Source organism: Botrytis sinoallii (assembly GCF_014898435.1).
Source record: "Botrytis sinoallii strain Bc 23 chromosome Unknown BSIN_009, whole genome shotgun sequence".
In the NCBI taxonomy this organism is placed as follows: Eukaryota; Fungi; Ascomycota; class Leotiomycetes; order Helotiales; family Sclerotiniaceae; genus Botrytis; species Botrytis sinoallii.
Window position 1 is genome coordinate 1,824,943 of NW_024066036.1, and position 127,767 is coordinate 1,952,709.

The window sequence follows — 127,767 nt, forward strand, 5'->3', positions numbered from 1 at the left end:
ATCATGAAAGACAAAGGCCACAACAGCATGGGCACTAGAAGGTGTAGGCATATCTAACAAATCTCAATAAAATACATTGTAACTGCCCCTTGAGCTTAATGAAGGGAGAAAGAATTGAGGATTTGTAAACCTAATTTCTGTGAACACGGGATGAATGGAATTATTGTATGTGTAATTATAAGACTCACTTGAGCATCTGAGTTAAGAAGGGAAGGCAGGAAGATGAAGGGGGAATTTCTTCAAGGTGGATCAGGGATTGCAAGTTGGGAGGTTGGCTCGAAGACAGGTAGTTTTGCAGCGATGAGAGATCGTGCTTGAGCTGGAAAACTGCATGGGGTGTAGCAGTGGCAATTGAGGGAAATGAAGGAGTTCCAGGACTATCGACGTGGAGAGGAGAACGGAGGCAAATTGACCTCGGAGGAAATGATTGGAGGGCCTTCGAGACCTGAAAGTTTGATTGAACACCTAGACTGTGGTAATGAGAGGAGCTTAGTAGCTATTGTAATTTGCAAGACAATTTATTTGCCTTTGTGAAGTAGGACTACGTAAACGAGGTTTACAGATCCAAAGATTCAAGGGTATCAGGTCTCGACCCTGCGTTCCAAAATTCTGATAACTTCGTCTACAAAACTCAACGATGTTTGGTGGAATCTGATGAACAGCTGGCACATGCTGATGTGTATGTGTGACAGTGACGAGATACTTTTCAGTACATGCATCTGAGTATCCAGTTCATTCACTTCAACCAACTCATTTGTACCACCGGGTATCCTTCAATGTACTCCGTAACTTGTCAATTTTGTATCCTAGAATTTAACTTTTGTGCTTCCAAAACCTCTACCTATGATTTCTCTTGAGCTCATACCAGTACGTGGCTTACTGAATACTCCGTAAAAATGTATAGTCTGGTATGGTCGTTGTATTGGACAAGTACCTAGGTGTTTCCCTCGACAAATTCACCCACGGACTTACCCTCAACCCGCAAGAAATCTCCGAGCGAGACAATGGTGGTGAATGTGACGTTGAATCCTCGAATTGAGGCTCGAAGAACTAGGGTACTTTAATCTAAATACTAATAGTCTTTCGGAGGCGGTTGGTCGGAAAGTGCTATATTGAGGGTAAAAAAAGTAATTCATTCTCGTTCGGAGGAACTTCCCTCTTAATATCTTTCAACTGTAGATACTACCACAGAATTCTTCAGGACAAAAACATACAGATACAGTACAATGCAGCAGGTACAAAATAATAGTGTGGATGCCAAAAAAGGTATTGGTGGATGTATTGCATGGCAACCGCTTTCCCCTAATGCCGAGGTGGAGAAATATGCATTTGCATGGGGCGAACGAACGGGAGTTGGGAGTTATCGTGCTGCACGGACACGGTTACTCAAACGGTTATCCTCAATTTCGGAGGACCCGCTGGTTGGTGTACACATATAACGAAGGCAAGGGAGGAAGAAATGGTTCCCTGCTATGGTAAGTCGCTTTTGATGAGAGAAGGCAAGAGATTCCGAGGTTGTATTATATGGTCTGTCTTGTTTCTGATAATTTGAACGATTTATTGAAGAAAGTCCTTGAAGATCTATCCATGGAGGTAATGGACATTGAGGAAAGTGATACAAGATGAAGACATGTACCAATATATGAATGCGTGTCCTTGTAACGCTATTCAAATCACCCGGCAGTTTTGGCGATATTCAAATGGACGAAGTCTGGATGCAGAGGCCAGGAGAATGGAACGAGGTGATTTGGTGGATGAAAGACATTCTTCCTGATGTTTCATCCATTCTTTCATGCTCGGGAATTTTCTCCCGAGGCCAGGAAACTCAAGAAAGAAGAAAAGGGATCCTTAACCAACCACTCAGTAATCCCTTCTCGGATCCTTCCCTCGTGTCGATCGATTATTGGGGCAAGAAGACAAAAATCAAGATCTCTGTACCTCAAGCCAAGGACCAATTCGAATTCGTGAAGCTAGGAGGCTAGATGAAAAGAAAGCGCGACAGAAGCAATTGAGATCCATCATCCGTGTTGTATGTCCATTGGTTCGTACGGGTAGCGAATGAAAGGAGGATAAGTTTCAAGCATAAGATTGCATTGTCGGTGCACAGTAATGCATGTGGAAAATCTGGTATGTGTGATATACATCTTGAGAAGTTTTGATAACGATCATTGATAGCAAGTAAGCAAGAACCTTGCACGTGCCTTGGCAGTTGTCACATGGATGGATCATGGATGGTATTGTTAGAAATTATAGAGTTCATCATGTCAATCTACATCGTAGGGATTTCATGAAACCTTGTCCTAGACTTTAGTGCTAAATGTTAGTTATAAAAGAGATGAACAAAGTTCCAAATTGTTGGTGCTTAAACCATCCAAGAGCTATTCAAGAACACCAAGGTGTGTTTCATGTTTATGTTTTCCTAATCTCAAGCTTCTTATTTGTCCAGATACCATACAAACCATGGCTGCAATGCCCACCTCGAGATTGCCATCAATCGATATACCAACACTCTGCACTCCACTCTTAATGCACCCCGGGGAATCGCATGTTTTAAGCATACCTACAGGATGTGATGCCCAACATATCACACCATCACTATGCAGTACCTAAAGTTGCACGGCCGGGGAAAAAGATTTTCTTGTGCCTGTCGTGCTCTGTGCTGCATGCAGTGATGGAAGTGTGACGTGGAATACGTAGGTACTTCCAAGATGCATATCCCGAGCCTGTGCCTAGGGCTCAGTAAATTATTTCCTTAAATTATCTCCTAAGGGTATAATCAAATCTAATTTTGTTTACTCCGTAGATGGAACAATTCAACCTCACTTGGAAAAGTTTGGTAACACCGTTACTAGGTGGATGTTAGAAGGAAAGACATGTACGGAGTATTATTAACCTAGGGGACTAAGAGAGATGTAGACAAGTCTCGAGCTCTTCAGGCTTCTCGAATCGAAATTATTGAGGTTGGCGGTCATCTATCGAGATTCATGACTCCACCTATTGTCTTTGTCTTCGAAATATACGGAGTAGCTTGCGAAAAACTTGGTTAGATATATTGATGCGATCCAACTGCCCGGGTCTGATGAAATGACGATAGGGGATTGAAAGGGAGATAGCCGGTCACCCTCGGGAATCCCGATGCCCCACGAGTTTGTTATTTGAACCGAGTAATTATTACCCTGGAGCTTGTATGTATGTATGTAGTCGTAAAGTTCATTGTCAAGAAAGACAGGAGAGCTAGAATTTCGAATTCTCAAGTCTCGGGCCCGTCATGGTTCATTATATCATACCTGTGTCGCCAAAAAGTACACAACTCCGAAGCTAAATGCACATACCACAAGATGATAAACTACATGAGGACTAAGCTGGTTTTCTTAGCAGCGGAGTTGCATACGTTCTGGCAAGCACGGGTCCATGGAGAGTGGAAGTCTCCGAGTCTTATCCGTTAGATGCGAAACTTTTGATGCTTTGGTAGCGAATAAACTACCTTTAGAGCAATTCTAAACTATCCGGGACGGGCCACTAGAGATGAAAGGTATAACTCCGTACTAAACCAAGACCTATTCGTATTAGACTGGAGAGACAATTTTATGTGAAGACCATTTGCTTTTATGATGCTGGGCTTGGTAAGTTATAATTGTGATCAGCATATTAACCGGGTTTTCACTCCCAACATGTCTTTGGTATGTGATATTGGGTTGAAGAACTTTTGATGTACTGGTAAGGTTAGGTTATTTTTTTAGCTTGTAAATGTTGATGCTACACTTACACTGTACATATGAGATACATTAAATGTATTCGATGGACGAGTTAAAGGGAGAGACAATGTATGAGTACCGGCATGGACAGAGTGGCAGAGTGGTAAAGAGACGATTGACTGGTAGATTTACAGAATCCTGGCTGGAAGTCCAACGGTTGGAAATTGCCAACTCAACCAATGGGATGGATATTGAGCTTACGATGAGATTTGTACTCGAACAATACTCTCAGTGAACCTTGTCGACGGATGGTCTCCGAAAGCCTGTAAAGGTTGTGACTCTGAGGGTTGTATACATGATAATTGGCTTGCGTTGGTGAGACGGTAGATATGAATTTGCCAGGTATGGGATTATTCTTATTGATCATCAACCAATGGATGAAGTATTGAAAGATTTGCAGCTTGATGAGTTTGGTACCCTCATCAATTGACTTCCAGTTCGTATTGTTCTTGAATTGTGAAGCCGAGTATCTTCCAAGATTCTTCCCTTTGTATTCGAGATGGTGTGAATTTCACTTTGGAGTACTCGGTAGAAATGTCATGAACTCCTAGGTGATGTGTATCGTAACTACCACCAATTCGTATCGCAATTTCCTTAGAGTTTTTGCCCATCTCTTTTCGTGATATGACATACCCAGTGACAGATCCCCGATGCTCACCAAGCTTGAAATAAAAATAAATAATACAACTTTTAAGTGGAAATCAGAATGGAGTCGTTAATTACCTACCTCTGGACAGACGAGATGGTGATCAAAGCATCAAAGCGACGCAGCGAGTACTCAGTCTCCGTACCGGTATATCGATTACTGTCTGTACCCAACACCCAGTGGCAAATCATAGCCAGATAAATATGAGATGCCTTTAAATAGGTAATAACATGGGAATCTTATACTCGTTCAAGCCAACCGTCTAGCTAGTACTGGGTTCTAGATGCTCTTGACATTATGGAAACGTGAACGGAAGACGGGAGACTAGACGTAGTCGCAAGATATGCTCCGTATTCTCTCCCACCACACAGACAGATCTTGCATTTTCTCAGGGCAAGGGCAAGTTCACACTCGAGAAGGCGTATCATTTGAACCCGGGTTCTATTACACCTCCGTTTAAATAATCTTTTCTGCAGTTCTGCCCGGAAAAAGAAAAGAAAAGAGAAAGGAAATGCAGCAAAAGAAAGAGACCAAGAACATGGCATCTATAATTTCCAATTGGTTGTAACGATTAAAATTCCGTGCAAATGATGTTCAAGCCCCTGACTGGACGCCTCACCAAAGTATCCACTTCAATTTCCTCAATATGAAATCCCCGCCACTATCCCATGCATATTCTACTAAACCATATCAATCCATAGTCTGATCCAGCTTCTCATCTTGACTTGCAGTTTTATATCGAAATCCTTGCATGATACTTTGATCCCATCAAACCTTTCAAGAACCAATCCTAGCTAGTCAGTCAATCAGGGGACGCAAGAGTCAAGACCATTAACCTCAGTCGAGTTGAAGGGTCCCTTCAGATTGGCCCTGGGTTAACTTTCTTGCCTATGGAGCTCCGAAACTTCCACGAAAGTATGTGCCTTGACGACTGCTGCTACCCATGGAATGAATATCCACATGGCATGTCCATATCCATATCCATATCCATAACTGAAGCGTAGGGTATAGTCCGTGTGTTCTTGAATCTCGTGGATCTTCACTTCCTTTACTTTCCTTCTTGCTTGTATATACAATATTTGAGATTCGATTCAAACCGATGCGGCAGTATCGTTAGGTTTCTATTGCTCCGACTCTCGTGTATTTGCCTGGTTTCAGAGTGGGACAACTCCAATTGGACTGGAGGAAAAGAACACAACCTGAAAGGTAGAAGCAGAAGATTTTCCATCATCGTTACATATTTCCTTTTGACGTCGCGCAACCAGATATACGGTGAGTACTTCTCGTACCTTTGTACCATCCCGCAGCCATACTACCAATCCGAGCTCTCGAAACAAGATGTCTGAGAAGATGCAGTGGTAGTTTGGAAAACATGCGATTGCCATGAAGCAATGCTAATTGATGTCTTTCTCCAGCAACGGAACTCCAGAGTCACCCAGAAATTCAACGTCGCCCCTCATTACTCTCACCTTTTTTTGTCTCAAGCCCAAAAACCTGGCGTACCTCAAACATTTGAGGCTGAAGTATATTCGACATGAACTACTAGTCATAAAAATTCTGTCATAAGCAGTGAAGCAAGGAAACTACGGGACGGAACCAACTGTTATGGAATGACTGCCTGATCAACATATTGCAACAGATATATACACGCATGTTGATCGATGTCTTAAAAAGGTATGCGCCGAGGATTTGTCCATTTGGTATATGGGAGTTAGAAGATTTATTCGTTGGGTCAACTTTATCTTCCAATCCATACTAATGGGTCGTTTTCAATTTAGTATCATTATTTGGAAACAATTACACTTTTCTTTGCTTTTTTTCCATTTCATAAGGGTATTCACTTAAGCAAGCTGAGTTCGGGCACATTTAGAGCAGTTCTCAAGAATCGTCCCATTTAAAGCTTCATATAGCCTCGAAACAAGGTATCCTGGACCTGGTCAAACTTCACGTCTAATTGATTATATTTTATCAAAGCGACCCCCTTACAATTTGAAAACTACGCGTCTCGAAACTATCTCAATTATCCCCACAAGGATCTCAAGTTTCCCCATACTCCATACAAAGCTTATAGCATCTTGTGAATATACCCAAGGATTACCCGAGCTTTGATTAAGTCAAGTGAATATTGGAAAACACGCCATTGAAAAAGAATCAGTTTTCTTAATGCAGTAATTCACTAGATTCAAAGGTGGTTCATGGATGTCCAAGTTTGATCGAAATCTTGTTCTTTTCTCCTTCCCAAGAATAGACAAACGCATCGTCAATCATGATGAGGGACAATGGATGGGAAACTGAGGATGAGTTTGCGGTATCAGCTCAATATCACCTCCCTCCTCCAACAGATACACCTTACAGGACACCAGCGCCATCCATTCGCTCAAATCGATCAAACCGCTCAAGACGTTCTTCGAGACAAAAATCGGTATCTCCAGGACCATCATCCTCGCCACCACCGCTACCTCAAGGAGAGAAGCGTATGAGTTGTTCTCTTGACGTAACCAATGATGAAACGTAAGAAGCAAAATGATCTTCCGTGCTAAGTTGAATACTGATAGGATAAACAGGATTTCTATTCTCGACCCAAGACGATTTACACCAACTTTACACGCTAATTTGGTTGCTGAAATTTTAACCTTACGTAGGGACCAGGAAGAGAAAATCAGAACGATTGAGAGCTTGGAAGAAGCACTTCATGATACTCGAGGAGAACATGAATCTTTACAAGATCGTCTTGCAGACACGTCAAAGGAAAGCCATTCTTTGAAGCGTCAACTGGCTTTATTAGAAGGTGGAACCTCATCGGCTTTATCTGAATTAGCAAAGGAGCGAGATGAAGCAGTCGAAACTACTTCAGAGATGCGCCGTCGATTGGAGACCGTTCAGAAGAAACTCAAAAGCCGAGATGAAGAAGTGGATCGCGTACAAAATCTTTGGGCAAACGACAAGGACAATTGGGATGAAGAGAGGAGAAAGCTGGAAGTAAAGATTCATGTTTCTGAAAACAGACTCAAGACAGTCTTGGAAGAGGTCGCCGCCTATGAAGCCAGTCGTTCAAAGAACCAACCACAAGGAACCAACTCAGAAGATAAAGATACTGGAAACGAGAGTGATGGTGGTAGTGTTCGAACAATGAGTTTAACCAACAGTTTGCGATTCTCGATGCTCAATGGACCGAATGGATATGGGGTCACTAAAGGGAATGGTCTGAGCCTTGCCGATGAATTGGATCTTGACGAAAGCGAGACTGATTATGACGGTGGACGTGACAGTCTCATGTCATCTCCAGAAAAGCATCACCGAACTCAAAGTCGTGAAAGTATCTTATTCCGCACTCACCGTAGGAACCAAAGCGGCGACAGTATGAAACGACCTGGAAGCATTACCAGAGGTAAATCATTACTCAACCAAACCGTTCTCGAGAGGTTAGAAGGAGGTATCTCAGAGGATGATGAGGCTGCACCTAAACCAACATTTCAATACGTCGACACTGGCATCCAGTACTCTCCTCCACCATCCCCAAAACTTTCGCCAGTAATTGAGATAGTTTCTGTTATTGAGCCAACAGCGCTACCTGAGCTAGAAATTTCTCACAAATTTGAGGAACAGCCTTCAACTGAGGTATCGAGTAAAGACTGGGAGGTTGGAGCGAATCAGCGAAGAAAGCGTGTGTATACAAATCCTCCTTTGGTTATTGAGCCTCCTAAGAGTTCTCCTATGATATCTGCGGCATCACAGACTGTGGACGAACCACCCAGCCCCCCACGAACACCAGTTTCTCCAACACGAGCACCACCACCACCTTCCCAATTCATGCCTGTTAAAGAGGAGAATAAGATGACATCTACGTCCACACAAACAGAAGCTGAAACCGAAACCCGCGACACATCACCAACTTCCCCAAAACGTATCCCACCACAGATACCCATTCCATTAATTCAATTACACCCGCCTTCCTCAGCTCCAGCGACACCTCGTGAGTCTTTGTTGCCGCAATTCTCGAAAGATGTAGGCTGTCAAGTTTCAATTTCAGCACCCATTTCAACAAGATCGATGGCTGTACAAACGGAAGAGATCAGGGTCGCTCAACGCTTGAATAATCTTCCAGCTCATCTTCACCCATCTATCATATCGTCTGGCCCTCCATCACCCGATTTGAAACCCGATGGTCTTCAGTACTCGCCAATTCCAGATACACTCCCTCCCAAGAATCCCCGTCGCCAAAGCAGTCAACGCAGTATAACAACGCTCCCATCATCGCCACCTGTAATGGAGACACGAGATGCTTATCCAGGCAATAATGACGATGGGCCTCTGGCAAAGGACAGAGGACAGATTAGAAGACCTCATCGCATCAGCAGTCTCTTCGCAGGCTTTGATGGTGCAAGTTCTGATGAGGTTGATGAGTTTGATGATGGTGATGTTAGCGATAATGACTTCAGAACCGCACTTTCCGCTCCAAGCGCAACAAAGAAGGAAGTCGAGAAAATGTCACAAGTTCCAAGATCATTTCCACAAAAGACGGCAATTCGTAATATTTTATCTATCAAGGTTCCTTCCAATTTAGACAATGAAGCAGATGATCAATTCGATGAAGAAATATTGGAACTGCCGCCTAGGACGTCCGCCAAAGCCGCTCGGACTCTTGGTCATCCTTTACCGATCACTTCAATGGCTAAGTCAGCTCAATTGCATCGTTCAGCTCTTATTCAAAGTGGTGTGAATGCTCACCGTCCCCGACCCGGTAGCTCTGGAGCGTCCGAAGAGGTTGCACCCCCATTTCCGATACCTACTAGAGCGAGCTCTCGCAGACCTGGAAATGCTGCTAGCGCACCCAGCGATGGCAATAGAAATAGAAGTCCTAGCCACGGCCGAGGATCAAAGCCTATAAGAGCCGGTAGTATTAATAGAGCTGGTAGTCTTAGGAAAGTTCGATCCGCTGCTGCTATCACAAGGGGTAGGCGTGCTCCACGACGTTCTGAAAGCAGATCACCGCCCATGTCACCAACTCTAGATCCTGAGAGTCCTGGCTTGCCACCACTCCCCAATAACGATATCACCACGCCGCGGTTTTCCAGGGATAATGGCAGCGGTCGTTATAGAATGCATAGACAGCAATTATCGACCACAAACACCGCGTTCACTACGAACACTGCTGGATCATCGGTTATTACTGATACCCAAAGTGCCAATCAAGCTACGTCTGTAGTAGATGCTATTGCCCAAACAATGGTTGGAGAGTGGATGTTCAAATACGTTAGAAGACGCAAGTCCTTCGGAATGTCTGATCAAGATGGGGACAATGCTACTAACGGCGCTCGTCACAAACGATGGGTTTGGCTCGCGCCTTACGAGCGTGCTGTCATGTGGAGCAGTAAACAGCCCACGTCTGGACCTGCACTGTTGGGTAAAACTGGAAGGAAATGTAAGTTTAAAAATATTCAGTTCTCTAATCATACTAACTTTCATAGTAACAATTCAATCCGTGTTGGATGTCAAAGATGACAATGCACCACCAAAGGGATCCGGAGGAGTCTTTGATCGTTCAATACTAATCCTTACACCAGCACGTGCCCTCAAGTTCACTGCTATTTCACGAGAACGACACTATGTCTGGCTTACCGCTCTATCATTCCTCGCACATTCGTCACAGGCTGTACCCGATGTTATCACACCCCATCCTGCCCAAACCTTGTCTGCAAAAGCTTCCCCATTACCCGACTACCAGAAGCCCGGTCGTATGCAGAAAACTCACAAGATTCGAGACTCGATCAAGGTTGCCAAGGGGAAAAATGCTTTCAATCGTACTGGCCCCGCATCAAATTATTCATCTTCTCAACAAACCGACACAAACACGAGCGTTCGTGACAATGAATCATTTCATACGAATTCACACTCGGTACTCTCTGATCCTGCAGAGGCACCCTTCGTACCCCGTTTTTCCGAAAGAGGAATGGGTGGTCATGGCAGGAAGCGTAGTAATACTGGCTCACATATACCACCTCCTCTTTCTTTCAGAGGTTTCAGTGCTGGTCATGTACCTACCAATAGCACTGCGGGTATGAGTGATAGAACAACAGGCTCCTCCGAGAACCAAAGTTCTTATTCTCAGCCTTCTTCGGTGACAGGATACAATGGACCTAGTAGCCGCTCATCTGTTCGCACTTCTGATGCCAGTGCACGCCCAGGAGCTGTTGTAAATAACTTCTTCGATGCAGTAGGAACGATGCGGATGGAAGCTTTTATTTCTCCACTGGGTGTTACGAGATTTGATGATTTTCCCGACGAACAAGACGAAATGGATATGATCAGTTTGCAGCGTCGACGCAGCAGAGATGGAAGCAGAAGAAATAGAAACAAAGAATCTTTTGGTGTTAGTCGAGGTGGTTTTGGTGGGAGAGCAATTGAAGATTGGTACAGCGGAAGTAGAACTGCTGGAGAAGAAGAATATGGCCATCATGAGTTGGAAGAAAGATCGGAAAGACATGGAAGAAACTCTAGAGAGGATCCTTTCAGCAATTTTTAATCTTGTCACTCACACGGGCAAATCACACTATCGGGTTGTATTTTTTTAAAACGATGCTACCTATACATTCATTACATTTTCTTGAGTTTGGGATGGGATGGGGTAGGAACGGCTTGGTCTGGTGGGTTGGATGGGTGGTGGAAAGGGATGAACTTCACAAGGCTTGGCATGGGGAAACCAGTTGGAACCTTGAGGAGCATCAGGAGATTATGGCAGGAAGGAAATGGCCATTTCTGGAGCCGGGGAATTTCTTTGTCCAAGAAGTGGGAACATCAGGCTCGCGCCAACACAACAGACATCGCCTCGATTGATATCGATGGGATACATTTACCAGTAATGTTTTTGTATATTCTACAATATTCTGCTAGCCAGCAGGCTTTTTTCCTTTTTCTCTTTTTTACTTTCTCGTACTTAGCTACTTTTGTCTTTTCTGTTTTTGATAGGCACTACAATTTTTGTTGGATATCCTCTGCGCTTTGTATTGAAGTGGGAGGATAGTCGGATACCCCTTTCTTGACTTTCGTTTTTTTTTTAGCTACGGCTTTGCATGGGATGCTTACAGTACTCCCTGTTCTATGCTAAAAGTTGGGGGTCGGAGAATGTGTTTTCGTGGGATATGGAGGGAGGTGTGGAGAGCAGTGGAGAGGGTTGAAGTGGAATATTACGAGAGAGGATAAGATATGGTGCTGGGGAAGGTGGGAAGAAGGTGGGAGAGAAGGTAGATAGATCAATACACGTGAGATGGTATTGTGAGAGTCTCGATAGAGAAAAGTATTATACAATCTCTACATAAAATAAATGTACATTAATCTTATTCTCCTATAAGTAATACAATGCATAGATCAACTTTGTGATTTCTCTATTCGCTTCCATTAGAAGTAGTTTTGTCTTAAGCCAGTTTTTGTTGAATGGGCGCCAAGCTAGATACCAGCTGAAATATTGGTTATCATTCCGTTTACCAATAAGAGACGCAGCCTAAATACATATATATGTATGTGTATTTACCTAATTAACTACTTTATTTTCACTTGCGAGAGATGAAAAGAGAGCTTTGCTCTGAATCCTTACCAAAATACCTAATAAACTCGAGCTAGATCCCTTTTTGAAAAATAAAATAAATCATTGCTGACTCATCCAGAATTAAGCCTTGGACCGAGCTTAGAAGTTAATGGGGAAAGCTAATTCGGCTATTAGAGTTCAGAGCTTAGATGCGGGGATCTACGAAATCTCACTCGGCCGGGGAGCAATGATCATTGATTTACTATTCTCCCCTATAAGCAGCATATCAACTAAGCTTCTTGCAGGTATAGCCATCAGTCCGATGTTATCCGTTGCGAGACCGAGATGAGAAGGTAAGTGGTAGGTAGGTAGGATGTGAGATTTACGTGTGCATGTAAGAATGAGTGAGATAAGTATGTTTTGTTTTGTTTTATTTCTGATGTCACTTTATATTTTCTTTTTCTTTCAGCTCGCAGTTTGAATCTCGATACTCGACTTGTTGATTTACTGGAGACTTTTGTTCGATACTGCAACTGTTGACTTCGAATTGCTCAAAGTAATTTAGTTATTTGAGATAAATTCGTACAATATTTGAGAGTGTATCAGACGATACCTAGGCACATGGGATACAGTTCGTGTAGCTTGAGATCAGAAATACGACAACCTCACATTCGATCGTCAGTACATCTCCATTAATTCTCAGTTCCCTATACCATCAAATTACTATCTAATCAATCAATCCGCAGTCAAAAATGCCCCTCCATCCCCAAGACGAAGTGCAATCTCAATCTCTCTCTGATCCCCAATCCTTCTGGGCGAAACAAGCTTCCCATTTGCACTGGCATAAGCCACCAACCCAAATCCTAACTGTGAAAACAAAGACGTTGAAATCAGGTACTTCGCATAAACATTGGGAATGGTTTGGGGATGGAGAAATAAATACTTGTTACAATTGTGTGGATAGACATGTTTTGGCAGGAAATGGGGAAGAAACGGCGATTATATGGGATAGTCCTGTTACAGGATGTAAGGAGAAGATTAGCTATAAAAATTTGTTGAAGGAGGTGGAAGTTTTCGCGGGGGTTTTGAGAGAGGAGGGGGTAGGGAAGGGGAATATAGTTTTGGTTTACAGTGAGTTTCAAGGACATACGTATGAAATTGACTTATTCGAAGAAACCATAGCTAATCAATTACAGTGCCCATGATTCCCGCAGCTCTCATAGGTACCCTCGCAATATCTCGTCTCGGTGCTATTCATGCCGTCGTATTTGGAGGATTTGCTCCAGCAAGCTTGGCGCAACGAATTGAAGCCTCTAAGCCAGTAGCTATTCTCACAGCCTCTTGTGGAATCGATGGAACAAAACCTCCTCTATCATATCAACCGTTCATCCGAGAAGCCATTGCCCTCTCATCTCATAAACCCAGTAAAACTATTATATGGCAACGCGAACAACTACGATGGGAGAATCCCAATAAGGAAAACGGCGAGAGGAATTGGCAAAGATTAGTCAAAAGTGCTGGTTCCAGAGGAGTCAAAGCAGATTGCGTACCTATAAAGAGTACAGATGGTCTCTATATCATCTATACATCTGGAACAACCGGTTTACCTAAAGGTGTATTACGAGAAGCGGGTGGTCACGCGGTCGGCTTAAATCTATCTATTCGTTATATATTTGGTATTCATGGACCTGGAGATGTAATATTTTGCGCATCCGATATTGGGTGGGTAGTTGGTCACTCATATATTTTATACGCACCACTCTTAGCTGGTGCCACGACTGTCCTCTTTGAGGGAAAACCAGTAGGAACACCGAATGCGGGAACATTTTGGAGGATCATCGATGAATATAAAGTCAATACCCTTTTTACAGCACCAACAGCTCTTCGAGCTATCCGTCGCGACGATCCGGAAAATAAATTATTCAGGGAAATTGGAGAAAAGGGTGGACTTCAGAATTTCCGCGCGTTATTCCTTGCTGGCGAAAGAAGTGAACCGAGTATCGTCAACATGTATCAAGAGCTTCTCACAAAATATGCGGCAAAGGGTGCTAATGTAATTGATAATTGGTGGTCATCGGAATCAGGAAGTCCTATGACCGGAATTGCACTCTCGCCTCAAAGCGCATTATCCCGTACTTATACCCATGGTACCACACCAGTCCTTCCCATCAAGCCTGGGAGTGCTGGTAAACCTCTCCCGGGATTCGATGTCCGCATCGTAGATGATAACGGCAAGGAAGTTCCACGTGGGACAATGGGTAATATCGTTCTTGGGATCCCTTTAGCACCAACAGGATTTAGAACGTTATGGAATGATGAAGAAAGATTCTATAAGGGATATATGAAGCGGTTTGATGGGAAATGGATTGATACGGGAGATGCGGGTGTTATAGATGAAGGAGGTTGGGTTAGTGTAATGAGTCGAAGTGATGATATTATCAATGTGGCAGCTCATCGTTTTAGCACTGGTTTGTCTCTTATTTCTTTCGATCGCCCATCTTGCCTCTTTCAATTGTTTTCTTTTCGCTTCCACAAATATTCGACTTACCTACCATCAACAAATTCATATCAACAAAGCTAATACCACAAAGGTGCAATCGAACAAGCAATCTCAACACATCCCCTCATAACTGAATGCTGCGTAGTCGGTATCCCTGATCCTCTCAAAGGACATATGCCATTTGCATTCATAACACTTTCCACGCCTACTCATCCCGTATCCGCAATTCCACATGCAGACTTGGAGAAAGAAATCCAGGGGCTGGTGAGGAAACAAATCGGGGCGATTGCTAGTCTAGGAGGAATTATTCAGGGGAGAAATATGATTCCTAAAACACGAAGTGGTGAGTTTTTCTCGTCTTAGAGTTGGAAAGGGGATGGGTTGTGAAGTTTGAATGTGACTGACGAGATGGTTTTCTAGGCAAAACTTTAAGGAGGGTTTTGAGGGAATTGTTGGAAAATGAATATCATGGTGAGGGGGGGGAAAGTGTTAATGTTCCGGCGACGATTGAAGATGAGAGTGTAATTGAGGTTGCGAGAGAGAAAGTTAGAGAGTACTTTGAGATTAAGGGGAGAGTAAATGGAAGGGCTAGGAAGGAGATTGAGAGGGCGAAGTTATAGGTTTGTGGTTGGTTATTATATTTTTGTATTTATTGATTTGATGAGATGCGAGTAGTTTTTAATAAATGTATTTATTTGGGATACAAGACGGATGTAATTTACGAACTTACTTTTACAATCACTAAAGTTTAGAGAATAAATTGTCCATGATGAGCTATGATTACCAAATCTCTGGTGACTTTCTAATATTTTAGTCTAGAAAGAAATAAGTTTCACACAGTACCTAGTGAATAGGAGAGACTCTAAAACTAACTACTAGGCGAATCTTCGGCTTTTTGCATATTGATCTAAAGGGAGGGGATGAGATGGGAATATGTATCTCTAACTTTCTTGGAATTTACATAATTGGAAGTGAAAAATTGGGAGAAGATGTTGTTTGGATGTGATATGTGCTGGTGGGATGAAGTTCGATGCTCGATGTTGAGTTGTAGAAAGCGCGCTGAGAGCATTAGGCGTATTAGGTAATCAAACGATTAATACGAGGGCCTGTTTCTAAAGAATACCGACTTTCTGTAAGCGAAAATATCAATCTTGAATAAATTATTGTCTCATATACAAATTAATATAATAATACAACGTTCATTAAAAAACTCCCTATTTTATCGATTTTATAATACTTTATTATCTTCTTAATCTATTAAAAGTATTTCTAATAATTTACATTGAATATTTGATTTATTATTTAATTATTAAAAACTAGAGAATCTTATTATCGATATTTTCTTACTGGTGCACGGACCCGGCATTCAATAAAAACAGGCCCTCGTATAGTCAACTCTATTGTACATAGCTTTTGATAGAATACGCACTACACAGTTGACAGTGCTAATTCTTATTAGGTTGAGCTCCCCTACCTATAAACCATTAAGTTCAATATAAATGCTATTTAGGGCATCATACGGTATTGTTCCGGTCTCGCTTTATTATTTTTTATGTTATCCGGGTCTCAAGTATATACTGTGTTACTATCACAGTTTTTGAATGACAGGATATACTATTCTGACCTCAAAATTATAATCTGCTAAGTAGGTCTTGGAGGAAAGTGTAAATCCAGTCTCAAAAATAATATGTTTAAATTGGTTTCAATCCAAGAAATATGACATTCTGGTCCTAAAATTAATATTTCAAATTAGCGGCAGACAACAAAGAGGTGAATACCTTGAGCATGTCCAAATCCTCATCGTTAGCTGAACTAGACGAAGAGCTCGAGGTTGAGTCTGTATCAGAGCTAGAAGCCTAGAAATCTCTTCGGCTTCGTCGTGCTGTGGCTGGAAGATGGCTTGAAGTTGATGATTCTGATTATGTTGTTCAGCAAGAAGCACCAAATGCCATTGAACGGAATGAAACCATATCTGTACCCACGGAGTATTTTCATGAAGTCTTGTTTCATCTGGATATTGAAACAACTGCGGCAAACCGACGTAGAACATTGTTCGAGCAGGCTTTTCGACGATAAAGAACTCCTGAATCTGAGTAGCTTTTCAGGAGCGTGATCGATTCATAATCAGTAATATCTCGCTTGCAGGGTGAAGGACTTATGCTGTAGGAGCACCTTTTTCACAAATGACCATACTACTTACTTCCAAATGCGTCGATGACTAGCTGTGCTAACAATCCTATTGAAATCCCGTTGAGTTGATTATATTGCAAGCACCATACCATGATCTTCCCTCTAGGCTTTCATGCGTACATGATACTTCGAATCAGCAGGATCATGGGGGAGATATTATTTACTTCTGGGTGAAAGAGCCATAGAGAGGCTTTTCTTGCATTATTTTGAAGTGCCATGATTGGTTCACAGTTTCGTGGTTTACTGAAATTGTCCAGAGCTGTGGCTGGCTCTCGAACGGTCAAATTTGCATCATTATACGAACAGGAATCTCTGGGATGGAAAAGCGGCTCTGAAGTTTCTGTTTTAATCAGATTAAATGGATGGAGGTAATACCAATCTCAAAAATATGTGTATTGACGCCTAACTATTGTGGGTGGAGATCTAGATCCTCGCAAAATACTTCATGAATAATGCATTCGCTCTCAGTACAAGGTTGTTGCGTACGAGATGAGTTACATATTTCGATCTGCATCTTATCAAAGTCCAGGCATTGCTTATAGTCACCACATTCAAACGCAATTCTGGTTTTGGCGCGAGAGAGTTTTCCAAGTGTCGTTTTCTGCAGCAAATTATCGTTCAATGGCAGAACTGAAGGTCGAGAGCCAGTTTGTAACATTGTGACTTGAATTATGGCGTCTCGAGCTGCAATTCGAGGATCGACATCTTGAGGTCCAAAGAAGGGCAAGTACACAACTTCGACTTTCTCTGATTCCGCACCAAGTGGACGGAAGGAAAAGCATATCGCGTAACTCGGTGTCACACCCTCAATTTCAAACCTTTATTTTCGCAAAGTCAGCTTCAATCTTTATCTAGATTAATGAGAGCTGAACAGAGCATGATTGGCAGATGTGATATGAAACCGTACTTACTCTTCGATGGCAGCCTCTAGCTCGTTCGGGAGATGGTTAACACCATTGATGTTCATGGTATCGTTTATTCTCCCTACCAGATGGAGCATTCCAGCTCGATCAATCCTGGCGTGGTCTCCCGTCCTAAACTAGCCATCTGGAGTGAAGGAAGCTGTTGTAGCGGACTTATTGTTGAAATAGCACTTTAATACGTTAGGTCCACGAACTTCAAGAAGGCCAAGTTCGTTTGCTGAGGCCTCGACACTTTCATCGCCAGCCTGAGTGACTGTAACTCGCATCTCTATTCCTGAGATGCAGCGGCTAAGAGAACAGAAATGCTGCGTATTCTGAACATCGTATCTCGGGCAATCGAGATTATAGATAGATCCAACACAGGTTTCTGTCATACCACTATGGCATTGTTAGCTTAGTGGTGTTCTTCCAGTGGTATTTGAGCCCAGAACAAGTTGAAATCCAACTTACAAGGCTGCAGATATCACATTTGGTGGTGCTCCGTATTTTCCTAGATAACGGGCAAGAACGTCACGTGTCTCTATGACATTTAAATCGCCACTGGAGACCAAAAAGCGGAAACGGATTAGGTCTAGGTTGAGATTCGTGTCCAAAATACCTGTGTTCAGCTGTTTCCTCAATTTTCGTAAGAAGAAATACGGTGCAAATGTCCATCCCACACTGCCGATGTGACATGAGATATTCACGCATTTCTCAATGTTGTAGTGAATGAACATTCACCTAAAGAGGTCGAAGACACTAGAGTCGTTAGAACTTTCTGATGGGCAAAACTTCCTACTCCATTTCTTCACTGCATACCCAGATTCAATCTACAGTATAACCTAGAAGATTAAGCTTTCTGCTCACAAGACCTTGATTGTCACGCGTCACTTGAGCGAATAGTCATCAACTTGTGGGCTATCAAGACAGCACGTAGCCACCTAGCTTTCCTGTATCGAACGCTTCATAGTATCGGATTAGGTATATATAATCCTACAAAGTCAAGTTATGCACACCAAAGCAGCCACAGGTGATTTATAGGATGTCTTAAAGTGCTCATCTCCACGTTCGCAAGCCTGTGCCTCAGACTCCCTCGCAAGATCGTGCAAAATTGGAGAAATTCGGAAAAGCGAAGTGTTAACATTTGTTACAGAACTTCATTGGTATTGGTTTCTCTCGGTGACTCGAAGTGATTACTGTTGTCATTTTTAGTAACTTCTTTCTGGAACGACGATCTAATTAGATCTAACTATGTGGGAGCAGCGTGATATAGAGATCACTTTTGAGTCGCTATAAACTGGTTTGAAGGAATTATTTCTGCTAATACTTCGAATGTCAACCAATTGGCTATTTTCACTGATGTGAGTTTCTAGATGACATTTTACTGACTACCACCAAGTATTTTAGGCCTTTAAATTACAGCAAATTTACTGGCAGTGCAATTCAAATACAATGCCATTTTCGCCGAAACGGTTATTATGAAGCCTAATCGAATTGAAACATTATTAAAAATGATCATGTCGACAAAAATGGCATTGCAGTCTTAGCGTATGGAAAGTTGAAAATACCAATAGAGACGGTATTATTCGAGGAGGATATCTCTGTAATATCTATGCGCTTGCATCATGGACTTAGAATCACTAGTATTCATATACGTTCGAAGGCGAGGATATAATCTATTGGGGAATTCCACGATACTTCCGAAATAGATTTCCCGATTCAAGAAAGAAAAGAGAGAATCAGTCGAATTGATGCATAGGGTTCTGGTAGATATCTCAAGGTCATCTTTACTTTTTCACTTCTTCATATCTCTTCGAGGAACATTTATTCTGATACCCTCTTAGATCCACACTACATTAGGTCGATGTCAGTACTTTAGGTTGAAAGGGCAGGATGTATCAACTCATAAAACCTTCCAGCCACCACCTGATCAGTCAGTACGTGGCTACTACTCTCGGTTTTACCCTGTCATTGAAACTTTTGGTATTTTATGGTAAATAAGATGTTGCAAAGACTAATTTTGCAACAAGAAAATATAACATGAAATATTCAACCGCAGGTGTATTAGATGAAGCATTTTGTCCTCTACGCGAACGATAATATTGCTTCCCTCATCAGGCGTAGTGATATGAATGCGCGTCGAGCATTATCTGATTTCTCTCGCCCACGTCTTCGGAGATCATCTGTGCAAGAGTCATTGTTCCTCGATCTTGATATTTACAGTCTTGTGAAAGAAGGGCATGACTTGCAATCTCTCGCTTCGTCCTAAAGTAAACGAGAACATGATTCGTACTGGATGTTCGTGGTTCTTGTGCTCCTCAAGGCAACCTGCGCCGAAAACGTCGATTTACCAGCGTGGTTGAATGGTGCTAGCAGAGAACCTGGACCCTCACTTCTTCAGATGTTTGGTCGAAGTATTGTCACTATTCTTCGTAACAAGAATCTCAAACTCTCCATTATCTCCCATCACCAAGCTTTCCATCGGGTGGGATTGGCATGGTAATACACTCCTTAGAACTTCATCAGAGCGTGCCTCACAGCACACATGATTAGATGCCTTTTTCACGTCCGATGATATCCTCGCATTCCTCGCATTACCATCTTTGAAAGAATTTAAATGCACTTCCAGTCCATTATTTCACGACCGAAATTTGATCACGTACCCATCTCGACCTATCGTACGGTCGCAAATCACAACCCTGTTTCTTGATGGCAGTGTCACCAATGTCACTCTCATGTACACCATCTTGAAGCAATTCATCTGTCTTGAGAGTTTTACCTACAGACAGTCCTTCGATGATAAACCCCCTGTAGCATTGGAGAAGGTTGTCGAAGCTTTGCCTGGGTCGAAATCTTGTATGAGATTTTTTGAGATTTTGAGCCTCTATCATCCATTGCTCGTGTAATCACAGGGCATGCTTCAACGATTGAGATGCCCTAAGTCCTCTGACACGGACTCTTGTTTTTTCGCGCCTGCGCTTGATCTCTCGTCTCAAGAAGCTTCCCTTCGCAATTTGTTTCGTTAAACGAAATATCGAATCTAAAATTGGTCAAACATATAGTTACCAACGATCTTTGTCATTACTAACTACGCATAGAGTTATATTACTACATACAGTGATCTTGACGCTCGTCTCCGAACCCTGGTTCAAAGGGGGCAGTCTGAAATCAATACAGCCCGCGTGAGGGGCCCCGCGCCGCGACCTGCCACGCTGTTCAGACTCCTCGAGTCTGCGAAGTCAAGGAAAGGGCGGATTACGTATTATTTGAAGTTTTATAGGTGGATTTGTAGGTGGTGAGCAATGATGTGGGGGTAGGCCTAAACCTAAACGCTGTCCCAGATCCACAATCGCAAGATTGAAGACTAAGAATCGCCAACATAGGTAACACCCAACCTCCCATCTTGGTACTGCATCAGATGGTAAGCGTCGTCTTGCAATTCAACATTTTGGTTCCGGGAAGTATTGAGGTCTGTGGTTTCTGTGGAGTATAGCGTGGAAGATGCCATGGCAGAGATACATTTGTTTTCGGTCCATTTATCGATATTTATATGTCAAATGAATAATGTGGAGACCATGCTTAGCGATTATTAGGGGTACTGTCTTTTGTTTGGACGGGGAATCATCGACAATGATCGGGGAACACAAAAACAAATCGTTGCCGATAAGGAGGGTTTGAGTATGGGCTAGGTCAATCCTCACCCAGCCGTGTTCTGGGTGATAAGCCTTAAGAAATGAGAGCCACTACATCACAGGCTTCTTGACGGACTCGAGAATCCAAGCGGAGCTGGTTGAGGTATCTCTCGTCGAATCATAGAACAGTTGCCGCGGATCGTAGCAATAGGATACCGAGTTCTGCAGGAAATGTAGGTAATATATGAAAAGTGTCCTGTATGAAACTTACTAGATATCTCAGATAGTGGTACCGGTAACAGCGATACCGATGCATCAACCTCTGCATGTGAGATTGAGCAATATTCATCTCTTTAACTTGTGGGGGAGAAGGTAAATTAATGAAAAAGTTTCTTGGATTCATGTTATCTTACACCGATATTAAATAGGGGATCGATTTTCTGTTATCTTTCAGGAAGTAGTTGTGGCACACGCTCTGCTTTGGCATCCATTAAAACTACCCCTTGTGACATCGGCTATTTGTCTCAATGTGTATCGTGCCCATTTGAGTATTAGAACTTTGGATCAGTTACCATTTCTAGAGCGTAAAGAAAGTCTAGAGGTGGGGGGGGTAGATTATGGAACAAACAGGGGAGGGGAAGGGTAGGCGTATCTTTCTCGGATAGCAAGGCCTATTTTTGGCACTTTGACGCAGGATCGCTATTGTACGGGCGTGGATATAGAACAACGTTCAAGCCAACCCCTATTTTGGATCAGGAAACAAAGGCGGCTCGCCTTACATTTCCTTGATACTTGGGTGTCCAGCTAATTCTTTCCATATCGCTTATCGTTCATGTCACAAATACCCTCGTCCATTCAAAGTATGTTTTCTGCTGTGAATATTGGGGAAGATGGACCAGAGGAAGGACCTAATGGCTGTTGTGATTCTTTCTATCGAGCATAAAGGTTCTCTATTAAAGACAATTCTAACACGTTGACAATTAAATTTCATAATATTCTAGGCGTAGTTTCTCTATGGCAAAGTAGTAAAGTCTCCTTACCCATCGCTAGAAGAGCTTGATGTACATTTTCCCTACCTAGGTGTACTGTCTCAGGCCTTGCGATTAGATCAACTCGAAAAACAAAGGCGTTTTAAAGAAGCACAAGATGTTTTCGAGCTTCTTATGCTTGTTTCCGGTCATCTATATCCCTCGACGTAATTGCTATACTTCGCATGTTGCAGAGAAGTGAACTATCTTCTTCATTCTATCTATCTATTCCTTTTAAGCGATTGCACAGTCCTGCGAGATAATCAAAATCTAAACCACCATGAAGACATCCCTAATCTAGCGTACCGACTACAGCACAAATACAATATGCTAGATCTGCTCTCTCAGCATTCGAGGGAGGGTTGCTATTTTGAAACCTACTCATTTTGATAGATTTTTCAACGAGATTGTTGCGAAAGTATTCGTATATGGATATATCGCTGCAGGGTTATGATCGTGAAAGTAAGATTGTAAAAGAAGGGTCCTAAGTAAGATATCATATGCAAGTGTTTTATATTCCTGTACGTCGGGCATTCAATAGATCCAATAGAATAGCTGGACCCAACTTGATAGATTTTAGATGTTACTCTGCCTCTGATTATCTGATTTGGGGGCGGGAAGAGGTGCGGCTGGATATTTGTGGTCAGTATTTGTGTTTGTATGGTTTATATATAATTATAGATTTAAATCCTCTATAATCCACAATTCACCATCTACAATCCATTTCACACTTTTCAATTTCTCACACACACACCCATATCTCTATAAAAACAACCACAATAACAATAACTATACCTCATACACATCTCTATTAGCCCATCTACTACGTAATACATTACAATATAACATCTCTCTTCAGCATCCATAAACCCATCCCCTCCTTTTTTCTTTTCTTTTCTTTTCGCTTCCCTTCCCTCCCCCTTTCTATAATGTACATCTACTCCACTCCTCTTCCCTTTTACCACTGTACTTAATTTCCCAAGAGGGTAATATCACATAATATAACCATTATTTCATATATATCATATCCCGCATCCTCATTCTGACCCCTACCCCCTATCCCCTACCCTCAAACTTCAAATTTCAACGCTACAACATTCCCAACTTCCACACATCATCATCATAAATATCCTCACCTTCTTCATCTCTTCATCTCTCCATCTTCTTGTCAAGAATACTATACAACTATCCCAGCAATATAATCCAATTCTTTTTGTCTGACTCGTTTTTGATTAAATCGATCTTGGATTATTCGGTTTTGTGTTTTTTCTGTTGAGTTTGGTCTATCTTATGGAGTGTCAGATTAAATATCAGTTCAGATTAAATCAGATCGAGTTTATCAATCCAATCCAAATCCAACTCACCTCACACTCAAAACCCTCAAACACCTCAACAGCTAAACAAATCTCCATACAATAGTAGTACAATACCTCTCCTTTCTCTCCTCTCCTCTCATCTTTCCCTTCTTTCCTTCTTCTCATCTCCCTCCTCATCTTCCCCTTCTCCTTCTCTCTCCTTCATTTCCACACATATTAATCTAACCCATAAAAGTATATAAATATATAACTCCTATTTTTACCCTTTATATTATACTATATTCTACTTTTTTTATTCTATTTTATTTTATTTTATTTTATTTTATTTTATTTTATTTTATTTATTTATTTTATTTTATTTTATTTTATTTTATTTTATTTTATTTTATTTTATTTTATTTTATTTTATTTTATTTTATTTTATTTTATTTTATTTTATTTTATTTTATTTTATTTTATTTTATTTTATTTTATTTTATTTTATTTATTTTATTCTACTTTATTCTATTTCCTTTCCTTCACTCCTTAAATTCTCCTCTCCTCTATAATACACACATACACATACACACATATATCTCTTCCCTCTTCTCAATATTTCAACTTTTCTATACCATTCCATCCACATCACCCTCCCCTTTCATCTATTTTTTCATTTTCTTATTATATCCCCTTCCCACTCTCTTTCCTTTCAGGAAATACTATTCATAACTATCTATATCAACCTCATTAAAATATTACATATATCTGAGTATAGATATTCCTCCTTCCTCTTCCTCTTTCTATCCTCAATTTCTCAATTTCCCAATTTCCCAATACCACCCACATCCCTCTCCCTCACCTTTCCCCTTCTCCCCTTCTCCCCACCCCTTTCCTCTTCTCACAGCCAGACATCCCCTCGATCACCATCACTACCTCATTATCCGCATTCACATCCTCTCCCTTCCCCTCTTTATACCCCCTTCCACCCAACCTTTGTTTTTTCCCAAAATCCACTCCCAAGAAATCCCATAACCACTTCATTCTCACTCTATTTCCTTGATTCTCTAATCGCTACTGTTCCTTTTGCTAAATCTCCCTCTCTATAATCTTTTCACTCCTATCTTCCATCTTCCCATATGCCCTATATTTTCCCTACTATTCTCATTCCCTAATCCTATAATCTTATCTTCCTATCTTCCTCTCCCTATACCACTCCATTCATATTTATATGCCTCTCCCCTTCTACACCTTCTCCCTCCTCTCCCTCTTCCCCCCTTCCCCCCTTCTCCCCTTCTCCCCTTCTCCTCATCCCCAATCCCACACCACACCACACCACCCCACCACCACATCCCACTAAACCCCTAACCCCCATCCTCTCCCCCTCCCCCCCCCCCCCCAAAAAAGAAGAAAACAGATTAAAATACCCTACTTCCCACCACACTACTTCCCTTCCCTTCCCTTCCCTTAGTATCCCCTCCCACACCACACCACACTTTGCCATATTCGACTGAACTTAAACTCAACTTAATTCAACTCCCTAATACAGAACCAATCTAGATGAGATTCCAGAAATGCATAGATATATATATCTATACCAACTACCATATATCCTCCATTTAATACCAGGACCTTGCCAAGGACAGAGTCATTATCTAAATGAAGGAAGAGAGAAGGCTCACTCACCCACCCACTCACTCACAACCACACACAATCACTCACAAAATCATCAAAAAATCATAAACTAGTCTTATTAATTTTTTTCAATATTTCAATTCCATTGATTCTCAATCCTATCCCATCTGCCCATTCCATTATTCCCAACTACACAATTCGCATTGTACGTAGTCAAGTAACTAATTAGTGAATTCCACTTTCCAGTCCATCCTACGTATAGTATAGACAGTACACTCCCACCACCCAACCTTATCCTACTCAAGAATTTTCCCATGCATCCAGTACGGTATAGATGTCATCTCCAATCCTCCACCCTCCATCCATTCTCAACCAATCTACCACGTTCATTTCCTCCCCATCTCATTCCCTCTTCCTTTCAACGTCCCTCTCATCTCCCAGGATTGCGTGAAGCATGACAAATAGATTAGGTAAAGGACTCAAGTAATACCCCAATCCCTTTGAAAAGACAAAGAACCAACCACCCAGCTCCCTAACAGTGAAATCAAGGCAACCAAAGTTTTAGTTAACAAGCATGATTTTCATAAACATATCAATATCAATGCTTACTCCCATCACAACCAAAACGACCAAAATATCAAGTATAACATGAACGTCATGAAAGCCCAGCCTTTGAAATATGAACAGATGACAATTCCATGTTACGTGACTGAAATCGGAAAAGGGGAACATTTTCGTCATAAATGATGAGAGCGAAAAAGCAGAAAGAAGAAGAGTAAGAAGAGTAAAGAAGGGTCATATCAAGATCAAAATCCAAAAGAAGCACATCGCATTTAGGAGAAAAGATGATCATCTCATTTGGAAATAAATCGCCATCTCGATTTCGTTGCGCCATAGACACCAAAAAGTAAAGTTATCGTTTTAAAGCGTATTTAACAAATTCGAGAGGAAATTCTTTCCTAATATAATATGTAGTGACGTATGTGACAAGGTGTCGATATTGAGATCGAATGGGGTTATTTTCCAAGAAAAAAATATTCATGAAAACGCCGTATGCCACTCTTTTTGGTACTCCATTCGCCGACCCAGCTAGGAATTTGATTGAGCAAACGCTGTCGAGGGAAGATGGTAGAGAGGTCTTGCTGAAAACGTAAAGGGGGAAGAGTGAGGTTCATAAATTGCGGGTGTTAAAAAAAGAGGCATTGAGCCAAAGGAATGTCGTAAACGTCGTTGATAATCCATGCGAAAATAAAAAAAGCTTTGAGCTCAAAATATATCTTGAAGTGTGAGGAGATGGAATTTCTCATAGAATAACACAAGGTCCCTTCTTCTTGGGGCGATATTTTCTGGATTCATCTCGAACCATTCCATTGTCCATGGTGTTAGCACGGGGACTCTTTCCAGTACCCGAAGCTGAAGATCTCTGCTGACGCTGTCTGCGAAGTTGTCGTACTACATCATAGAATGCCTTTTCGACATTAACACAATTCTTCGCTGATGCTTCAACAAATTCGCAGCCCAACTCTCGCGCCAATGCATGACCTTCCTGTGTGGATACCTCACGTTCCGTAACTCTGTCGCATTTGTTTCCCACAAGCATAATCGGTACGGGTTCCGAAGGCGAGATGGGTGATATGGGAGAACCGGGATATATGGGAGAGGAGGAAGATGATTCCTTTACTCGTTGAATTTGATTGTGAAATCTTTGAATGCGCGTAAAGGATGATCTCGATGATATACTGTAAACCAAAACGAAACCTTCACCATCACGAATCCATTGATCTCTTAACGCAGTATATTCTTCTTGACCGGCAGTATCGAGGACTTCCAACATGCATGATTGACCGTCTATGGCGACTTGTTTTCGATATGAATCTTCGATTGTAGGATCGTACTATGGCAAAGTAAGCATGTGATAATAATCAATCGAAAGGGCAGGTGGGATAACTTACGGTCTCGACGAAATGCTGTAATGTTAATTGAATTGTCAAAGCAGTTTTACCCACACCTCCATCACCAAGTACCACCAATTTGTACAAGACCATTTGTTTGGAAGACATCTTTGAAGACGGAGCTTTGGCTTCTTTGTGACCTTCGTTTGTGACGTATCGTATTGAAGTTATATCGAGAACGAAGGATGAATTGGGAAGGAGATAAGACTATGGACTATGGACTATTGAGTGGTATGGAGTGAAAGACAATAGGATGTAGACGGGAGGGTACGGTAGGATGTAGAATTGAGATTTTGGACGTTAGACTGGAGACTGTAGAGCATAGACTAGATCTGTTGAAGTAATAAATGAGGGAGGCAAGGTAAGTGGGTTGTTGGTATGTTGGGTGTGGTTTGGAAGAAAACAATTCGTCAAAAGATGCAAGATCCTTTAATTCTTTTTGCTGTGCTGTGCTGTGCTGTCTGACTGTCGGTGGGAAAGATAGATTTGGGTAGGTATGGGTTTTACTTTGGTCCTGGGCTGCAAGTGGAGATTCCTTTCTGGTCTGGTCTGGGAGGTACTGGAGTGGAAGTGGGTATGAAAAGAGAAGCTCGGACTTCTTTCCGCGTTATTAGTATGTGATGGATTATGTGGGAATATATGTTGTGTTTATATATGGACGTTTATATTCAATATATATACCTAGATAGGTATATATCTAGGTATATATATGCCAATCTGAAGAGTTGATGGGATTTATACGTTGGAGGATTTTGATAGGGTTGAAAACTAGCTCCCTCAGTACCTAGGTAGATGGAGAGAAGTAGGTAGGTAGTAGGTACCTAGGTAGGTAAGATCTTATTATCATCTCCCGTCTAGTGGGTAAGAAATAGTAATCATAAGCTGCCAAGATAGAGAAGAGGTAACAATCAATCCCATTACACTTTTTACTCTCCTACCCTTCACTCCAGTACATACTCAATCATTCAATGCAATAGGTTCATCAACTGACGACGACGACGATGATATAAGAGAAGTTGACCTACCTTAGGCCTTAGTTGACCTCTTTTGCCGCTACCCGTTATTTTTCTCACGAATTGCTTTTGCTTTCCCTTGTGGGATGTGAAGCTACCGGCCGTATCAAGGGAATACGAGTAGGGTATGTTTTGCTTTTCTTTGGATGAATAATAATGAAAGGAAATCCATCCAGCCAGTGCTTTTGTTCTCAATCCCAATGGGTGTTTTCCCCATTTAAGATTTTTCTTCTTGTTGGTTTTTTTTGTTTGTTTGGGTGTTGATCAAGGGTTCTATTCCGCTTTGGATGAAGTGGAGTGATCACAGCAAGAGTAGGGTATGCAGATATGTATGTAGGTGCTCTGGAGTCTGTAGATGTACGATACCCAGGTAGGTAGCTGGAGACACTTAATGGCCGAGACTGCGAGACTGCGAGATTGATGGATTGATGGATTGGGATGGTAGATTGGTAGATTGGTAGATTGGGATGATATCAAAAATTGGATTTCATTTTATTCTACTACCAAGGTCCTCTTCTTACTACCTAGTACTTACTACTTACTACGTCCCTTACTCCTCTTAGATAGCTAGGTAGGTATAGATATAACTTACTAAAGAATTCTTCTTCTTCTTCTTTCCCCTAGAACCACAATCACCTTCTTTTGACTTTCACCACACATTGAAAGGATCCATATATATACAGGTGCTCACGTCCTCACACACTCACTTCGCCATCCTCACCATAAACCCTTTCCCCTTCCACAACTTCCACTCACCCCCACTATTACCGACAAGAAATGCACCATGAAGCTAGGTACCCAGGTCATCAAGAAACAAATCAAACTGCGTAAACACCATACTGAGCCACACTCTAGAAAGCCCTGGAGATTCTCTGTAGAAGAAACATGGTATCAATTTGTACGTTTCGATTGATTTGCCGACGAATCGTCTTCAACTTCGCTTCGGATCTGCAGATGTAGGTATGTGGGAAAAGCCGATGTGATTTGATTTGATATGATATGATGAGGCAATCTTGTTGTTTGCCGGTACCAGAGAATCATTTGATGGATGGGATGGGATAGTATTGACTTCTCAGCATAAAATATCAGCTATATATATCCCAACCCCAACCCCAACAACTGAATGAAGCCGGATGTGGAATTGCAGGTGTAGATGGGATAGGATGGATGGAGAAAATAGAAACCTAATAGGCACCTAGCCGATGTATCTGGGTAGATGTGTTTTTGATTACCGATACTTTATATATTATTATTGGAGAATACAAGTATCGGGCAGAGAAGAGATTCAACACTATATATTACCTACTTAGTAGTAATCGAGTAGGAACTTTCAGATTCCCATTGCACCCCCTCCTATATCCTCCACACCTGGGCATGCAGAGAAAGGATATGTAGATCAAGGCAGCGATCATCTAGAGCTCATTTCCTCTTCTGTTCGTTGAGATGTTGATTGATTGATTGATTGTGGGTTTGATCATGTTGATAGATGTTGATGTTAATTCAAATCCTCCATTGATTAATCAATTCATTCCATCATTCCATCACTTATTACTTGGGTATAATTGTAAGTCTTACATCGCACTGATCAATATCTACAATATCCACCTACCTAGACAATACCATACTAACCCATTCATCCATCCATCCACCTCCTCCTCCATTTTCTACCTACTAGGTGCCTACTATCTACATACCTACCTAGTATTTATTAAATCTCTCTCTTTCTCTCTCTCTCTCCCAAAAAATCCGGTAGCGAGAACCCCAATTTCCAATTCCCAATTTCCCAAGTTCCAAAGAACCCCCCAAGAACCACCAACCACTCCCGTCCTGCAAATTGCGAATTGCGAATTGCAAACCACTAATAAACTCCCTCCCTCCCTACCTACCTAGTACCTACCTATTACCTATGACCCTCTACGAGTATTTCCAAAACGAATGCATAAAACACATGAATAACATTTCCCAAGCCTTCCTTGGATTACCTACATATCTACGATACATATCTACATATCTATATTACAATTAACAAGGTAGACCTCGGTAGATCTAGACCTAGGTAGGTATCTACCTAGATACCTAGGTCCCAAGACCAGACAAGATATTATGCTATATTATGCTATATACACCAACTATACCACGCTATACCACACCACGCTATACCACACCACGCTATACCACACCACGCTATACCATACCATCCCATCCCATCCCATCCTATGCACCGCCATACCTACCTAGTAGATACCTACCTACAATACTCCTCCTATCCTCTAGAGCACACACAGTACGGACAAACGGCGTTCATTCAATATAATCATCAAACATTCGCACTCTAGGGGATACCATGCTATACCTACCTAGTATACATACATAGTACTCTCAACTCAAATAATTCGATACTCCTACCAACCAACCTACCATCCTACCTACATAAAAGTATCACACCCCTCAAATTACCTACGAATCCATAACAGATAACAGATAACAAATACCAAATCATCAATTCAAGTATGTATCTACCGCTTGAACATTTCAAGACGGATTTCCGTGAGGAATTACCATTTCACTTTCTTCCCATCCCATTCCCTCCCTTTGCCTCCCGCAGTATCACATATATCATTCTCAACATACATTATACAATATACAATATACAATATACAATATACAATATACAATATACAATATACAATATACAATATACAATACATATACAATATACAATATACATATACAATATACAATATACAATATACAATATACAATATACAATATACAATATACAATATACAATATACAATATACAATATCAATATACAACATACAATATACAACCCACCTCTTCCTACTCTGAAAAATAAACTAGGTACTCGCACATCCTATAATAAAACATCACATACACAATTCTATCATCCCACTCCATTTTCACATCTCCTAAAATGGTTGAATAGATTCATTGGTATTGACCATCATCTATGAAATCTTTAGAAATAGGTAGGTAGTTAAGCAAGTACCAAGATAGGATGATCTAAAAAACATATCCCTAGAAAAATAGAAAAAATAAAAAAAGATCATTGCCAATCATAAAATACCCCCCTTGAACACCCTACCACACCAGTTGTGAACCATCAAAATGGGGATCCGCCCCCTCCAAGTGTATAGAGGGTTGAAAGAAACAAGTAAACCAAATCGTAACCAGAAGGGTGACCTCCTATATCAAAATGCCTTCCCAAAAGAAATGTTTCCTGTCAAAAGATGACCCTCTATTCCTTTACTTCATGTTGGTCTGAGAATACATCTCCGTGCGACTTTTTCGTTGCATCTTGTGTCATGGCTGATAAACTAGCATCCGATTTTCGACCTGTGTTGGGAGGATCACTAAAAGGTCCTTGAGGTGTGATTGGCGTGCCATCTTCGATTAAAGTGATAGCATTAGAGTCTCGGGGAAATAATGATGATGGGACTCCTGTCGCTTTTGTAGGCTCAGGTGAAGTTGCTTTTGATAAGGTAGAGTTCACTCGAATGACTTGTGGTTTGGTCATTGTCGCAGCACTAGCAGCATTCAAGAATGTACTGCCTACAGAGAATGCTGGGCTAGGGGGGTTTTCAGAGTATTTTTTGAAATCAACGCTTGGAACTGGAGGGGTGATGGTGCCACCAGATGAACTTCCTCCCGCTTTGTTGACACTGACAACAGCTGCTTTTCCTCGAATGACTGTCTGAGCTGGAACTGGTGACACAATAGCTTGTTTTCCGTATATAGTAGATGCCACACTATTTCGTGCGTACGAGTTCCGTTCACCAATTCCACTAATTCCACTGTATGTTGAGTCACGTAGATCTCCTGGCATGAAGAAATGTTCTTGCTCATATCTTGGCGATCCAGATGAGTTTGATAAAGCAATTGGGATCGGAGGAACTGGAGGAACAAGAAGACCTGGAGTGGATGGAGTGGATCTGTTGGTAACACCTGGGATGTATGCGATTTGAATGATGTTCGATGCTCGTGTAAGCACTGTAGATGCAATTGATCCAACGGTATGTGTAGAAGCTCTTGCGTCCCTTCGCATTGCAAAATCTTTCTCTCCATTGGCTTGCTCTTGGTTCTCTATCCAGTCATCTTGCTCGAATTGTTGTCGCTTCGTCTTGATGCAGAACCTCCATACGAGATAAGTAACGGCTGCGACCGCTAGGACTCCTCCGATGACTCCTCCCGCAATAGCGCCTGCATTTGGACCGGATTTCGTTGATGAAGATGAACTAACAGTCGTCGAAGGTGCAGCAGAAGAAGCCACACACACTGTCTGTTGACATGCTGTACAAGTGGGTGGGACGAGGGAACAAATCTCATCATCGGCACAACTCGGACATGCCGGACTGGCTCCATCGCATTCAACACATCTTCGAAAAAGAGTAGGGAAGGATGCTGCAATTGATTAGCAACAAATTGTTACCTTTCGAGGAGTATCACCTACATTCGTAATACGCCATCTTTCCCAACACTAACTGCGATAAATTGTCGTGCCGTATGGAATAAATTGAGAGTGAAACAGTCAAGGTTGGTTTGGGATAGATCGAGGAGATCGAAAGGTGTTGGTAATTGAAGGCTTGGCCTGTATATAGTTGTTGGTGAAAGGCAACAGAAGAGAGCCGGCTCGAGAAAGGTGAGTGGTGGGAAAATAAAATAAAATATCGAATTGGGTATAAGCTATGAGAGCAGTGAAATGAAAAATCGTAAAAGTAAAGATGAATTGATCGAAACTCAAATGGTTAATGCCGGCGCTGAAAGAACGAGGTGATACAGTGACGATACGATACGGTCGCGAGATCAAGTTGGAAAGTAAAGTAGGCAAGATTTAAAACGAATGTTGGTTTGAGCGAACTCTTATTATTGCGGTCGTAAACAAGGTCGATTACGACTCCATCTACATTGACGACTGAAATCTAGACCGACGATGAGGGGAATTAAACGGTCGTACTGGTAGTCGTGATGATCATTTGCGATGAAAAGTGATGGTGTAGATGAGATTGGGTTGAATTGATGGAGATCAATCTATCATTAGTAAGTAGCACATTGTGTGTTCGACGAGTAGTTGGTTAGGAATTAAAGAAGCAAACTCAGGCAGATTTTCTTTGCATTTGGCGGTTGAGGGCGAGAATAGCGAGGAAAAATGGATCTAATTTACTTTTGGCTTAGAGTGCTGGGGGAGGTAGGGGGGCTAGGCTTGATGGTTTGATAGGCTTGTCAAGTGTATGGGAATGGGAAGGGGAATGAATGGGTTCTCCTTCATAAGAGGGATGGAATATATGGGATATATGGGACGCCCTGTGTCATTACGCTTGGTGCCAGGGGAAGAGGGAGAGTTATTACAAAATGTGAAGGAAAAACCTAATCTCCAAATGTTTTATGCAAAACTCTTCAGTTAGGATTGGCAAATCATATATCAGATGAAACGGAAAAACGTTAGTGAATGTTGTCTAGGTAACATATGATTGTATTGTTGTATATATACCTAGGTATATGAACGAGCCATAGATTTTGAAGGAAGTTCAAGAACCCTTCTTGCATGGTCGAAATTTGAGCAATGGTATGTATCATGGTGTAGTTTCCATTGAGGTCAATAGAGGTATCACCGTCTCTGTTGCTATGCCATTTAATATCTATTCACACCATGCCATGTCTAGAGCTAGCTACTCAGGTACATACCTAGATATCACTTGCTCTCTTGCTTCAATCAGCATCAATGTCAACCTCATAATAATAGGTAGAGAGAGATCTTTGATTGCTCTGGTCTGATACAGTGAGAGTAAATTATATTGAGGAAGCATACGCAGTCTGTGTTCAAAGAAATCTATAACCGTTGGCAAATTATACGGATAATTTTAATCATATCCCTTGCGGCCCGCGTCTTGGTATTGTAGATCAATAGTTCTGGAATTTCAGATCTTAATATCTACAATTAGCAAACAACAAGTCGGTTGGAAAGGTCTGCGGTTCTATCGTACTACCTAGAACCTAGAGTATCGATGTTTGTAAGATTCGTGTGAATTTTGGAAGAATGAAACATCACAGACGTACAAGAGGTACCTGAACTTCTCGAACAAGAGATCAGACGTTTTCAGGAGTCATTGACGTATTAATGCTTCGGCATTGCTATTGATAATGTATGGATTTGTCAAGTGGAAATTGAATGAAGGTTGTTTTCTCCCAAACTCTGAAGCAGCTAATGAATGCTTAAAGGGTGCTTCGGTAAAATTTACCATTAGACAACAGTAACCCGTGCGGGTTGACGAGAAATTGCAAAACACTGGATTTTCAATAATTTAGTAAGGATGTCCGCTCATATTGGATGCCCAGCACTCCATAGGCATTCTCAAGGCATTCTCGTAATCTTCTTCATTTTTGGTCATCACGTAAAGCAGAATTTTCATTCTACCGAGTTGCGTGGATGAGCAGTGGCACCTTAAAACCCAGGCCACATTTTCCCCTGAATTTTAGTTGCCGTTGAATTGGCTTTTGAGTTCTCCTTCCTTACCCGCTGTTAGGATGTTTCCACTTTATACCTGTAGATGAAGCATCATTCATCATGAATGAGATATAAGCAGTCAGTGAACAAACATGGAATGAAGCTGTTGTCAACATCCACAACACTACGTACTGACAGTCTGCAGCTAAATACCCTACTGTGTCCACCATTTTGGTTGTATCCATATCCATATCCTTATCCTTATCCTTATTAGACTTTCATTCCCACGGTCCACAAATTCAGGAACTTTCCTTGGTCCGTCTAGTATTTTACCCCATTTAATTAGCTTCTTCTAGAATAGTACAGAGTCTATTAATAGACAGAGTAATACCTGACATTCGGAAACTAGCCGCGGCGGTGGCGCTGAATAATGTACGAATTAACTTTGTCAGACGCTGCCAACGACTTGTTTGTTTGGATGCTAGAGAGCAATGATGACTTCTTTGAACTTATAGTGAAGTTTAAGAACAAGACCTTGTGTATGATTGATGACCACTCCTCCCCAATGAGAAAAGCCCTTTATATTATACGATGATGTACAAGACTTGTGATGTGGTTGATCCAACATTTCATAGGCAGGTGAGCTATAACAGCTGAAACCGAAGCGCAAAAACAGCCAATGATCTCAAATGATTATCAGACCAAAACGCTGGTTAAAGGGGTTAAGCCTGTACTCCATAACATTGCACTCTGTAGACGCGACTTTTCCAAGGAGGTAGTTAATATTACACGACATGCCATATGCCATATGCCATGAATTCGTTGTGAAGCACGAATTAGTGAAGCGGCAAAGAGAAGATCTTCGGGGAGAAGCTTCGAAAAAGCTCCAAGCCTTCCTCGTCCCTTCACATGTTTACAGGAATACGAGATAGTTGTAGATATGTACACGCCAATGCTGAACTTCGAGAATGAGGATTGGATAATTCAAAACGAGCCGCAGCATAGGGATGGGTAATGACGATGCATAGATTTACAATTGGAATCGATAAACTTTTGAGATGAGGCGCAGTCGACATGCATAATTAATATTATACCCGAACGAGCTTTTTCTCGGTTCTCTATAAATAAAAATTTATAATTGAAAATAATAACGGGCTTACTAATATTCTTATAATTATTTTTTAATATTTTTGAGGATCTATATCTACGTTTATAGTATATAGCTTCTAGAACTCTGAAACTTTTTAAATTTTTTAAGTCTTTAAATTCTTAAATTTACTTTAATCTTAGTAGACAATTGAAGCTTTTGAGTTATTCTAATTATTTAAATCATCTAAATCATTTAAATATTTAAAAGTGTTTAAATATCTAAAAGTATTTGAATATTTAAATCATTTTTGATATCTAAATTTATTTGAATATCTGAAATCATTTAAAATTTAAAGTTAGTTGAGTATTTGAAATCATTTAAATATCTAAGATCGTTTGAGTATCAAAATTCGTTTGAATATCTAAAATTATTTAAATATTTAAAATTACTTAAGTATTCGAAAGTAGTTGAATATCTGAAAACATTTGAATATTTAAAATCGTTTATTATCTGAAATTATTTTAAATATTAGAATTATTTTGATACTTTAATTTTAAAATTAATCATGTAAAATTATCAAATTATTTAAAATTATCAAAATCCAATCATTAACTCAAATTATCTAGTTATGAACAATGTCTTAAAATTTATATATTATCTATCTAAGTATATCATTTGTATCATTCACCGATTCAGTATGATTTCATTGGTTCAAATGTCTTTTATTCATTTTACATCGTCTTACTTATACTCAAAAATCGGTAGAGAATGCTTTCAAGGTTCTGAACAATCCAAAAATTATTAAAGGGATCTGAAAATAGCGGGGACCAAGACAAACAAACGAAATCATAAGGAATCCATTCCATCCCTCCTATTTTTTATTGACTTCAAGAATCTGGAAACAGGGTTGCTTTTTTATTACCCTTTCTGAGCCTTTCTTCATATCTTCACCACTTCATATTCTGAGAGGAGAAGATTCATCCATCATTCTTTTCTTCTTTGACTTCTTCTTCTTATCCTCTCTTCAATACTTGGGTACCATCACTGGTATCTTATATTTTTGACTGATTGTTTGTTTCTGAATCAAAATAAAGAATTCTGAGTTGAACTACATTCACTCTTTTACTTAGGTTGCCAAGGAGAGGGCCGATTCGATCTATCTGACCGTCCGTTCCTGAAGCCCACGGATTGACACCGCCATACGAGAATATACCTCTGAATCTTGGACACAACCAACATTCCTCTTTAGATCTATTTCTCATTCATCAAGTATTGATCAAATCTCAAAGATTTTGTCAGTATTAATATTACACTTACCATTTGTATAATCTCGATCACTTTATAAAGGGTTCTTGATTATTTTCCACAACCATGGCATACTCTGGAAACGGAGGCTTATGATGAAGCATAAGCTCCAAGACCTTCCACCTGGAGGGGGTAACGTAAGTTTTGAGACTTCTTTCATCTCTCAGATTGTGGGAAAGCTTTCTCTAACCATAGTTCTTGCAGTACCATCATCCTCAAGATGAAGAGGAAGGTGCTTTACCTTTACTCGATTCTGGAGGACATGGCGGCCCATTCAACAGCCCTTACGACTCTCACTCTCAAGGAGGTCTTCGAGCGAATACTCCTCCCGTTAGACCTGTTTCTGCCTACAGTCTTACAGAAACGTATGCGAACGATCACAACCATTACAGCAGCGATTACAATTCATCCCACACATACAATGAGCAGTTGGAAGATAACCCATACCCACGAACCGAAACTCCTTTGTCACGAGCTGAGACTACCTCCACAGAGGCATGGAGGCAACGACAAGCCCCTCAGCTGGATGGTCCTCAAACGTTATGCTACCAGAAAGGTGAAGCTTGTACAGGGAAGCGTATTGAGTGTTGATCATCCAGTACCCAGTGCTATCAAGAATGCCATTCAACAAAAATACAGGAATGATTTGGAAGGGTGCAGCGAGGAATTCACACATATGCGTTACACCGCTGCAACTTGCGATCCCGATGAGTTTACTTTGAAAAATGGTTACAATCTACGACCCTGCCATGTACAATCGTCAATACTGAGTTTGCTCATCGCTGTTACCTATTACAACGAAGACAAGCAGTTGACTGCACGTACTCTTCACGGTGTCATGCAAAATATCCGCGATATTGTCAACCTCAAAAAATCTGATTTTCTGAATGTCGGTGGACCAGCATGGCAAAAGATTGGTTTGTCTGCCTTGTTTGCGATGGTATCGACCCTTGCGACAAAGATACACTTGGACGTCTAGCTACTATTGGTATCTACCAAGATGGTGTCATGAAGAAAGATGTCGATGGAAAGGAGACCGTTGCCCATGTTTTCGAATATACAACACAACTTTCGGTCACTGCCAGTCAACAACTTATCCGCCCAACTGAGGGCGACGCCACTGACTTACTCCGGTAAAAATGATGTTTTGCTTGAAAGCAAAGAACACAAAGAAGATTAACTCCCATAGATGGCTGTTTAATGCGTTTGGTCGTCTCCTCAACCCGGAAGTCTGCATCCTTTTGGATGCCGGTACCAAGCCCGGTCCTAAATCACTTTTGTCTTTATGGGAGGGCTTCTACAACGACAAAGATCTTGGAGGTGCTTGCGGAGAGATTCATGCTATGCTTGGGAAGGTTAAAATGTCTAATTGAAATTTGATGCTGCCAGATGTGCTAACGCAAATACAGGGTGGCAAAAAACTTCTCAACCCGCTTGTTGCAGGTCAAAACTTCGAGTATAAGATTAGTAATATTCTCGACAAGCCTCTAGAGAGTTCTTTCGGATACGTTAGTGTGTTGCCGGGAGCTTTCTCTGCATATCGATTCCGAGCTATCATGGGACGTACCCTCTTGAACAATACTTCCACGGAGATCACACTTTGTCCAAGATTCTTGGAAAAAAGGGTATGAGGGATATGAACATTTTCAAGAAGAACATGTTCTTGGCTGAGGACAGAATTCTCTGTTTCGAGCTTGTAGCCAAGGCTGGTAGCAAGTGGCATTTGACTTATATCAAGGCAGCTAAAGGAGAAACTGATGTACCTGAAGGAGCTGCTGAATTCATTGGTCAGCGTAGAAGATGGCTTAACGGTTCCTTTGCAGCAGGAATGTATTCCATCATGCATTTCGGCAGAATGTAAGTTTTATACGTGACGGCCCGTACTCTGAGCGTCAGAAACTAACCGTCTTCATAGGTACAAGAGTGGTCATAATATTGTCCGCATGTTCTTCTTGCATATCCAATTCTTATACAACGTCTTCTCCAACGTTCTCAGTTGGTTCATGTTATCTTCTTTCTGGCTCACAACTACTGTTATTATGGATCTTGTCGGTACCCCTACCCCCGCTTCGGACACTACTGCCCTTCACCATGGCTGGCCTTTCGGTGATACTGCTACCCCCATCATCAACACGATTCTCAAATATCTCTACCTGGGATTCCTACTCGTTCAATTCATTCTGGCTCTTGGTAATCGACCTAAAGGATCTAAGGTTACTTATATCGTATCCTTTATCGTCTTTGGTGTTATCAATCATCTTATGTCCTTGTCCTATCCATGTAATCTGTTGTCGTGCTTTCGCATCAGGAGGAGTCCTCGATACTAGTAACGCCGAAAGATTATTCTTTGAGAAGTTTCTTCGGAAGTAGTTCGAGTTCCGGAGCTGGTATCATTATTCTGGCTTCTAGCTGCTACATTCGGATTGTACTTGTTGCATCCTCTGTAACATGGATATTGGCAAATGTTTCATTCCTTTGGGCCATACTTGTTGCTCATGTCATCTTACATCAACATTCCTCATGCGTATACGCTTTCATTATAATTGGCATGATGTTTCCTGTGGGTACCAAGGGATCTGATAAGGCAGAAGCTCTTCCATCAGCTAAAACTACGAAGGTTTGATGGTAAAGCAGCAGTTTATTGAAGAAATTTGACAGACCGCAAGAGGATATTGACAGTCAGTTTGAGGCAACTGTTAAGCGTGCTCTTAAGCCATTCGTTCCTGAAGTTGAAGATGAGAGCAAGACCTTGGAGGATTCTTACAAATCTTTCAGAACCAAGCTTTTGATCTCTGGGTATATCAAACGCTTTGTTGGCTGTTTGCTATCACGAGTGACAGTGTTGATAGATTTGGTTTCGGAGGTGAGTTATTCTATTGCCGACAATAGTTGGAATTTCCCAGCTAATATTATGTTCAGAATACTGCATCAATTAGAACTGCCAAGTTCTTCGAAGTTCTGCTTTACTCAACGGCTTTCTTGGCGCTTATTCGTTTCCTCGGATGTTCTTACTTCTTGTTCAAGTCTGGTATCATGTGCGGCTTCATGAGACGTTAGACAAGACTTACACCATACATACTTTAGAAACAAATATCGGTCCTCGCACCACTAAAAGGTTACGAGTAATAAATGTTTCTTTTTCCAAAAAATTGGAGGGCGGAGAGGAGGATCGACCCTTTATACGGAGTGTGAGCACCTATCATTGGAAAGGAATCAGCGCTTGAATCTACAGCAGGCAACCATTTTTTGCATTTTTGCTTGCACATATGGGAGCTTTGAGATTTTTTCTCTTCCTAGGCGGTCTCTCTATATTGCATGTTTGAGTAGGCGTTTCCGTTTAATACTATTGAATACCCTTATGAATGAATAACCATTCGTATCTATTGAGTTAGATGTTATCTCATCAAAAATCCAATGTGCACCGTAGCAAACTATATGAGAAACTTGATTTAGGACTTACATGTGACACAAAACGGGTTGGCCACTCGCGTGACGCTTTTGATAAGAAATCGAACCCCGCCAGCCCGCCAGTCCGCCAGCCCGCCTCATAACTTTCGGCAAGGCGTCAGCAACCAAAAATTCCTACTGTAGCAGCCGTATTATTGTATATTTGACAAGGCACAATATTCTATAACATCATTTTGATACAACAGACTGGAGCTATTCACTTATTCCGAGTTCCTATACTTTTATAACTGGGTACAAAACGACTCTCTCGCTTACTCTTCTCTCATTGTAAAAGGTCATTTCTCAAACATTATTTCAATACCTACAATATAATTCTCAACTTCCCAACTCCAGAATTGCACTCTCAATACTCCAGTTGAAGAGTCATCAATAGTCAAGATGTTGAAGATATGGTCCATGGTATGTGCGCATCAGAACTGGGATTCCAGCAACGATGTGTAACGCGTTCGGAATACTGACATTGTACGCAGAAACAAAAACAGCAGCAAGAGGCAAATGCCGATGCTGCTGCAGGTATCAAGAAGAAGAAGGTTACGGCCGCACAACTTAGATTGCAGAAAGGTAAGAGGAACAGATTCCAGGCTTTTGAGCGTATACGGAAGGCACAGAATGAGATTGTACTGGGCATGCATGTATGAGGACTAACATCGTGCGCTGTCAGATATTGCTGAAATGTCGCTGCCCTCTACTATGCGCACCGATTTTCCCGACGAAGACGACATTCTCAACTTCTTTCTCTATATCGAACCAGACGAAGGCATGTACAAGGGTGGAATTTTCAAATTCAAATTCGCTGTTCCGGAAACGTTCCCACACGAACCGCCCAAGGTCAACTGTGAACAGAAGATCTATCACCCAAATATCGATGTTGAGGGAAAGATTTGTTTGAATATTCTGAGGGAGGACTGGAAACCAGTGTTGAACTTACAAGCGATTGTTATAGGATTGCAGGTATGATTTGGCAAGCGGTTTTCATGGATACATATGATGTCTCTGGTCTGCAAATTTACTTAATACTGACGACTGGATGAACAGTTCCTTTTCCTCGAACCAAACGCCTCGGATCCACTTAATAAGGAAGCTGCAGAGGATTTGAGATCAAACCGAGAGGGATTCAAGCGGAACGTGAGATCTGCTATGGGAGGTGGATCTGTAAAGAATGATTCATTCGATAGGGTATTGAAGGTTTGAAGGGAGAAGGCATATGGATTAAACAATTACTATGCTTTCAATATGCATTATGCATCAATACAAACGATGTCAAGATAGGGTTATACGATCCGGACCAGTACTACAATTCCAGCACCACGCACCAATGTGTGAGGTCACAACATGAGGACGGGGGCATAATGGGCGTTTTTTTCTTTCTATTTGGAGATCGAGGACCTTTCATGTAGCCCTTTTGGCTGCTGATCTTATATCAGGCTTTGTGTTGTAGCTGTAGAAAGAATACATTGTGTTTGAGCCAGAGAGGAAGGGGGAAGTAGTCAATAGGGTTAATACAATGAATGAATACATATAAACAGATATCTTTCTGAATTCAAGTAAAGGGGAGTGAAACCGCCAAAGCAATGACTACCGGAGGACTACCGGAGCGTCATTTCATGAGTACATCTGATTCTGATGCCAACCCCTAGAGTATAGGAGTGAGTATTACGATTTCTCCGATATATGGAGGCATAGCGAAAGAGTCATATCTGTAAATGGAAACATTCTGCTTGGTAACTTCATCTATCTATCTCCACTACTGTTGTCAATTCATATATCGGGGTATACTAGGCAAGTCGGAGCGCGCGAGGCCAGTTTCTCGTAGTCAATCAATTGTAAACTAACACAAGCTATTTCACGGCTTGGACCGTGGCCGGAACAATACCGGAGGGATGGGTGAGGCTGTGATGTGGCCGAATTTCCACTATAGCCTTCCTTTCCTTTCGGATAGATAGATGATCTAGATTGTCGGATTTTGTATATTTAATTGCGAAACGTAACTACCTATCTAGGTACGATTGAGGATGAGATTGGCTACATATGTATATAGGTAGGCATAGGTAGCTATTGAGGTAAAAAGAAATATAACAATATAATCAGATTTGCATTTACAGATATTTAAAGTTTTTGTAAAGTTTAATAATTTGCCAAATTGAGTTCAGTTTTAAGACGCATGTACACATAGATTATTTTCACTTTCTGCAAGCCAAAATCAACCATTTTATTGGATGATATACACATTGAAATACAACCCGCACTGTTGGCTTGCCAAGACTTTCCCACCCACAGAAAGTGCGATACTGGAGAATACCCCTGTCAAAGGTACCTCCGGAACCGGGCAGGAAAATTTCCTAGCTACTGTTGCCCACAACAAAAAGACGAAGAGTCACATCTACAACTTTTGATTTAAACCTCAAAATACCCTTTTGCTACACTTCCTTTTTTTCGAACTCCACTCACTTCTTCCTTCAAAATGGCTGTCCGTACATTTTCCAGAGTCGCTAGACCAGTTGCACGTCAATTGACTGCACCAGCACGCAGAACTTTTGTCTCTGCTATCAATGCCTCAGCCAGACCTTCTGCTGCCCGTGCTGTTGTTGGAGCTTCCCAACAAGTCAGAGGTGTAAAGACCATCGACTTTGCTGGCACAAAGGAGAAGGTTTACGGTATGAATTCAGATCTCAATTTGCATATTACTGGAAACTGACAACTTTAACAGAGAGAGCCGACTGGCCAGTTGAGAGACTCCAGGTATGATTAACAACTCACAACCTTTGACATTGACTTTTGCTAATATCTATCTTCCAGGAATACTTCAAGAATGACACAATGGCCATTATTGGTTACGGTTCCCAAGGACATGCTCAATCTTTGAACATGCGTGATAACGGTCTTAACGTCGTAGTCGGTGTACGAAAGAACGGTCAATCATGGAAGGATGCTCAACAAGATGGTTGGGTTCCAGGAAAGAACCTCTTCGAGGTTGATGAGGCTATCTCCAAGGGTACCATCATCATGAACTTGCTTTCCGATGCTGCTCAAAGTGAAACTTGGCCAGCACTTAAGCCCCAGATCACCAAGGGAAAGGTATGGACATATGTTCAAGTTCCAATGATCAAAACTGACTTCTGCAGACTCTCTACTTCTCCCACGGTTTCTCCCCAGTCTTCAAGGACCAAACCAAGGTCGATGTCCCAACTGACGTTGACGTCATCCTCGTTGCACCAAAGGGATCTGGACGTACCGTCCGAACTCTCTTCCGTGAGGGTCGTGGTATCAACTCTTCCATCGCCGTTTTCCAAGATGTTACCGGTAAGGCACAAGAGAAGGCTATCGCTCTCGGTGTCGGTGTTGGATCCGGATACCTTTACGAGACCACCTTCGAGAAGGAGGTTTACTCCGACTTGTACGGTGAGCGTGGTTGCTTGATGGGTGGTATCCACGGTATGTTCCTCGCACAATACGAGGTTCTCCGTGAGCAAGGTCACAGCCCAAGTGAGGCTTTCAACGAGACTGTTGAGGAGGCTACTCAATCTTTGTACCCATTGATTGGTGCCAACGGTATGGACTGGATGTACGAGGCTTGCTCTACCACTGCTCGTCGTGGTGCTATCGATTGGTCCGGAAAGTTCAAGGATGCTTTGAAGCCAGTCTTCAACGACTTGTATGACTCCGTCAAGACCGGAAAGGAGACTCAAAGATCCCTTGAGTTTAACTCCCAAAAGGATTACCGTGAGAAGTATGAGGCTGAGATGAAGGAGATCCGTGATTTGGAGATCTGGAGAGCAGGAAAGGCTGTTCGGTAAGTTACAATCATTCATCACTACGTGTTGTATAATCACTAACATTTTTATTAGTTCCCTACGTCCTGAAAACAACTAAATGGATAGTTAATGGGGCAGTGGGGCTGGAGTTGCATATTTGAAATTGGGCCAATTGTATCATACTCTCATGACTTTCCGTTTTTTTATCAACGGTATCTGGAATTAAAAGTTTAAGCCATTGAATTCAAAAATTATATTTCCAATTGTTCTTTTGATTGACTATACTTGTGCACTTGTTCATGCTTCCCTGTTCGGCCGAGATCGGCATGATTTTCACCAAACCAGGGTCTCATTTATATGAATCATCCGGGCAATGCCCCGCCCCCACCATATCAATTATGCTATATGGTTAGCAGCTGCACCCTTCCTTAACATTGCAATTTATTTCCAATTCATGTTAACACATTTACAAGTGTCTTCAATTTAGATCAATACTCACAATGGCAGATCCCAACACTCGTCTCCCTCTTAATCGCCAATCAGTTCTGGATGCTCACGAGCTGATTAAATCGCATATTCATCATACCCCAGTTCTGACAAATAGGACAATTGACGAAATAGCGAGTACACCACAGACTGCGGAGGCATTGAAAGGGACAGAATGGGAAGGAAAAGAACCTGCGAGACCGAAAATTAGACTATGGTTTAAATGTGAGAATCTACAGAGGGTGGGCGCATTCAAAGTTAGAGGGGCTTTTCATGCGCTGAAGAGGTTAGAGGAGGCAGAAGGAGGGGTCGAAGCTGGACATGGAGAAGGAGGTTGGAGACAGATGGGTGTGGTAACACATAGTAGTGGTTTGTTCACTATTTTTTTGACTTTTTCTTGGCTTGCAAATTGTTCTTTGGCATTATCATCATCTCTGGCTTTCTTCCAATCTGCCAACAATCTCTGGAGGCTAAAGATACTAATATAACTCTGATGATAGGAAACCACGCACAAGCCCTCGCACTCGCAGCTCGTGAGCTCGGAATCCCAGCCCATATCGTCATGCCCACTATCTCGACACCATCGAAAATAGCAGCGACAAAAGGTTACGGCGCAAATGTTAGATTCAGCGGGTCAACGTCAGTAGAGCGAGAAGCGATGGTTGAAGAAGTTATGAAGGAAACAGGCGCAAAACTTGTGCCGCCATACGATCATCCGGATATTATTGCTGGGCAAGGAACCATGGGTTTGGAATTGGCAGAACAGGTCAAACAATCACAAAGTGAGAGACGCATAGGCAACCAAGATGGTCAGGAGGCAAAAGGGTTAGATGCGATTATTACTCCTTGTGGAGGCGGGGGTATGTTATCGGGTGTTGCGCTTTCGTGCGAAGGAAGAGGAATCCGAGTTTTTGGCGCGGAACCCGAGTTTCAGGGGGCGGATGATGGACGGCGCGGATTCGAACAGGGGAAGAGAATTGAGAGTGTCAAGAGTCTCACGATTGCGGATGGATTGCGCACGCCGGTGGGAAAGATTCCGTGGAGTGTTATTTTTGAGAGGCGGTTGGTGGAGAGTATGTACAGTGTGACGGAGGAGCAGATTAAGAAGGCGATGCGGTTGGTGGTTGAGAGGATGAAGGTTGTCGTGGAACCGAGTGCGTGTGTGGGGCTTGCGACGGTGTTGTTTCATGAGGGGTTTAGGGGGATGGTGGAGAGGGAGGCGGGGGAGAGGGGGTGGGATGTTGGTGTGGTTTTTAGTGGGGGGAATGTGGGGGTTGAGGCGTTGGGAGTGTTGTTTGGGGAGGGGGGTAATGGGAAGGAAGGGGAGAGGGCGCAGGGGAAGGTGGGGAGCGATGGGGTGAGGGTTGCGGAGAATGTGGCGGGTTAGATGGGAGTGGGGAGTGGTATCATGTGAGATGGATGTGAATCAACATAATAAGGTTATGAAATATACGCGAAGAAATTTCCTGGGAATGAAACCTATTATTTTGGAACTCCCATACTAGTATAATCTCTTGTATATATAGCGTGATGTCTAGTTGGGACTTGAGGAGATAGTGTAGACAGTATGAATAGTCAATATGGATATATTATTATTATTATTATTATTATTATTAGTAATTTTCAACCGGGCCGTATAGGCGAGCCTCCCGGGGGGCATTACGGTTGGGCTAACTGTGGGGTGATCTTCTAATTTACATGATCCTCTTTTCCTAGGGATAGGGTCTTAATACCCTCAGTAGCCTTTCAAGCAATGGCTAGTGTATTTGTATCTTTGTTTTCGATTTTCTGAATATCTTTGTGCGTGCTTTCCGATCTCTTATATAATATTTATTTGAAAGCTGCTTTATTCTATAAGGGTAGCTTTTGTATATATTCTTTTATAATATAATATGCTGTATATTTCAATTTTCTTCTATATAGCTTTTCTAGATCTATCTCTTTCTACTCTTTGCTTATATTCGCCTGAATCGATCGATCCCTTTCCTTCTTCCCTTTTATTCTTTTGGTAGTGTTTTAGGGTATATATTTCTATAGAAGTCTGTTATAATAATAAATTTAGTGAATTTGATTAATGTATATATTAATTGTTTTAATAATCGTTTTTGAGCTGCTTGATTGCAGGGTGGGTATTTAGGCTTGATATCTAGAGATTAGGTTTCATAGATTGCAAGGATTTTGTGATAATATATAATATGCTCAGGGGATTTGAATATACTGTATAAGTAATGAATCGTTGCTTTTTTATATTTAAATTATTAATGATAGTTTTCGAAATCGCTATATACTAAATGGATTGCTAATATGCAATAGAGAGTCGCTTATGAGAGTTTTAATTCCTTAAAGTATTTGTTTATGCTTTTCAGATCTCATTTCTAGTATTGTTTGGAAAATATTGGTATCTATTTGATCAATTATATTTATACTATTGATCCATAGCGATTTTTTGCTATAAAATAAATATTGCTTGTTATAGATCGGTTTGTATATCCTGAGGCTGATCTTCTTGGTATTTTTATTAGCAAGTATATCTACTCGCTCATTCTCTTCGATCCCTATATGGCCTAGCAATCATTTGATCTGGATTCGGTGTGTTTGTATTAGTTTATGGCATTTAAGAAAAGCCCATTGCAATGTAATAAAGATTATGCCTCTTATTCCCTATATCATTAATGTACTATCGATATATATACAGATTTCCATCCGTTTTATGCTGATAATATTGTTGATCACTGCTTGAAGACCTCAGTATAACCCCAATCGCTTTTGTATCGAATATATAAAAATTATAATACAATTTATGTTTTCTTTGTATACTATTGTTTGTTCTTTATATACAATATATTCATATCCTATTCGCTTATCATTCTTATTGGTTTGTTCCGATTCATCAGAGAATATAATGATCTGATTGTATATACACTTGTTTTACTATTCCTGAAACTATTTTACTACTACCTTTTTTGTAAGATCTCTAATGGAATCCATTCGATACCTTGATATATAGTGAAGTTCTGCTAAAATCGTCTCCTTGATTCGGGGAAGGCACTGGCTGATTACCTAGACCTTTATTCTGGCTAGCTGCAATTGGTCTTCTCTATTGTTAGAGAAATAAATAGCTCTTATCCCTCAGTAATAAAGAGAATATTTTGAATCAATAATTTGAACATAAAAGGCTACTCTCCATTTTATTTGTTTAATACTACTTCTGCTAATAAGAGAACGCTATCCCTCATTATTATTATATTTGGGATTGTTCGCTAAAACTAAAAGAACTTTTTTGATTATTATTCATAGAATCTTATTGATAATTAAAATTGTTCCTTTTAATCAGACGCTTATTGTTACGTAAGCGGACACAATAGGAGTTGTAAGCTTTACCACTACGCCACACACGCAATCTGTCCAAAAGGCACAGTATCAGGATTGTTTCCTGATAGCTTACTACTATATATATATCCATATAACACTTATTACTATTAATATTTCGTCTTGATGCTATCTAGTGGTTTTTGTTTGTTCTGTGTATTATACCTTTGCTCTATAGAATAGAGCTAGATATAAATAAGTGATTATTGCTTTTTATAAGAATACTATTGAGGATCCGTTTGTGATTCGGGCTAGTTCTTGAATATAATAAGCCAATTTCCAGCCTTTGACTGTTTGTATTTCGATATACTGTTTGAATATAAGCTTGCAATCAAATTATACGCCTAGCTATTATAAAGCCAATCCTGATATAATTAAAGAAATAAATGTAATCGCGGTTTATTTCGTATACTAGATTGATAAAATACTTATACTATATTATATGGATTATCTCCATCTTTTCGGATACAAAGATTATTTTGTTCCTAGCTCCCCAACAGAATATGCTTTTCATATCTCTTGCTAACATTATAACGTTTTGTTAAATGCTTACCGATAATCAGTATAAGCAGATGTCGTTTGTATACTCGAATCGGAATTTAAAGTCTTACTGGAATAGCTTTACAAGATAAAGCATATACAGAACTAGCAAAAAGAATAAGCTTTATGGAATACTACATTCTACTATACTGTAATTAGTTATTACTTTATTAAATCTAACCCTAAATTGCCTTTAGATTAAGAAAAAGTCAATCAAAGCAATTAGATTCTATAGAAACCTTTATCCCCTCATTCATTTCAAGAATCTGTTTTTAAATAGAACATCAAACACTCCTTATATATCCAGTATAACTCTTATAATCTTATAACCTTTATTGAGCACTACTTTTACATTGTAAACGAACAACATTATTAAATCCATAGCCAATTATTTCGGAAAAGTATTACAATATTGTGAGCTGAGTATTTCTTGTATTAGGGACTATTTATACTAGATGTCTTGCTATAATCCTTTTAAGGCCTTTCCCAATATAGAAAAGGAAAGCGATAGGCTGCTATGATTATAGAAACATTCAGTCTATCTTCTCTATTTTTAATAATATAACTATCTCTGTTTGTTTTTATATTGTAGGGAAATGATTAAGCTATAGATATTTATTGAAAATGGTATATAGAACTGAGCCTATTTCCATTTAGATAGCTTTCAGTAGTCTTATTGTAATTCGGTTTGTCCTCGGGGATATACTCGAAACTCCTATAATATTATGTTCTATTTCCTTTATAAAGATAGGCTCCCCTTAGGATAGTTTTTCTTTATTTTGATTGTATCCGGAGTCCAAGAGATTGTTGATAGCTTTGAAGTGTTATAAAATCTCCGAATGTAATAGCTTGGTCTTTTCTTTATTTAACATAATAATGTATTGTTTATTATAATCGATGGAAAGCGATATATGGGGCTCAGGTTATACTATCCGATTATTCTATACAGGTTTCGATCTGATTTCATCTTATTAAGGAATTTTCTCTAGTACTCTCTTTTGACTTATCGTATATACAATAAGAATATTCTGTATTCTGTAGAGTAATCGCTATTAATTGTATAGCTCCGGAGGTATATATTTTGAGCGATTGTATAGTCGGGTATTTATTAGGAGGCCGATTTTCCTATTTTCCGATCTAATCTTCTTATTGTTTTGATTATCTGTTGTAATACCTTCTGTATGTTTTTGACGGCTCGATTTAGGGCTATACTTGTGACTACTGTCTGTGTCTCCCGTTTGATTCCCATTATGTTAGCTGATACCATTCTTTGAAACAGAGGTAGGTCTTCCTCCCTGATGCGATACGCGTATTGAGATCTCGGTGCTGAAATATGGATATATGGATTAAAGATAATCAATAAGAACAAAAGATACTTGAAAAGAATACATGGAAGAATAGAATTAGAAACCGATACTAGATACAAACCCCCCTCCCCTTTCTTCTCATTAAGCGTTACGCTTATGACAACTCTGGATGATTGAATTTAGGGGTTAGGAGTTGGTATTTCGGAAGTTTGTTGTTGGTTTTCTGGTTTTCTGGTTTTCTGATTCGCTTGTTTTTTCATGATGTTTTTATATGGTGGAGAGTGGAGAGGGATATGGAGAGAGAGGATATAGATGATCAGTAATAGTGAGTGGCGATAGTTTACTGGAGTATCTAGCAAGTCTCTCATGCTTTACTTGAACATTGGTGAAGACTTAGAGTGTGTGATGAGCATCGAGGGATTTCCGCTTGATATTTAGGAGGGAGGGGGGTCTTAGATTAGTATTGGTTACCTATATAGTAAAATTTACCACTTTCACGCGTGTTAGATTCTATACTAGCTACCTACCTATCTTCCTAGTAAAATCTATAATTGGAGACTAGCATTTATGAAGGAAACTGAAATCTTATGCTAGAGGGAAGGACGAGGGGCGGGGGGAGCAAAAAAAAAAGACAATTGGAAGCTAGAAAGTATCTCGAAAGAGTAGAATCGATGAATGAATTTAAGAGAAATTGTATATCTAAATACCTGGGTAGATATAAGTCATTACGAGAGGAAAAAGTTGAATATTGTAGTAATATAAGAGTGATACTCTGGACTTTTAGTGGTATAGAAGCAATTTATCATCTGTTGTTCGATGATTAAGTATCCAGATTTAAGAGATTGAGATAAAAAATATCAGATCAGCCACTACATATTATAAATCCCGATAAACTCAATACTAAAGCGATTATCTAGGGACATGGAAGTATATATCAAGCGGAATATATCCAGATCAGTACTACAGACCACTACTCCAAGCCCAATATTAAGGTTGATAGATGAATTCCTCTTTTCAAGTGTCCCAAACACCAACAAACCAACAATACACCCCGATAGAAATCTACAACAACATTAACCCTTCTAGAAACTTCAACCTCCCATACTTCAATCAGAAGCCATCATGAAAAGTTTATCGTGCCGTCATCGCGATATGCCCGCAGCTTTCTTATTCGTGTCAGTCGTCTTTTGTTACAGCGATAGCTATCACGATAGAGAGGGGACCTGGGAGTTATTTTTGTAGATGGTAATGGTTTATCGGGTTGTGGTTCTGGTTCTGGCTCTGGCTCTGGCTCTGGCTCATCTTCTTTCCCCTCATATTCCCACTCAGATCCACTAGGTATTTCTTCTAACGGGTCTTCCTTGCGACGCTTATTCTGCATTTCTACCATCATCTCCACATACGCCATTCCTCCTCCCAGGGAATCGACTACACCATAGATTCCGGGCAAGAAACGCCACACTTCTTGATCTATCGGGTCGCCTATATCTCCTATTACACTCAAATCATCCGGCGTCCAATACATCTCCACGTCTTGGAGACAGCTATGCATCAGTCTGTCTATACTCAAATCCCTGAGGTCTGCGTCGCGAGTGCGTTCAAAGATTGGACCTTGCTTCTGGCTAAGGTGTGTCCTGGCGTACCGACGGATAGTTCGCCTCATTCTATATTGTTCAATTAACCCGATCACATGCGTGATTCATGGAAACACTAACCTATTAAAATATGGTCCTCCGGCCAGGAAGGATGTTACCCAGCCTACGAATCGTCAATTAGTTTATGGAGTTTCTCAAACGATGGTAATGGGTGGTGAAAATTTGATCCCTTCGAACTATAATGCTGCGTAGAGGACTCAATCACTACGGAATACATTTCGGGGTTGAAAGCTTTCAGTGTTGTGTTGTACTTTGGGTCATTGATGATAAACTCAAACCCCCCAATAAATTTATTGTTCTAAGCATATTCAATGTGAAGGGTTCAGAAATGAAAATCCAGCCTTGCGGGACTGCATCATGAACAATCCATTACGCGGTTTCGAGTGTAGAATAATGTAAAGGCTCTTGACTTACTATCCATCCAAAGTGGTGACATAACAGCAAGTCCGGCATGGCAGCGGCAAAGCAAGCTGCCACAACATCTTTATATAAGCGACAAGAACAGAGAAATGTTCGCCGTGTGAGTATCTTGTATGCTTGGGGATGCTCTAATACTGTATGGCCGAGTGAAGTGATGAACGATTTTTCGAGATCGGTGAAACCCGGATCCTGAAAGTACACTTTACTTGGTGGAATATCAAATTTTTGCCCTGTAAGACGTTATTTATGTGTGTAAAAAGAGGGATTAAGAGGGGTGGATAAATTGGAAATTCGAAAATATAAAACTTGCTCAAAATATCAATCCAACATTCAAAGCCAACCACTTGGGAAAGATTATACAAACCTTCGCCGCGTTCCTCATTCTGCGCAACGTAACTTTCATCATACTTGTAAGAACTATTTGTGCCACCCTGTATCGATCCAACACCCATGGATAACGCGGAATCCACTACTAGCTTCAAAGGAAATATCGTTTTTTCCACCCATTCTTTTTGAACGGCGTGAAATTTTGATGCTTTCCACCCGCGAGTCATTTCCGCATGTATAGCTAACATGCCTGCAAGCTTTTCAGCTTCAGTCTTTTCACTAGGATGGGACATCTCGGACACTAATTGGAAAGATTAAAAATTTGAATGGTTTTTCAATGCCGAATTATGTTTTCTGTGTGGTCTGGAATATATGTAAGGAGATAGCACGAAAGGAAACGAGCATATACTAAATTCAAGGATCGGATAGAACAGCCAAGATACACATCAACAAAAGAAACACATGAAGTGGAAACATGAAAGGAGTTGACAACAAGTCCCAAATCCGGCCATTATTCATGACAAAGGCACTTTGACCTTTGCACTCCAGCATAGAACGTTTAGACAAAGTATAAGAATGAACAATAGAGCATCAGCCAATTGACTTCCATTATTTGTTAGGAAGAGAAGCGAGCCTCCCGTTCTCTCACCAGAAGGGTAATGCATTTATCAAATTCACACAAATATTCAAACCATTCACAGTTTTAAGGCCTTGTATCAATCAGATATAGAAGACAAAAGGTCACAAGCAAGAAGCATGTTACCTGCAGGTTCAATTATAAGACCACGTCATTGATTCGAGAAACAATACACCTTGCTAGGATGGAAGCTATCGTTGCACACAAAGATACTTCCTGTGTATGTTAACTATGCACAAACAGATGTATTGTTTGTTTCCTGTACATAGCAATAACAATAAGGAAGAATGTAATCATGAGAAAGAATAGGAAATAGAGTAGTACGGAGACTTGCCAATTTGAAGATAGTGAGGAGATGATTGTTTGAGAGGGGAAACATCCACTAAGACGGGTTTTTATGATTGCTTGCAAAAGCCAAACTCCACAGCAAGTTTTATTTTGAAGTAGAAGTTGAATAGCAGCTCTTAAACTGCATCATGCTATCATGCCATTCAAGCTTCTTTGTACATCCTTCTCAAATCTGCAGCCCATTTTGGCAGAATTCAAAAGTCCGTAACCCTACCATTATAACTCCAATCGCCCCTCTCACCTGAACTTCCCCACCTCAAAGGTTCATTCTTTGGACCACCAACCTCTCCAGTCTTCGGATTGATATCCCCTTCAAATTCTGGCCTCGCACCTCTGCGAATATCCGGGTGCAATTCCTCTCCTTTTCCTGTAGCAGATACCCTAGCGTTCACAGCAGCCAATTCTATATCCTCCTTCTCGGCAGCAGTGGTTGCAGGTGATTGATTTATTTGTGGTCTTTTTCGCGTCGATGACTTCAATGTATTGGTAACGACTTCAGTTTTCGGGGTACTAAATGCACCAGTAGAGGAGCGCTGCAGACGTTCAAATTCTTCTTGTTCCTTTGGTGGCAAGCGTGGCGGGGCTGGACCCGTTGCGAATGCTGTTCGAGAAGTAGTTTGTGAGAAGAGGCGACGGGAAGGAAGGAGAAATCTTGATGGTAAAAGTCGAGACATTTTCGATTGATGTTCAATTAGGAAGTTCGAACTGAATGACAAGAGGAATTAAATATCGATTCCAGTGTAACGTATTTGAATCGGCTGTCCACGGACAATTGATTTCTATATCGGCCGGATTATGTTGTGGCAAGGAGAAGGAGATTAATATTGATTGATACCCGAGGAGGTCATGACGAAATTAATTGTTCAACTGGCAAGAGAATGCGAGATTTTGCCAAGGCGGTGACTTAATTGAGCGATAACTAGTGAGGGGCGACGGTTTTGACTCACTTTTTTGGGTGATCAATAAGAATTATATATACAAGAAAGGAATCCTACTTGGAGACTATTTAAAAAATTCATTCATATATCAATCATCATCTACCCCTCCTGCTGTTATACTCTCTTCGTCCCATAACACTTCTTTACAAAACTATAATTCAAAATGGACCATCTAAAGAGGACATTTGCACAATGCAAGAAAGAAGGAAGATCCGCATTGGTAACATACATCACTGCTGGCTTTCCTCAAGCACATGATACTGTTGATATCCTCTTGGGGATGGAGGCTGGTGGTGCCGGTAAGTGATACCTCACTTCCAATTGACTGTGTGGAAGTTGACAATTGTTCGCAGATGTTATCGAATTAGGTATCCCGTTCACAGATCCTACTGCGGATGGACCCACGATTCAAAGAGCAAATACTCAAGCTTTGAAGAATGGTATAACAGTTACTTCGGTCTTACAAATGGTACGGGATGCAAGAAAGAAGGGATTAAGAGCTCCGGTTCTTTTCATGGGTTATTACAACCCTTTTCTGAGTTACGGAGAGGAAAGATTATTAAAGGACTGCCGAGAAGCTGGTGTCAATGGATTCATCGTTTGTGATCTTCCACCAGAAGAAGCTGTGAGCTTCAGAAAGTTTTGCACAAGCGGAGGGTGAGTTTTTGGGAGAGCATTCATACGTCGCATTTGAATTTATGGCTTACAATTTTTGTTCAACAGATTATCCTACGTTCCTCTTATCGCTCCTTCGACGTCCGAATCCCGAATGAAGCTTCTTTGCAAGCTCGCAGACTCTTTCATATATGTTGTTTCAAGAATGGGTGTTACTGGAGCCACAGGAGGTTCAATGGATGCTGGTTTGGAAGGTTTATTAAAAAGAGTCAAAGAATACTCAGGAAACGTTCCAGCTGCTGTAGGATTCGGTGTTAGCACAAGAGAACATTTCTTACAGGTCGCCAAAATTGCCGATGGAGTCGTTATCGGAAGTCAAATTATCAACACCGTCAATCAAGCACCTGCCGGAAATATCGCAAAAAGTGTCGAAGAATACTGTGCGGAAGTTTGCGGGAGAAGGGGCACTCCAAGCGAGGGTGAGGGTCTGACTAGAGAGGTTGGAATGGCCGAGACAATGGGTGTTGCCCAAGAGCCCAGCGGAGAAAATGTTACTGTCGATGCCGTCGTTAGGGATGAGGACAGATCAGGACCCGGTTTAGCTGATCAGATCGAGGCCTTAAATACCAATGGCCCCATAGATCCAAAAATTGCATCTCAAAAGTTCGGAGAATTTGGTGGACAATACGTACCAGAGGCGCTCATGGATTGTTTATCGGAGCTTGAAGCAGGATTCAATGCAATCAAGGACGATCCAGCATTCTGGGAAGAATACCGAACGTATTATCCATGGATGGGACGACCAGGTCAATTACATGAGGCCGAAAGACTTACTGAACACGCTGGTGGAGCAAAGATCTGGTTGAAGAGAGAAGATCTAAACCATACCGGAAGTCACAAGATCAACAATGCTTTGGGACAAATCCTTCTTGCTCGACGATTAGGAAAGACCGAGATTATTGCAGAGACTGGTGCAGGACAACACGGTGTGGCCACAGCGACTGTGTGTGCAAAGTTTGGTATGAAATGTACCATTTACATGGGAGCTGTAAGTTTGAACAGTCTTTTTTTCGCTTCTATTGGGTCTTCTCTTGGCGTCTTCGTTACGGCACTAATAAAATCTACAGGAAGACGTAAGAAGACAAGCTCTCAATGTTTTTCGAATTAAGCTTCTTGGTGCATCTGTTGTCGCCGTCGAAGCTGGTTCGCGTACACTTCGAGATGCTGTCAATGAAGCTATGCGCTCTTGGGTTGTCAAGCTTGACACTACTCATTACATCATTGGCTCAGCAATTGGTCCTCACCCGTTCCCTACTATCGTCAGAACATTTCAATCCGTCATCGGCAACGAAACTCGAGCTCAAATGCTAGAGAAGCGCGGTAAACTCCCTGATGCTGTCGTTGCATGCGTTGGAGGTGGTAGTAATGCGGTTGGCATGTTCTACCCGTTCTCAAAAGACCCAAGTGTTAAACTAGTTGGTGTTGAGGCCGGTGGTGATGGTCTAGATACAGATCGCCACTCCGCTACTCTGACTGGTGGTACAAAGGGTGTTCTACATGGTGTCCGTACATATGTCCTCCAGGACAAACATGGACAAATTTCAGAGACTCATTCCGTATCTGCTGGTTTAGATTATCCTGGTGTTGGACCAGAATTAAGTAATTGGAAAGATACTGAGCGTGCGAGGTTTATCGCGGCCACTGATGCCGAGGCATTCAAAGGATTCAGACTGATCAGTGAGAAAGAGGGTATCATCCCTGCTTTGGAAACTGCGCATGCAGTATGGGGAGGAGTAGAATTGGCAAAAACCATGAGCAAAGATCAAGATATCGTTATTTGCTTAAGTGGTAGGGGTGATAAGGATGTACAGAGTGTTGCAGAGGAATTACCCAAGTTGGGCCCAACAATTGGATGGGATTTGAGATTTTAGATATGAATTATGAGGGACGAGTGGCCGAGTTAAGGTTAATGGGCGTTGCAGGGTCTTGTAAATATTTCGAAAATTATGAGTATGAATAGATCGTTAGAATGAAAAGTTCCTTATTTACAATGAATATATACAGTTAATAAGCGAAGCTGCATAGCACCCAATTTCCAATCATTTACTAGCAACGCTCTCAAGCCTTTGCTTTCCACCTGATGGATACCTCTCGGGACTCCCGCTGGGCAACCTCGTCTTAGTCCTCGAACTTCTTGAAAACAGTCGATATGCCAACCTTCGACAAGCCGTCTGGGATGTTATGATATACACAATCACATTCCAAACACCCTGTAGCGACAACATTAATGATTCAATGTAGTTCAACGGGAAATTAACTGTCGATGGATCCGCCATTTGCCAAATTCTATTGACGCTCGCGGGAACCCAAGTAATAATCATAGCAAGAAAGAAAAGGATGGCCACTCGTGCATACAGCCAAGCCTCGGGATTGGTTCCAGCTTCTGCAACCTCTCTGGTCAAACTTCTCATTCTTCGCATCTGATACGCCTGAGATTCTTGTTGTTTTTGTTGAGGTGTCGCTTGGATTTCTACTTCATATTGATCCGAGTGCAGTACGCTTTCAGAAATGCCTTGATCACCGGCATCTTTGACGATGGATCGTTCTTCGTAGGTTATTTCGATTTCAGTCGTGACAGTATTTGCGAATGGGTTCTCGTTCATGGGGTTGAGGAAGCCGCTTAGATGTTCACGTTTGGACCAGATTACTTTGGCGGCCATAACGTATACGATGAAAGCGAAGAGGATAGTAATCCTACGGTCATCGGATCAGTAAACGTGATCAAATTTGAGAAGAAAGTTTGAAGCTCGGATCGCACTACTCACCAGACAATAACATATAAGAAAACCAACCGTACCCAATCCCAATCTTCGCTAATCCAGCACCAAACAACAGCTGATCCGTAAATACGACCTCGCGATTCTGTCGATACAAATAAGAATACAAAAGCGGGTATGAAAGAAAGCCCATAACATGCAACCAGGTACCAAATATCCAACTTTCTTAATTGATGTGTGGTATATCCTTTGAAGAAAATGAGGTATACGTTGATGGCCATGAAGAATGCCCAGTAACAATCAACTCCACGGAACATCTGCACCAAGAAACCTTGGACCTGACATATTCCGGAGGCATCGAATTTTTCTTTTTCCATCAACGATGCCGGACCAAGCTCAGATATCAGGCACGAGATACTCGAACCAATGTTTCCCCATGATGCGAAAAAAATGAGTCGATTGATTGGTTTGTCGAAGGATGAACAATAAAAGTATGTGATAACTATGAATAGATTACCAAGGATAGAAACGGCTGACGTAACTCTCTCTGTGATATCAAGTGCATTGAATTGCTCGTATGTTAGAGACATGGCGGACTCCTTAGGCAAATGGATATGTCGAAAGGAGAGAAGACTCAGGAGACTACCAGATCTTCTATAACGTGGTTCAACGACGATCTTCAGGAGTCAATTTGAAGGATTCAAAGCAGAAACAACTAAGGAAAGACATAATTGAAGTAAACTTTTATGTTGTGGAGATTATGTAAATAACATATATCCCAAAGTGATTCCTTTTGAAGGAATAAGAGGATCCCTATTTGACCATCCCATCTTGAAGAGTTCGTTAGACAAGGGGATGCATTTCATTTGAACGTTTAGAGTTTCTAAAAAAACTCTAAATCATAACATGCCGGTAAGATCCCGATAAGCACCCGGTACAAATCCCCAATGACAGGCTTTTGAGGCACTGTAAATCTTCGGTACAGTGCCGGCGACATGTTTCACTTCCCCGGACAGAAAAGCAACCACACGCGTCGACAAGGTTGGAATCGATATTTTTCAAGCGATCTTTCATCTTATAGGAAGGTGCCCCGGATTCCTCCCCCCAAAACGACTACGTTTGGAATGAAACTTTTGGGCTTGGTGGGCTGAACAAATGAAGAAGGTTACATAGTTCAATATAATTAGGTATATATGCATGATTATAAGGACTGAAGCATCAAATGATATCATTCTGCTATTGAGAATTGGCAAACATTGCTAAACGGACGAACCGTGTGGATGGTGTAAAGGTGTCGAATATATGGGTCCGTATATGTATGCCCTGTACGTCCAACCTTAAGCGAGAATGCGAACTGGGTAAGCCCTGGCCCTGTAGACGGATTACTCCGTGTCTAGTTGCACCAAAATGCCCCCAGCGACGCAGCGTCTGTTTGTACTTTTCTTTATCCCATGTGGCAGGCTGGCCGCTAATCTATATTAATGTTTCCCGCTTTATATACTTCTAGATTTCATATCACACTCAATCTTTTATACAAGCCTTTTGACATGCGATGTACTCGTGCCGCTAGGAAATATATATGCGACACTTCGCATAGATGCACATACCACAAGATGGTAGAAGGGGACTAACCTGATTTTCGAAGGTGGAGTGTTGCATGATTTCTGCCCGCACGAGCACTATAATAACTCCGACATCTTCTCACTTGAATATTAAAAAGGGATGATCCCGTAATTTTTGGTCATCATAGCTTTCTCGAAGACGTCGTGAATACCTATGCTCAAAAAATTTGAAAGGTTTGTACAGCAAAACCTCTCCATAAGGATCCCCTCTATAAGGATAACCTCTCTATAAGAATATATTTTTCAATCCCAAAAATTTTTAGGTCTAAAAAAGATCTATATCCTTAAAACCCTTCCATTAGAATATCCTTATATTTTTCGATTCCAAAATCATGTGTATATTCTTATTAAATCAATAAAATTATTAGGATTAGTGTTCACAATAAAGGAGCAGGCCAGTGGAATGCATGTAATATTGACTATGTAGATTAATCGTGTTACGGTAAAATCTAACTACGAAGTGGAAGTGATATATGCACAGTAGCTTAGAGCACGTGCCACAACTTCCAACAATTAGTATAAATATATTAGGATTTTAAAAAGATTTAATTGAAACTCAAAAATATCACAGTATTAGCCCGATCGGGATTAATCGGAAGAAAATTACTATTATATCGGGATTAAGCGGAACCTCTGTACAAGAATACCTCTATATATCCTTAAAAAAGACTACAAAAACCGGTATTCTTATGGAGAGGTTTTGCTGTAGCTGCATTAAAGGCTGGAAATGGATCATTTTTCATCAATCAGATTTACGGAATCCACAGAATCGTGATGAGCTTACGCTCTCAAGTATTACTAAAGTGAGAGTAGAATAAACTCTGATATATACATGACGCGCTTATCAATTTATCAAAAAAGTTAATTCCTATTTACAGTTCAATCGCAGCATTTCCAATCACCATAGACTACTATACGGTGACTATACGGTGAAAGAACGACCATTGCGTCGGGTGAATTTGGATGAACTGAGTCAGACTTCAATTCATAGGATAGATTGACTATGGATTCCTAGACCTTGTGGAGATTGCTGCTTATCCCCCCCTTTCTGAATTCCCTGGATCATATCTGCATAGCAGTTGCTCCTGCTAATTTACCCGACCCAGTGGCCATCGCAAGTCATCCGAAATTGAACCCATTTCGAGACTCAGCAAGGATTCTGTGATAACGGCCCAGCAGTTTTTTTTTTTTCAAGTCAAGGCACCATGTATTTCGTGCTCCGTTGCGGTGGTCTACTCAAGTTTCCCCTGATAATCGTTCCCGATAATCGTTGTTCGACGGGTTCTTTGGCAGGAGCATGTTGCACCCGAAACGTTTTCAAGGCGGGAACGAATTACAGCTCTTTATTTGTCTTAGAAGAGATTCATGGTGTTCCAGTAATCTATCACCCCCTCCCTTCCCCATCCCTCCCGGGAAGATATGTTGTGATTCTAATTCAGAAGATCCCAGTACTTGCTCTTGAGAAGCATTTCTCTGGGAAACGCTTTGAAATCTAAAGCCGCCGCTGACGACCACTCAATTTTCAAGTACAGAGACGGAATAATTCTAGTTTAGTACAAGTTTATTTGAATGTTGAAAGATAACCATCGCCTCAAACATATACGATTCCAGGAAGCCCCCGTTCATCATGCAGACAATGATAGCAACATTGTCTTCAGGGTCATTCGATGTATCTCTATCTTGATCAGCAATCTGAATTCCAGTTGCACTTTTCTGTGAGCTGTCGACAGACTTCTCGATGAAGTTCATACAATTGGTTTTCCCCATACACTTCTAATACTTTGGATGTCTTTGATATTGTCTATAATTGAACATCTAGCGTCGAAATGTGAAAGAAGAGAGAAGTTGACCCATCAGGCAAGCAGTAAAAACTTCTATTGGCTAACACATTGTAGTCGCTGCGTTATCGGATAATATGTAAGGCTTCCTAAATTGTAAAACATATCTTTCGTCATTCTCATACACTTAACAGGGTAAAGCATGGTACAAACTTCTTCAGAAGGTTCATTCTACGTACAGACCAGGAATGGGCACCGTCTCTGTAATTACTTTACCACATCTTAGCAACGTCTAATCACCAAAAGAGCAGAGACGTCGCTAATTTTTATCAAAAACACGCCAAGTCCTATGTGTTCCCCTAAACTAAACTAAACGAAGCTCTAAATCAGTTAGACGAATTCGGACGAAGTCGGACGAAGACGCTCCATTGGCTGCCCTATTTATCATCATTGTTCAAGTTGGAGTCTCTGGAAGAATTTCGCTTTGGTCGATCAGTTCTGAAGAGATAGCCACTGAGATTCTATCTTTAGATGCGACTGCTTTGTGATGATTGCCGGTATGATCTCAATCTTGAGAAGCTTGGTAGTCGGAGTGACATTCTTCACAGACTTGTAATCACATAACTTGATAGTCGCCATGGATGGTCTAGGTGACGAGCATATTTCAAGTTTGATTGTCATTTGGGTGCTCTGATTGCACGCAACTAATTGTGATAACATAGCGAACTCGGGCCTCGACACCCCAAGCGCTTCCCCTGGAACTGTTCACAACCGACGAAGTTATCGATCGTTCTCCTGAAGAGATATTCGGGGACTCTGACAAAATAGATAGAAAAGTTCGCGAAGTGTGAAAGTTGTGCCGGGAAGTTTGCCATTGGAATGTTCAAGAAAAAAAGCGAAGAAGATACCCCATTGTGAGTATGAACAATGCTCCTTCTACGTCGAGATACTAATACCTCCTATTATCCTCAGATAATCTAATCATCCACGATCATGACTACTGGGTACTGTATCATAGTGATGTATATGAGCCGTTCGAACTCAATCAGCTAAGATTTGACAGCGCATCTGCAAAAGGAATGAATTAGATTGGTTGTGACTGCAAACATTATGATTTGGGATCCGTCACTAGATACAAGTCGGAAGAGACCCGGACTGAGGCATGTGGTTGAGGTGACATGGTAGATTTTGAACAAAAGGTTTGAACTGTTATTACGATCTCGCGTGAAGGAATCGGTCCATTCGCGTATGACAGAAGCGAGAACTTCTGTAGTAAAGAGTGGTCTTCTTTGCCTTTAGATATGTATTATTTCACATTCCAAATTCGAACAAAGAGTCGTCAAGTTTCTACTTCGATAGAAAATTACGACCTCGTTATCAAACTTTGAGTCAGAAGATGAGGAATCATTGTCACAAACTGTAGCAGAATCGGAGTCAACACATGGAGTCAAACGGGTTTGCGATATGACAGACAGCTAATATGATTCTACTCTTTCCTTCTTTTCTTCCTTTTATTCCTTGATTTCCTTTTCTCAAAAAAAGACTTCGCAAATGAATAGTAACAGGACACATAAGGATAACCTAGAATCATTCAGTGATGTTTTGAATACCTGCCATCATCGACCAGCCTACTTTAACGCATCCAACTTACTCTAAACAAGCAACGGCCTTTCAAATATCGAATCTCCATTCTGCAAGTCTCATTCGATAGTCCACGTCCATAAACTTCTCATCATCAGCATCAAAGAAGTCCGTCCAGATGTCCAATGCCATCAGCCAGTCACTCAATCAGCAGCGACAGATATGGATTAACTCTATCAGAACTGTTTCATTCAGCAAAGAAGATGAAGCCTTATGCCATACAACGGAAGAAAAGACCCATCACAACCTTCTTGACTATTTCCGCTCATGGTTTTGTCACGCCATGCACACAATAAAGGTTCCAGACTACCAGCAGCTTATCGGCCTCGAGTTTCAAACCGGTAGGTATTCACGCAAGGAGCATTCCCCAGGCGAACCACTCCCAAAATATGTCATTCAGCTCCAAGAGACTCTTGATGGTAACAGCCGTGGGAAGTCAATTTTCTTTTCCTTCGAGGGAGTTAGAGAACATAACGATCGAGGTGTATTTATGAATCATCTCAAGAGCCTGAAACACAAAAGTGGGCGCATGGATAAAGGGTTTATGATTCTGGGCGAAAATTTAGAGCGTGAAGCTGTGTATCGCACATACACACCCGGTGGACAGAACTTTCCAGAATCGAGTGGGCAATATAGACGCAGTGAGGTGGGTAGGAAGATTATGGGCGGATTGGATTTCGGTCCTGAGATTCCATATTACGTCGTCGTGTTGGAGATGGTCGATGTAAATGGTGGTAATGAGAGGAATTTGGCCGATTTAGTCTTTATGAGGATGGATAGGGGTGATGGCACGAGAGAGGTGTCGGAAATGATGAAGTCAATGGAGCCACGGCAAAAATGGTAGCGTTTCATTGATTACGGGAAGTCATTGAATAATCTTGTACCGACCTGGAACAGCCAGATAATACATAATACAGCATGAATTTATACTTTCTTGGAGTAGAGAATTTTTGTGAAGGGAAATCTTCTGGCCTTCTATCATTTGATGATCTTTGGTCTTTCAACAGAGCCAAGAAACGTAACCTATCTAGCTCCTACTTCTTGCCTAATGATCTGAACGAGCGGAGACTGGCTTGATATTTGAAACGATCAATGCGGCTTCGTGCTAGAGGATATAGAATGAGTTATTTATGCATTAACTACTGCCACCACAAGCAAGCAAGCAAACAAACAAACAAACAAACCAAGTTTGTCAAATGTATCCCTAACATGTGATTCCACGAAATCAAACGCGTTCACACCGCCCGGCAATACATTCTACCTACTCCTCTATTATGAACAAACAGTATTCTTCCCCTCTTCTTCCCAAGAGACCAAGCTGTCTCAACATTTCACAGCAACCCATAACACTAACCATGGCACCCGAAGCTATTCCCCTCCGAACTTTGACCACCCTCCTCAACTACGAACGTCTAGTCAGCGATCCCCGCTACAAACGCACCAGTCTCCACAGCAGCACCATCTCAGACCAAACCATACTTCCTCATCTGGAAGGAAACGCGCTTATCAAAAAGCGTCCCGCAAGCATTCAAAAAATCAACGTTCACACTTTCCATCACGATGCTTCTACTCCTGATTCTACTCAAGATCTAGCTCTAGAAACTTCCACCACTCAAGCGACATGCACCATCCACCCTTCATGCGATGTAGCAACCCGCTCCCTTTCCTCCACTCAACTCGAAAACATCTTCTACGAATCTCGAAGCCATGACGGCTGCTACAAAGCGCTAATCCTCTTTCAAGAATTTTTCGCCTTCTGTGCCTCAGATCAACGACTATCCATCTAGATCAAAAACGAAGAAGCAGTTCTCGTCAACCCTTTTCCACGCTCCATCATAGAATTCAAAGTGACCGGTCCCAAACTCATGAGTGTCCAATCTTTAAAGTTGAGAAATGGGGGTGCGACATATATCACCGGAGGAGAAAACGAGGGATTTCATTCTATCCTTGGATTTCCTAAACCGGGAACGAGTGTAGGTCAGATAGTAAACTTCGATGAGTTTTTCGTGGTAGATATGACGCGTATGCAATGGGGCAAGCTAGGTATATTCGGCGAACCTTACTTTCTCGGCAAGGGAGGAGATTGGCAGGATGCTATGGATACCATCTGTGATGATATGAAGGAATTGGGAATCGGAGCATCATGGATCGCGGAGAATCAGCATACAGAATTGATGAGAAAATGCGCAAAGAAGGCGTGGGATCGCTGGAACGATCGAGAAAACGCAGGCTGGTGTGATTACTGTGGCGTGGGAGGAAAGTTGAGTGCATGTGCTGAGTGTAAGAAAGGAGACAAGATGATTTGGTATTGTGGGGCTGAACATCAGAGGAAAGGGTGGAAGCTACATAAGTATACTTGTGAGAAGAAGACTATTGCGAATGCGGGGAAGAAGTGAAAAAATATCTTTCAAGGAAAACTATTCCTCTGCTCATACTTTCTGATTGAGATATGATACCGTATAGGAAATAGGGGGTTTTCAGGACCGATATACAACTACTTGAATTTAATGTATCTATTATATAATCATTTAAATTTTTAAATCCGTTTTTAATCAGATTTAAATTAAAACTATAGTTTTCAATATTCTGAAGTGAATTAGTATGGTTAAAGCTAATAAATGATTGAAAATAAGAAGTAGTTGAATAAATTGAAGCTAATATAGGGATTATCCGATATACTTTAGATTTAAGGCTTAAATCTAGATATATTTTTATATAATCCTCTTTGCTTTTATCAATCTAATTGATATTAATAAATACGTTAGCAAATACCCCGGTAAATGTATAAAATTTATATACAAAGAACTTGCTATTATTGTAGAACTTCAAATTCTATCACGATTACATACTAGAGCATATCATAGAGATTAAATAACTAGAATAAGAAAACTAAAGAGAAAAGAGATTCTTGAGGGATCTCTTTATCTCTTATATAATAACAGTCAGAATTCAACATTCAAAACACATACAACAAATTTCGAAGGAAACTTTTTCTTCGAAATACGACCCGTTCGCAATCGATTTAGATCATAGTTATTAAACCAAATTGATTACAATTGCCCCTTAGTAATTCTAATTAATAGTTATTATGCTACTATCATCAGCACTTCGAATACAAAACATATACAAAATTCACATAAAATTTTCTCACTCCAAATTATCAGAATAAGAATAAGATCCTCAATATAAGCTCTCTTAATAATCCATCAATACTTAGGGATATAATTATAATAAAAACTCCTTCTAAAGCCTTTATTATACCAAATACTTATTCTATTATTATCCTAGATATCCCAATACCTTTAAACCCTCCTCCGCCTTCTGAAAATTCTCAATTCGAAATCTCTAGCTCTATTCTATCAACCAACTAGCCAGCCAATTCTAGAAAAAGATTTAAAGAGTTCAATCTACTTAGTAATTCCTTTATTACTCAAGATATAATTAATACTACCTATATATTTAATCAGAATAAGAAACGGAACCTTATAATACCCCTTAGTAATCAGAACAAACAATCTAGAATCCAAAATAATTCAAATACACTCAAGAAAGCTATTTTAAAAGCTAGAGACCTTATAATACTAGCTTCCTTTCTTTTCCAATTATACAAAGAATAATCCAAGCTTTTAGATCTCCTAGAGATCTTTAGAGAATATACTGAAAAGGGAAAGCTTACTGTGTGAACAAGGGAATTCACTTCAAAAGAATGACTTCAATACAATGGCTACTATATCAAAGGTATTTAGGCGAATGCGAAGGAGACTAGCTCTTTCAATAATGTCTATATAAGACCTACTACTTCCCCTCATTAGCTAGCTCTTTAAATAGAATACAATATAGACATTTAGGGGCCTATTAATGATAATGGGAACCATATCTCCTGTATTCCTAATCTCATTATTGAATCAATACTAATTAATGATATCACAAATTACTTAACTTACTTATTCGAAATACCTTCTCACTTTTATTTCTTTTATTTCCTGTTGTCAATACTATAACATCCCAAACAAGTATTAGTATTAGCTTTAAGCAAGCTGACAAGAAACCCGATATTAACAAGAAACCTGTTCTATCTGATTAATTCACCAATATAGGAGAATTTATCGATACAACAACTGACAACACTGATCCTTTACAATAGAAATTCAAGACTTTTTTCTACAAAGATATAACTAATGTTTCTCCTTATCCTCCTGCTTTTTTTAATCCCTATATTCCTAATAAAATAGTAACTAAAGAAAGAAAAACTCAGAAAACTATTAAGGATTTAAAATTCAAAGGAGAATCTCAGAACTATTCCTTTCTAAAAGATCTCAATAAAGCTAGATAGTTCTATAAAGAATATACATTCAGAATAAGAACAAAGTACCAGATCAACAAATACTTTCTTTTTCGAATAACTGCATACTCGAATACAAGGATCACCAATATATTTCTTCAGAATACAGTCATATTCAATTTCGAACTTATTCGATAAGTCCTATTCAGAAGTATTGATAAGTTGATATTATATGATTTTTATAAGGTCTTGCGACATTATAGAGTTTATATCAATATAAATATAAATCTCAATAATACTTTAATAGAAGTATTTCTCCACAAAGAATATTACAATTAAACTACAAATCAGCTTTTGGAATACTAAATTAATAAAATATAATTATTCGTATCTACAAAATAAGCCTACCTTCCTATCGAACTTAATTCGAGATCACAAGCCGAACCTTTTGTCGAACCTCAGAATAGTGCTTCAGCTGGTCACCTAACTTTACCAAAACCCGGTAAAGTTACAAGTGATTCGATTATTCCTTTTGATATACATAAAGGACCAGCTTTATTTCAATCTGGGAATGTACAAATCCCATATATACCTTTATCAGCATTAGAACCAGACTCTAGAATTCCACCAGTTAACACTCCTACAGGATCATCTGATGATAATAATGATCCGGATAATGATGATAATTGGGATAGCGGTTAAGATAGTAATAATAATAGAAACAACAATAATAACAATAGAAACAGTGATAAAGATAATAAGGATAAAGATTATGATATTGATCCCAAAATAACTTTGCCAAATTCCAGCAAAGTTATATCACTTTCTTCAGGAATAGCAATTACGTATACAACAAATCCAAAAAAACCTTTCTTAAATTTATTTAAGAACAACCAAATACCTATACCAACATCTTTCCCGCAAATAGTTATACCTCAAATTCAAGCTCATATACAAGATTACTACCCCGAATGTTTTGCTGCTGATCTCAAGAATTCTATTATGTATAAGAAATCCAGGAAGAAAGAGATTAATAATTAATATCATAGTATTAGGGCTAGTTTGGATATAAAATCCGTGCTGAATCCGCTGAAATAATCTACACTTTGTGCCATCGCGGATTCTGCGGTAGCATCAATCCGTTTCAAAAAGAGCGGATTATTAATCTATAATTTTATAGTTTGAATATCAAATCCGCTAAATAATTCGTGATTTTTCTAGAATATTCAATTTAAACTTCAATTCGATATTAAAACCCTATATTTAAAATTGAGAACCATATAAAAAGCTTTAATAGAATAATGATCTTGAAAAAGTGCTTAGAATTGAAAAAGAAATACATTTTGATTTTATCTTTCTTCTTTCTTTTCTTTTCAAAAAAAGAATCTTTTTTTGAAGTATTTTTGAAATTATTTTTTATATATAAAATTATTTTAATAGCTAATAATATAATTATTACCCAAAACACCTTGAAAGTGTTTAGAAAATCGAAAATTATTGATAACAATAGTAATCGAAGGTTTATATCTATATGAAAAAGAGATAGAAAATCTCAAACTCGAAGTTCCTTTCCTTCAATTCGTTATTCCAAACAAAAGTCTAAATCTACAGCAAAAGTAACCAAATCTCAAAGCCAACTTTGAAATCATGATATCTTCTTTTCTTTTTTTATTAAAGATTCATTATCCAGTTCCTTCTATAATAATGATATTATCTTCAATCAGAAGAAGATATCCTTTATAAAAAAGAAAAGCTATATACAGGTATTTGATTCAAATAAAGTTTATTTTAATTATATTAATTTATAATATATAGCAGGATTTCAAAATCAATAAAAGGTTTTCAATAAATATTGATACAAATAGTAATGAGAATAATAATAATAAAAAGGATATTGATAATAATTATAACATCAATCAAAACCCAAAATATAATATTTATAATAATTCAGAAAATAAAAAGAACCCTTTTATCGATACTATTGAAAGGGAGAATAAATTAGTGGATCCGGAAACTGAGATTGAAAATATTTTGAAGAAATCTATAAATCAATTTAAATAGAAATTTTATAAAAAGCTTTTTTTAAATTTAATATAAAATCATTTATAGAAGATTAATTAATAATCAGGTTAATTCATTAAATAGAAAATACTTTATTATAATCAATTTGTATAAGTTATTGCTTTAGAGCACAAGATATGTATTAATAATAATAAGAATCTAACTGATAATCAAATTAAAAAGAAAATCAATTTAATATAAACATTCTCTTTTTTTTATTATTTATTTGATCTAATTAATTTGATTTAGATCAAAGAATATTATATAAAGTATCAGTATCTTCTTAACCTATCTGATTAGAGTATTAGATTTAATGAAAAGAATAATATTATATAGCCTTATATACCTGATTATTTATGGAAAATGTTTTTATAAGCAAATAAAGCTAATAATCGAAAATGTCATTAGCATCGAAGTTATTATATAGAGAGCTAGTCAATTCTTCAATTTCTATTCGAAACTTATATAGCTAATAGTAAATTTGTATATCACTTTATAGCTTTAATACAATAAACAATCATTTTTTTGAATAAAAAGGATAATCTTGCTGATTCAATATACTCTATATCTTTTTTAAATAAAAGCGTTAAAAGGTGGAATAAATATAGCTCTAGGATACACAAAGTAAGGAATTCATATTTTTGAGATATATTTTATTATTAACTAATTTATAGTTAAAAATAAAATGATATAAATAATCTATTGCAAGCTATATATTATTGAAAAGACCTTGAAAAACTATCTTTTCTAAAGTTGTAGATAGTTTACTTTATATTAATGAATCTTTAAGAGATTTTAATAAATCAAGAAACTATTCTAGTGTCTTATATATTCAAGTCGATAATTCACTATCCCTTTGGTATTAAGTATATTATATAATTACACAAAACTACTTTAGCAAATATAAGTCCCTAAGGGCTGATATTGCTTTTAAGCTTATTGATTTCTTATAATATCTGGTGTTTGGTATTTGTTAATTTTATAGTGAGCTGTTGATGTTTATATATATAGGCCAGACAAAAAGACCATTGTCCTCCGCAAGGAGCCTGGCTGGTTCAGTGGTAGAGTGATCGGGTCACCCTCCTACTGTTCTACGACTTATAGCTATAGCAATCTGATCCACATGGATCCACTCTATATGCCGCCTTATAGGCTATCTTAATATAAACCTTCTAACACAGTTTTACTAAGTTCCAATAATCTATTACTAACCTTAATAGAGCTTTTCTATTATAAACCGCAAAAGCGATCGATCAAATGCTGAAGGGGAACTGATCTCCCCTCCAGCCGCCACCACTACGCTTATACACCACTCCGCTACTCAGCGGAACCATCGTTCCGGCTGCTCCTCTCGAGCGGCCCAATAGCTGAATCCTCCGCTCCCATAGAGCACCATCACACACACACCTGCTTCTTTTAAGCAACATATCTGTACACACACTGCTCCTGCCCATATGGTTTTATGGCAGGAGTAATCGTACAATCAGAGCGCTCCTCTCCACGAGTAGCAGGAAGCGCTAGGAATATAGGGCCGATCAAACGGCCCTATTTGCGAACATTACACTGGCTTGTTTAGGATATATAAGAGGAACTGGGTTTACCCTATAAGGTTTTACTAGCGTACGCATCAGCGCCTTTCTGTATTTGTAATTCTAGATCTAGCCACATCTTTCATACCCCTAGGGAGGTCCCCCACAAGACGTTAATCACTATAAATAAATAAATAAATAAATAAATATATATATAGGCCTATTTCAAATAGAGTTTGTAGATAAGATTTATAAAAAGCTTAAAAAGCAGTATAAAAAGGAAAATAATAAAATGCCTCTATTATCCATTTCTTTATAATAAGCTTTAAATAAAAAATAGCTTTCAAGTTCTAATAGCTTTTGATTTAGCAATTCTATTCACTTTGTTCTCTTTATTATATATTTTTATTAATATAATCTTTGTATTTATTTAATTAGATATTAATATTATATTTTTCAATATCTTTATCTTATTTGATATTAATAATATATAAATACGAATAATATCTATTCATTAGCTCTAAATATGTGAAATAAAGAATATAAGTATATAGTAACTGGCTAGTGAGAAATGGCAAGTAAGAAATGGCTGGTGAGAAATGGCTAGTGAAAAACGGCTAGTGAGAAAACTGTAAAGTTTAGTTTCTCAAGGTATAATATTTACTAATAATAAGGATTGCTAGCTTTATTATTCTTCGAAGAAAAATGCTATCTGTGTTTTTAATAGTTTGTCTTTTTATATAAAATATATAATATTGTAATATTATAAATTAAATTAATAATCTATTCAATTGATAAATAGAAAGAATAAAAAATGTATTCTCAAAATGAATAACTATAAAGGATTCAGTTGTCTCTTGAATTGCTATAAAAGCAATAACATTCCACCTTCAACACTCTCCACCAAATACAAATTGATCTGAAACCTTTTTAACTAAACATTGAAAAAAGACTTTTTTTAAAAACAATTTGGTTGATTTTTAATATTTTTTAATTTCTTATAATATAATTGCTATATTCAATTAATAAAAAAGAAGCTTATAAATCAAGAAAAGATTTATTTACTTCTTGCTTTCTATCGGTAAGCTTTTTTAGCAATTTCTATTTTTTCTTTTTTAGGCTGTTTTCTTGTATTTTGAATCTTTGTTTTCGAAGCTTTCTTTATACTTTTATTTTTAAAAAAAGATAACCTTCTATTTATACCTAGCTTTTATTTATTTATTAATCTTTTTTTAATATTAGTATATAATATAGCTTCCCTATATAATGTATTTGTAGTTTATATTACAACTACAGGATTTCCTGGAATGTAATATTTTCAAAATCTAGATTTGAATTATTTTAGTTTATTATAGAAAAGGTTTCAAATATTTAAGAGATGCATATCTAAAAAGCTTCAAGAATAAAAATGAAAAAAATAAGCATTGAAAAATTAAATATTTAGAAATATGTATTTGTGAATTAATATATCATATGTCGCATAATTCAATCAATTATTTATTTATTTATTTATTTATTTATAGTGATTAACGTCTTGTAGAGGACCTCCCGAGGGGTATGAAAGACGTGGCTAGATCTAGAGTTACAAATACAGAAAGGCGCTGATGCGCACGCTAGTAAAACCTCACAGGGTAAACCCAGTTCCTTTTATATATCCTAAACAAGCCAATGTAATGATCGCAAATAGGGTCGTTTTTGATTGGCCCCATATTCCTAGCGCTTCCTTCTGCTCATAGAGAGAAGCGCTCTGATTGTATAATTACTTCTGTTATAGAACCATGTTTTATGGACAGGAGCGGTGTGTACAGGTGTACCGCTTCAAAGAAATGGATGTATGTGTGATGGTGCTTCAGAGGAGCGGAGGATTCGGCTATTGGGCTGCTCGAGAGGAGCAGCCGGAACGATGGTTCCGCTGAGTAGCGGAATGGTGCATAGGCGCAGTGGTGGCGGCTGGAAGGGGGATCAGTTCCTTTTCAGTATTTGATCGATCGCTTTTGCGGCCTATAATAGAAAAGCTTTATTAGGGTTAGCGATAGATTGTCGGAGTTCAGTGGAGCTGTGTCAGGAGGTCCACACTAAGGTGGCCTATGAGGCGATATATAGGGTGGATCCATGCGGATCAGATCGCTATAGCCATAAGTCGTAGAACAGTAGGAGAGTGACCCGATCACTCTATCACTGAACCAGCCAGGCTCCTTGCGGAGGACAATGGTCTTTTTGTCGTTCAATCAATTATACTACTTATTTCTTATGGAATATAGTTATTTCGAATATGAAAATATTACAAATAATATAAACAATATGCTTTTAGGAATAATAATAATAATAATAATAATAAGCATTATATTTATAATATTAAATCTCTTTTAAGCTTTAAAGAATCAAAAAGATATTAATAGTAATTAAATCTAATAAGAAGAAGCTATAGAAAAAATAAAAAGAATATTTATAAAAATGAAAAGCTAGAAATATATATAATTGAAAGGCAAAAATGATATCTAAAAAGCTAAAAGTCGAAAAAGAGAAAAATAGGAAAAAGCATCAAATTTTCTATACTTTGAAAATGCTTTGTAAAACTTCTGATTTTTTAAAGGTATCGAAAAATAAATAAGATAAAATGGTTGTACAAATTCAATTGAATATCGAAATACAACAATCCTAGTATATAAATCCAAATAAAAATCTAATTTTAATTAACTTTATTTAGAAAAGTATTGAAAGCAAAAAACCTTGTTTAAAACAACAATAACCCTATATCAAAATCTGAATCAGATAATTCCGAAACAGATTTTGAGGGTTGAAAAGTCGATATTGATGAGAAAAAGAAAGAGGAAGAGGAGGAATCTGATAATAAAGAAGAGAATAATGAAATTAAAGAATTTGAAAAGATTAACTTGAAAGATTTGAATATTAATCAAGAATTAAAATAAGTATAAAGATATAATATTTATTGGTTCTATAAATACTAATATATAAGTTTAGACAATTGGACTTTCTGGAATTTTGATTTGGATTAGAGCTTGGAAAGCTAATATAAAGCAGTTTATAACTAATTTAAAAAGTCTAAACAAAAAAATTAATAAAGAATCTTCGGATTTTTTATAAATAAAAGATTTGTTTGAATAGATTTATTTTGATTTTTTTTCATTAACCATTTCTCCCTAGTTATTTCTTATTTACTATCCTTTACTTATTATTATATCAAATTATTAATATATTAATAGAGTATATTTATATTCTAATAAACTTTTTTATAAAATATTCAGTTATCAATAATATACTATTTAAAGAAATCTTGCTTCTTGGAACTCTAATATTTTGAAGCTAGAGGGAGAGAGTGATATTAAGCTTTCTGGACCTAAAGAATAATAAACCTCTAATAAAAGCTATAATCCAAAAAGATATAGATTTTGGATTTCTAAAAATAAAATGAGATATAAGCAAGCTTGGAATCTACTCTATTATATAAAATGAAAAGAAAATCTCTTTTAACTCCTTAAAGAATTTGAAGAAATACTAGAAATTATAGTAAAAGATAATAATAAATGAAGAAACCCTGATGATTATTTTCTATTCTAATTATATATATTTATCAAATTCTATTTCAATATAATGTTGCTTTTCTTTCTCTTGTACTTTTTGAATTCTTTTTATTTTATAATAATCTCTTCATATAGCCTTTGCAATTCTTTATTAAAAGTAGTTTATAGATTGTAATAAAATAGAATCTAATTTGTTATTACTTGAATTCATTATTATATTATTCATAATACTTGGAACACAATTGATAATATAATCAAATTGAATTTCGAATAGATCTTCTTCAAAGCTATTTTATCGAATAAAGTTATATAAAGTGCATAAAGTATAAATTATACATATTTAAATTGTATATAAGTATTTTTGTTATTATATTAAAAATGGAAAGTGTATTTTGAATACTCCAAAAATTCTTTTAACCTTATTTCATAAAAAAGAATATTGAAAATTGAAAAGCTTTTTTAATGTTTTAAATGTTTTATTGGATTCCAATTATTTTTGTAAATAATATCTTATTTTTTTGAATGAAATAAAAACCTGCCCAGTATTTATATATTCTGTATTATCTAAATAATAATAATCTTTTAGAATTTGTAAACCTTTTGAAATCAAAGTATTTGAAAATACCTTTTGATTATTTGCAAAACCTTTCCAACCGGCTAATATATAACAGAATTATAAATTGAAAATAACTATTATAAGAATATTCTGTACAATATACTCTTTTCGATTGAAATAAGCAGATCGATCTTCGAAAGGTATTATTGCTGGAATAAAGGTGTTATCGAGAGCTCCTAAGCAATTCGCAAAATATATATAATATTTTTTATCTTCTGTTATTCAAGGAAAAACGAATTATATAATTGGATCCGGTAGCTTTATTATTAATGGGTATAATATTATTATAATATCTAAAACTTAATAAAACTATTTTAAAGTATATTAGAATAAACCAATAAGTAGATTTATATAAGGTGTTTTTTGTACCTATAAATTGTTTCTTCAAAATGAGAAAAGGCTTCAGCTATATTATGTATAGTTCTATGCTGGTCTACGATATAAAGAAATATATATAGCTTTTGATTAATTGAAGTATATTGAAAGTATTATAGCTTTGTTTTTTTGTAACAAAATTTGATCAAAAGTCAAAAAGTGTATAGAGGCATATATAGTTATTCTTAATAATGTTAAGGGTATTTAGAATCAAAAAGAGATTGTATTTTAAATTTATTAGGAATATTAGTTCTTTTTTTTGAAATTGGAGTATAATAAAAAGAGTCAATAATAACAGCTAAATTATAAATCAAGATAAAAATAAACTATTTAGAATTATCAATCTCATTATTGCTTATTGTGAATAAGAAAAAGGTAGTTTACAATCTAAATCATTAATAGAATCTAAAGCTATAATAAAAAGAATATTGAAGAATCTACTTTTAAACTAAACTATATATATTCTAGTATATGGGGAATAGAAATGTAAAGTAATCTAAATCGAAATTAGAGACAATTTGAAGAAAAATAAAGATATTCTATAAATTTAGATATTTGAAGTACTAATATTATTATAATATTATATAAATATAGAATAAAAGGTTTATAAAAGCCTATAAAAACACGGATTATTTATTAAATTAAAAACAAGAACTACTTTTTTTAATCCTTGTTTTTAATCCGCACTCTTATTTTCCCATACAAATTTGATGAAAAATATGAATTATTTAGTATCATTTTAAAATGATTCATCTTCTCCCTATTTCGAAATATATTAAATTCATTGAAATACGAATTATTTGATGGAATCCGCAATTTAATGTTCAAATATAAATTCAAAATCTGCTTTCAAAAAAAACGGAATATTCAGCGGATCCAGTGCGGATTTGTACATCCAAACTAGCCCTTATATCAATTCTATAAATAAAAAGAGATTGTTAAAGTGATCTGGATTGATATTCCGACTAATCCGGTTAATACAATAACGAAAGGAAAGCTATATCAAGCTCTTGCTGATCTGATTAATACAAATAAGATTGATATCAAAATAATGAAATAGATAAAACAAGATTAAAGAAAGAGATTGATTTTGCTAATAAAAGATTAGGGACTTTAATTAGCAAATAAAGGATTTTTATGATTTTACGAATTTCTTTTCAGTCATTATATTTGAAGCCATAAAAGAGAGTTCCGAGTATATAAACAAGGGAATTCATTTCAAAAGAATAACTTCAATATAATAGTTATTATATTAAAGGTATTTAGACAAATATGAAGGAGACTAGCTCTTTTAGTAGTGCTTATATAAGGCCTACTACTTCCCTTTATTAACTAGCTCTTAAGATAGAATACAATACAGATATTTAGAGGCCTACTAATAATAGTGGGAATCACGTCTCCCGTATTCCTGATCTCATTATTGAACCAACACTTACTATAGCTTTGAATATCATTACTTCTCAAATCACCCATTTGAAAACTGTTATACGCAAAATCGAATTACAAGCAAAAGCATTAGCTAAATCTCTTTCGCTTACTACTATTATTATTACTATATTGAAACCAATATATATTGATATTTCAAAAAAAGAAGAATAGAATTTAGTCCTTAAAGGGAAAAACATTATATCTATTAATGTAGAAAAGAAATCTAACCTTATCTAAAAACAAATTATCTTAATCAAACCAGATTTTCTAAACCCTATCTCCTTTTCCCCTTTAATTATCCAAAACAAAATAAATGAAGCCTTTCAAAAGATTAGAATCAAAAGACCAGTCATTGTAGTAATAACTATATCCTTCAATAATAATATCATTATTATAATAAATGATCTCTTTATATTATAATTCTTATTAGAAAAGAAAACAATTTGAAGTAATATTATCAAATTCAAAAGAATCCAAAAGGATCAAAAATAGCACAAAGTCATTATTCACAAAATCCTAATTAAAAAATTCTCAGATACAAAAGGAATGGATCTTATATTCAACGAAATCAAAATCTTCAATCCAGACTTCAAGCCTATAGAAACCCCCTTTTGGCTTACACTCGCTTCCAAAAGAGCTTATCAATGAGAGAGTATTATTGTTATTGTTTTTGCTACAAAATCAAAAGCAGAATTAGTTATTCGAAAGTAATTATATATTACTGGAAGTAATATAAAAATAGAACAATTCTACAAATCAAAAACAATTATACAATATCAGAAATGTTAAGGATTTGGGCATCAGAATATCTATTATAGAAGGAACCCTTTCTATGGATTATATGGAAACAAGCATATTACATCAATACACTTGTGTATGATATATAATATCAAAAGAAAGTTCTATTAATACTTAAAAGTAAAATGCTCGAATTGCCAAGAGAATCATATAGCAAATTCGAAAACATACAAAACCTATCAGACTATTCAACAAAAATCGAATATTACTCATTAATAAATTACACTAATATTCGAATCCTTTAAATAAATCTCAATCAGAGTTTACAAACTACAGAGAATATTCTATAACTTACAATAGAACTTAATATTAACCTCATTATAATTCAAAAACCTTAAATTATTAAAAACAAAATCGATTATTCAAATTCAAGATCTATTATATACTCTAATTTCATACAAATATTATTAAGACTCAATCCTAATTACCAGTTATATATACTACTATACATATCAAAAACACTTCAAGCTATAATCAATCTAGCTTCCGATTCTCTAATAGATTTTAATATACAGATTTTCAATTATCAAAATAAAAACAAAACCTTTCAAATCATTAATATATATAATGAAGCTAATCAAACTAAAGAGAAAGATTTCACAATCAAAAGATACTTATATAATATATCTATTACACAAGAAACCATCCTTTTAGGCAACTTCAATGCCTATCACTTATAGTAGAATCCTTTTTCGAAGAAAAGTAGAAATGCTAATCAATTAACTGAATAGTTTGAAGATCAGAATCTTATTCTTTTAAACAAGCCTAGAATCAGCACTTTTTATCAAACTAATCTCCTTAATCCAAGTATTCTTAATCTAATACTAGCATCAAAGAAAATCTCTTCTCAAGTTTATAATTAGCAAACGCTTTCAGATACAGGATCTGATTATATAGGAATACTATTCGAATTAAAAGGAAAAGAAGATCTAAATACTTTTAATACTGAATTGATAGTTAGATATAATACTAAATTAACGAATTAGGAAAAGTTCGAATCAATACTTATCGTACAGGACAATAGCATATCACGATGGAGGGGAATGATTGAACAATAATGGTATAAGTATAAGAATGTGTATATCTCCTCATCTATAGTTAGAACTGATCTCTTCTCGTAGAGAAGAGATCGGATTATATACTGAGTGATCTTCGGGTACCGATCACGGGAACGGTGATCAGTCCTGCAGCCGATCCGGTTATCATTGTTCCGCTCCAGAATATTCTATATAATAAATACCTGACCATCACATAATCTGATCTATGTGGTCTACAACACTGTTTCCGTCACACACCCCCCAGATCGCGATGATCTGCATAAACAAACAAAGGAAATTAGCGCAGTTGCGCCTTGTTGGAGCCTCAATGTAGTCTAGATTATATAATGAAACCATCTTATCCCTACCATAGCAGGGCTTTGATGTTTATTCCCTATATGATCGGTATGAGAGTGTGATACAAAGGAAATTTTGATGTGCCCCTAGTTGTCGGTAAGTTGTTTGATTTAGGCATTATAGGGTGATATCTCTCATTTTTCATTATATTGCCTGAAAATTTTCAAAGGATCACGGGTAGATACTTTCTTGAAACCTCACTTCGCTATATATGCCTACTGATCTGCCGTTACAAATAGAGAATACAGATTTTGATCCTTATATTCGCGGATGTATGCTGCAATGTTAGCATTGTTATCCGGATAGGGTAATTGAATTGATAATTATAACAATGGTGGTGTTAGGTTGCCAGAGATATTCAGGAAGTCCAGGCAATCTCTGATCAAGTGATCTTGCCTATGTACAGAGCAGATGTAATCTATAATACACGCCCTTTCCTTTGAATTCTTCTTTTTTTAGATATTAACACCATTATATTTTGTTTCTTTTCGAATGAATTACCTGTTTCCTAACAAATGTGGTCCTGATCGGCCTAAAAACTCTGAAAAGATAGGGCGCTGTGGTTGGTCAAGAAAGCATTTCTTTATTATTCCTTCTTCTCCTTTTATTTATGATAAATTCTCTTCTAAATCTATATTTAAGTATGGTTCATTTCCACCCCCAAGATCCCCTGTTTCGGCAGTGACTGATTCTCCGGCAACACTATTGACTGCTCATTCGAGTAATCTTGTTATTATTGATTCTGTCCCTGCTTCTATAAGCCCTATTGCTAATCAACCGTTGACTTAACAGCCACTTCTTTCCGAAAATCTTTCTGGAAATCCCTCGATTGGTTTTCCTTAATTGCTTTTTTTTGTTCTGCTATCGAATGATGGTCTTGCTAATCCCAACTATGCTGTCTTCCTTGCTTGGATATATCAAGCCCATTAACATCTTTCATTAGGAAGTGCTATTAACCCCGTATTTCCTTTTGCCCTTATTATTGTTACTCCCCTTATTCCTGTTTCTATTGCTATATAACAAGGATTTCTGTCTATAGCCCCACTAGAAGTAGATATTGTCATTACCCCTGGGTTAACTACGTGCTGATTCGAAACTAGATATAATCCGCTCGAAAGCATGCCTTGTGTGGTACTGCCCCGGGAGTTTGTCGTGACAATCCTGAATTGTATTCCTTCTATGGCTTGGAAAGAATGATTATTCCTGGTTCTCAAGAGACTATTACAATTCCCATAGAATCAAGAAAAGGTTACTAATTAATCAAGATCAAATATAAGGATCCAGATAATTTTGGAATCCTCAATCCTCTCGATAGCCGATCTGGATTGATCACCGCCACACCTACTAAACACCATCCTTTTCGTAATCCGAACAACTACTTTCGTGTTCCCTCTTCCTTGTACAATAATCCCGATGAGCATAGATTCTACAATCTCCATACTTCCAATAATGATCCCGATAACGATTTGCTTCTTACAAATCTTCAGTACATGAGGACTGAAAGTGATCCGTTAAGAGCATCTGTTAAAACTTAGTTCTTACAATCTAACAAGTTTATTAAAGGGTTAGTAAACGATCATCCATATCTTGACTGTATAAAGTCCTTGGTCTCTAAGCAAACAAAGATTTCAGGTAATTGTTATAAGAATCTCAGCTACACCAAGAGTACTTGTTACTAGAATTGCAAAATATATATGTGTAAGGTCGTTTCGGATGCTATAGTCTCTGTGAGAAAACTTTGTGCCGATATTTACAAGGCACAGGATAAAAAGGTATGTATTTACTTCCACCCCCGATTGATTATAATGTTAATAGTCAAGCTAGAGATTGGAAAAGCTCTGCGGAATCCTTTGAGAGCTTCTAGCAGAGTCTAAGGCTTGCAAATCTGTTAATCGTAAAGCTATCACGATCGATCTTATGAGAAAGGACTCTTTTACCAAGAAGTATATTTCTAAGGATTCGGTTCCGAAGGCTTTTGTGGATAAAGATAAGTCGCTAGCCCTCATTCGATATCTTGAAAACAAGGCTTGTGAAGTGAAGAGGCTTGCCGAGGACAAGCAGTGCGAACTCGATCTGCTTTTGGAAAAGGAAAAGGCCAGGAAGTGTGCCAGGTCAACTGGAAGAGTTCAATCTCCGGCTAAGAGGAAGAGATGAATATATTTTTAGTTGGCCTTTTAATTTAACTCTTTAATCCACGCACTGATATCCTGTAGATTGAGTATTAATCGAAAGCACTCGAACTTCTATCGAGACAGATTCTTGGTTAATCCGTTTACTATCATATTGGTAGTGGGTAAGTAGGTGATATTGAAACTTCTTTTGGTGTATTCTTGATATAACCATATATTCTGTATATCAATATGCCTGAGTTTAGTAGTAATCCGTTTGTTTTCCCTGACTACTAAGCATATTGATTATGCGTTATCACAGAAAATAGTTACTGATTCTTGAACCATAAGATCGATCTCTTTCAAAAGATGTAGAGTGGCCATTGTTTCTTTTACTGTTTATTCCACACCTAACAATTCTGCTTCAATTGTAGAAGTGATTATAGTAGATTGATATAATGCTTTCCAAGAAACTAATCCCCCAAAAAGTGATATAATATACCCTTGAGATGATCTTCTGGTTTCCTTGTTGTCTGCAAACAATACATCTAAGAATACTAGAAGTTGAGAGATTGACTGGGAACTGTATTCTATAGATAAAAAGCGAGTGTTCCATAAATACATGATATAATGATTAACAGCTTTCATATAATCAGGAGATAGATTGGTAAGAAAATAACTTAGCTGAAAAGCTGCAAATACAATATCAAAGCGGATTGTAATTGTTGTATACAATACTGATCCTATCTTTTCTTGGTATTCCTTGATTACTAATATAACAACTGTTCTATCAAACTTAACAAATTCGATGATTAGCAGCGGTGTATATGCACTACCTTTATTAAGCTTAAATTTCTTAGTAATCTTTTCAATATAGATATCGTGTACTAGCCAAAGTTTCTTTGCAGATCTATCTCTCAGAACTCTGATCCCCAGAAACCACTTAGTATCACCTAGATCCTTAAGCTCGTAAGCTGACTTGATCTGATCAGTGATTTTCGTAGCACTAGATTCGTTGTTCTTATAATATATAACCTGGAAATCATCGATGAAGAAGAGAATTAGCATGGTATACTCTTTGTTGAAATAAATGCATGGTTCTTCTGTGCATCCGATTATTCCAATTGATCTCAGGGTTGATGTGAAATCCTTAAACCAGATGGATGGTGAATTACAAAGCCTATACAAAGCTTTATCAATGATCACATCCTTTCCTGATTTCGTGAATCCATTAGATAGTAAACATACTACAGGATTGCCAGTTGGATTGCGCTGTGTATTCACAAAAGCGTTAACTATATTGTATTGCTTGGTCTCAAGATCATACTTCGCAACTAGAAATATTATGATATAAAACGATTGACTCGTAAGTGTCGCTGTATATATACTCTTGATTGTAGTTTTCTTCTATAGATCTCCTCTTATTATAAGATGTGATTGGCATCGAGTGATAAAGCTCTGATTATTACTTTTGTAGTTGAATATCCAAACCAGTGAAATAGGTTTGGTAGACTCTAATCCAAAGTCTATCTCACGCTACGTTTTCTTTGAACACAGATTATCGATCTTCTTTTAATAATCAGCCTTGAACCACAGTCCTAGGATGTACTTGTCAAGCTATTGATATCGACTTGGGCATTTGGGCGTTTGAGAGAGGTGAATACATGGATTATCTTCTGAGTTTGGAATTATTAGATCGGATGACTGAACGTTCTTTATTGCAACCACTACAGCGATCACATTATGCATTATTATGAAGAAGTGTTTCTTCTCTTGATCCTTGATCTCCTCGAGATTAGGCCAAAAGGTAGAATAGAAATCATATAGGGATTTGTGTATCCTACTATAATTTCCAGGATTAATCCTTGAGCAGGCGAACTCAGAAATATTAGTATAGAATATATCATTCCGTCTGCATCTCTTTCGAGAAGGATTCAATCATACTTGGTCTAATTGATCATCTGTAAATGACTAATATTGAGATGGGTTTAGGTTAACTTTAGGAATCTTTATTATCATATTGCGAGCTTTCTTTCGGAAATGATTATCCTGAAAAATTGAAACTTCTTTTGATTACTCGATTGCTTTTTGACTAAATGATTGCTCTGGTGATTCAAGCTCCTCTATAATATATTCCGGGTTTGGATTCCAGTCTACTGTCTTTCGAGAAGGCTCTGCACAGTGTCGGGTGTGGGGTGAATGATCAGCCAATAGAGAGTCAGGGTTACTTTTATACTCTGCTTTAAGTATTACGATCAGAACCCCTATGTCTTTTGTGTCCATTGTCTCCAAACTATCATTATCTTTTTCGACGAAACTTCCAGGATCAGATACTATTACCTTCTGTTTCTGAGTAGCTAAATTCACAGGCTCGCTATATCCTATCCACACTTGGGCGTTATAATCCATAGGAGTAGCAAAAGCCAGTCTTCCATTTATATCTCCTGGTATCGGAGCAATATATAGCCATAGGTCCCCACCATTTCCTAATACTAAAAAGCTATCTAATAGTCCAGAGAACAGTCAAATGAACTTCCCTTTACTTAGTATCTCGCCCACTCTCTGCTTTCCATCCCCCAGATGATTACTTTCTTTAGAGTTTTTAGAGTGTAAAGAAGATGATTGATTATCTGAAGTGCGCGCAGTGAATAAGTCTAGGGATGATAGCTGGCCTGCCAATACAGTAAAGATGTTTATATCGTTATCATTGTTTTCGATAAAGATTTTATCCATATCTATATAATTAATAATATCCAATAGTCTAACTGACCGCCTCAGCTGATTCGTGGGCATAGTGTTAACCTGTTGGTTAAAGTAATTCTGTTTATAGATAAACGTTTCATCAAAAACGACATTCCGAGAGACAATAACCCGATCGAGCGTTGGTATCCAGATGCGGTAGATCCGTGTGCCAGGAATATACCCAACTAAATACCCAACATATGCTCGAGGATTCGTCTTATACCATTTTATTAGTACTCCAGCCTCGCATTCCTTATTCAAGGAGTACACTCGGCATCCATATCTGTAAATTGAACTCCAGTCAGGCCGAAGATTATCAGTAATCTTGGTAATGAGCAACAAATCACCTTCTTTCAGGTACAATCAGAACCACTCATCTAACACTTGATTCGGTAACTTGAATGATCTCGCCTTCAGGGGACTAATGTTATAAAGGTAGGTAGCGGTCATTATAGCCTCTGCCCAGAGCTTGGTTAGCAACCCTACGGATAACCGCATTTTGATTTGCTTAGTTACCAACTCTTGCCCCACTCGCTCAGCTCCTCCATTAATCTCGTGAATATAACTAGGGAAAAGCTCAAGCTCGATTCCCTCAGTTTCAATCCATTTTTCAAACGCTGTGTAACCCATGATTCCGATGATAGAGGTGTCGTTGTCCTGCTTGATCACCACAATCGAAAGTCCGTACTTCCTGTGAACCCAGGCAAAGTAACTCTGGATGATCAGGAACACCTCATCATGGGTCCTTCTTACCAAGAAGTAGCTAAACAGCTTTCCGCTATACATTTCTTTAATAACCAACAGCCATATTGCTCCGTTGAGTACACAAGGGAAGTCAAACAAATCCCATTGTATCTTATAGAAAGGTCTGGGTGGTTAACGATCACTAGGTGCTTTGGAGATTATCTGTTTTGCGTGTGTATGTGTACAATCAAAGCATTCTTGTTTCAGAGGGCCTTTGATCCTTACTCCTCTCACAGCAAATACCAGGTGTTCAAGCACTTCCTTTCCAAGATGTCCCGCTCTCTCGTGCTATAATTCTGCTTGATCCTTCTTTGGGATTGGGGTGTTCTTTGATTGTCTAAAGGATTTGTTAATCTTACGAAAAGCAGTAGAACATATGAGATTACAATTTGAGATTGGAATAGGAGAATAAGAGGAATAAGGCTTCATTTCTAAGAATACGAGGTTGCTGTGTTTAATACACTGTGCATATACCTTACTCTCCATTATGTCCTCAAAGCGTAGAGTAGTATCGAAATTACTAAACCATAAACCTAGTTTAAATAATTGTGTTTCGGAAATAATATTGATATGGAAACCAGGAATCAGGGCAATGTTTGTAAGGATCAGATCCTTACCATTAAGAATGCCTTTTATCGTTCTCTAGCCTCTTCCGATAACTTGGTAGGATGCTAGTCCTGAGTCCACCTGATTATCCTTAAAAGATTGATAGTATAATTGATTATCCAAAAGAGATATATTGTTGATAACATGTAATGCTTCACAGCTATCAAGGAGGGTAGAGTTATAGAATTCAAACTCTGGTCTTGAAGTCGAGTTGGTTGCGAACACCTTCAGCATGGTAACACCTATGAATTTGTCTGGCATTCTGGCAATAGGTGGAGTGGTATCATAAGATGATCCTTTCATCCATCCCTTATTCCTGAAAGTGCTGTGAAGGTGCTTCTACTCGTTCATGATCCTTTGCCTGATCTCTTTGATCTGATCTGCGGAGAGAGTTGTATTTGGGTGATCAATATATTTCCCGGTCAAAGCAATTTCCACCTTGCTATAATCCTTAGGATCTCATTTGTAAAAGTTATGCCTTTATCTATCTTTCTTAGATATGCAAGGATATTTTGCTTTTCTAATGTTTTTATTAGAGTGGGAACTTTTGGATTGATCTTGTGAAATTCCTTTGGATGGAACAGGTGGTTTGGGCTGCTCGATAGTATAAATTCCTTTTGCCTTAGGTAATACAGTATCACAGCTCACAATACCCCCGAATATCGTAACTATCTGTTGAAGCATCTAACATTCTTAGCCTAAGTGAATCTTTTCATCAATCTTATTGATTTTGCATTGAGCCCACAAAGGTGCTATCCTGATCCCAACAGCGTTGAGGAAAGTATGGGTAGCTAATGATCCATAAGTATCTGAAAGTTTGTATACAGATGCCTTTGAATAAACAATACCCCAATCCCGAAACCATTTGACCAGATCAGTTTGTCCACTAAATGCCTGAGCAATCAGTGTACGGTATTCGGATTAAACGATCATTTCAATGATTTGATAAAATGATGCCAGTTTGTTACAAAGCGAGAGGACTATTTTATAAAGTAACTAAGCCTTTAATCCCTTGTTTAAAAAAAACAGTTCCATAAGATAAACTGAATCAACAATTAATTGGATCCATTCATAAACTTGTCGATAGGATTTGTGCTTATCATCATATATCATTTTCTCATTACAATATAATCTATCAAAAGCAATAAACAAAGGAATTACATCAACAACGAATATAGGTGCAAACTCAGATGATAGCGGAGGAGCAACTAGGTGATCAATTGATTCCTTCATTTCTGTATCCCCATCTTCGCTTTTCCGTTCAAGATACTTAGCATGGTATTCAACGAGCTCTACCTCATAAACGTACCGCTTAACCCTATCCTGTTCCTATCGAGTGCTCTCGAGAGTTGAAGGAACAGGTAGAGCTGCAGTCAGCCAATCGATCACTTCGAATGATGATTCTAAGGAGAGAGAGGCTAAAGGATTTATCTTTAATAAAAGTTCAGGATCAATCTTATCCCAAATATCTTCTAACTAACATTTAACCCTAAGAGCATCGTACCAGGCTAGCCAATCCGATTGGGTAATAAGATATACCGACGAATGTATATATTGCGTTGACATAATTGATCCGGGTATTTGAACAATGAAAATTTGGATTTTCAGATATAAATCGTGATATGCCCACTCTTGATCACAAGAGTGGTCTATAGCAAGATAGCTGTATTTAAACGCAAACCAGACTCATAACTATCGTACAGGACAATAGCATATCACGATGGAAGGGAATGATTGAACAATAATGATATAAGTATAAGAATATATATATCTCCTCATCTACAATTAGAACTGATCTCTTCTCGTAGAGAAAAGATCGGATTATATACTGGGTGATCTTCGGGTACCAATCACAGAAACAGTGATCGATCCTACAACCGATCCAGTTATCGTTGTTCCGCTCCGAAATATTCTATATAATAAATACCTGACCATCACATAATCTGATCCACGTGGTCTACAACACCGTTTCCGTCACAATACTCAAATCAGAATCCTTATATTCCTTTATTCTGTTTAATTTAGAATTAATCATTCCAATTAAAAAGGATTCCTTAAATTTTTTGAAAGACAAAAACAATTATTATCTAATTTTAGATTAAGTAACAAGCAAATTTATTAGGATTATTCAAAAAGTAATAGAAAGGTATATATCTAAAATTGTTTTAATCAAAAGAGCCAAATCATAGTGGATATTTTTTTATTTATTTATTTATAGTGATTAACGTCTAATATCTGACCTCCCAAGGGGTATTCTAGATGTACTAAGGAGCGGGCCTACGGGCCGCTAGCGTTCCAGCCGCTTATAGTAGTGTAATGTTAGTTAATCAGGGGCTTGTTGCCTTTGGTATTCTCTTGCTTAGTATTGCTTATGGCGATCCTGTGGCTGTTTTGTTTAAGGGTTTGTGGTTCTGTTTTAGAGGGCCTTGTTTTGTATGCTATCCGGGTATTGGCAGATGATTAGATCGATTGTTGTTGATCGGGAGAATGCTTGGAGCGCTTATGGTTGTTTGATGCAAATCTTAGGTTGATTGGGGTGAAGAGTTTATCTTCGAGATATTAAAGTAGATTGGAATTTGTATAGTTTTGTATAGTTTGAGTATATTCTAATATAGAATCTGGATTTAATGAAAAGGTTAGTAAAGTTATATTGTGTTCGCAGGATACGATTAACATATGCTATTACATTTTATTCGGATTAAAGTCGATTTTGTGACACTTTGCCTTAGAAGAACTGCGAGAGCAGGGTACAATTTATCCTTAGAATCTATAACTATAGAATCGGGAGCAAAGCGTTTGTAGAGCGCTTCTATATACTAGCTATGTATATATAATTGTGTATGTGCATAAGTATATACATAAGTGATCACAGTTGTAATTGAATGCGATCTGTAATATTACCCCCTTTTTCGAAAAAGCTTACCCTTAAGCTTTACAATTACCTAATCCGTAAATACATTGGCAATCCCAATAAGGTGTTGTTGTTTATGTTGTAGTATAGTATGATAAACAGGTGTATATACAAATTTTGCTTTTTTCGTGATGGGAAGGCATATGGGAAACAAAGGAAACCGTTCTGTAGCCTAGTAATAGTGTGAAGTCTTTGAAATATATAGATTACCCGAATTTCCCTTTTTTTTCTAAATCTTTTCTGATCACTTATCTTTTTTATATTTCTTGATCAATAATTAATATACCTTTTATATCATCAAGAAAATGCAGCAGCAAGAGCAAATTGTTGTCAGTACAACTGAAGTAGCAAAAGGATACGCATATAGCAATAAGTTGTTTATTTTTCTTTTGCATTTGCTTTATTGATATGCTTCTTTATAGCTTACAGCGAAAAAAGCATCTACCTTTTCTATTACACAAAATAAATATTCTGTTAAAAAAAAGGAGGAGTCGAGCTATAGCAGGAGTAGTAGTAATCCTATCAGTAAAAAGGAGAATAATAAGGAAGATAGGTTAAACAATAAAAATGCATGTAAGTAAGACTTTCTTTTGATATCTCCGGTTTGCAATCAGCTTGTTTAACAAGTGCAATTACAGATACCGAAGACAATATGCCTGAAAATAGGGTTGATTTTTGATATGCTTATTGGATATATCCGTTTCATCGTTTTCCGAGGCAGAATTCGGAGGAAGAATACAATCTCTTGATTGATTGTATTGATAATTACAAAAAGAAGTTTGCTGACAAATTGATTACAGCAATATATCATTTTTGTGATTTCGAAAATAATAATGAGATAGTTGAGAAAGATATCCTAGAGGTCTTATATTAAAGTCAATCTGATCGCAAATTCGATACACCTTATTACAAAAGTGTTGGCTTTATTGATATCGATAAGTAAAGATCTCTAAATAAAAGGTTATCAAAAAAGATAATATTACAATAGGAACAATATATTTGGAAAGATGGCTGGGTTTGTGCTGATTATATACACAATTGTGTTTCCAATAAGGAAGATAACATTTACTATCGACTTCCTGAACAATTGTCTAGTCAATCTCGCTATTTGCTTTATCTAACTAGCAAGTATAAGTATAAGTGTTTGTCTGATAGAGATATACACAAGATGTTTCTCCAATACCGATCGGCTATTGCTGAGTACAACAATATGGCAAAGATAAGTTATAACTTTGCTAGCTTTTAGTAAAGTTAATTTTTAAAATAATTTAATATATAAAAGGAATTAAAGAGTTGTATTTCGAAAGAAATGCTTTCTCTTACCCTTACTCGAAAAGCTGTAGAGTATCATATAATAAAGATTGCAGTACGGGAAAACGAATTGGAATAGCAATACCAACTCATCCTAACTCAAATGGAAACAAAGCTTTCAATAGTTTGCAAGCAGTTAAATGCAACTAAGCACAGGCTTGGTCTTATTGTTATACGTACTGCAACCAACAGTCGTCTTGTCTTTCGGCTTATAATTATCCTGTATGTACTTGTCGTCACTGTTGACTAGAAACTCGACTGGTATTTCGGTTTAAACCATTCAGCCTTTGCTGTTATGCCTCGCCCAACTATAACCGTTGATACCTATAGAGGCTTTCTTTCTAGCTTGATTTAAGTCTGCTAGGCAGGGAAAAAGACTTTCTTTATTAACATTTCATCTTTATCCAATCGTTTTCAACCTTTCATATAATTAGGATTTTCTTTATTATAATAATAAATTAAAGAAATTCTTTCTATCTTTTTTATTCATACATTAATTATTATCTATAAAATCGTAATCATCCTTTTTATTTTTGTAAAAACAAATCCACTCTAATAAATATATAAAAAGTCCTAACAAAATAAGATTTTATAAATAGAAATTATAAAAATGGTATAGGACAGTTTTTAAATCAGAAAGCAGGATACCAAATAAGATTATTATTGATATTTAGTTACGATACTCTATACTTAAGCTATCGGCGTACTTTCTTTATAATTAGAATACATTCCATTTCTTATTCAATATTACCAGTAATATTTATTAAAAACAATAATTCAAGGATTTATCCAGAAAATGAATTGTCTATTACTTTGTAAAGCTTACTAGATGGAAACATAAAATAGACTTTTATAATAAACAATAAATCCAATCAAAAGGAATCTCCAATTCAACCAATAATCTTGAATCTACCTTGAATAGGGTAATCCAGTTTTTTGGATGGTTATTGTATCGGAAAATCCCTTATACTAAGTTATATATAATCTCCCATATCGAAATCGACTAAGCAGTAATACAAGTTAGCCAATTGAGATATCTTTTTTTATATATACAAGATATTTTCTTTTACTCGATCGAGTATTAGTTTATTATATTTGATATACTCTCTAGTATTGATTATATTCAAATTATTGATAGGCATAATAAAATTAAATTTCCAATCCCAGGGATTGCAGGGTAGGTAGCTATATAAAGTCTCATACGAGATTTGATTATTTAATGATTTATAGGAAAGCGTAAGTTGAGTGTAGTTTATTATTAATAGGAATTCAGATTAATTATCTTAATAATAGTTTATAAAGAATTATAAGTATTATTGGAGATATTGATTATAAATCTCAGTTTAACTATTAGTTTGCAGGTAATAAACAATAAATAACTTGATTTGTATTTTTAAGATATTATTGAATTCTTGCTAGAATTTGGATATAGATTGAGGATTACAATTAAAGATTATAATCTCCGGGGTACTATAATATCTGTATATATGGTATAGGTATAAGCAGGCCTAATCTCTTGAATTGATTGATTTATAACAGAATATCGAAATAGCTTATTTGGTCAATCGGTTGATAATGATAAATACATTATTATAACCGTATTTATTCTTATTGAAACTGTAGTAGTTTATGGTAATATATTACTATACTTGTATAGGGATTGGGAGCGGGTAGAGGAGACCGGGAGTGTAATCTCTTAATACAAAACTGCGTTTGTATTTGTAGCAATTCCATATATATTGATTGATTATATTATTCATATTCTTTTAATAATATTAATTGGCCAAAAGAGTATAGATCTTTTTAACATTAGAATATATAATGGAGACTGAATCATAACTTCGCAAATCAAATAGATTTGCAGATTTTCGGTGTTTGGTATATAAAGTCGATTATTGTAAAGCAAGAGTCCTTTCTCGAGTATAAAATGCTTATACAATTTGATAATCTAAATACACAAAGCTTCTAAACTCGAATAGGATCTATTTACTTTAATAATATAATTTACAATATCGAAAAGTGGTATGATTGTATATATATCAATATTTGCGATTATATCCAGGTCTTGCCATAAAGATTTGTGTATAATCTTTATATCCACCTAATTATCTTTTATAAGCTACTAAAGATAATTCTTCTTTTTAATATTATTCTATTAATCCAATTTGTTAATGTAATATATAAATACATTTGCAAATGAATTATTCTTTTCAATACAATACATAATAATAAAGTTATACTCGGCGAATAATTCTGTTTAGTATACTTATCGAATATTTAGTTATTTAGTTGATATAAAGTACTCAAGTGCTTTATGATTGGTATACACTTTGATCTAATATGGGGATCCGATAAATTCAGCTTTTCAATAGCCTAGGGATTTAATGATTACAAGTATTTCTTTATTATAAACTTTATAGTTTAATTTAATAACAACCATCGTTTTTGAAAAATAGGTAACTAATAATCATTTGTTACTATACTTCTAAAATAGCACACTAGCGATTACATTATCGGATATATCAGTTTTCAGTATACAGGGTAGTGTATAATCGTAATGCTATAGAAAAAAAACGGAGATGAGTCTATCTTTAAGTATATCAAATATAATTTAATAGATTTCATCAAAATGGAATTTGATATTTGCTTTTGTGAGTTTATAAAGAGGTTTTACTATTATACCATAATCCTTAATGAATTGGTGATAAAAGTTACAAAAATCTAAAAACAATTGGATATTTTTTATAATAATAGGGTAAGTCCAAATAGTGATCACTTCAATCTTTTCTGGATCGATTTATACACCATCTGTAGAGATAATAAAAACCTAAATACTTTATATATTTAATATTGAATTTATATTTCTTAAAGTCTATCTGAAGGCTAGTAGATTTAAATCGTTTGAGGATATGTTTAACATATTCTTTATATTCATCTTTATTTTTAGAATATATAAGAATATTATTGAGATAAGTAATATAGAAGTTATCTAAATAGTCAAATAGAATATTGTTTATATATCATTAATAAATTACAGGGCCATTTATCAATCCAAAAGATAAAACTTTGTATTTATAGGAATTATATTAAATGCAAAAGATAATATATTCTTCGGAAACTAAATCCATGTAGATATAATAGAATGCTTATCGAATATCTAATTTGATATATATCTTTGCATTAACAAGTTATACAAATATCTCATTAATAAGAGGTAGAGGGTACCTGTCTTTGTGTATTAAAGAATTGAATAGTCAGAACTCTATATAGAACCTTAAACTTCCATTTGGCTTTTTTATGAAAAGAATCAGTATTGCGAATAATACTTAACTAGATTCTATAAATCCTTTAGCAAGATTCTTTATAATATATTTTTTAACGATCTCAAACTGTTTAAGTGATATCTTATATAGAGAACTATATTTGAAAGCTTTTTCACCTTCTTCTTCAAATATAATCTTGTGATTGTACAACCAGAAAAGAAATAAAATATCGAACTTGTGTTTGAAGAACACTCGGTGATATTACTGGTAAACTTCGGGGATTAAAGGCTTTATCTCGATATCTATAATAACGCGATTGAAAGCAGCAATAGTTTCTGATTTAGAATTATTTAAGATAGTAATTGTGGTTAAAATTCGATAATTATTGTCTTAACTAGATTTGTAAATCAAGATAATATCATTAATCTCTATATATATAACTATAAAGATCTCATGATTCTTGCTTTTTTTTATAGATAAATTGAAATTGAGTCGGCTTAAGTGCATAAATGTCGAATGTATCGGAGATATAAAGCGGGAGGGATTTGTAAACAAACTGAATAGAGATTTGACCAAGAGTAGATTTCTTTTTTAGATTAATTGGAACCTGAGCTTTGATTGCATCTGAGATTACTGTATTAATCTCTTGAGAAGGAGTAATAAATATTTTAGATATAATTGGTACTATAATTGATTATTCATTATCAAATCGGTAGTATATCTCTTTCAATTGGGCATTCCAATCGTCAACATCTTTCTATCTCAAATGACTGATTCTGGGTTATTGAAGACTGTCTTTGATTAAAAGTATATTTTTTGATAAGGAAATAATAGGAGAATGCTCGAAAAGCCATTCGAGGCATTGATTAAAACAATCGACTTTAACTCGAATCTCTGCCAACCATTTATAACCTAAAATTATATTATATAAATCCAAATCGATAATGAAAAATAGTAAATAAGATTATTATCGAGCATTAATCATGAAATTAAAAAATATAAAATGAGTGATAGCTTCATCTTGTACATTATTATAGTTTTTGACTTCAATCAGTAATTCGAATAATATAAAGCAGGGTTTGAATATAGAGAATAATAATGAAAAGAATATCTTATTAATAAAAGCAAAGCCATTCGCTCCGGAATCTATAAGAGATTAAGTATTATATAAATATCCATTCTCGAAAGTATACATAATAGATTTATAAAATCACCTTCTATTAATTTTGTTAAATCAAGAAATCTCAGATCCCGAATTACATTTAGAAAGGAACTTCTATCTAATATATTAATTTAAATATTGATCTTTAGTAATACAAACGGATTCGACAGTTTTCACTTATACTTCTTGATTTATATTCTCCTCAACATTCTTTTCTATATTATAAAACTCTTTATCTTCTTTAATCTCTTGAATCTCAGTCATAGTATTTATATGATCTATATGTAGCATAAAACCTACAATCACTCCTAATGCAAAAACAATAATACTACAATTGAAATTGTTTCCTGAAAATAAAATATTGTTTAACTTGAAGGTTTCTATATAACCAATAGAAATACAAAAAGAATATTAGATATAAAACTAAATAAATAAATTCAAATTATCTAATAAGCAGAGAATGCTTTTAAAAGATAATCGACCGAATCGGTATTACTAAACAACTTTCTAAAAGATATCTCTTTAATTGTTCTATAACGATTATATTTTCAATAGCATAACTTCGAATTTATCGATCTCAATAAGCTTAATAGCTAGATCCTCAATAATATAGTATTCGTTGATATAAAGGCTAATAACTTGTTAAAGAAAATCGGATATTTTTCTTTCCAGATTGTGGAGAAGAGTTGTTAGATCAATAATTTCCGCCTATATAACTAATAATCTAAATCTGTAATACCATACTAGAAAGTTTCCTCATTGGGTATTATTAAACATAACCCAATATTCATACTCAATTCGTATATAATCAGTTTCAGCCGAGTTTTTGTAAATAATTACAAGTAATCGATCAATGCTATTCTATCAAATAGGAGACTTGAGTGTACAACAAGAACATATATTTTTGTATCTCTCCTTCCATCTAATCTATTATATAAAATCGCCGTTGCCACTTTCGAGATAAACGAATTTTCATAAAGTTCGAATCGTTTGGTGATCAATAACTGTCAGAAGCTTACTTTTAGTTTTATATTATCTTTGAGTTTGAATAAAAGATTAATGGGCTTCGAAATATACGGACGCTCTACTGTAGTAGTAGGTAAACGAGATAAAATGTTCGATGAATTTGTGGATCGCTTGGCAGAACGATCAGGTTTGAGAAAGGTCTGCTATCGATACTCGGAAGGGATCGTTGCGAAGACTGACTTCGCGAGCAGAGGTTTTTCTTGTTCTTTCTTTTTCCGGTAATAGGAGATGCCCCTCTCAATAAAATCGATTGGAATATCAGAAGTCCGGATTCTGCGATTCGTAAGGGGAATCTATATAATGTTATTATCGATGTCTTAGAGGTTGAGATAAATAAGTGGTATTAAGACTATATTATAACAATTTTATCTTTGAGTCTTACAATTTCATTCTACAAATCCTCAAAGTCTTTAAGGGTCAGCACTTGTTCTTTCTAATAACAGGAAAATATATATCAATATATTATTCTCGAAAATTAATATCTCAATTAAGGAATCATTTCCAAACTATTTACCCTTTCCACATCCACCAGTATTTATATTAAAATTATAAGAACTATAACCATTGCTCCATTGAGATTAACTATTATTAACTAGAAATGCTTAGCCAGCAAAAGAGGAAGAGTGATGGAGTTCCTTTGAAATAAATAGGTTGGATATGATAACAATACTTGTAACTCTATATATTGAGGATTTATTGTTTTCTGTTGAATAGATTTACTCGAAATCAATCTTCTTTTTATAAGTAATATCAAACATCCTCGATATACTCAAGAAGATATTATAATTATAAAGTATTATTTGATCAGCCATTAGATGCCGTACAATCGTATAGTGAATTGTAAATAATGTAACATTTTGCCTTAAAAGAACTGCAAAAGCAGGATACAATTTATCCTTAAAAATCTATAACTACAGAAATCGGAAGCAAAGCACTTGTAGAGCACTCCTATATATTAGCTATATACACATAATCGTGCACATGCGCAAGCGCGCACATAAGCGATCGCAGCTGCGATTGGATGCGATCCGTGACAGATTTGGTATAAGTGATTAGTTGCTGTATATCTGATTATTGATTAAATATTAAAAGAAATACAATAAGCTTTTCTTAATCCTATATATACAAATATTCATACTATTTTTTGTAATTGAATTTAATATAATAAACTATAAAGTTATTATATCCGGTTCGTATTGCTATAAGTCTGTATAATATCTTGCAAAAGAACTTGAAGCTTTCTGGTTCTGAAATATTATATATCGGTTTCCATACATTATATATTTCGAAAATCAGACTCCTTTTTTCCTTTTATTATTTGCTCTCGGAGTATTAACATTTAGTATATAGAATAAAACAGGAGCTGCTAACTATAGGGAGACAGAATGGGCTAGGATCAGACGACCTAGCTGTACCCTGATTAGTAAAGCGATCGGCTATCTTGTTGCCCTCAATCTCAATATATTCAGGGAACTACTTGATTACATATTATAGTATTGTATTGTTTAATAGTACTTGTAATATGCTTATTGAAAGGAGATAGCAGTGCTTCCTCGTATTCTCTAGATTACTGAGGTACTATCAATACATAACCATATTCGTTTCTGATAAGAGCAATCAATAATACTTAGGAGGCATTCTAATCCCCACCATGCGTCAATCACCTCAACATCAAAAACATATAACTATTTGTATATACGGTTGTAGTCGCTATCAATCTGTTGTTTGTCATAATAGATTACAAAGCTATATTCTATACAGTAATTGTGTTCATTATATTATTCAGATCTGTTTGAAAACACAAAATAATCTTCCTAGGGAATTAAGTTTTATTATTCCTTGAATACTTTCGCAATATCCTCTTTATCTATACTATTTATTAGATCGGTGTAGTATTCGGGAAAAAAATAAGGCTATAAGAGTTTAAGGTGTTCAGTAGTAGGAATCGCTTATCCCATTCTTTGTAGTTTTGTATTGGAACCTTTCAGAATATTTGTGCCTTATCCTCTCTTTTTGATATATAGCTTTAATTAGTTTATAAGTAAATATTATACATTTATTATCTGAAGCCGAAATACGAATCTCAATCTGGCTTGCTTTAGTGCAACAATTCCAACTAGGAAACTAGCTTTTACAAGAAATATAGTTGTTGGGATTGTCTTATAGACGAATAAAGCTTTTTGTGTTATACTGTGAATTGTCTTATTGACTAGATCAATATGTTTCTTGATCCCAGTGTTAACCGGAATATAACCTGTATTTGGATATTGTTTGTATAGCCCATCGAATTATACTTCGAAGTTAAAGAGAGTGATAGAGAGTACACAGATAATGATTGCTTTTCGCAAGCAGACTATAGATAATCTGTAGATTATATAAACTATTGATTAGATATAGAATACAATATATATAGCTTTTGTAATGTGCATTTTGATATATTATAAGAACATTAAATATTAATCAAAAAAGATATCAAGTTAATATAAGATTAATTATATTTTATTAATAAGCCCTAAAGGGATTAACATAATAACTAAATCCTAACTTATCCTTATAATCGGATTTGCAATTTCATATTTCCTTGATATATAAAGTAGTTTAAACTTTTCCAAAGCAAAAAAGATTTTATTCTGATTTCCCTATTATAGAATATATCAAACAGTTTAGTAGAGTATATATATATTTGTGGATAGGTCCTTAGATATATAATATATAGCTATATTATCAATATATCCAAAACGCTATACTTTATCTTGATTGAGAAGCTTAGCAAGGTAGAGGGTATACAGGATAGGGGAGAATGGCGATCCCTAGGGGGTATTATATGTGATCGGGAAATCCTATATTGTAATTCCCTTAAGCCTTATATGTATATATCTTTTAATTAGAAATAAATCAATAAGTTATAAGAGTGTTATAGGCTAATTCTATTTTTTTATATATTATAAAAGCTGTTTTTTAAGAAATGTATTATAAACACCTTGTATATTCATTGTTATTAATATAACCACTTTGCCAACTACTAAAGCAAGCTTAGTATTATAAGTGAAGGCAATTGTAAAATCAATATCAGCTCTTTTCGGCAGTGTTCCGTAATGCTGAGGGCTGATAACATTATATCTCATAGCTGTCCATATAATTTGACTGGCGATATACCTTTCTAGTCCTTTTTCAATACATAATATCAATACAATCAATCTCCACGATCTCGAGGATATCCTGTTCTTTTTATCAACCTTGGGTAGCATGATTACTTTAGCAAGTTTCCATTTGTTAGGGTAATAGTTGAATCTAAGGCAGGCTGCGAAAATCTCATGTATTACACTCTTCGTATTAGGCCAGTATACCTTGAGAAGGCGAACGGTTGCTTAATCGACTCCGGGTAATATACTTCTGACTCCTATTATATGTTTTTTCACTTTTTTTGTGATAATCGTTCTTTTTTATGATAAGGTTGTCTGACAGCCCTGTTTCTGTAATGGGTTGTACTGTAGATTGTTCGATGCTTTGAAGCGGTCGAGTATTGTTGTAAAGAATGCTTCGGCTTTTTTTCTGGTATTAATGATCTTCTGGCCTTCAATCATTAGAGAAGGGGTCTTGAGGTCTGCTTTTAGGATTAGCTTGTGTTAGTTTATAATTTTATATAGTTTCTAATCGTTCTGTATATCATCTAAGTGCTTAGTCCAATAGGCTTGTTTTGATACTTGTATAACTCTTTGTAAATCCTATTGGATAATTGTCATTCTGTTAGCAATTCCAGTTCTCCTGATTTGTATATATATTTAATATACCTTCTTATACTTATCGATTTATTACAGGGATAATCGATAGGGTTTGCGGCCTTTTTGCCTTATAGTTACTATAAAGGTATTTAGTGTGTTTGTAAGTCTGATAATTAGTTTATCGATATTATAGGTAGATTGGAGATCCGGATTCTAAAGGTTTGCTAAACGGTTAACCATTATGTTTGCTAGATAGGGTAGATTTGAATTACATATTCGGATATGCGCTTGCTTGTATTCAGAGATTCCTCTATCCGAGATAGTAGTGATTTGAATAATATGATCGGAGTTGCTGTATAGATTATTATTAATCATTATTATAATAATAATCAGATTAGAAAAGGTCAGGTCCAGAATATATCCCTTTGCATGTATAGGGGCACTAGGAGTCTTGATATACTCTATTCCCTGTTCGACAGTTTATTATGCAAGCATATCATCTTGGTTGACAATTGCTATTTTGGATTCCCACAGATTATACTTAGTATTGAAATCACTTTTAATAATCATACCAGTTCCTAGGGTGATCTCTAATCCGAGTATATATTTTATTATTAGTAGATCAAATGGGGTGTAGTAGGCATTGAAGATCGAGTATCTATTAATATTGATCTAAAGTAAATCCTTATTTTTGGTCTATCTTATTTGTTTGATTTTCAAGTTACTTTCTTTTTGTATATAGATAATCATTTGTGGTCTATACTTAAAGCTGTCAATTGCTTCCCAGATGTTGATTAGCTAATATCAGTTATATACAGTATGATTTTGGGTTACCGAGTTATTGTACAATTGGGATTCTTGAATACAAATAATATCCATATCAGCCTTTCCAGTGATCTGTAAAAAGATAATATAATTGGAATATTCACATTCTATATTTGTCTATATAATCATAAGCCCCCTTCTCTTTATTGAGTTTATACTGATTGTACGATTTATATAGGGGTAATAGCAGCTTTATCAATATTTGACTTATTCTTCTTATTTATTTTAGAATTAAAAGATGAAAAGGCTTTTTCAGTTATAATTATTATATTATAGTTTATCTCTTTATTAGTATAATGCAAAGGATTATAGCCTAAGATATGAATCGAATTGTTGAAGAGATTCTCCTCTAATCGAGCTTGTTTGGATAATCAGTTTATTAGTTGCTATTCGTTCTTATAGATAATAATACAGGCTTCTGGTATAGAGGGTCTAAGAATAATCATTTAAGATTATTTGGCAAGTATTGGAATAGATATCTTTCTTTTATATATTTCCTAAATCTCTCTTCAGTCAGTAATCCTGACTTCTCTTACTTGTTGATAGATAAGTCTAATCAGTTTTTTATTAATTAATTGTAATACTATAAAGTAATTGTTATATACAAATTAGAAAGGTTCTAGGTATTCCGTATATTGAATATTATTTTGATATTGCTCATAGATCTTTCTATTAATATATTTAATAGTCAGTTTGCTGTATCTAAAGCAACAAACCAGGCGATAATATACATATAGGTTATAATATAGCTAGTATCTGTTGAAATACTATTGTGGTTGAGGGTATCGCAATCTATTAAGAGGCTTCGAATATTCACTAACATTAAATAGCCAGAATGGTTTTATTATCTTCTTAAAACTAATAATCCAATTAGCTTTCTCTATAAAAGGGTTCACTCTGTACTTAGAGACTCTATATTGTATTAATTCCTCTTCTATCTATATTTTGATCTTTTCTTAGATAATTATATCTGAGAATATTATAAGTGCGCCCAGCATATTGTGAGGGATCTGAGGCATAATATAGTTATACCAAATCTCCACAACTTGAGCATTATTTATATTAAGTATAATAATCAGCTATATATGATTTTTGTTTTATAAAAGATTCTTATATTCCTTTAACATCTTATATCCCAAAGTTCACTCCATCCTATTATAATAAAATAAAAGGATTAGTTCGAGCCTTAATCCAGGAACTATTTCTATAATCTTCAGTCACAATTCAAAAGGGTTATTAGCAATCATCTATTACCCATTTCCTATTTTTATAAGGATTATATAGCTATTTCGCTCCCATTATTTGTATTTCTATATCATCTCCATCGTTTTAGGTATACTCGTCTTAACGCTCTTCGGTATCTAAGGTATCCCCTCAGTCTTGAGCATATCAATATAGGATTTAGTAATTTCCTCTAGGATTGCTTTTGTAATTAGTATAGAGGTTCTTTATATAGACCCGACTTATCTTATAATCTTAATTATACTATCAATACACACAGACCTCAGCACATCGATATAGCTCAGTTTTATTTTACTCAGAATTTTAATGCACACATCGATTACATTTACAATTTTTAGGGTTACTTGTTGCTTTCTATTCTCCTTATAAAATTAATCGGTTATTACTTTGTAGATAGATTATATATCATCATTTCCACTCGCTTCAGTTATTGATGTAATCATCGTCGTCGTTGTTGAAGCGATTGGATTGCGACCCGATGCGCTCGGCGGCGCAACAGATTGCTTACGACCGCACATTGACGATATCATGGTATTGTAAGATTCCTTCAATATGATTTGTTATAATATAGCTAGTATCCGTTGTTGATTGTCTGTATTCTGCGATTGATTTTTAATACTTTTTGAGGAGATTGTATAGTAGATATTTGAATTAAAAGATTTTTGAAAAGAGTTAAGAAAAGTAAAATAAAGAATTGAATCAGATTTAGAGAATTATAGCTTTAAGAAAGGATATCGAATCGCTAGAAACAAGTATTTTCAAGCTATTAAAACAGTAAAGAAGGATTATTGGAATAAGTTTCTAGAAAAGGAGGATACAAAAACAATTTTCAAAGTAATAACCTATACTAAAGACTTTCAAGATTAAAGGATACTGGATATTATAATAGAAAGCTCTTTTAAAGAAAAATGCTTTGCTTTCAGATCAACTCTATTCCTACCCCCTTTTATTATCCCAAAACCACAATGGGAAGGGTATAAATAATCCAAGAAATGAGAATAGCCTAATCTCATTCAAATCGAATTAAGCAATACCTATTCAGTTAAAATCCAAGGAAAAACCTCTGGTTCAAATGGAATTACTTAAGAGATTATTATAAAGACTTATAAAGTAATTCTTGTGTGAACAAGGGAATTCACTTCAAAAGAATGACTTCAATATAATGACTACTGTATCAAAGGTATTTAGACGAATGCGAAGGAGACTAGCTCTTTCAGTAGTGTCTATATAAGGCCTATTACTTCCCTTTATTAGCTAGCTCTTTAGACAGAATACAATACAGACATTTAGGGGCCTATTAATGATAATGGGAATTATGTTTTCTGTATTCCTGATTTTATTATTGAACCAATACTAATTAGTGATATTACAAATTATTTAACTTATTTATTCGAAATACCTTCTTATTTTTACTTCTTTTATTTCCCGTTATTAGTATTATGACATCCCGGGGAAGTGTTAGTATTAGCTTTAAGCAAACTGGCAAGAAACCCGATGCTAACAAGAAATCTGTTTTATTTAATCAATTTATCGGTATAAAAGGATTTATTGATATAACAATTGATGATATTAATCCTCTGTAATAAAAGTTTAAGACTTCTTTCTATGAAGATATGACTAGTACTCCTCCTCATCCTTCTACTCTTTTCAATTTCTATATTCCTAATAAAGCAATAGCTGAAAAAAGAAAAACTCAGGAAACTGCTAAGGATTTAAAGTTCAAAGGAGAATCTCAGAACTATTCCTTTCCAAAAGATCTCAATAAAGCTAGATAGTTTTATAAAGGATATATATTCAAGATGGGGATAGAGTATCAAATCGATGGATACTTTCTTTTTCGAATGGCTGTGTATTCGAATACAAGGATTATCGATGTATCTTTTCAGAATACAGTCACATTCGATTTCGAACTTATTCGATGAGCTCTATTTAGGAGTGTTGATAAGTTGATATTATATGACTTTTGCAAGGTCTTGTGATGTTATGGAGTTTATATTAATATAAATACAAATCTTGATGATGCTTTAATAAAAGTATTTCTCTATAAAGAGTATTATGATTGGACTATGGATCAGCTTCTAGAATATCAGATTAATGAGGTATAACTATTTGTATCTATAAAATGGGTCTACCTTTCTATCGGGCTCGGTTCAAGACCACAAGCCGAACCTTTTGTCGAATCTTAGAATAGTACTCCAGCTGGTTATTTAACTTTGCCAAAACCCAATAAAGTTACAAGTGATTCGATTATTCCTCTTGATATGCATAGAGGACCAGTTCTATTCCAATCTGGGGATATACGAGTCCCACATGCACCTTTACCAGTACCAGAATCAGGCTCTAGAATTCCATCGATTGATATTCCTATAGGATCACCTGGTGATAATGATGATCCAGATAATAATAATGATTAGGGTAACAGTCGAAATAGCAATAATAATAGAGATAGTAGTAATGATGATAGAGGTGGCGATAGAGGTAATAGGGATAGGAATCATTCTGATTATTCTAATCATAAGGATGATGATCAATACAATTAGAGCTATTATTTTGTTGATTTTTCGAAAATCTATAGGGATAATAATAGATATAAGGGTATCGATAACTCTTTTGATCTGAAGATCTCTATATTCGAGGAATATTATTGTAGGGTATTTGTACCAGTAGAAATGATTATGATAGCCTTTCCGATTATGTTTGTAGGCACAGCTAGAGATTACTATCAGATAAATCTTAACAGTCTTTCTGATTCATATCAAGGTTTATACAATATGATAATCAACAATTTTAAAGAAACTGAATATTAACGGAATATGCTTTTCAAATGGAATAATATTACTTTTAAGGATTATATTAAGAAAAACCCATTCACAGAGTCTTAGGAAGTATTTAATACAATGATTACAGATTTATATTTCCTTTAGTATACTATTCTCAGGATAATATGTAATCCTTAATTGTACTATATTAAGATTTTGTTTATATATAATAATGTTCCGGAGTGCCACTCTGCGATATGCAATTCTTATTTAATTGTTGTAGAGCTTATTAACCAGATTAAATAGACTATCGACTCTTATCGAAAAGCATTTCCAAAACCATACCCTCCACCTGAAACATTCCTTACAGATCGACATTTCTACAATAGTATATCTTCAAGCTCTTCCTCTCGAAAATCTTATAATAAATACACCAGTCGACAATCCTTCTCTGCACCAGTTGATAAGGGCAAGGACAATTATTACTTCCCTGATTGCAAGAAGAAGGGCTATAGATACTACAAGTATACACAAGAAGAGAAAGACCGATTTAAGACGAATTACTGTATCAAGTACAGCAATCTCGATGACAAAAGCTTTACAAAACGATATGATCAATTCGTTATTAATATCGGATAAGAAGATGATCGAGATGGTGATAGTGATAATGATAATGATTATTTTATTGATTAATATCTTACTGATACAAGCGGTTCTGAAGGGGTCTCTAGGATATTCTTTACCTCAATAAATACTTGTAATGGTTTTTTAGTAGTGACTAATCTCAATAATACTGCAAACGCTTATAAATTGATAGTTGAGGCATTCACTATAAGCAGCGAGCGATATGATGCTGATACATTCTTCGGCATCATGATCAATACGGGTACAGCTAAGAGATCATCTATCAAATACAACTAGTATTTGGCATGAAAGAAGATTGAGGATATTGAGTACAATAAAGCTACCGCTGGACAAGTGATAGTTTAATATGGTATTGAAGCGACGACTTCTATTGGTTCGTTTTATATCAAATTTCCATTTGGAGAAATAGAATGGAATGTAATGGAAGCCAATCTTCCATTCTTGCTTTCTTTAGTTGATATAGATAGATTTAGATTCAAGTATAACAACCTTAATAATGTTGTTATTACACCTAAAGGTATTTATTCTGTGTATTGACAATTCGGCTATGCATTTTTGCTATGGAATATTAATATCAAGGGATTGATCAACTATTCCATTGGTAGTAATGATTACTATCTTATCGAAATCGAGTTATGATGAATTCACTATTAATTTGGTTATCTATCTGCACACAAGTTTTATAAAGTGCTTAAATGCTCTGGGTATAATGAAGACTTTGAAGTGATTAAATAGTTTACCAAGTTTTGTTATTATTGTCAAGTTTATAGTAAGTCATTTGATAGATTCAAATTCTCTTTGCCCGATAAGGATTTTAAGTTTAATTATATTATACTTGTTGATATGCTTTATATCAACAATGATCTGATTCTGTATATTATCGATAAAGCTATATATTTTCAAATTGCTCAATGGCTAAGCAATGTATCTGTAAAGCATACATGGGATAAACTCCGTGAATGCTGGATTAACACATATATTGGTCCACCAGAGTATATCACTTATAATATTAATATTAATTTTGTTGAAAGAGAGTTTCAATAATATGCTATATCAATATCTATTCAGATAAAGATAGTTCTTGTGGAGGTGTATTATTTGATTGGTATTATTAAGAGATTTTATGTATTATTACAAAGATCTTACAAGATTATTTACAAAGAAATTTATAAACTCGATATTCGCAAAGCAGCTATATTCCAAATGGCTATAAAGGCAATCAATAATACTGCCGAACCTAATGGTTTAGTGTTTACTTTATTCGTTTTTAATACTTTTCCCTGCATGGTCGATACCAGTTCTCTGATACTTACTATTCAATAATATATTGCCGTGATCTTTAAAGCTATGATAGAGGTTTGCAGATTATATAGTTCTATATAAATATGAGAGGCCTTGAATATATGCAATAGACTCTCTACAACTATACTTTATAACTTGCTACCAAACAGCAAGGTTTTGATTTGGAGAGAGGGCAATGGAACAATTATTAATGAGTGGAAAGAACCTTTTTCATTTATTAGTATAGAAGGGGAGATATGTACTCTTGATCTACCTTATAAACCTACAAGATTTAAATCTATATCGGTAAAGCTGTATTATAAACGTTTAGAAGCTGGATATATTGAGGAGGTTGAAGAAATTGATTATGATATTGATTCCGAAGTAATTTTGCCAAATTCCGGTAAAGTTATATCACCTCTTTTAGGAATAGCAATCACATATGTAATAAATTCAAAAGAACCTCTCTTGGATTTATCCAAGAACAATCAGATATCTATACCAACATCTTTCTTACAAGTAATTATATCTTAGATTCAAGCTTATATACAAAATTACTACCCCGAATGTTTTGCTGCTGATCCCAAGGATCCCATTATGTATAAAGAATCTAGGAAGAAAGAGATTGATGGATTGATAATTAAGAATATATTCGAGGTTATATCACTTTCGAATATTCCTTTTGGTATATGTATTTTTAAGTCGTGATTTGTTGATAAGATTAAGAACAAAAGAATGAATACTGAATTCCGCAAATCGAGGCTAGTTATTCAAATATATAATAATATTAATAAGATATCTATATTGATACAATCCCCGATAATTTAATGATTGTATCAATGCATTTTAGTTTTACTAGCTGCGAGTACTCGAAAAACAGATATAGGAATGTATATTCGAGATATCACTCAAGTGTATATTTAATTTACTTCGAATTTGTATTACACTTTTTATGCCCATACTCCGGAAGAAATGAATCTATCAACTAATATGATTTTATTTGTTGTTAAGCTATTATATAATGTTCCTAAAACAAGAAATTATTGATTCCGGATATATCATACTCATTATTATAAGAAGCTTAAGATATAGTAATCTATATATAACCTTTGTCTTTTGTATACTAATGATAAGGGGACTGGATTCGGCATTATAGGGCTTCAGATAAATGATACACTCATTATTGGGGATAATGTATTTATATAAGCTGAAAATAAGCAATTCAAGCAAGCTGGCTTTATAGCTAAAAATCGCAAGGAATTTATTTACAATTATTTATTAAAGTTTAATAGTATTATTTTTATATTCAAGGGTGATGATATTCATTTTGATTAGAAAAGGCAATACGGCAATTTACAGCTTGTATCTATAAGATTCATAGATATACATAATACACGTGATAAGGTTCGGAAGTATGCTTTTACATATAAACAATATATTATACAACGAGCCTGCGGAGTATACATTACAATTATATATCAATCCAAGGCATCTTTTAATCTGTCCATAGCAGTATAAATAACCCAATCTAACAAGGATGATATTGTGGCATTAAACAAGTATATCAAGTGGTAAAAAGAAAACTCTGTTAGAGAACTCAAATACATACCATTTGACTTAGATTCACTTAAGATTGTTGTCTTTACTGATACCTCTTTTGCAAACAATAAGGACTATTCGTTTCAAATAGGCTATGTGATCGTTATAATAGATAAACATAATAATACTAATATCATTCATTGGTTATTCATTAAATGCAAAAGAGTTACACATAGTATTTTGGCATCCAAGCTATATAGATTAGTTTAGAGATTCGATATCGGTGTAGCAATCATTTCTACAGTTAGTGCTATTCTCGGTAAAAAGATTTTATTAGTTTTGTATACTGATTCCAAATCATTATACAACCTACTTACAAAACTAGGAACGATTAGTAAAAAGAGATTAATAATCGACATCATGGCACTACGTCAATCCTATGAGCGAAAGGAGATTATTGAAGTGATTTGGATTGATGGTTCAACTAATCCGACTGATGCAATGATGAAAGGAAAGCCATATCAAGCTCTTGCTGATCTGATCAATACGAATAAGATTGATATCAAGGCAATGAAGTGGGTGGAACGGGATTAAAGGAAGAGATTGGTTTTGCTGATAAGAGGTTAGGGACTTTAACCAGCAGATAGAGGATTTTATGATTTTATGAATTTCTTTTCAGCTATTGTATTTGAAGCTATAAAAGAGAGTTCCGAATATATAAATAAGGGAATTCACTTCAAAAGAATGATTTCAATATAATAGCTATTGTATCAAAGGTATTTAGGCGAATACGAAGGAGACTAGCTTTTTCAGTAGTGCCTATATAAGGCCTACTACTTCCCCTTATTAGCTAGCTCTTTAAACAGAATACAATACAGACATTTAGGGGCCTACTAATGATAGTGGGAACCACGTCTCCCGTATTCCTGATCTCATTATTGAACCAACAATTCTACAAATCTTTTTTACTCTTTTTAGTAAACTTATTAATCTAGAATATTATTCGAAATATTGGAAACAAACTACAGAAACTATTCTGAAGAAAGCTTTTAAATCAGATTATTCTCTTTCAAAAGTATATAAAGTAATTGCATTCTTAAATTGCCTAGATAAAATAAGCAAAAGGATTTTAGCTTAACGATTAGGATATTTAATAAAAACAATCTATCTTTTTTACAAAAGTCAAATGAGAGAATACCAAAAGAAATCAGTAATCGATACTATACTTTTATTGATTCTAAAAATCGAAAAAAACAAGCAAGCTAATAAAAAGATCTCAATATTATTTATAAATATAAAGAGAATATTCAATTATATTTCAAGAAATTAACTATTAGATATTTATAAAAAACTAAAACTGCTTATAAATCTGATAGTCTGGATAGCCTCATTTCTTTAATAAAAACAATTGAAACTATCTTTTAATAATCAAATCGAATCTTTCAAGCCAATTTCGATCAGAATACTATAAAGCAGCCCGATTTCTCCAATTCTTTTTCTTATATATATTAGAAAGCTCTTTCTATTCAATTCAATCAAGTTTCTTTCCTATATAAATGATATTGCTTTAATTACATATTTATCTATCACGGAGGTAATAGCTATGTCTAATGGTCACTTTGATCAGGAGATAGGTATATAGAGTGATAATAAACTAGATTGACTTGAGGTGTGATCATAAGGATCATACCTGCTTTATATACCCTGATCAGGCGATGGAGTCGCCTAATTAGGTATATAGGGTACACAAATGAACTGAGTGAAATAGTTTTAGTAATCATGGGAATGAGTACTCCGGAGGAGTACTAGGATTAATACCGTAGGGTTACACTATACGGTGAATTCCGTGACATTATCTATATAAAAAAAGAATATCAAAATCTTAGAGAGAGTTATAAAACAAATCTATAAACTCAGTTTTAGAAATGTAATCCAATTCGATTTGGCAAAAACAGAGCTAATATATTTTTCATTATCCAAATTAACAAAAAAATATCCAATTACACTATCCAATTCGGAAATAATTATACTTCAATCTCTTATTAAATGATTGAGAATATAATTCAATCTGAATCTCAAATTCGATCAATATATTAATATTCGAATCACACAAGCAAAAGGTACCTTCCATCGAATAGCTCGATTAGCTAATACCGAAAAGAGTCTTAATCCTAAAGCCCTTAGATAATTATATATAGTATATATAACCAGTATAGCTGATTATAGATTAATGATTTAATGGAGAAATCAAACTTATTTTAAGAATATAATATAATCACTTCAAAACCTAGCTTTTTGAAAAATATTAGGAATTTTCAAAACAGCCTCAATTCTTCTAATGGAAATAGAAGCAGATCTAAAGCCTCCAAAAATTCGATTAGATTCAAATATTAAGCAATACACATTTCGTCTAACTAAATTTTCATCAAACTATCCAATCAATATCGAAAAAGAAATATCAGCTCAATATCAAATCGATTTGGAAATAATTCCTATTCCTCAAAGAAAACAATATAAATCAATTCAACTTAATAGAATTAGAGAATCAATAAATCAGAATCTCAATCCTATTTCACTTGAAAAAATTATTCACTTCAATTTCCTCTTATAGAAAAAGGAAATTCTCTTTAGAGTTAATATTAGCAATTTATCAAAAAAAGATACTATTATTCTTTATAATATTATTTTCAATTATAGAGATAAGGATACTATCTACATTTATATTGATACCTCTTCTATTAAAAAAGGAATAGATATAGATATAGGTATAATCGCAATACAATCAAACAATCGAATCTCATATCAACAATAATTGAATATTGATAGCAATCAACTAGTATATAATGAAAAGCTTTATAAGGTTACTAGAGCTATTGAATATACTAATACAATTATCTGTATTAACAACAAATTCAAGATATATTCGAATAACCAAGCTGGTCTATATCGCTTAAAAACACTATCAGACTACCCTGAACAAACCTATTAGATTCGAGCAATCAAAGCAGCGGAAATCATCAAAGCAAAAGGAGCTGAAATATTTCTAAATTGGGTTTCAGAATATACTTTAATAAAAGGAAATGAGCTAGCAAATAAACTAGCAAAGGAAACAATCATAATACATTTTATCTCAAACAAAACAAGTTTTGGACTTCTAGATATAATAATCAAAGAGTACAATTCAGATCAATAGCTTTCTATTCTCAATCAATACAAACTCAAATCAAATCAATCCCCTTTAACTTATTCAAAGCTATTTCCATAAAAGATAGGATCGAAAATCAAGTTACCAAGCGAAACCAAGCGAAACATTGCTAATACATATTTTCAACTCAAATTAGATTATGAATATATTAAATCTTATTTATATCGATTCAAATTCTTTAATAACAAATATATATATAGTAATATTGAGGCTCCACAACACCTCCTTATTAGTTGTTCTATATATAAAGCAAAGAGAAAAGAAATATTCAAGAATATACTATTATTTAAGATTACTATATAATTCCTATTTTATACAAAAATAAGTATTGAATTAGCCATTAAATTCATTAATATCATCAAAATCACTACAAGAGCTGTCAAGGTACGGGTAAAGACTTATATTGTACCATAAGGGTAGAAGAGCTATGGAAGAGTGAAGCCCTACTTATAGGAAGTAGGGCACGCTAGTATGCTATACCTGAGGCACAAAGGCAACTACAGATCATATAGTTGGCGCTGTGATAGTACCCCCCGCTCAAGGTGATCGATCCACAATCACAATACCAATTGACCTTTTAGAAAACAAAATAACATTAAAATACTCTAATTTCTACTATTAGATTAAAATGAACTTTCTTGAAAGTAATAATCAATTGCCGGAGCTTTTTAGGTCTGCTTCAGCCTCGATTTGGGGATGCACTTGGTATAAGTATTAGCAGGGGATTAGGAGTAGTAGATCTTTTGAAGCCTATCCAAGCGGGTGGTTTTGGTTTATCTGGATTTGTTAAGTGGAAAGTAATAATTATGTCTTTCTAGCTACGAAGGTTTTTGGTGGGTTACCAAGATGCTGGGTGATGTTTTCATTTGATTTGATAGTGAAATCTGTTCTTGTTATGGTAGTCAAATAGTTTATCGAATTCCTATTGCTCGGTTTCCTTATTCGTTTTATTATTTCTTTTTAGGATATAGTCTTGGTTTTGGTGGGATTTGGTTTCGTTGATCGCTTTTTGATTGGCTAGTTTAGATGAGTGGTAGAGTGGTTGGAGTAATGAATTGTAGAATACTGGAAAGATCTTAAAACTAGTGGGGAGCTGGAATAGACAGGCTTGTTTATAAACTTTTAGAATCTTATAAAAACTATTCCATTTATCATTATCTTTTTTTATTAAACAATTGGTTTTCATATTTTTAGTATTAACTTATACTTTGTTATTTTCTTTGTATAGAGAGATATTAGTATAAGGGCTAGTTTGGATGTACAAATCCGCGCTGGATCCACTGAATATTCCGCTCTTTTTGAAAGCGGATTTTGAATTCATATTTGGATGTCAAATTGTGGATTCTGTTAAATAATCTGCATTTCAATGAATTTAGTGTATTTCGAGGTGGGGAAAAGATAGATCACTCTAAAATGATACTAAATAATCTACATTTTTCATCAAATTTGTATGGGAAAACAAGGGTGCGGATTGAAAACAAAGACTAGAAAAAGCAATCCTCGTTTTCAATCTAACAAATAATCCACGTTTTTATAGGCTCTTATAGGCCTTTTATTTTATATCCATATAGTATTATAATAATATTAATGCTTCAAATACCTAAGTTTATAGGGTATCTTTATTTTTCTTCAAATCATCTCTAATTTCGATTTAGATTACTTTACATTTCTATTCCCTACATACTAGAATATATATAGTTTAGTTTAAAAGTAAATTTTTCAATATTCTTTTTATTATAGTTTTAGATTCTATTAATAATTTAGATTATAAATTACCTTTTTCTTATTCACAATGAATGACGATGAGATTAATAATTCTGAACAGTTTATTTCTATCTTGATTTATAATTTAACTACTATTATTAGCTCTTTTTATTATACTCCAATTTCGAAAAAAAGAACTGGTACTTCTAATGAATTTAAAATACAATTTCTTCTTGATTTTAAATATTCTCAATGTTGTTAAGAACAACTACATATGCCTCTATACACTTTTCGACTTTTGATTGAGTTTTATCACGAAAAAACAAAGTTATAATACTTTTGATATGCTTTAATTGATCAAAAACTATATGTATTTCTTTATATTGTAGGCTAGCATAGAACTATACATAATACAGTTAAAGCCTTTTCTTATTTTAAAGAAACAATCTATAGATACAAAAAACACCTTATATAAATCTACTTATTGGTTTATTCTAATACACTTTAAAATGGTTTTATTAAGTTTTAAATACTATAATGATATTATACCTATTAATAGTAAAACTATCGAATCCAATTATACAATTCGCTTTTCCTCGAATAGCAGAAAATGAAAAATATTATATATATTTTGCGAATTGCTTAGGAGTTTTTGATAATACTTTTATTCTAATAATGGTATCTTTTAAAGATCAATCTGCTTATTTCAATTGAAAAGGGTATATTATACAAAATATTCTTATAATAATTATTTTTAATTTACAATTCTGTTATATATTAGTTAATTAGAAAGATTCTATAAATAATCAAAAAGTATTTTCAGATGTTTTGATTTTAAAAGGTTTACAAATTCCAGAAGATTATTATTATTTAGATAATATAGGATATATAAATACTAGGTAGATTCTTATTTCATTCAAAGGGATAAGATATTATCTATAAAAGCAATTGGGATTTAATAAGATACCCAAAACACTAAAAGAGCTTTTCAACCTTCGATACTTTTCTTTACAAAATAAGGTTAAAAGAATTTTTGAAGTATTCAAAATACACTTTCCATTTTTAATACAACAACAAAAATACTTATATACAACTCAAATACATATAATTTATACTTTATACACTCTATATAACTTTATTCGACAAAATAGCTTCAAAGAAGATCCATTCAAAGTTTAATTTGATTATATTATCAATTGTATTCCAAGCACTATGAATAATACAATAATAAATTCAAGCAATAATGAATTAGACTCTATTTCATTATAATCTATAAACTACTTTCAATAAGAAATTGCAAAGACTATATGAAGAGATTATTGTAAGATAAAAAAAATTCGAAAAGTATAAGAGAAAGAAAAGCAATACTATATTGAAATAGAATTTAATAAGTATATATAATTAGAATAGAAAGTAATCATTAGGGTTTCTCTATTTATCATTATCTTTTGTTATAACTTTTAATATTTCTTCAAATTCTTTAAGGAGTTGAGAGAAATCTTCTTTCTATTCTATATAATGGAATAGATTCCAAGCTTGTTTATATCTTACCCTATCTTTAGGAATCCAAAATCTATATCTTTTTGAATATAGTTCTTATTAGAGATCTACCATTCTTCAGATCCAGAAAGCTTGATATCACTCTCTCCCTTTAGCTTCAAAATATCAGAATTTCAAGAAGCAAGATTTCTCCAAACAGTATATTATCAACGATTGAATATTTTATAAAGGAGTTTATTAGAATACAAATATACTCTATTAATATATTAATAATTTGATATAATAATAAGTAAGGGATAGTAAATAAGAAATAACTAGAGAGAAATAGCTAATAAAAAAAAATCAAAATAAACCTACCCAAACAAATCTTTCACCCATAAAAAATCCAAAGATTTTTCATCAATTTTTTCGTTTAAACTCTTTAAATTAATCATAAACTACTCTACACTAGCTTTCCAAGCTCTAATCCAAATCAAAATCCCAGAAAGTCCAACTGCCTAAACTTATATATTAGCATTTATAAAACCAATAAACATTACACCTTCATACTTGTTTTAATTCTTAATTGATATTCAAATCTTTCAAATCAATCTTTTCAAGCTCTCTAACTTCATTATTCTCTTCTTTATCATCAGATTCCTTCTCTTCCTTTTTCTCTTTCTCATCAATATCGATTTCTCAACCCTCAAATCTGTTTCGGAATTATCTGATTCAAACTCTGATATAAGATTATCATTATTTTGAACAAGATTTTTTGCCTTTAATATTTTTCTAAATAAAATTAATTAAAATCAGATTTTCATTTAGATTTATGTACTAAAATTATCGCATTTCGATATTTAATCGAGTTTGTGTAACTATTTCATTTTATTTATTTTTTAATACCTTTAAAAAATCAGAAGTTTTGCGAAGCACTTTCAAAGTGTAAAAAATCTAATGCTTTTTCCTATCTTTCTCTTTTTCGACTTCTAGCTTTTTAGATATTATTCTTGCTTTTCGATTGTATACATTTCTAGCTTTTTGCTTTTGTAAATATTCTTTTTGCTTTCCTTGTAGCTTCTTCTTATTAGATTTAATTATTACTGATATCTTTTTGATTCTTTAAAGTTTAAAAGAAATTCAATATTATAAATATAATACTTATTATTATTATTGTTATTGTTATTCCTAAAAACACATTATTTATACTATTTGTAATATTTTCGTATTCGGAATAACTATATTTTATGAGAAATAAGTAATATGATTAATTGAATTACACGACATATGATACATTAATTCACAAACACACATTTCTAAATATTTAATTTTCAACACTTATTTCTTTCACCCCCATTCTTGAAGCTTTTTAGATATGCATCCCTTGAATATTTGAAACCTTTTCTATAATAAACTGAAATGATTCAAATCTAAGCTTTGAAAGTATTATATTCCAGGAAATCCTGTAGTTGTAATATAAACTATAAATGTACTATATAAAGAAGCTATATTACATACTAATATTGAAAAGAGATTAATAAATAAATAAGAGTTAGGTATAGGTGGAAGATTACCTTTTTTAAAATAAGAATATAAGAAAGCTTTGAAAGCAAAAATTCAAAGTGCAAGAAAGTAGTTTAAAAAAGGAAAAGTAGAAGTTGCTAAAAGAGCTTATCGATGGAAAGCGGGGAGTAAGTAAACCTTTTCTTGATTTCTAAGCTTCTTTCTTACTAATTGAGTATAGCAGTTGCATTACAAGAGATTAAAAAGTATCAAAAATCAATCAAATTGTTTTTGAAAAAAGCCTCTTTTCAATATTTAGTTAAAAAGGTTTCGAATCAATTTGCACTTAGTGGAAAGTGTTGGAGGTGGAATGCTACTACTCTTGTAGCAATTCAAAAGATAGCTGAATTCTTTATAGTTATTCATTTTGAAAGTGCATTTTCTATCCTTTTTATTTATCAATTGAATAGATTATTGATTTAATTTATAGTATTATAATATTATGTATTTCATACAAAAAGACAAACTATTAAAGATACAAATAGCATTTTTCTTCGAAGAATGATGGAGTTAGCAACTTTTATTATTGGTGGATATTATACTTTGAGAGGTTAAACTTTACAGTTTCTTATTAACCGTTTCTCATTAGTCGTTTCTTATTAGCCGTTTTTTATTAGCTATTTCTCATCAGCCATTTCTCATTTGTCATTTCTCATTAGCCAGCTATTATATACTTATATTCTTTATTTCATATACCTAGGGCTGGTGAATAAATGTTATTCGTACTTATATATTGTTAATATCAAATAAGATAAAGGTATTGAAAGATATAATATTAATATTTAATTGAATAAATACAAAGGTTACATTAATAAACATATATAATAAAGAGAATAGAGTAAATAGAATACTAAATCAAAAGCTATTAGAACTTGGAAGCTACTTTTCATTTAAAGCTTGTTTATAAAGAAGCGGATAATAGAGGTATTTTAGTTATTTTCCTTTTTATACTGCGTTTTAAGCTTTTTACAAATCTTATCCACAAACTCTACTTGAAATAAGTCTATACACATAAATATCAACAGCTTACCATAAGATTAACAAATACTAGGCATTGAATATTATAGGAAATCAACAAGCTTGAAAGCAATATCAGCTTCTAGGGACTCATATTTACTAGAATAATTTGTACAATTATATAATATACTTGATACTAAAGGGATAATAGATTATCGATTTGAGTATATAAGGCACTAAAGTGGTTTCTTGATTTATTAAAATCTCTTAAAGATTTATTAATATAAAGTAATATCACGGAATTCACTGTATAGTGTAACCCTACGGTATTAATCTTAGTACTCCTCCGGAGTACTCATTCCTATGATTACTAAAACTATTTCATTCAGTTCATTTGTGTACCCTATATATCTAATTAGGCAACTCCATCGCCTGATCAGGGTATATAAAGTAGGTATAATCCTTATGATCATATCTCAAGTCAATCTAGTTTATTATTACTCTATATACCTATCTCCTGATCAAAATAACTATTAGATATAGCTATTACCTCCATGATAGTTATAAGCCTGGTTGGCATTTATACTGCGCTCTCATTATTTATATATATCTTTTGATTACTCTGATTTATATATACTCTCTCCTATTTATCTTTACAAACTTGTTATATCTAAATCCAATTCCTCAGAAGTTATCAGACTTGTTATCTGTGGATATTAATCAAAATGATTCCTGAATCTACAATACCTTTGTATATCGAAAGGTATCTGGAAGAACATTAAACTATCTAATTCCAAGACCATTCCGATCACTCCAATCAATTCCGGAGAATCCTTGAAAGATGGAAAAACTCTTTACCAATTAATCCCTACCGATAAAGAAGACTGGCTTATCAAGGATCTATCTGAGTTTATTACAATCATCAATCTTATAAGAAAATACAATTTGAATAATAATGTAAAGTACCTTGCTAATTTCGATACTTATAAATAATCTCAATAGAAGGATTTAAAAGAAGATATTAAGATAACTTTATCATAATCTTCTAAAAAGCCAATACTTAAGTCTATAAAGCCTAAAACAAGTATTTTTCAAAATATCTCAGTAGAACACTTTGTATTTCAAGAAGAGTATTACTATTAGAGGGATAAGTATAATATTATGTATAAATTGTATTAGGATGTTTATGAATGGATTACGGAAACAATAAACTCATCCCACCTTATGGAACTTATTCTTAATAATAATAATAGAAAAGTTTTATTATTCAAACAATTATTCAGAAGCTATAGGATAAGCTTGCACCTATTATTACAACAGCAAAATCTGCTATTGCTTAAGAATATCGAAATGTTTTTCAGCAAGCAATTATAGGTTGAATTGATCTGATCAAGTAGTATAACAAATGAACTAAAGCTTATACTACCGCAAAATCATATTATATCGAAATAGAGAATGACTTAGTAATCATTAACTTCCTATAGACTGTAGGAATATATATACTCCCCATTTGGGTAAGCACTATATTCATTTAGATCGAAATCAATAATCAACTTGGAATTCCTAATTACTCTTTGAAGCAATTTGGAGATATCTTTAATGGCTTAATTTATCAGAACTTTTTAGCACCCAAGAACAAGGGTATATTCTTAACAATCAATTCTAAATCTAAGTATAACCCTAATAATCCACAAGAAAAGTAAGGCAATACTCGGAGAAAAGGTTTCAAAAAGGCAACTAATCGATATAAATATCCTTATAAATTGAATCTAATTAAAAAAATGGAAAGGCGGGTGATATCACTATTCTAAGACATACTAGTTAGTTGAATTCGCACTCACTGGAAAATGTAACTCCCGGAATTCAATTTTATTGATAGAGAAGGAATATAATGATATACAAGAAAGGATTAAGGAAGATTGATGGTCGAATATACACAAAGCCTAAAAATAGAAGAGATAGATCAATTTAAGAGATAGTATCTCTTAATTATATAATTCAATAGACTCTGGATTGAGAATAATAGTCTATCTTATCCAAGGTTCTACAAATCATGGGATTTTACACTATTATCTTTGATTCATTTTATTAACTCTTTAATAATACTATACTTAACAGCAATGGCATTATACATTTTGTTAACAATATCGATCTTCTTAACAAATATGAATATATACCTTTATCAGTATTAGATTACATTAAGGCAGAAACAACAAAAATTCAGATTGTTGGATAAGGTATTTATATGATTAAGAATATCCTTCAAAGATCTCAAAATTCAAAAGGTGATCTGGTTCTCTCAAATATCATATATATTCTTGGATTTCACGTCAATATCATCTCGGAAACAAAGCTTTTAGATGTAGGAATATAGTTTTTAGGAATAGACTCTACATTATAAAAGGGCAATCTTGAGAATAGTTATATTATTGCTCATTATACTTGTAAAAATAACCTCTTATTCTTAGAATACAAATCACTTTCCTTTTGTTTGATTAATCTAAATACAATATCTATAAATCCAAATCTTCTGATGTATTCCACAATTAATATCAATATCAAACAACCATTTCGCTAATCAAGGGATCTATCTAAATCTTGAGAGGATTTTGCAGAACTCTGATATAAACAATTAGGACATTTGGGTAAAGAAGTACTTGAATATCTTGTCTTTTCAGTAAGAAATGTAAAAATAAAAGGACTTTTTAGGATTGAATATATTGATTATTTATGTATATATGTTAAGCAAATAATATTACGAGCTCCTAGTGAATCCCAATCACTATATCCTTTCTACAAAATTCAATAGGATTTATTCAACTTTCCATATATATATATCGGAGTATCCTGGCTTTTGGTAATCAAGAATATGTTTAATGAAAAGATCTTTAGCTTTCTATTATATCAAAAGACTTATTTGAAGTATTCGATACAATCCAGAATTTCTTTGCTTGAATATTCAGAAAGTATAGTCTATTAATAGTTTGTATTAAACAAAACAATAACACTTTAGTTATTAATATTATAAAAAACATTATATTCGAAAATTGAATTAAAACTGAAGATATTGAATTTGAGTTATTTTTATCAAATATATATAAATCAAATAGAGAATCGGAACAAACAGGATAAGAGATAATCATTAAACAGATTAAGATACAAATTTCCGTAGGTATACCTGATCTTTTATAGGTTGAAGTAATACAAGCTGCTATCTATCTATATAACATTAGTTCTCTTAAAACTCGATTATTTAAATCCTTAAATGAAATACTGAATACTTGGTTTTATAAATATCTACGATCATCTGCCCTAGCGGTCGTGGATTACTTAATTGTCGATCTTTGTTTAAACTAGAGTAGAATATATTGATATGGGTATAGAGTATATTCTCTGGATAAGGAAAGAGAATTAGATATAAATAAGAGAATTTACAAAACTAATTTTAGAGTAAATATTAAATATCTCATTGGATATATATTAGGTTCTTCAATTTATTATATCTGGATACTCAAGCTCAAGTGGGTTATCGTTATTCAAAACATTATTTTCTTTAAGGAAAGAATATACAAAATGGATTAAATAAATAAAACCATTGATATATATACAAATCAAGAGCTATAGTAATTTGTATTAGTTTTTGATATTCAGCAAATAATCGATATCGATGGTATTATTGTTGATTAAAGTGGACAATATAATAATTTCGATATATATTACTATTGGTTTTGTTGATACCACTATGTATACTTCAGATATACTTCAAGATGAATAGGATTCAGAAATGTTTTGAGAAATGGGAGTTTATATATGAATATCGAAAGTAATAGTATGTATAAGATTCTGTATTTTGAAAAGGCTTTAAAGGTAAAAGACCGAATTCAAGAACGAATTATTACTGATTAAATACAGAAATCTACAAGTTTTATTTCGATATCACCAAGTAATTATAATAATCAATTAGAAAATATGGATTATAAGCATATTGATAATATTATCCAAATCATATACAGAGAGTACGAAAACAATTCAGATATTTATCCTATTGATACTATGAATGCCTACATTATAAAGGAAGTAACATTACCGGAAAGATTATCTCCTCCGATATATACAATCGATCAATTCAAGGAAGATCAACTTTTATTTCTTTCTAATCGAAAACCCAAAAGACAAAGGATTATGAGGATCGAAATTCCTTATTTAACTCTCAATTTATCTAAATATCAATCCTTTAATTTTGATGATACAATTCCTGATATTAATATATCTACGGATCACTATTATCAAACTCAATAATAAAAGAAACTGTAAAATAATCTGTCAATAAGTGACTATATGCTTATAGACACTCTTATTGCAAACTTGTTGCTCGAAGGTGATTCCTGTATTGAAGATTTCCATTCAATATTTTAGCCTAATCATCCAAATATGGATATACAGGGGAAAGAACACTCATTTGTTATTATATATAGTGTAATCGCCTTTGCTGTACAAATAAAACCTAATTCTTCTAAAGCACCTGAAAATAGAGTCTTAGAGGAGCTACTCAACTTGTATTTATCAGGATTGCTTAAACCATCTTAGTATTATCATTAACTCAAGGATCATTTTTTGGGGAAATGATTTAAATGTGAGTGTGAGATTGAAATCAATAATCTGAAGAATTGCAAAATATAGTATAAAATCAATGTACAAGACACACCAATTGCTCCTATATCATTGTAATGGGTATTTATATATAAATACAATAAACAGGGATTCTTAATGCAATATCGAGCTAGGCTGGTTATTTATAGTAATCTTCAAGCTAAAAATACAATCGAATTAATCTATACTGCAATACTTGCTGGAAGATCATTTAGGATTGTAATGTGCTAATAGCAAAATACGATCTGGAAACAAAGCAATTTGATGTTGTCAATATATTTGTCAATACTTATAGGGATTCATTAGGTGTATCTGTAGTTTGCTATTTATTAGATGAATTCAAGGAATCAAATAAGTGTGTAGTTCTTGATTGCGCACTATATGGTCTCCAAGATTTCCCTGTATTATGGTTCAAGGACTTTAGCAGATACTAAAGAATCTAGGTCTAAACCAATACAAAGAGGAACCCTATCTTTTCACAAACCCAGATCAGATTGTTTTGGTATTATTCTTTGTGGACGATATACAGATTGTGTATTATCGTAAGCATGTATTAATAGCTAATAGTATTATCTCTGGTATTAAGGTAGTCTATGAATTGAAAGATCTAGGCAATACAGAATGGTTTTTGGGGTATCCGGATCATTTGCAATCGGAAAATGGGAAAACTTTGGTTAGTATATGATATTTATATTGAGAAGATTGTATAGAAGTTTAATCTCAATAATGGCAACGCATGCACACTGTTACTAATCATGGAATTCGTGAAATATGATGGAATTGCTATTATTATATTTATAACGAATCTATCAAGAAAAGGTAGGATCAGTACTATATACCGCAATCACAGTTAGAGCAGATATCATATTCGCAGTATCGCAATTCAGTTACTTTCTAATTAATCTATCTCCGGATTATATGAAAGCAGTTGATCATTATATTCGATATCTCTGGAATACAAGATACTATTCAATTGGATATTATCGAGAACAGATTCCACAGCTTTTGTCATTTTCAGATGTCTCATTCGCCAACAATAAGGAATTACAAAGATTATCTCAAGGTTTTGTAATCTTATTATTGGTGGATTAGTAGTATAGAAAGCTTTAAGATAAGATACTATTATTACTTTTATTACTAAAGCTGAATTACTTAGTGTTGAGTATATATCAAAAAAAACACTAATTACCCTTCGATTTTTCAAAGAAATTAATTTTGTAGTTAAGCAATTAGTTATGATCTTCTGTAATAATCAGCAAATAATCAGATTAGTAATAGATAATTTATTTATTTATTTATTTATAGTGATTAACGTCTTGTGGAGGACCTCCCGAGGGGTATGAAAGACGTGACTAGATCTAGAGTTACAAATACAGAAAGGCGCTGATGCGCACGCTAGTAAAACCTCATAGGGTAAACCCAGTTCCTTCTATATATCCTAAACAAGCCAGTGTAATGATCGCAAATAGGGCCGTTTTTTTTGATTGGCCCCATATTCCTAGCGCTTCCTTCTGCTCATGGAGAGGAGCGCTCTGATTGTACAATTACTTCTGTCATAGAACCATGTTTTATAGACAGGAGCAGTGTGTACAGGTGTGCCGCTTCAAAGAAGCGGGTGTGTGTGTGGTGGTGCTCCAGAGGAGCGGAGGGTTCGGCTATTAGGCCGCTCAAGAGGAGCGGCCGGAACGGTGGTTCTGCTTGATAGCGGAGTGGCGCATAGGCGCAGTGGTGGTGGCTGGAGGGGGGATCACTAGTTCCTCCTCAGCACTCGATCGATCGCTTTTGCGGCCCATAATAGAGAAGCTCTATTAGGGTTAGCGGTAGATTGTCGAAGCTCAGAGGAGCTGTGTTATGAGGTCCACACTAAGGTGGCCTATGAGGCGGCATATAGAGTGGATCCATGTGGATCCCAAAGATGGGGATTGGCCCATATATACGAAAATTTCGTCGCTATAGCCTTAAGTCGTAGAACAGTGGGAGAGTGGCCCGATCACTTTACCACTGAACCAGCCGGGCTCCTTGCGGAGGACAATGGTCTTTTTGTCGCTTAGTAATAGATAAGAATGAAAGAATCATTATTAAGCTGAGATATGTCGATATATAGAATATGTGGCTATGTCAGGAATATTCAAAAGGGAGTTTCCATTTCATATATTTACTTACAGCAGAAATGACAATAGATGGATTAATTAAGAATTTATTACAATAAAAGTTCAATTACTTTATATCCTTTCTAAATCTATAAAACATGAGCACTAGGATTAATAAGATCAAACGATATATTTTCCTTTAAAAGCACGCTTCTTTATAGCGAATTCAATCTCGAATTGTATCAATTCAAGCTTCCGCTTCTTCTCAGCAAACTTGTTATTAGAGTCAACTACATCCTCTTCACTAATAGTATTATATTTATTATCAAAATCACTATCATTATATATATCAAATTCAACCTTCTTCTCTTTATTCTTCAAAGCAGTACAAGCAGGCTGTAATCGAGTCTTAGGACTTGCTGTAGGAGCCCTTATATTAACCTTCGAATATTTTATTATAGAAGATTGAGGAATAAGAAAGGATTTCTATTTCCTAATTGGAGAAAGAGATAATAATCTCATAGCAAGAAAAGGACAAATAGATGATTGCAATGATTGAGCAGGGGGAGAAGATATAATCTGTGTTAATAATAAAAGAGAGTCAAAATTGATAAACTTACTATTTTCTTTAATTATTACTAATATAACTGTTATTACAATACAGGCTGATTTCTGATTTAGGATAATTCTCTAAAGAATATATCAATAGATTATAATGAAATAAAAAAAATCAGAATATACCTTTCCAGAAAATACTACAAATTCAGGATTATAAAGCTTCAATAGTTAAATACTTAAAAATCTCAAATATATTAAAAGAGATATACAAATATGTATAATACATTTCCAGCATCAAAGAGAAAATGTATTTTTCTATTTGAAATACTTACTATATTCTTTATAATAATTAAAAAAAAGAGAATGAATATATTCTATATAGGGAATAGCGTTTTACACATTCTTATTCCTAAAATCACGCTTTAAGCTTTTTCGCTTATACTCATTACAAGCTTTGCGAGTAGATATCCGGCTTTTACTTAACCTAGAAACAGGGATAGGATTGATAAAAGAAAAGAAAGGTGATTTTAATAAGAAACTCTTACTATCGAAAGGAAGGTTAAAAAATAATATTCTTCCTTGTTATCAATAAAAGGATTATTACAATTCGTAGGAGTTATTATTATACGACCTTTGTTTATATCAACCTGGCAATCTCGAATAGCTTTAACCTTCTTCAGAAACTATTATTGAGATTTTGATAATATTCACCAAAGGATAATCTTGTTTGTAAAAACTGTTTATTAAAGAATAATCGAATTTCAACTACAGGCAATAATTAATTAGGAGAATACTGAGCATTAGATCCATTAGATTGAATATTACCCTTCAATGAAGTATACGAGGAAGCGGTTGTATATCAATCAACAAGATTAATAAAAACTAGGGACTTTTTGATAAGAAAAGGTATAATAAAAGAATATATTGGAATTATCAAATATGAATTTAAGAAAAAGGAACTATCTCCCTCTTATAATTATATTAATCTATTAAGTTCTCTCAAAATCCATTGAATTCCATTCAATTCCATTTTCACTACAAAGTATTATATACATAGATCAATCAAATCAATTGATATAAATACTTAACTGCATAATAATCAAAATAATTCAAGCCTCCTAATATATAATAATCCGAAGGATTAATTCCTTTATTCGAATATTGTTACTTTCTTATAGGCTTTTTTAATTAATAATACAACTTATTCTTTTCTTTTCTTGAAAAATTATATGCTTTATACACCTCACACTTCTTTATCTAATAAATAAACCTACCCGGTAAGTAAAATCACAGCAATTATTTGAATAAGGCGTTCACTAATATTTATACCGTTTATGGCCAGAAAAAATTTTCCTTTATTTACTATACAGATCCCTCAATATAATCATCAAAGTATTAAGTGATCTAGAGAATATATTACGGAATTCACTGTATAGTATAACCCTACAATATTAATCTTAGTATTTCTTTGAAATATTCATTTTTATAATTACTAAAACTATTTCACTTAGTTTATTTGTATACTCTATATATCTAATTAGGCGACTTCATCGCCTGATCAGAGTATATAAAGCAGATATAATCTTTATGATTACACCTTAAGTCAATCTAGTTTATTATCACTCTATGTACCTATCTCCTGATCAAAGTGACCATTAGACATAGCTATTACCTCCGTGATAAGTAAACTATTTGTAATTTTAGAAAAGATAGTTTTTTGAGGCTTTTTTAATAATATATAGCTTACAATAGATTATTTATATTGCTTTATTTCTAACTATAAATCAATTAATAATAAAATATATTTTAAAAATATGAATTCCTTATTTTGTATGTCCCAGAGCTATATTTATTTACCTTTTAGTACTTTTATCTAAAAAAGGTATAGAATGTATTGAATCAGTAAGATTATCTTTCTTATCTAAAGAAATGATTATTTATTGTATTAAAGCTGTAGGGTAATATGCAAATTTATTATTAGCTATACGAGTTTTGAATAGAAATTGAAGAATCGATTAGTTCTCTGTATAGTGATTTCAATGCTAACAATATTTTTGATTATTAGCTTCATTTACTTATAGAAGCATTTTTCATAAATGATTAGGTATATAAGGCTGTATAGTGTCATTCTTTTCATTAAATCTAATATCCCAACCAGATAGATTAAAAAGATACTGATATTCTATATAACATTCCTTAATCTAAATCAAATTAATTAAATCAAATAAATAATAAAAAAAGAGAATGTTTATATCGAATTGATTTTCTTTTTAATTTGATTATCAATTAGATTCTCATTACTATTAATATATATCTTATGCTTTAAAGCAATAACTTATGTAAATTAACTATAATGAAGTATTCTTTATTTAGTGAATTAACCTGATCATTAACTAATCTTCTATAAATAATTTTGTATTAAGTTTAAAAAAAGCTTTTTATAGGGTTTCCATTTGAACTGATTCATAGATTTCTTCGAAATATCTTCAATCTCAGTTTCCGGATTCACTAATTTATCCTCCCTTTCAATAATATCGATAAAGAGATTCTTTTTACTTTCTGAATCACTACAAATATTATATTTTGGATCTTGATTGGTGTTATAGCTATTATCGATATTTCTTTTGTTATTATTATTCTTATTACTATCTGTATCGATATTTGTTGAAAGCTTCTCATCGATTTCGAAATCCTGCTATATATTATAAATTAATATAATTAAAATAACTTTATTTGAATCAAATATCTGTATATAGCTTTTCTTTTTTGTAAAGGGTATCTTCTTCTGATTAAAGGTAATATCGTTATTATAAAAGGAACTAGATAATAAATCTCTAATAAGAAAAGAGGAGGAGATATTATAATCTCAAAGTTGGCTTTGAGATTCAATTACTTTTGCTATAGGTTTGGACTTTTGTTTGGAATAACAAATTGAGGGAGAGAGATTTCGAATTCGAGATCTTCTATCTTTTTTTTATATAGATATAAACCTTTGATTGTTATTGTTATTAATAATTTTCGATTTTCTAGATGCTTTCGAGGTGTTTTGAGTAATGATTATATTATTAGCTATTGAAATAATTTTATATATAAAAAATAGCTTCAAAAATACTTCAAAAAAAGGTTCTTTCTTTAAAAAGAAAAGAAAGAAGAAAGATAAAATCAAAATGTATTTCTTTTCTAATTTTAAGTATTTTTTCAAGATTATTATTCTATTAAAGCTTTTTACATGGTTTTAATTTTAAATATAGGATTTTAATATCGAATTGAAATTTAAATTGAATATTCTAGAAAAATCACAAATTATTTGGCAAATTTGATATTCAAACTATAAAACCACAGATTAATAATTCACTCTTTTTGAAGCGGATTGATATCACTATAGAATCTGCGATAATACAAAGTACAGATTATTTCAGCGGATTCAGCACGGATTTTACATCCAAACTAGCCCTAAGTCTTATTAGTGTAATTTTTATATTTCTGAATAAATTGAGCAACTAAGGCTTTCAATTTTGTTAGAATGATATCAAATCGGTTTGTAATCTTGTTAGTTTTTAGAAACTCGTATTTGTATTGATATGATAGGTTTAGGAAAATAAATAAAGAGAGCTTAATATCAAAATATAGATGAAAATTATAGTTAGCGAAAAATAGGGATATACTGATAATTTTTAAAATAATATTATTAAATACAAACTTTATAAATAGGAGTTAATTATATTAATTATCTTAATAAAAGTTTATAAAAGCCTGAAGATATTATTCTATTATAGTATTGATCCTCTCTATTTGTTTGTTAAATTTGGGATAAAACAAAAAGAATCATTTCAAAGTAATCGATAAATATTCGAATAAGTGCTTTTAGAATTCTGATATAAATTGTAAATCTCTATCAAATACTATATTATCAGGTGTACTGTATAGATAATAGACTTTTTCGATAAACCGATTAGCAAGCTTTTCTATGGATAATCCTATAATCGGAATAAAATGATATATTTTTATTAAGTGATAGACAATTGTAATAATATATTAATGCTTTTTGCTATAATGTTTGCTGATTAGTAGTAGTGTAATATAATCAATAGAGATATTGGATCAAAAACAGAATGATATTAATAGGAATTCTAGGAATCTGGGTGTAGCAAGATAGAAGGCTTTGGTTTAGAAGCAAAATTGATAGGCTTGTATATAAGTTTCGATTTCCCTTGATATATTAGACTATTAGTATATATGGGAAACGAGATCAATAATTTTAATTCAACCGGAATGTCCTATTGAATCAATAGAGTATGTTCGGTATATAATCTGAATGCGAAACTTTGTAAAAAAAGAAATAAAAAGGTGGTTGCGATAGAAAATTTTATTATTAATTAATTTATAGTTTTAAAGAGCAATTTGGAGATCTTTTCGGATCGATAGTGGCTAATGGTAAGTAGTTGGGTTCTGAAGTGTTTTATATATGGTAGTGATCAATTCGGATAATTTGTATACTTTATTGATAAGATTGTTGATCGGCTTTTCAGTATTAGAGATGATTATATCTATAGGTGCTGTAGTGAGATTAATATTGTTATTGTTTATCGGATAAGGTTCTTGAATATAGTAATATCGAATATTCTTTTTAAAAGGATTGTTTATAAGTGATTCTTGATTTGGTTGTTATTAGGATCGGTGTATATAGAGCGATCTTCTGTTTTTCTATTTAGTATATTAGGGCGAATTACTTTAAGATCCGATCTGTATATGATATGAAAATTGAAACTAGTTAGGAATTCAGTCTATTTAGTTTGTTTTTGATTTAATATTTTTGTTAATATGAAGTACTCTAGATTCTTATTGTCACGGCGCCAACTATATGATCTGTAGTTGCCTTTGTGTTTCAGGCATAGCATACTAACGCGCCCTATTTTCTATAAATAGGGCTTCATTCTTTCATAGCTTTTCTATTCTTATGGTATAATATAAGTCTTTATTTATATCTTGATAGTTTATATTATCTTCAAATAAATTATTATAGTTTTATTTCTTATTTTATTTC

At 35.4% G+C, this 127,767-nt stretch overlaps 16 protein-coding genes across 16 annotated transcripts; 9 read left to right on the top strand and 7 right to left on the bottom strand.

The window, feature by feature from the left end:
• Positions 1 to 6,667: 6,667 nt before the first annotated feature.
• Positions 6,668 to 10,924, top strand: EAF02_006073 (uncharacterized protein; the record flags this gene model as incomplete). The annotated part of the gene is made up of 3 exons (XM_038902121.1): positions 6,668 to 6,912; positions 6,966 to 9,823; positions 9,870 to 10,924. 3 exons carry the CDS (start codon positions 6,668 to 6,670, stop codon positions 10,922 to 10,924), a joined length of 4,158 nt encoding a protein of 1,385 aa, XP_038758338.1.
• Positions 10,925 to 12,675: 1,751 nt separating this feature from the next.
• Positions 12,676 to 15,043, top strand: EAF02_006074 (uncharacterized protein; the record flags this gene model as incomplete). The annotated part of the gene is made up of 4 exons (XM_038902122.1): positions 12,676 to 13,054; positions 13,120 to 14,391; positions 14,515 to 14,766; positions 14,844 to 15,043. The coding sequence occupies 4 exons, from the start codon at positions 12,676 to 12,678 to the stop codon at positions 15,041 to 15,043; spliced, it is 2,103 nt and encodes a 700-aa protein (XP_038758339.1).
• Positions 15,044 to 17,019: 1,976 nt separating this feature from the next.
• On the bottom strand, positions 17,020 to 18,252 carry EAF02_006075 (uncharacterized protein; the record flags this gene model as incomplete). The annotated part of the gene is made up of 4 exons (XM_038902123.1): positions 17,020 to 17,431; positions 17,525 to 17,652; positions 17,716 to 17,914; positions 17,987 to 18,252. The coding sequence occupies 4 exons, from the start codon at positions 18,250 to 18,252 to the stop codon at positions 17,020 to 17,022; spliced, it is 1,005 nt and encodes a 334-aa protein (XP_038758340.1).
• A 6,963-nt stretch (positions 18,253 to 25,215) lies between these two features.
• Positions 25,216 to 27,686, bottom strand: EAF02_006076 (uncharacterized protein). Its single transcript, XM_038902124.1, has 2 exons — positions 27,055 to 27,686; positions 25,216 to 26,996 (listed from the first exon to the last, which is right to left on the bottom strand). Exons 1-2 carry the CDS (start codon positions 27,160 to 27,162, stop codon positions 26,406 to 26,408), a joined length of 699 nt encoding a protein of 232 aa, XP_038758341.1. The 5' UTR covers positions 27,163 to 27,686; the 3' UTR covers positions 25,216 to 26,405.
• Positions 27,687 to 31,327: 3,641 nt separating this feature from the next.
• Positions 31,328 to 32,555, bottom strand: EAF02_006077 (uncharacterized protein; the record flags this gene model as incomplete). The annotated part of the gene is made up of 2 exons (XM_038902125.1): positions 31,328 to 32,490; positions 32,540 to 32,555. The coding sequence occupies 2 exons, from the start codon at positions 32,553 to 32,555 to the stop codon at positions 31,328 to 31,330; spliced, it is 1,179 nt and encodes a 392-aa protein (XP_038758342.1).
• A 3,896-nt stretch (positions 32,556 to 36,451) lies between these two features.
• Positions 36,452 to 40,348, top strand: EAF02_006078 (uncharacterized protein). The gene is made up of 11 exons (XM_038902126.1): positions 36,452 to 37,063; positions 37,131 to 37,482; positions 37,526 to 37,843; positions 37,906 to 38,059; positions 38,116 to 38,281; positions 38,336 to 38,551; positions 38,578 to 38,783; positions 38,842 to 39,206; positions 39,266 to 39,543; positions 39,595 to 39,789; positions 39,846 to 40,348. Exons 1-11 carry the CDS (start codon positions 37,019 to 37,021, stop codon positions 39,981 to 39,983), a joined length of 2,433 nt encoding a protein of 810 aa, XP_038758343.1. The 5' UTR covers positions 36,452 to 37,018; the 3' UTR covers positions 39,984 to 40,348.
• Positions 40,349 to 40,772: 424 nt separating this feature from the next.
• EAF02_006079 (uncharacterized protein) lies at positions 40,773 to 41,585 on the top strand (the record flags this gene model as incomplete). Its single annotated transcript, XM_038902127.1, has 4 exons — positions 40,773 to 40,793; positions 40,865 to 40,955; positions 41,056 to 41,345; positions 41,430 to 41,585. 4 exons carry the CDS (start codon positions 40,773 to 40,775, stop codon positions 41,583 to 41,585), a joined length of 558 nt encoding a protein of 185 aa, XP_038758344.1.
• A 1,270-nt stretch (positions 41,586 to 42,855) lies between these two features.
• On the top strand, positions 42,856 to 44,264 carry EAF02_006080 (uncharacterized protein; the record flags this gene model as incomplete). The annotated part of the gene is made up of 5 exons (XM_038902128.1): positions 42,856 to 43,048; positions 43,102 to 43,133; positions 43,191 to 43,469; positions 43,517 to 44,184; positions 44,240 to 44,264. The coding sequence occupies 5 exons, from the start codon at positions 42,856 to 42,858 to the stop codon at positions 44,262 to 44,264; spliced, it is 1,197 nt and encodes a 398-aa protein (XP_038758345.1).
• Positions 44,265 to 44,646: 382 nt separating this feature from the next.
• On the top strand, positions 44,647 to 46,019 carry EAF02_006081 (uncharacterized protein; the record flags this gene model as incomplete). The annotated part of the gene is made up of 2 exons (XM_038902129.1): positions 44,647 to 45,001; positions 45,133 to 46,019. 2 exons carry the CDS (start codon positions 44,647 to 44,649, stop codon positions 46,017 to 46,019), a joined length of 1,242 nt encoding a protein of 413 aa, XP_038758346.1.
• Positions 46,020 to 50,968: 4,949 nt separating this feature from the next.
• Positions 50,969 to 51,939, bottom strand: EAF02_006082 (uncharacterized protein; the record flags this gene model as incomplete). The annotated part of the gene is made up of 3 exons (XM_038902130.1): positions 50,969 to 51,512; positions 51,564 to 51,606; positions 51,918 to 51,939. The coding sequence occupies 3 exons, from the start codon at positions 51,937 to 51,939 to the stop codon at positions 50,969 to 50,971; spliced, it is 609 nt and encodes a 202-aa protein (XP_038758347.1).
• Positions 51,873 to 52,543, bottom strand: EAF02_006083 (uncharacterized protein; the record flags this gene model as incomplete). Its single annotated transcript, XM_038902131.1, has 2 exons — positions 51,873 to 52,153; positions 52,288 to 52,543. 2 exons carry the CDS (start codon positions 52,541 to 52,543, stop codon positions 51,873 to 51,875), a joined length of 537 nt encoding a protein of 178 aa, XP_038758348.1.
• An 886-nt stretch (positions 52,544 to 53,429) lies between these two features.
• EAF02_006084 (uncharacterized protein) lies at positions 53,430 to 53,909 on the bottom strand (the record flags this gene model as incomplete). The annotated part of the gene is made up of 1 exon (XM_038902132.1): positions 53,430 to 53,909. One exon carries the CDS (start codon positions 53,907 to 53,909, stop codon positions 53,430 to 53,432), a length of 480 nt encoding a protein of 159 aa, XP_038758349.1.
• A 427-nt stretch (positions 53,910 to 54,336) lies between these two features.
• EAF02_006085 (uncharacterized protein) lies at positions 54,337 to 56,719 on the top strand (the record flags this gene model as incomplete). The annotated part of the gene is made up of 4 exons (XM_038902133.1): positions 54,337 to 54,472; positions 54,527 to 54,830; positions 54,897 to 55,836; positions 55,916 to 56,719. The coding sequence occupies 4 exons, from the start codon at positions 54,337 to 54,339 to the stop codon at positions 56,717 to 56,719; spliced, it is 2,184 nt and encodes a 727-aa protein (XP_038758350.1).
• Positions 56,720 to 56,847: 128 nt separating this feature from the next.
• EAF02_006086 (uncharacterized protein) lies at positions 56,848 to 58,155 on the bottom strand (the record flags this gene model as incomplete). The annotated part of the gene is made up of 2 exons (XM_038902134.1): positions 56,848 to 57,542; positions 57,614 to 58,155. The coding sequence occupies 2 exons, from the start codon at positions 58,153 to 58,155 to the stop codon at positions 56,888 to 56,890; spliced, it is 1,197 nt and encodes a 398-aa protein (XP_038758351.1). The 3' UTR covers positions 56,848 to 56,887.
• A 4,569-nt stretch (positions 58,156 to 62,724) lies between these two features.
• On the top strand, positions 62,725 to 63,450 carry EAF02_006087 (uncharacterized protein; the record flags this gene model as incomplete). Its single annotated transcript, XM_038902135.1, has 1 exon — positions 62,725 to 63,450. One exon carries the CDS (start codon positions 62,725 to 62,727, stop codon positions 63,448 to 63,450), a length of 726 nt encoding a protein of 241 aa, XP_038758352.1.
• A 511-nt stretch (positions 63,451 to 63,961) lies between these two features.
• Positions 63,962 to 67,590, top strand: EAF02_006088 (uncharacterized protein; the record flags this gene model as incomplete). The annotated part of the gene is made up of 3 exons (XM_038902136.1): positions 63,962 to 64,364; positions 64,413 to 64,886; positions 67,292 to 67,590. 3 exons carry the CDS (start codon positions 63,962 to 63,964, stop codon positions 67,588 to 67,590), a joined length of 1,176 nt encoding a protein of 391 aa, XP_038758353.1.
• Between the last annotated feature and the right edge of the window lie 60,177 nt (positions 67,591 to 127,767).

Bases quoted from the DNA above. Each gene is read 5' to 3' on its own strand.
- EAF02_006076 (XM_038902124.1), bottom strand. From the start codon at position 27,162: ATGTCTTCCAAACAAATGGTCTTGTACAAATTGGTGGTACTTGGTGAT. The intron at 26,997-27,054 runs GTAAGTTATCCC...ACTTTGCCATAG, and splicing joins TACAGCATTTCGTCGAGACC to TACGATCCTACAATCGAAGA.
- EAF02_006078 (XM_038902126.1), top strand. From the start codon at position 37,019: ATGATGAAGCATAAGCTCCAAGACCTTCCACCTGGAGGGGGTAAC. The intron at 37,844-37,905 runs GTTTGTCTGCCT...TTGGACGTCTAG, and splicing joins ACCAGCATGGCAAAAGATTG to CTACTATTGGTATCTACCAA. The intron at 38,552-38,577 runs GTATGAGGGATA...AACATTTTCAAG, and splicing joins CAAGATTCTTGGAAAAAAGG to AAGAACATGTTCTTGGCTGA.